The sequence below is a fragment of the Pseudoliparis swirei genome, chromosome 19 (genome assembly GCF_029220125.1).
Source record: "Pseudoliparis swirei isolate HS2019 ecotype Mariana Trench chromosome 19, NWPU_hadal_v1, whole genome shotgun sequence".
Classification (NCBI taxonomy): domain Eukaryota; kingdom Metazoa; phylum Chordata; class Actinopteri; order Perciformes; family Liparidae; genus Pseudoliparis; species Pseudoliparis swirei.
The window spans coordinates 4,885,862-4,997,384 of record NC_079406.1 but is presented as its reverse complement, the minus strand read 5'-3'; the positions used below and the strand labels follow the sequence as shown (position 1 = coordinate 4,997,384).

General features: G+C 43.5%; 3 protein-coding genes across 3 annotated transcripts; 2 read left to right on the top strand and 1 right to left on the bottom strand.

Moving 5' to 3' along the window:
* Positions 1-3,706: 3,706 nt before the first annotated feature.
* Positions 3,707-14,822, top strand: guf1 (GTP binding elongation factor GUF1). Its single transcript, XM_056440078.1, has 14 exons — positions 3,707-4,107; positions 4,597-4,708; positions 4,928-5,076; positions 5,190-5,270; positions 5,358-5,435; positions 5,513-5,596; positions 5,697-5,761; positions 5,866-6,069; positions 6,782-6,921; positions 7,627-7,750; positions 8,728-8,880; positions 14,197-14,316; positions 14,430-14,466; positions 14,575-14,822. Exons 1-14 carry the CDS (start codon positions 3,913-3,915, stop codon positions 14,707-14,709), a joined length of 1,677 nt encoding a protein of 558 aa, XP_056296053.1. The 5' UTR covers positions 3,707-3,912; the 3' UTR covers positions 14,710-14,822.
* A 913-nt stretch (positions 14,823-15,735) lies between these two features.
* On the top strand, positions 15,736-108,332 carry pigg (phosphatidylinositol glycan anchor biosynthesis class G). Its single transcript, XM_056440264.1, has 14 exons — positions 15,736-16,153; positions 16,570-16,775; positions 22,012-22,221; positions 22,502-22,690; positions 28,048-28,186; positions 39,058-39,270; positions 46,955-47,172; positions 47,939-48,223; positions 57,343-57,743; positions 59,348-59,539; positions 77,665-77,974; positions 84,685-84,848; positions 93,170-93,381; positions 108,067-108,332. Exons 1-14 carry the CDS (start codon positions 16,000-16,002, stop codon positions 108,111-108,113), a joined length of 2,940 nt encoding a protein of 979 aa, XP_056296239.1. The 5' UTR covers positions 15,736-15,999; the 3' UTR covers positions 108,114-108,332.
* Positions 108,333-109,095: 763 nt separating this feature from the next.
* On the bottom strand, positions 109,096-110,548 carry LOC130210237 (transmembrane protein 271-like). The gene has a single exon (XM_056440267.1). The coding sequence runs from the start codon at positions 110,237-110,239 to the stop codon at positions 109,448-109,450; it is 792 nt and encodes a 263-aa protein (XP_056296242.1). The 5' UTR covers positions 110,240-110,548; the 3' UTR covers positions 109,096-109,447.
* Positions 110,549-111,523: the final 975 nt, after the last annotated feature.

Genomic DNA, 111,523 nt, shown 5'->3' with positions numbered 1-111,523 from the left:
AAGCAGTCAATGTAGCGCTTAAAAACCAAAACAATGAGCCACATGAGGCTCAGAAGGCATTATGGGTAAACCCCTCTCATGTTAGCATTCGCTTATACGGATTATGGATTTTTTTAAATTATCAATAATAACAGCAAAGTAAACGTAATGCATCGCTAACGGTGCAACAAATTCTGAGAGAAACGCTTGAACATCGTGTTGCACAAGGACACTTGCATGCATTCTTTGATTTTTATTTATTTATTTTGTGTGGTCCTTTTGTATATCTAGTTACGACAGAAAGATTAAACAATACACAAACAAATTCATATGCCAATTACTGGTTTAAATGTTCTCAGATACACATGAAACGTGTACACACACACACACACATAGCTTTTATTGGCTTGCCCGTGACGGCGGGGGTAACTCTGGAGGACGGTGTGGATTTGCTGGTGCAGACTGGAGCAGGACTAATCAGAATGTCTGCCATTACACATTTCAAGGTGATTATTCACATGTGTCTGGCTCCTCAACACATTGCATAATCCCACAAGCAATTTTGAACTAATTACAGATATATGAGGGATGGGCCTGCAAACACAGGACTCCAGGTAATCACGTGTGGATGATAGTCACATTCCTCTGCCAGCAATTCTTCTGTGTAACGGGAGCCTAAAAGTGAGCCAGGATTTGGGACTAAATTATTATTTTTATGTTTGTATTATCATGCAATTGTAGTTTTTAAACATCTTCGTATGCAGATAGATTGCTGTTTACACTCAAGCTTTGGACCAGCTCAGAAGCCATATACAGTCGTCATGTAATCCACTTCCATCAGCGTCAGCGTAACAGGGACAACCAATGATTGTACTTCATGAGCATATATATAATATTTTATCAACATATTTTGATCAGTCTGTGCCATGGATCATGTTCAGCCCCATACCAGCAGCCATACGCTGTGCGGCATCGTGTTACTTCTTTTGCTTCACATTCATATTTTAAGTTAATTTCACCGTTGAATCAAAACTCTGCATGAAGATAAATCATTTTATTTATTTTTTACAAATGATGTTTAATTCAAATGTTCTCCTACATCCTGATAGAAAATCTTAAACATTCCGGATATAATGATTGTTCACGAGGTGGATGCTTGATTCAGTGCACAGTTTCTAATAATAAACACACATATCATTTAAATTATTTATATATAGTTTCTGCCAGGATTTTTTTAAGAGTCTCACTGAGGTCCACATTTTTAAATATGATATGAGTTTTTCACAAATTTTTCCAATCAATTATTATTTTGGTCATTTCATATCTGACACATGACTGCGGGTGAAAAGAGATACGACCATGGGACCTTCTTACATTAAGACAAAGAGTTTTTGCATAACAAGTTTTGTTGAAATATCGTGTTAAGATATGCAGAAGAGACATGTATCATCAAAATGTGATCATTTGCAGCCATTTCCAGAACAGAAATCTGAACGTTAGATAAAATCAGGTTCAAAATTATTGACCTATAGAGACAAAGTTTTTGAATATGTCTGTATAAATCAGAAAATACTGTCATTAAAAAAAGAAATGGAATAAAATGATATGTAAACAAACCCTTCTGTAAAAACCTTCAGGTTATAGATAGTGCGACCGAGGTGAAGATTTCTGGCTCAGAGTATATGATAATTTTATATTTATTTTGTTGAAAAAACTGCTTTTTAATGACATGTATTCCACTGGTTGTATATATATATAAATATATTTTTTATATATATATACATATTATATATATATATATATACTTTCTGAACATGCCGGTTCCATGATGGCCCGATTTTCTTACCGTATATATAAAGAAAGTTCCGTCTTCTCCCTTGAAGTACAACAAAAATCCAACGGACCCATCAGATTCAATCAGATCTCAACTTCCAGGTATTTTTTTGTGGGTGGTGGGGGGGACGTGGCGGTTACATTGAATTGGACCACGGTCTTTGTTTTGAGGAATTTATCATTTAAATGACAACGTCAAGCTGAAATGTTTAAGCCAATAAATTAAATAAAAGGCCACAACATCAAGACGTCACACGAAGCAAATCTACACGGTGAAGTGTGACTGAGGTTGCCATGGTGACACGCTGGCTCTGACTGAGAGAAGGAGGACCAATGAGAAAAGACGCCGAGCTCCATTCAGCCTCACCACACGCGCACATACTCCCAGTCAATGGCACAACAGGGTCTTTACCGCATGTATGCGTGCAGACTAATTGAAAGAAGATGCGATCCTTAAATTATTGTATTTGTCAAAACGTCTGATGTGAAAAGAAGACGCGTGTCCTGTGATGAATCTTAATTATACAGCTTGATTGATTGTGTGTGGATTCCACTTAGAACAGGCCCATTCCTCAAATTGATTGCTTTTTTGTTGTTGTTGCATTTCTGAAGAAGACATCCGAATGTCTGACAGGCTTCAGATACTTTTGACACGCCATCAAAGGGAAGTCACAGGTGTAAATATGATCATTTCCAGGATGTTTTATTCCAAACAGAACTTGGGATGTATACTTCCCTGTAGCTATAAAAGGTTTAGATATAAATAACTGACTGTTGGACCATTTTGTGATAATAGAGGCTTATCCCCATGCAGTGTGTGCCTATCCTTAACGAATAGCTGGGAGTCACAGAGCTCAGCCACCAAGCTTAGCACAGGTTTTAAGACTTTCAGATTTCTCAGAGTCTAAATGGTATTGTGCACATCTTATTTTTTTAGGGAAAAAAGGGAAGAGTTATTATAAGGTTAATTTACCAAATACTATGTTCTATTATTCTATTATCTGATTATATTTGATATGTCATTTGATGTTATACATATTGCATTATAACATATTAATATGCATCAGCAAGAAGCAATCTTTTATGGCTACCATCTTTGTTTGGTTTAGGAAAATAAGGGGGGGGGGGGACATAATAACAAATATTCTCGATTGTGCAGAAGAAGCTATATAAGAGTTATTGAGCAATCTGGAGACATCTCCAGGAACAGTGTGTATGGGTTGTTGTTGTTGTCCAGTGATCTCTGATAGTATTTATCATCATTTGTAATCGTTATAACCTTTCAAGAAACATAGTGCTTCAGGTCTGGGAGTCAAATGCAATCCTCAGTGTAAAGATCTCAAATGGGAAAGAAAAAAGATGATTACATGACAGGCAGAAACTGGGGGGTAATAGAGGCTTATTATCTCTGGCTGCTCAAAGAAGAGAAGGAGTAATCTATTTTTGTGCGAGAGGTAGCTTCGTTGTCATAGCAACTGATATCCATTTCGATCCTTCGTCTGACAGGTTGAGTAGGAGGGACTTCCGAATGTCTCAGCGTGATCAAAGATAACAGTGGGTCGAGACGCTCATCCTCTTTTAACGCTATCACGGGTCGTTTCAAGTGGGATATTCCGAATGTGGTCGCTTAGGCTAATAACTCCAAAATGCCGACTACACTGTTAGCAGACACAGACAATGTGGAGCCATATTAGTTTGTAAATGTATTAAGATGCGTTTAACCGTTTATTTAGAATATATTTTCGAAAAAAAGCGAATTACTCGCAACCGACATGAACGAGAACGAGAAAGTCAAAGCAGGAACTCATCTCGTTTCGTTTTACTATCTCTGGTGCGAAAAATCAACAACCTTTCCCAGAAGTCTTTGCGCGTGAACTGTCACCTAAAATGTCAGCGTCCTAAGAAATCATGCACCGGGGTGACCACAGTACTATTTACTTTGAGAGTAGGTTCGTTTTTATCGTCGCGACAGCCCACGACTTGCCCGCCTATGTGCCAACAGAATTTCATGAAGGCCAGCGCAGAATTATTCCGCATACCGCGGCTAACTAGCTAGCCGTTAGCTAGCTATGTCTCCTTCACACTCTGCTTAGAGAAAACATGTCGTTTTCTCTCGCGACGCGCTGGTGCGACGCGCCGCTGATGAGGCGCGTGTTGCAGTTCAAGGGCTTCAGGAGGAAAATACAAAGCTACAACAACAACAACATGACCTACACGCTGTTCAGACACCGCTGGATGAAAAGGCTGCCCGTGTTCTCCAGCGGCTTGAAGATGGTCAGCACAGTAACGGACAAGGTAACGGACACGTTAACTGTACCGTCAGCTTTAGATAAACATTGTTTCAACGCTTTCTGCAGAACAAGTTTGACTTTTGATCAAAAGTTCAATTTGCTGACACTAACGTTACTTTAATACTATTAGGTTTTAAATGCACGACTTTTGCTTGCAGTGGAGTATTTTTTTCTTCCCACTATCACAAATTACGATTTTGCCTCAGAGGGCTTTACAATCTGTACGCAAACACATGGCATTGCTGTCCTAGGACCTCACATCGGATCAGTGTGATAGTGGTACTTTTTACTGAAGTAAAGGATCTTAATACTTATCGTAACCACAAAGTAAAGGCATGAGAAATGCTGAGAAATTCAAATTTAATAAGCTGCTCTGGTGCTTCCTCGTGGGTCCCATTCATACATATAAATAATGATTGATCTGTCTGAGATGCTCAGTGGTTAAGTGACTGTCCCAGTCACCTGCAGGCTTCTCTTCTTGTGTCTTTTTAAGGATTCTATTGACATGTCCAAGTTCCCTGTGGAAAGAATCAGGAACTTTTGCATCATTGCTCATATTGACCATGGAAAAAGCACTTTGGCTGACAGGCTGTTGGAGATGACCGGTATGTTTCGTCATAGCATTGCATTTCAGCTTCTTTAATTTTATTTTACCCTTTTACTTTTTCTAAAATAATTTTGAACAGGTTTGTACAAGATAATACATCTAGGTTTAGGTCTGAATGCATTATGAAAATGTAAAAATGTAATTGGATTGAGTGCTCCCATCATGAATCGTCGTGCGTTTGCGTGTGTGTGTGTGTGTGTGTGTAATTGACAAACAGGTGCCATAGCCACGACGCAGAAGAACAAACAGGTGTTGGACAAGCTTCAGGTGGAGCGGGAGAGAGGTATAACGGTGAAGGCCCAGACGGCCTCGTTGATCTACAGCCACCAGGGACAGCAGTACCTCCTGAACCTCATCGACACGCCGGTGAGTGAAGAAGCGCCGCTCCCTTTCATCATCGTGCTCGGATCGTGGATCGGTTGCCTCTAAGGAAAACGTATAAAAATAGCTTTACACCTCCGTTGGTCCTCCGTTTGCAGGGTCACGTTGACTTCAGTTATGAAGTGTCTCGATCCATCTCCGCGTGCCAAGGTGTCCTGTTGATTGTCGATGCTAATCAGGTACTATGCCCGATCCATTTCTCCCGGTTTTCTCCGTGAATCGTTCTGGATGCATGTCATTTATATTTTCGCTGTCACGTGAAAAAGGGGGTTCAAGCGCAGACGGTGGCCAACTTCTACCTGGCCTTTGAAGCTCAGCTGGCGATCGTCCCCGTCATCAATAAGGTACACCGAGGCCCACGCATTGTTTGGTTTCATCACATTCTCTTTCCCGCTCAAATTTGACATTTCTTCTCCTTCAGATTGATTTGAAAAATGCTGATCCAGTGAGGGTGGAGTCTCAGATTGAAAAGGTGTTTGATATCCCCCGTAACGAATGCATTAGGGTGAGTCGGCGCACACGTGCCCTGCTGTTTTAGTTTTCACTGTTGCTCATCCGAGGAGAAACGCCTCCCGATTTCTTTTCTTCTTGTGTCTTTTTTTCAGATTTCAGCCAAGCTTGGAACAAATGTCGAGGCGGTTCTTCAAGCCGTCGTGGACAGAATCCCACCGTAAGAAGGTTCATGTGGTTTTCTTCTCTCGCATGCAACATGCTTTGACACGTGGACGTTAATTCTCTTTTTCTTTTTTCCCCCCTCCATCCTTGTAACGTCAGGCCCGCAGCGAGCATCGACGGACCGTTCAAAGCCCTCGTGTTTGACTACAATTTCGACCACTACAGAGGAGTGGTGGCCAACATCGCCGTGTTCGGGGGTCGCGTCAGAAAGGGGGACAGGATCGTGTCGGCCTATCTCGGCAAAAGCTACGAGGTCAACGAGCTGGGGATCCTCCGGCCAGACGAGCACCAGACTCAGAAGCTGTACGCGGCTTCCTTCCTCCTCTCGCCGGTTTCTAATCCATCACAGCGGATGTTGTAGTCCTGCAGGAGATTTAACCTGCAGCTGTTTTAATAGTTGAGTTTCGTTATTTCACTCATTTATGCTAAACATGCTTTTTTTTGCTGGTTTTGTTAGTGTTATTTAATAGAAGACTAGATTAATTTAGGCTCTTGAAAATTCAGATCTGCATTCTGCTGTCTTCTAAAATTGGAGGCTATTGCTTGCTGACTTAATTATTGGCTGTTTTATGCAATTAATTCAGTGGTCCTCTGATTAAAGAGGACAGTCAGCGTAGCTTTATCTAAATGAGGTATATTGCAAGAGTATAAACAGGGTTTCATACAGTCATGGAAAACCTGGAAAAGTCATGTAAATTAAAAAGAGTTATTTCCAGGCCTGGAAAAGTTCTTGAAAAAAATGTAATTGAAAAAGTTTAGGAAAATTTATGCAAATTTGTTATATTCATATGTCCATTTACACAGTTTGATTAAAAGAATAAACATGTATATACCTATTTATTCTTTTAATCAAACTATTGTCTCTCATTCATTTGTGTCATTTAAGGTGTACATACACACCGAGATTTCACAAAATGTTCTGTCATGGAAATTTGGTTAAACGTCTCGTAAATCCACTGGTCAACATGTATAAAGTATAAACGTGTTTGTGTAACTCTCCTCGACTGTTGTGCAGGTTTGCAGGCCAAGTGGGCTACATGGTCGCCGGGATGAAGGACGTGAAGGAGGCCCAGATCGGTGACACGCTCTACCTCCAGGGGCAGCCGGTGGAAACTCTCCCAGGCTTTAAACCGGCCAAACCCATGGTCTTCGCTGGTAAGCCGTTCTCTCATCCGCTTCTTGCTGATGGACTGAAACAAATCTCTGAAAACTGGAGAATAAAACCATCGTTTTAACCTTTTTAAACATACATTCGCATAATAATTCGGTACATGATGGAACGCTAGCTGTAGAGGCCCTAACACTTTCCCACTAAGTATTGAAGCCACTAGGGGGCGAACGGTGGAACACGTTCGGACACGAGTTCTCGCTGTGTCTCTTTCAAAGCTTTTAATCCTGGCTCCGTGACATCGTAGTATAACATTTAGCAACGTCGTATACTATTGTAATGCAATATATGTCACTTACAGATCAACACAGGATCACGTTGACACGACCGGGGTCAAAAACCGTTTGCTTCCCATCCACACCTGTTCTCATTAGCAGGCACTTGCCTATATGCCTTTTTAATGTTGCTGTGCCACCTTGTGTTCAAACGTAGGAAGCGCATGTCCCAATTCACCCGGTGTTTCCCTCAAAGATATAAGAAAAGCAACAAAAGTACATTTTGGCTCCAACACTAGCCATGAGTGTTCCAGTATCGTTGGACATGCTGTCAAATGTAAAAATGTAAAAAGCCCCTTCAAGCGCACGTGGTGTCTCGCCAGCCGGTACAGCGAGTGCACTCGGTCCCTTCCAGGTCAACGAGTCCTTTCTGCTGATGATGTGCGCTCTCCTTCCGTCTTGTCTGGCGTCCCTCAGGCATGTTTCCGATGGACCAGTCGGACTACCTGGCCCTCCGCAGCGCCATCGAGAGGCTGACCCTGAACGACTCGAGCGTCGCGGTGCAGAGAGACAGCAGTATGGCCCTGGGGGCGGGATGGAGGTGAGGACGGCGGCTTTGAGTTAGAGTGGAGGAAAGAAAGAAAGAAAGAAGGACCACGACAGACGAGTGGCTCACGACATGTTACGGGAAAGTTGAGGACGTTGAGCAGTGCGAGCGCCTGAAGTTTTGATTTATTTACTGATATATTTGTGTTCATACAAGGGAGCAGCATTATTAAAACAAACGAAAATAACATATGACACAGCACTACTAAAACTGGAGAACTGGAGACGAACCAAATCACAAGAGAAGGAAAGCGCAGCAGCAAGCAAAGCAAAAGAGAAACAAGGAATAATGCTCGGCTTAGATCGGGGTGTCAAACTCATTTTTACTGTGGGCCACATCGGCATCAAAGGGTTGTAACTAAGAAGGTATAAACTACTCCCGAACATATTGTTAAATAACTGTTTGCGTTTGGTTATTGGTTATTTGAGTGTATAAATATGGTACATAACAAGATTTCTCTAATACTACCAAAGAAATCCATTTAATTTGAAACCTTCAAAATAAAAGCACATGATATTTTTCTTAAATTTCTTGAAGAATATTGATATTATCTTTATTTAAAGGGGACCATGTACAGTTAAAACATAAATATCCCCATTTGATGCACTGTACCAGAGTGTAGCTTCAGCTAATTTGCATCTGTAGTCCCAAAGAAAAGGTGATCACATGTGTTTCAAGCCGTCAGGGGCCACATAATGACGTGGTGGGCCGGTTACGGCCCGCGGGCCTTGTGTTTGACACCTGTGGCTTAGATTGTCTTATTGTACCGTTTGGACGTTCCTTTTCTTGGGCATCATATGATGTCATTGATTGGGGAATAAGCTACTGTCCTTGAACCTTACGGTTTGTTGCCAAGTGAGACTGTTCATCACGGGTCGCACTGGAGCTGCACTGGAGAACTCCTTTCAAACGGGCTCTTTGTAATAATTTGTAAACCCGAGAACCTTCCTGTGCCCCCCCCCCCCTGGCAGACTCGGCTTCCTGGGCCTCCTCCACATGGAGGTGTTCAATCAGCGGCTGGAGCAGGAATACAACGCCTCGGTTATAGTGACGGCGCCCACCGTGCCCTACAGGGCCGTCCTCTCGTCACCCAGACTCATCAAGGTGAGGGCCGTCTGCTCGGGGTCCTGCTCTTACAGCAGCGGGGGGGGGGCAAGAAGAACGTTTGAACTCATTAAACGACACGCGTGAGATCCTTGATGGGAGATCCTTGATGGGAGATCTATGGTGGGAGATCTTTGATGGAAGATATTTGGTGGGATATCCATGATGGGAGATCCATGATGGGAGATATTAGATTGGAGATATTTGGTGGGAGATCTTTGATTGGAGATCCATGATGGGAGATCCTTGATGGGAGATCCATGATGGGAGATCCTTGATGGGAGATCCATGATGGGAGTTCCATGATGGGTAGGGATGGGTATCGTTTGGGTTTTTTCCGATACCGGTGCCTAAACGGTGCCTGAACCGATACTTTTTTTTTTAAACGCACAATGAGGACATTAAAAACCTCTTGCCTGTAGAAGCCGTTATCATGGAGCACTGACACACAACGGATATCAGACTGTTAACATACACAATATATGTTCTCCATTATATGATGTGATATGTATTGTCATGTGCAGACTTTATAGGGTTAACCTGTCACTGTTTTGATGGGCAAAGAGAACAACCAATCAGAGGTACTGAAGATGACACGTGACAAATAAAGTTTTGCTTCTGACAGCGAGAGTTCCACTGAAACAAAGTGACGGTCTTTATTCCTCCGTCATTATATTCCCGGTAACACCGGGTATACAGCCGGGACCGCTGGACACCAACACATCTGCTAGCAGACTGTCACGCTCATAGCTAACGCTAGCTACGAGCTAGCTTAAGCATGGTTATAATGGCTAATTTATTAGTTCTTGGCCTACTTTTATGAATGCAAGACTTGCAGTCAACGTTACGGTACTAATCTAAGTTCAGGCTGCTCGTCATAATCGGTCTCCACGTGTTCAGGGGGACCGGTGACGGTCTCCCCATCGCGTCCAGCCTGACGCTGGTGTGCTCGGCACGGGCTCACGTAGTCACACACGGCCAGGTCTGTGTGACAAAACCAGCCCAATCTCAGAACTCAAAATATGCCCGTGCCAAACCATATACACTGCTTTTAAAGTCCATGTCCAGTACCGCTGCTAACCATGTTGGTGTCCTAAGCATAACTCCTTCATGATGGGGGGGGGGCGCAAGTGACTTTTTTTTGTCAGGCGCCGGCACGGAGCTCTGCGGCGCGAGGCGGAGATCGGAGTCGTGTTAACGCGACACGAGAGACAGAATGACATGCTGCTGTAGGGCGACCAACAACAGGCGATTGGAAGCTCATTCTGCACATGCGTTAAAAAATTAACTAATTAATCCTGTAATTTAATCATAGCAGCGTTATTTTTCACAGCACTAATATATATTAGTGCTGTGAAAAATAACGCGTTAACTCAATTTCAGGTTTAACTAGTTTTTTTTTTTTTACCCATTTAACGCATGCGCAGAATGAGCTTCCAATCCGTCTGTTGTTGGTCGTCGGGACGAAAAAAGTCACTTGCAAAATGAGCTTCCAATCCACCACTTCAATCTGAACTCTGTCCGCTCTCATGCAGACGGTCTGTTCATCGGTAATGATCCTTCCGCAGGTTCACCTCCGGAAACCTTGTTACGACTTTTACTTCCTGTAGATCAGGGTCTCAACACGTCGATCGCGACCTGCCAGTCGATCGTGTTGGTAGATCGCATGACATTAAAAAGATTGGCCCGCCCCCTGACATGTTCTCTATAGCACGTTTTTGTTCTTTTATTAAACTAAACGTCTGTTGTTGATCGTATCTCCACAGCAGCATGTCATTTCTGTCTCTTCGCGTTGCGTTAACACTTATCGATCTCCGTCTCGCGCGCCACAGAGCTCCGTGCGCAAGTCACTTGTCAATCTGTCCACCTGTCCGGGCCGGTGAGGTTTCAGCTTTGCAGCGGTGTCCCCGCCGTCCCTTTCATCACGGCCCAGTTCATGAAGAAAACCCACACAGTCAGTTTGCCTCAGCAGCTGCTAGAGGAAGACTAGAGGCCTTTAGATTGTATCATGGTGGAGTTAATGGTTGACAAACAAGAGAAAAATGTTCTGTTTAACCCTCCTGTTACCTTTACATTTACTAACATATTTTACCCTCGGGTCAATTTGACCCCAGCAATTAAAACCTCCAGAAAATTATTAGAATTAATATTGCTTCCCAAGTTTAAGTGTGAGGCACTTTATGTTTGTTTGTTGACTACCTAAATAGCCCTTTAAATAAATAAAGAAGTTGATATTTCTTATATGTTTGACACAGTGAAAATAGCCTGGGGTCAAATTGACCCCAAAGAACACCGACATTAAACATTGAATGGGGTCAAATTGACCCGAAAGGCAACAGGAGGGTTAAACATTCTGTTTAGGATGAAGATGTATTAATGTTCCATATGGAAGAAAACTGCTAAATAACTGCTGAGTTGCAGCACCATTGTATAGAAGAATGTATAAATGTATATATCCGTCTTTTGTCATAAATCTCTATGTTCTCACAAAATATACCGAGAATATCGGTAATATGTGATTAATCATGATTAATCCACAAAAACCTGTGATTAACCCGATTAAAAATTTTAATCGTTTCACAGCCCTAATATATATATATATATGGTTCTTTGAAATAAGTTTTTTTGAGAAATCATAGGTTAGGGCACTTATAAGCTAGATAGCTTCAGCCTCGACCCTTTCGTTCAGCCACTTTCTTCTTTTGTTAAATTCTGATTGTTGTATATTTTGCTGATCGAAATAAACTAAACTAAAATAAACGAAACTAAGGGGTTAAAAGGTCGCGGAGATCGAAGGCACTGCGCGGATGTGTCGGCGTGTACGTGCTGATCTGGAGTCAGTTTGGTAGGATTTGGGTATAAATAAATTATTTCATTTAAAATATGGATTTTTATTTAAAGATATTCATGTAATTTGCATGCAAAATAGGTCTACCCGAACCAGCGGACAAAAAATTCAACCAGCAACACTTCAAAAGTAGCCCAATTCCGCGGGAAAACCGCGAACCTGGCAACACTGCACACGGCGCAGCCTCCGCTGTCAAAGTTAAATGATAGGGTATCGTAACCTGCTGACAGGGCGGAGTCACCAGAGAAGTTCACAACAATAGTTTTTTTCAATTTTAATCGGCTCAGGCACCGGAAAGAAGCACCGAAATGTGCGTTCGTCCGGTAATACCGGTTGTATTGGAACCGGTACCATATTGGCACCGGGTTTCGGTACCCAACCCTAATGATGGGAGATCCTTGATGGGAGATCCTTGATGGAAGATCCTTGATGGGAGATCTTTGATGGGATCTTTGACTTAAGTCAACATGTTCTGTTCATTTTTCACACACACTTGTCTCTCGGAGGTGTAACTAACGGTAAAGGTGTGTGACGCTGTTTGAAGGGTACGGTATACGGTCTTTCATTATTATAGTAATACTTCTGAGCCTATGGAGCATGACATGTCTTCAACAACCAGGATAACATTTAAATAAATTAAAAGGCCTCTTGGGAGCCGATGTTGATGTGCTCTACACAGTATGGTCATGGAAAACCTGGAAAAGTCATGGCATTTTAAAATGATTATTTCCAAGCCAAACTTGTTATATTCACATGTTCATTTACGCTGAGTTTGAAATAATTCATATGTTTTTAAAAGAAAGATGCTCAAAATATAAGCGGCCATACGCTCTCATACTCCTGTCTCAGCTGTTGTTGTTTTCGGCGCTGAGTGAACGCACCCTACTGGATTTGGCTCTCGACGAAGGCGGTCGCATTTTTCTCTCCCTCTCCTCCCCATGACCTTCCCCTCCCTGCTTGGCTTCTCTCGTCATGTCTTGTCTGTCTCTATACTTGAGAGACTCTCTCCGCATCGCTCTTCGAACTAAAACCATGGACGTAATCAACTGGTCCTTAAACGCACTGACACCATCTTCTCGACGAGAAGCTCGGGTTCGGGGAACCTGCCTGTCCTGCCGGACGTTGCAGCTGGTTACACGATGGACGTGTCGTGTGCCTGGCAGCCCTTTCCGTGGAGGACGTAGAAGACATCTACCTATTCGGAACTTGGATTACAGGATTTCTGCTGTTTGGATTTGGCGCTGCCCTGGCTTATCGGAAAATTAAGGAAACGGTGACAGCCGTTAAAAGCCCCTAAGGCTGCCCGACATGACGTTGGGCAGAGTTGTTGGCACTCAGACTTTGGCATTAAACCGTCAGAATGACAACATCGTGGAGAAGCTGACGGCTCTGCAAATGAAATTGGATCGATTTGAAATCCTATTGGCAAACGGGAGGAAAGTGGAGGAATAGTGGGTGCGCAAAATTGAATTGCAGCTACTGGAAGACCAAACAATCCCAATCTTATCTGCTGGCTCCCTCTACCAGGACGGGCCTTGGCCAAGGCCGTGACTGGAACAACAACTCCCCCGAAGATCACTGAAGCGAGACTCTCTCATTCCCTTCCCCCTATCCACAGACACCTGTGGTTGTTTTCTCCCCAGGACCCTTCAAGGCCATCTCCATGGCAACGACCATCTTGTGGACTGAGAACTTTGTCTGTTGTGGACTGGGGGAGGACGATACATCAGGCCACTTACACACACAACCATCACACTGAAAAAGCACTCACTACCCCCCCCCCATCCCACGCCGCCTGCTTTGCCCCCCCAGTAAGACAGGACGGGTCTGCGTCCGCGCCGTGGCGAAGGACCGGGCTGGGTGCTTGTCGATGCTGGTTACCTTCTGCCCCAATGACGGGCTATCGCCCAGTCTTTGGATTACCTCCCTCCCCTTCCTACTCGTGCAAGTCATGTCTAAGATGTATGTGCTTATGTGCAATGGTGTTTTTGTTTCTCCTGCTCCCACACTGTACCCTCTCGGGGCATAGTCGGGGGTGGCTTTTTCTTTCTCGCCTCTTCCCTCATGTTATGCTGTCATCTTTCATCCACCCTTTCTAGATGGCGCCATGGACGGCGCCTCGGTGTCTTGGTGCGCGACTCTTGCACCTTCCGCCAAAAAAAGTTCCTCGTTTGTTTGTGAAAACATTCTTTGGCAATAAACCTGTTTCTGATTCTGATTCTGATTCTGAACTGAAAAGTTCAGTGTCCATAGCAACCGTAGCTCAGGGATAGTTCACTATCACGTATAGACCGAGATTTCACAAAATCTTTGGTCGTGGACATTTGGTTTAAGGTCTTGGAAATCCATTGTTCAACATGTGTCTGAACCCGGTCTATGTTACAATGACTGTTCCATTTGTGACGAGGACAGTGAAGTAACGCAGCCGTACCAGGTCTGTGTATTTTTTTTTTTTTAACGGGACGGCCTTCTGACGTTCTCCTCACAGGGACCGGGCGTACAGCGTGGGGAAATCCATGTGTGAGCGCCTCCAAGACTCCATTCCGCGGCAGATGTTTGAGATCGCTGTGCAGGCAGCCATCGGGAATAAGGTCATCGCGAGGGAAACGTAAGTACAGCTTCGAGAGATGCAGAACAATGTATGTGTGTGTGTGTGTGTGTGTGTGGGGCACTGTTCATTGTTTTTGTGTGTGAAACCTAACAATGTTTTCCTCTTTTCAGAATTAAGGCGTACAGAAAAAATGTCCTCGCTAAATGTGTGAGTGAAGCCTTTCCTCGACGCCTCAATAGCTGCTGACTCTGCCGATTTGCATCACAAGCCCTCTGAACTCTTTATATTCTATGTTTGTTTTTTTGGTCCCGGCAGTACGGGGGGGACATCACGCGGAAGATGAAGCTGCTGAAGAAACAGGCCGAGGGGAAAAAGAAGATGCGCCTTATCGGCAACGTGGAAGTCCCCAAAGACGCCTTCATTAGTGTCCTGAAGAGGAACGACAAATAGACTGCACTAACATTATTATTAGTATATAGAAATGTCATTATCATATGCAACCGGTCTTCATGATGAGAAAGGCCGTGCTAGATTTGCTCTGAATAAAGTGCTCATCAATCTGTTGTTCGTCTGCTAATTTGCACACTTGGCATCATTCCTCGCTCTCTCTCTCTCTCGCGCTCTCTCTCTTTCTCAGATTATTTGTCAGGAGAGATGGAAAATAATTATGTAATGACACATTTGGCTTTTTATTTTGCTAAAGTATGCAGTTTGTTTGCAGTCCGGGAGGCTCATCAATCAGTCAACAAATGTAATTGATAAATGTGATAATTGGTTATTTGTGAGTGAGGGAGCTAAATCTCAGACACTGTCTGTGAAGCAGTGCGCCCAGTAGATGGCAGCATCAGCTCAAACCCACAGAAGAGCTGAAAGGATTTTTTATTCTCAGCTGAGCTCATTTACAACGGAGCATATCAGCCAGAAGCATCCACACATCAGGTTTAAACATATTGTATAAAATCAGAAAATGTCCTCTAACCTTAGCAGACATGGCGCCTCCATGAACACATCTGGTCCCTGTGAGCTGCCCTCCTCCATTACTGCTAATCAACAAATCGTTGCATCAAAATAAGACTCCAAACTAGGTTCTTCAGCTAAATTCAGTACTTTTAAATTTCATTTTGACTGCTCCCTGACAAAACTTTGCACACTCCTTCATAGGCTGTTGCAGGGAACACACAGCGGCAGCCAAAACATCTTGATTGCCCCCCTGGAAACTTAAGACTTAAAATCACACCGTAGTCTTGTAGTGACATTACAGGCATCTCATTTGTAATCTTATTCCATGTATATATATATTTTTCAAACACCATATTGTATTATATTTATTATGGTTCGTTGACTTCTTATTATTACAATATTATTATTAGCATTTTATGACGTTATTATTTGTACCTTTGCGTTTCGGTCTTGTTTGACTCTACGTGCTACCCGTAGTTCCATGTTATCAATGCGGAAGCTGCTATGAATGTTTAGAGCGCTAACTGGTATTAGTGATTTTATTCGCAATAAACAGCCTCATATTTATAATATAGACGCGTTTTATTTAATGCCGAGAACGTGGCTTTTGTAATACGTCGTTTTGGCAGCGCGTCCATGTGGAATATGATGTTATGGCATTCTTTCTCCTCCTATATATCCTATAAACAGAGTAGCGAGCGTCATGTCGTTTGCTAGCTAGCAATTTATCTTACAAACGCACTCGTCCCTTTAACAAAAAAAGAAGTGCCAACCAGCAAAATGAAAGTACGCTCGTCTGTGTTTGCCTCGTTCATTTTAATATGCGAAGTGGTTGGCGTTGCACTCTTCCTGCGGGGATTCTTCCCAGTGCCTCTAAAGTCCTCCGTGTCGTCCAAGAGCAAGCTGTCAGATCTGCCCGCGGAGCCGCAGACAGGTGAGCCTCCCCCCGCAGACTTCACCTGTGCAAGACGCGCGCGAGTATCCGTGAAGACTCGTTCACAAAACAACAACAACAACTAGAACGGGCACTCTGTAGAGCGCATACCTTCGCATATCACAAGATTGGGCATTGAGTTATGAACATGTTGGCATTAGTTGCCAATTGGATACAAATTGACCGTGCTATGGTAAAAAGAAGATTTTGACTTTTCATGATCTTGACCTTTGACCCGATCGATCCCAAAATCTAATCAAATGGTCCCCGGATAATAACCAATCATCCCACCAAATTTCATGCGATTCGGTTTTATACTTTTTTAGTTATGCGAGGAACATGCATACAAATAAATAAATAAATACACTGTGATCAAAACATAACCTACAACGACACGACTCCCTTATTAATTGCAGGAGGCTCTCCCAACTCCTCCCGCCTCCCCGAGCCCCTCTTTAAGCGGGTGGTCATCATGCTCGTGGACGCCCTGCGGGAGGACTTTGTGTTCGGAGCCAGCGGCCGCAGGAACATGCCGTACACCAGGCACCTGGTGGAGAGGGGCACCACGCACAGCTACGTGGCCAAGGCGAGGCCCCCCACGGTCACCATGCCCAGGATCAAGGTACCACGTCCCCGACGAGAAGCTTCCAATGAGAGGGGATGCACCTTCCCTGGGGGGTCTATTTATTTATTTATGTATATATATATATTATATATATATTGTATATATATTATATATATGTATTTTTATATATATATATATGTTTATATATATATATAATATATATATATTTATATATATTTATATATATATATACATATTTATATACTTAAATAGTTATATATATTTGTATATATTTATTTATATTAATGTAAATATATTTTGTATATTTAAAGTCCAAGATAACAATACGGTGCAAATCAAAAATACGTATAAAATACAGGATGCCAAACTCCTCCTTCAAGTTTCTCCACTATGTATCATCCCACTCATGCCATGGGTCTTAGCAATCCATTCACTGGTGTATTTTGTCCCGATTTGCGTCTTTAAACTTGACTTTAATTCACAACTAAATAGATTTAGTATGCTACACTGCCTCTACACAAGCTGTTTCCAACTTTAACCTATGCCTATACCTTTCAAAGGTTGTTAAATATATTATTTTTCATCCCACAAATTGGTAGTGACGGAGAGATGAAGAAAAACATGCAACAAAGCTCCCCACAGTGCAACAAATCAACTTAATTAAACTGATTGAACCAAAAAAATGCTTAACGTTGTTGGTGCTTCCATCTTGTATAATATGATAATTTCTTTGTTTTGTATCTTTATAAATGTAATATCTTTGGGGGTTTTCTTCAACAAAAGAAGCAATTTGAGGTTTTCTCTTCAGGCTCTGGGAAAACGTGACTCGTAATGAGTAAGACGACAAAAAAAAACCTCATCACCAATATTTCATCCAGCCTGTCAAAAGCGCTTTAACAAAAAAGACAAAATCCTTATTAATTAATCAGGCCGCATCATTAAATATATTTTTCAAGAGAGACTCGAGGTTCAAATGTTGGAGACAAAAATGCCCGAAAAAACGCTCACTATTCCTGTGAGCCCAGAATAATCGTGCAAAAAGACAATCGGAGACGAGCACTAAGTTTCCAGCCGACAACTAAAAATATCACCCCAAAAGAAGGTGAAAACACGGCGCGTTGTCACATTGAGTGTATTTTGAGACCGCAGCTGGGAGGGTTCCGTCATGTTAAAGCTGTGTTGTTATCCGTGTTGGGTGCCGGGCGGCGGCAAGGCCTCTAACTCAAGTTGTCAGGTGAAGCAGAATATTCTGCCCGAGTGTCCGAGGGCAATCAGGTTCTAGCTCTGAGGGGAGGAAACGGGGATGTTGCTGACGGCGTCAAGCTCCTTTTTAAAAGATAGGAGAAGTTTGGAGCCAAAAAAGTCAGCTCGGGAAAAGAAGCTTGCAGCTCCAGATCCTCAGTGGCGTCTGAGCGATGTGGTCAGACAGGTCAGGCCGAGGACCACGAGAGAGCTGACTCGGCAAAGTTCTTTAGTCGGCCAAGAGCCGTGCGTTAGATCCATGTTGGATACTCTGGAGGAGGAAAACAACCCGGGGGGCAGAGAAGTCTTAACCCTCCTGTTACCTTTAGGGTCAATTTGACCCCATTCAATGTTTAACGTCGGTGTTTTTTGGGGTCAATTTGACCCCAGGCTGTTTTTCACTGTCAAACATATAAGAAATATCAACTTTTAAAATATATTTAAAGGGCTATTTAGGTAACAAACAAACATAAAGTACCTCACACTTAAACTTGGGAAACAATATTAATTCTAATAATTTTCTGGAGGTTTTAATTGCTGGGGTCAAATTGACCCCGAGGGTAAAATATGTTAGTAAATGTGAAAATAACAAAAGAATTAAACGCAGAGCATTTTATATTTATTAATTATTTATTTATTTATTTATTTACATTAATGACTAACGCCATCATCAGAGCTGCTAATGTGCATTATTACTTCATGAGAAGAAGCCAGAAAATCCAATGTGTCCAATTAAGACTTCAACTATCTTCCTTCAATTAATCTCGCAGATATTTTTTTTTCTCACAAAATGCTCATCTGAATTTCTACCAAGGAGAAGTTGAAGGCTGCTCGGTGGTCTTGTGGCTCTGCAGCTGATACCTTCTGTATCTCATGCAGGAAAAACAAACAAATGTGAATGTAAAAAATTAAGGAATGTTGTTCCGAGTGATCACGGAGAGGAAGGGGGCCTTCAGGCTGCTTGGAAAAACAGTCCTGCAGGTTGGGAACCTTGAAATATGATCTCTCTGATTTAGAAGGGTGGCCATGAAGGCTTTACGTTGCGTCGTATATTTATGTGTGTGTATATGTGTATATATAGTGGAGGGGAAGAATTGGCACTTGATCAGCTGTCCAGAAGCGTGTTCGTTGTGATTTGCAGGCTCACTGAGCACACAGGTACATCAATAAAAACCATCCTTATTCCTCTCTAGAGGCACAACACTGTGATGCAGTGCTTCACATTCTTCTCTGAGTTTGTGTATATAAATCTCTCTCTCTCGACAAACTTCTTCAAAATAACACACTGGATGTTTTGCATATTCATTTTGTAATTGAAGACACATTTTTGAGGAAAAAACCCCCCAGACGAGAGTCAGCTGTAATCAGAATCCCAAGCTCTCCTCTGATCCAGATCTGGTGACACACCAGTAGGTGGCAGTAGAGGCCAGCTGCCATTCACTGGCCACCATCACTGCATTGCACCCAATTAACTGGTACCCTGAATCATAATCCATTCACACACACATTGGACCTCAATCGTGAGCGCTAAGTGGACCGCTTCTCGTCCTCCGACCTCCTCAAAGCACTTGAACGCAACATGTCATTCTTCACCCATTCACACCCTGATGGCCGTGGGGCTCCCATGCAGGGTGCCACCTGCCCATCGGGACTCTAGCTAATCATCCATACCTATTCACACACACCACTGGGGTGAGGCGACCAAGTTGCATCGTGGAGCTCAACCCCCGATTAAAGTTACAAGCTTCGTGCTCATTATGGAGCTCATTTATATTTTGAAGTCAGGGACACAGTTTTAGACTCTAGTGTCTTGTTCGTGTGGTGTTTCTTATTTGTATTCTTTTAAATGAGGGCCAGGCAGTTGTGTTACCGGCATCTCTTCCCGGAGGTCTTCTCCTCTAAGTGTGAAGGTTCCTGTTGCTCTTTCTAACTGTGACAGGAAGAAGAAGAAGAAGAAGAAGAAGAAGAAGAAGAAGAACCACCAAAAGGAGGAGAAGAGGAAGAAAAAGAAGGAGGAGAAGAAGAAGAAGAAGAAGGAAAACAAAAATGAGAAGGATAAGGAGGAGAAGAAGAAGAAGAGGAAGAAAAAGAAGGAGGAGAAGAAGAAGAAGAAGAAGGAAAAGAAAAATTAGAAGAAGAAGAAGAAAAAGTAGGAGAAGAAGAAGAGGAAGAAAAAGGAGGAGAAGAAGAAGGAAAACAAAAATGAGAAGGAGGAGAAGAAGGAGGAGAAGAAGAGGAAGAAAAAGAAGGAGGAGAAGAAGAAGGAAAAGAAAAATGAGAAGAAGAAGAAAAATGAGGAGAAGAAGAAGAACCACCAAAAGGAGGAGAAGAAGAAGAGGAAGAAAAAGGAGGAGAAGAAGAAGAAGAACCAAAAGGAGGAGAAGAAGGAAAAGAAAAATGAGACGAAGAAGGAGGAGGAGGAGGAGGAGAAGAAGAAGAAAAAGGGAAATAAAAATGAGAAGAAGAAGGAGGAGGAGGAGGAGGAGAAGAAGAAGAAAAAGGAAAAGCAAAATGAGGAGAAGAAGAAGGTGAAGAAGGAGGAGGAGGAGAAGAAGAAGAAGAAATAGGAAAAGCAAAATGAGGAGAAGAAGAAGGTGAAGAAGGAGGAGGAGGAGAAGAAGAAGAAGAAAAAGGAAAAGCAAAATGAGAAGAAGAAGAAGAAGCCGTGTGTTTTCTTGTGCCCGTCCTGACATGTGGCCGGTTGAGCTCCCAGACCGGCGCTCAGTGGACAGCAGCAGCAATGCGTCTATCTCAGAAAGGTGTCAGCCTGGATGGAGAACTGGCCCTTGTGCGTTCTCTGGTCACACCTCCTGAGAAGAGGCTCTTGAAGTTAAAGGTAGAAAGTATGTCATCGAGTCGTCGAGACAGGAAGTTGAAAGGAATTTCCCGAAAAATCGTTTGCATTCCCTTTTTACACATGTTCACGTCTGCATTCCTCGCTGGTGTTGCATTCGTCATGTAAGCAGAGGCTCCTCACGGGCTCGGACCCGTACTGGGGGCCAGCAATTATTACGGTGATGAGTCTCCGATCCGATTGGGCCTCTCAATGTTTTTTCAGAGCTCAATTTCAAGATGTTGCCTCCTGTGAGCTCCTTGTCTCGAGTCCATCCTTTTCCTTTTCTCCCCCTGAGTTTATTAAAGCAGCCAGCAAAGTGTTCTCCCAGTTTGGCAGTAAACAAGTCCACTAGTTTCATTGGTCAGACCATTTCTATTAATAGACGATAGGCTTCAATGCAACTGGACCGGCTGAAGCAGAACCCTCCGTCTCTTCCCTGAAACAAGCATCTGCACTGGCAGGAAGGAAGGGAGGGAGGGAGGGAGGGAGGGGGCATAGAAACTGCCAGTGAGTGGAAGTAACTTAATTGATACCCTCATACAGCAAAGCAGAGGAATGGTAGGAAGGAAGAAAAAATGGAATGAATGAAGGAAGGAAGGATGGAGGGAAAGAAGGAAGGAAAGGGGCATAGAAACGGCCAGTGAGTGGAAGTAACATTAATTTATACCCTCACACACCGAAGGAAGGAAGGAATGAAGGAAGGAAGGAAGGAGGGAAGGAAGGAAAGGGGCATAGAAACGGCCAGTGAGTGGAAGTAACATTGATTTATACCCTCACACACTAAAGGAAGGAAGGAATGAAGGAAGGAAGGAAGGAAGGAAGGAAGGAAAGGGGCATAGAAACGGCCAGTGAGTGGAAGTAACATTGATTTATACCCTCACACACCAAAGGAAGGAAGGAAGGAGGGAAGGAAGGAAAGGGGCATAGAAACGGCCAGTGAGTGGAAGTAACATTAATTTATACCCTCACACACCAAAGGAAGGAAGGAAGGATTGATTGATTGATTGATTGATTGATTGATTGAGCTTTTAGAGATCCTTGATGAATACGTATCGGCACATTTTCTTTCTGAACCGTTCTGCAGCCCAAGTCCTAATCATCTGGATTAATATGGTGACTTTGTTTCTCAGCATTAAAAGGCAATTATTGTTGATAACAACATCCCCCCCCCCTCCCCTCCCTTTCCCTCTCTAGGCTCTCACCACCGGCAGCATCCCGGGCTTCATCGACGTGGTGATGAACCTGAACTCTCCGGCGCTGCTGGAGGACAACCTGGTGTGGCAGGCCAAAGCAGCCGGCAAGAGGATGGTGTTCTACGGAGACGACACCTGGGTGCGCCTCTTCCCCAAGCACTTCATGGAGCACGACGGCACCACCTCCTTCTTCGTGTCCGACTACACCGAGGTACCCACACACACACACACACACACACGACTCCGTCACTTAGTAAGTTTATTTCGGCTGATATCGATGAAAAAAGGGCTAAAGCGCCCGGTGGCAGAAGTGGTTTCTGTGTCGTTAGGAGACATTAAAAAAAGGGAGCGGAACGGAAAACTATCCCATGACTCCAATACCAACAGTAAAGACCGTCATGATGTATTATTGATGAATTGAGCAGCGGTTAATGTACACTGGTTGACACTGCAGATCGGTGAGTGTGTATCTTCTCCTGCGTGGTGTGCAGGTGGACAACAATGTGACCCGTCACCTGGACAGCACCCTGAAGAGGGACGACTGGGACATCTTGATCCTGCACTACCTGGGCCTGGACCACATCGGGCACATCAGCGGACCCCACAGCTCCCTCATCCAGCCCAAGCTGCTGGAGATGGACGACGTCCTGAAGAAGATTCACAGCGCCCTCATCTCGAAGGTGCGTGCTTGAGTAATCTCTGTTTCTACGTCACGTCGCACCTGCATCTTCCGTTGTTTTAGGGTCTTGGAACCCTTTTTTTGGTTCTTTTTTTGTTGTTACGGTTTGTTGCAGAATTTGTTTTGTAAAAGTGTGATGGAGGATCTTGGGGTGACTAAAGCGGAGCTAGAAGCAGAGTGAACGTTAATATCGCTGTGAAACAATTAATTGATGAATCAATTATTTGGTTGACAGAGAATGTTGTTACTATTTTGGTTGTTGAATAATTGTTTAACCCTCCTGTTGCCTTCGGGTCATTCATTTTACATTTTCAATATTTCCTCGCCTCAATGAATATTTATGACCCGATTACCTCCTGTTACCTTTTTATTTTATGACTTTATTTACTTTACTTTATTTTACATATGTGTATCCACTATTTAAAAAAAAAAAAAAGAATTAAATTATAATATATTGTTTTGTTTAAGTGTGAGGTACTTTTGTTTGTTTGTTGTTTAAAGAACCCGACACACGACATTTAACATTGAATCGGGTCAAATTGACCCGAAGGCGACAAGAGGGTTAAATATTGAATCGGGTCAAAATGACCCGAAGGCAACACAAGGGTTAAGTTACTTTTAAGCTCAAGTGCCAAACGTGTTCTCAGCTGTTCTATGTCTCGTGGGTTCCCTCGAGGAACAACTGTATTCAGCTCTCTCCCTTTCCAACATTAAGTTTGTTTGTTTGTGTATTTTATTTTATTCAGTCAATCAAATCAAATACAATACAATATTATCCTATATAATATACAACAGAGAAAGACTGAAAAGGTATAGGTAGAAGCAGAAAATGCTTATAAATAACTCGCTTATAAGTAACTCTCTTATTATTGAGAATGACTACGGAGACCCTCGGGCGGACAAAATAACGCAGAATTTGATTCTGGTTTCTCTTGAACACTGTCGTTTATTTAGGCTCAATGTTTCAGGTTAATCTTTAAATTATATCACTCATCAAACCCCGACGGTCGGGATCGATCAGCCTCACGCGACTCAATGGAAATGATGATGAATGATGTAAAAAATGTTTTCCTCTCTCGGCTTTCTCCGACTTTAATTGTATCCATCATAAAAGTTATTGAGGAAAATAACGGATCAAGAAAAGACACATTTCTAATAAATGGAGAAAGTTGTTTGTTATTGAGACCGACAATAAACATATGTTTTAACCGGATGGTGAAGCAGAAAACAAATCAAATATAAAACTTGAGATTTCACTCTGATATTAAACTCAATCGCGATCAGTCCAAGCATCTAGCGTCCAATCAAATAACCTGAACACTTCCTGGTTCAAGCGAGGAAACGACAATAAAGAGACTGAGGATGTACCCAATGTCATTTTCACCCAGGTGACCCAGACGTTTATAAGTTGCTTGGGACACTGGATAGTTATTTATAAACACTAATTCATATTCATAAAGGTCACCTGCTGACATTTATTTTGAGAGATGAATATGCCAGACGCTGCTGCAGACCTTCTAGATGCAGCACTCTGCCGTAATAAGTCAAATGCTCAGCTTGTCGTGGAGTTCTGCCCCCAAGTGGACAAATCAATGGTTTATATGCAGATTTAAAGTCACTTTCATTCAATTGACTGAAATGATGTAAACACAATACACCCAGGAGATGTTTTCAAAAAGTGTTGTGCTGAATGTAATATAATCAAAATGTCTGAAAGAAGTAGATGAGATGTATATTATTGTTTCCTTTGGAGGAATGGTGCACTCCGACACTATGAGAACAGTTTTATAGAGAGGTGATTACAGAATGTAAATACTTCCATCACGATGCTGGTTTCATCTCATAAACATCTTCAGCCGTCTTATTATTTACCCGCCGTGTTTGTGGAGGTTTTGGCTTCTGCTATTCGAGTTAATTCGACTGATTGCTCCGTAGTTAATGTTTGATTGTCAACACTCGTTTCTCTCTATTAAAATCCATTCAGCTCAACATCATCCTTACATTTCTATTAATAAGCGTTGATATCATTTTTAAGGGTTATGGGGTTTATTATAGCAGTCAATGTCCTTTAAACAGTAAAAGAAAGAAATATGCAAATATGAAGTAGTGCTCAATAGTTGTTTTGCATTAATGTGACGCGATCAGGTTTATTTTCTAGCCTGACGTGTGTTTGATGGTCGTTTAATTACACCGATAATTTGTAACGTTTCTTAGCCGTTAATATATTATCTGTTGCAGCAACCGCAAGGTGTGTGTGTGTGTGGATCTGTGTGTGTGTGTGGATCTGTGTGTGTGAGGGGGGCACTGTGTGTGTGTGTGTGTGTGTGTGTGTGCGGGGGGTACTGTGTGTGTGTGGGGCTATGTGTGTGTGTGAGGGGGGCTCTGTGTGTGAGTGTGTGGGGCTATGTGTGTGTGGGGGCTCTGTGTGTGTGTGAGGGGGGCTCTGTGTGTGAGTGTGTGGGGCTATGTGTGTGTGTGGGGGCCTGTGTGAGTGTGGGGCTATGTGTGTGTGGGGGCTCTGTGTGTGTGTGGTGGGCTCTGTGTGTGTGTGTGTGGGGCTCTGTGTGTGTGTGGGGGCTCTGTGTGTGTGTAGGCTATGTGTGTGTGGGGGCTCTGTGTGTGAGTGTGGGGCTATGTGTGTGTGTGGGGGGGGGCTCTGTGTGTGTGTGTGTCTGTGTGTGGGGGCTCTGTGTGTGAGTGTGTGGGCTGTGTGTGTGTGTGTGTGGCTGTGTGTGTGTGTGAGTGTGTGGGGCTATGTGTGTGTGCGGCGCGGGCGGCTCTGTGTGTGTGTGGCTGTGTGTGGGGGCTCTGTGTGTGAGTGTGTGGGGGGGGGCTATGTGTGTGTGTGTGGCTGTGTGTGGGGGCTCTGTGTGTGAGTGTGTGTGTGAGGGGGGCTCTGTGTGTGTGTGTGTGGCTCTGTGTGTATGTGTGGGGGGCTCTGTGTGTGTGTGTGTGTGTGTGTGTATGTGTGGGGGGCTCTGTGTGTATGTGTGGAGGGCTCTGTGTGTGTGAGGGGGGCTCTGTGTGTGAGTGTGTGTGGCTCTGTGTGTATGTGTGGAGCGCTCTGTGTGTGTGGCTCTGTGTGTGTGTATGTATGTGTGGGGGGCTCTGTGTGTGTGTGTGTGTATGTTTGGGGGGCTCTGTGTGTGTGAGTGTGTGTGGCTCTGTGTGTATGTGTGGGGGGCTCTGTGTGTATGTGGGGGGCTCAGTGTGTGTGTGTGTGTGTATGTTTGGGGGGCTCTGTGTGTGTGAGTGTGTGTGTGTGGCTCTGTGTGTGTGAGTGTGTGTGGCTCTGTGAGTGTGTGTGTGTGGGGGGGCTCTGTGTGAAAATGTGTTTGAAAGTCTGTCTCCAGTCACTCCTGCTGTGCGGCGGTTCGCAGCAGCACCGTGAGCTAAAGATAGACGCTTCCCGGTGGGGGTCCCGCAGGAAACCTTCAGAAGCTCCGACCCGCCCAAAATAAGTACAACTCCGTTTCCCCTCATCGTGCTCTTCACGTCGAGAAACGCCGGGTATGCTCGTCACACGGCCTCCGAGGTTTCCTGTCGCAGACTCAGAGAGTTCACATCGGGAGCGGAGGCATGCTCTACCTGCAGAGCGGGCGGACACAACCCCCCCCCCCTCCCTCCCCATCTGAGCTTTGTGTTCAGGGACACTCATGGCCTCAATCTTCTCCTCTGGATATGCTTTTACAGATTTATTACATTTTGAAGGCTGAGCTGTGCTGCTTTTTTTTTCAAGTGCAGAACTTCTTCAAGCCGACCCGCGGAGCGGCGTGTAATCCGAGCCGCGCATTTCTCAAGAGAGATAAAAGGAAATGTTGAACCGTGTCCTCCCCCCCCCCCCCCTGTTATTGAGCCGTGACTCCTCAGACTTCTATCCAGCAGATGCACAATTTGTCACAGGAGAATTAATATTCGGGTTCATCGGGGCCGGCCGCTTTCAAATACGCTCTCATGGTTATTTAACACTATTGATAAGATGAAAGTCTTTATTATTGCAATACATTTTTCATGCAAATTCATTCTCCGTATTTAGGTTGCCTTCGTCCAGTTTGCAATATTACTGCTATTCAGGTTATTCATCACTCATTCATTATTATTCACTGAACCGTTTCTTCTCACTCTGTAACCCTGTGTTGCATAATGACGATAAACGATTCGACCATTTCATGTTCATTTGATGACCTTTTTATTTATTTTTGTTGGCATTCCTTGTATCCAAAGCCATTTAGAACAAAAGTATTCTTCATCTTCTTTTCTTCCTCTTCATCCTTCATCTTCTCCTACCTCCCCCCCTTCTTCTTCTTCTCTTCTTCTCCTTCTTCTTCTCCTACCTCCCCCCTTCTTCTTCTCCCTCCTCCTTCTTCTTCTTCTTCTTCTATACCTCCTTCTCCCTCTTTCTTCTTCTCCCTATTCCTTCTTCTTTCTTCTCCCTCCTCCTTCTTCTCCTACCTTCTTTTTCTTCTTCTCCCTCCTTCTGTTTCTTCTTCTTTTTCTTCCTCCTCCTTCTTCTACTTTCTCCTCGTCCTTCTTCTTCTTCTTCTTCTTCCAAACACAACAGGGTTGGCTGAGGGACCAATGCCTCCGAGCCTCAGTCCTGACTCAGTGTTCATCATGTTTTAATGACACATTCTGACTGTCAAACCAACAGCATCGATTCACCGGCTCGGCCGCGCGGCTAAATAAACACTTGTGCTGACTTTGGCCTTTTTTCTTATTTGGATGAAGTCGTCCTCGAAGAAACAAACGTTTTATCTAACTCGGCTTCCAACGACAACAAAAAAGCAGAATTGATCTCGGCCTTTTCAGCAGTCATTGCGCTTTCTGTCTTTCAGGCTCTCTATTGATGCAGCGGGCCTGGAAGGAGGCAATTTCCCCATCTTTAATAATAAATGAAGTCTCGTGGTCTTTGATTCGCTCTGTGCGTCGTACAACACCAGAGTCTGTTCAGAGCTTTGTAAATGTGTGGTAAGATTTGGCATTTTGTTTTGTGAACGTCTGCTGTCGTGTTGCGTTCAAAGCCCCCCAACCCCACCCCTCTAGTTGAAAGGGAATCGCTGAGGGAAGAACCGCACGCCATCAAAGCCGGTCGTGCCGCTACCGAGTTTAGTTTCAAGCCTGGAGACGCTGGTGTGCCAGGAAGTGTTTGTCATGACTTCCCTCTCTTGAAGTAATGATTTAACATCAAAGTGAAGCGCTCTCCTGCCCCGGCAGCTGTCATTTAACGCCACTGCTCTGTTTTCCAAACTGCTTGTATTGTTTGAATTATTCACCTCTCGGCTCCGAAGCTTTTGAGGCTCCCCGGTCGGCGTGCGGTCGGGAGTCCATTAACCTCCTGTGTGTGTTTGTCTCTCTCAGGAGGCGGAGGGATCCTTGCCCTACCTGCTGGTGCTGTGCGGAGACCACGGCATGTCGGAGACCGGCAGCCACGGCGGCTCCTCGGAGCTGGAGGTCAACACGCCGCTGGTGCTCATCAGCCCGGCCTTCAAAAGAAAAGGTAAACCCTCTTAACCAGGGGTGTCAAACTCATGTTCACCGTGGGCCACATCAGCATCATGGCCGCCTCTTAACCCTCCTGTCGCCTTCGGGTCAATTTGACCCGATTCAATTTTTAATGTCGGTGTTCTTTCGGGAGTGAACAAACAAACATAAAGTACCTCACACTTAAACTTGGAAAACAATATTAATTCTAATAATTTTCTGGAGATTTTAATAGCTGGGGTCATATTGACCTCAGGGGTAAAATATGCTAGTAAATATAAAGGTAACAGGAGGGTTAAACATTGAATCGGGTCATATTGACCCGAAGGCGACAGGAGGGTGTAATATTTAATCGGGTCAAATTGACCCGAAGGCAACACAAGGGTTAAAGGGCCGGTGTAACTGAAGTAACTGAAGCAGTGTATAAACTACTTCCGAACATATTGTTAAATAACTCTTTGCATTTGATTATTGTTTATTCGAGAGTAGAAATATTGCACACAAGAACATTTCTCTAATATTATAACACAAATCCAGTTAATTTGTAACCTTCAAAATAAAAGCACAGGATATAAAGGTGATCATATGTCTTTCAAGCCACCAGGGGCCGCATAAAATGTTGTGGTGGGACGCATTCGGCCCGCGGGCCCTGTGTTTGACACCTGTGCTCTTAACTGTTGCTCGAAGAAGCCCGAAGGCTGCGGATTTGTCATTTAAATGTAATGGATTCTGATTGGAGGGGGCCAGCGATCCCCACTGAAGCCACTTCCTGTCGACACACCTGTGGCCTGAAGCTTTTAGTTCAGGCCGTCCGAGTTCTGATCCAAATCATGAATTAAACTAAACGGGATTTCTTGGGGATTTGTTTTCTTTCATGCTTACACACACAAACTCTTCCCATTCATTTCGGAGCGAACAGAAAACTCCTGAGCGGAACTTTTTGTCGTGGAGTGACGACTTGAGCGTGAACGTGTGATTGCGATTATTGCTTCTCTCGCTCTCTCAAGAAAAAGTCTATTTTTGATCCTCTGTCGCGCATAGAGCTTTATTTGTATTTATTTATAGATCATTCATGTACAGTTCACGTGAGTGGTTGCTCCAGGATTGGTGGGTTTTTGCTCTCGCTCCTCGCCTCCTGCAGCGCCGACAGCTTGAGTCATCACTCGCATACCAATTTGAACGTTGTGCTTTTTTTCAACTTCTCAAATTCTACCGATCACAGAAGGTCTGGGAAGTAAATGCCCAAAAATCTGTGTTCCCCTCTCTGTGAAATGCATCTAGACTGAACGCCGTTCGTCACTGATGAGGTGGGTTTGTGTGTTTCACTGGAATAGAAGTGAAGAGAGGCTGAGCCGTTTCTTTGGGATCTTGAGTTTGGTTTATATTTTATATTTATATACTTTTTTACACAAAAACAAGGCAACATATTCATCAACATATTGATTAACAGTTCCCTAATCCTGAGTGGTCCTTGGAACTGCATGACATCACTTTTAAATGTGTTAATCCTTTACTGAGGGCCGTGCACTTCAAACCATTGGGGGGAAGAACTAAAACTGAAATATATATATATATATATATAATGTTTTAACTAAAACTGCTCTTACTTGAACAGGAGAAAGTGAGTTCACGTAGGATCCCATAAGACAATTGCTCTCAACCTTTTTTGTGAATTTCTTTTTTCAGCCGAGTACCCCCTGAAAGCATTGTGGGTTTAAATTATTTTTTAATACGCAGCACTTTGCATATCATATATAATATATACAATTCAGTTTATAAACCTACACTTATATTTTATTAAATATTTATTAAACAACTATTTTAAAAGGCTTTTTTTAATGGAGGCTCATTTTTATATATATTTAAAACAAATCTCACGTACCCCCATTTGAGAACCGCTGCCATAAGAAGCTGTTTGAGTAAATTAGTTTGACATGTTGTTGTCGTAGTGGTCTTCGTTCCTTGAGCTTCCTATAGAGGAGACATTCTGAAGCACCTAATAAATCATTTATAAATGATCATTTAGGCTATCAATCTATTGGCCTTTGAGTGCTCTGTAGCCGTAAAGCTATATGGAACAGACTTCATTTAAATACCTCCCGAGGTGTACATGTGTTGACGTGGAAATGTGTCCTATTTAATGCTTCGCTCGGTTCAATCAGGGGCCTCATCCGGCTCCCCGCTTCCTTTTAACACGGCGAGATGGCGAGTCGTGCGCGGAGAGCTCAACTGTCTGTTGTTTTCCATTAGAACCGGCAGCCGCGGATCAGAGTTCATTACCGGGAGCTCGGCCGTTTAATCTGAATGCATCATTCAGAAAAGTAGCCCCCCCCACCCTCTCTCTCTCACGGCAGATCGGCGGAGCATTTAGTCGACGGAGCCGGTGGGATCCCTGAGAGACATGGCCACTTTTTTATCAGACAGTATGGGCAAATAAAAAGCCAGACAGTCATTGTTTACCTCGCTGTGCGTGCAGCCTTTTTCCTTCCAGCCAATAACACAGAATGGATGAGGCCATAACTTCACAGATACGACGCCGGTAACGAATCGCAACGACGTTTTCATGCATTAATGGACAACATTTCCAGCCGAATAACAGGATAAATATGAATGAACTGTGCCGCGCTGCCTCTGAACACTTGTTTAGTTAGCAGATCACAATTTCATTTGATAAAAAGTCTTTAATTTCACAAAAGATTTGAAGTAACTAAAATACTAAAGTGTCACAAAAAAGGTCCATATTTGGGTACAGGTGCGACATTTAACGTCAGCTGTTAGCTGTGTTAACCCCGCTACCTAGACAGGTAACGGCTCCTAACGGCTGCTAACTAGTTGTCCTACTAGCGAAAAGTTAGTGCTCCTCCTTTGTTTTCCCTTTTCTATATCGCAGATGTACGCAAGATATCCATAAGGAATATATACACTACCGTTCAAAAGTTTGGGGTCACTTAGAAATGTCTTTCTTTTTCAAAGAAAAGCACTGTTTTTTCAATAAAGATAACATTTATCAAAAATACACACTATACATTGTTAATGTGGTAAATGACTATTCTAGGTGGAAACGTCTGGTTTCTAATGAAATATCTCCAGAGGTGTATAGAGGCCCATTTCCATCAACTATCACTCCAGTGTTCTAATGGTACATTGTGTTTGCTAATCGCCTTAGAAGACGAATATCTGATTAGAAAACCCTTGTGCAATTATGCTAGCACAGCTGAAAACAGTTATGCTGGTGATATAAGCTATACAACTGGCCTTCCTTTGAGCTTGAAGTTTGAAGAACAAAATTAATACTTCAAATATTAATCATTATTTCTAACCTTGTCAATGTCTTGACTATATTTTATATTCAATTTTCAATTCATTTGATAAATAAAAGTGAGTTTTCATGGAAGACACGAAATTGTCTGGATGACCCCAAACTTTTGAACGGTAGTGTAGATTATTTTTATTAATTTATTTTCTGAGTGTAATGCTGCGTTCACACCAAATACTCGCGTGAGTTTACTCGCTTGACAAGTTGTGGTTCATTCGCGTCATTGGTGCCTTAGAGGGGGCGGGGCTTCTGTGGCTTTACTCCGTGGAAACGGTTATCGTTTCCTTCATCCACCACGGAAGAAATAACCACTAGTTCTGCTTTATACTTGTTGTGGAAATCCCACAAACGACAGAACATCTAACGCCCTCGTGTTTCGGTTCATGACATCACCCGTAGGCTCACGCAGCTCGGGGACTTTCACTCGACCAAAGTTGAAATTCTTCAACTTCATTCGCGCCGCCCGGTGAGAATTCTCGCCAATCGCAACCATTCGCGGCCGTGCATTGACTTTGCATTGGATCTACTCGCACGAAAAATTCACAACGCTTTTGGTGTGAACGCAGCATAAGAAACACTTTGAATTCAATGTTAATGTTGTCGTCGGTGCTCGGTTGAGCAGCGGTCATACACACTTGCATAATATACAATAGTCTCATCTGTGTGTGCATTTCAACAGACGACAGACCAAACTGAAGTTGACCACCTGTGGCTCCTCCTAGTGGCCGGTAACGAGTAGTGAGGAGTCGGCAGTCGGTATAAAAACAGTCAATACTAGAATGGGCACTCGGTAGAGCGCATACCTTCGCATATCACAAGATTGGGCATTGAATTATGAACATTTTGGCATTAGTTGCATGCCAATTGGACAAAAATGTATCGTGCTATGGTAAAAAAAATTGTTTACCTTTCGATGACCTTGACCTTTGACCCGATTGATCCCAAAATCTAATCAAATGGTCCCCGGATAATAACCAATCATCCCACCAAATGTCATGCGATTCAAGAAAATGTTGACCTGTTCATGACCTTTGACCTTTGACCCGATCGATCCCAAAATCTAATCAGCGCCAACTGGGTGTTCAAGATTCAAGATTCAAGATTCAAGATGTTTTATTTGTCACATACACACACAGGGTGTGCAGTGAAATGAAAGTGGCAATGCTCAGCAGGAATGTGCAAGGGCAACAAGTACACACTATTTACAATAAAAAACAACACAATATTTACAGTAAGTGTGTGTGTGTGTGTGTGTGTGTGTGTGTGTGTGTGTGCCTAAGAGGGGCAGTTGTGTGGGTCTATGTGGGGGTCCTGGTGAGGTCGGAGTTCACAGTCCTGATGGCCTGAGGAAAGAAACTCCGTCTCAGTCTCTCTGTTCTTGCAGCGTGACTACGGAGGCGCCTGCCTGACCGCAGCAGCTGAAACAGTCTGTTGTTGGGGTGGTGAGGATCCTTCATGATCCTGCCGGCTCTGGTTCTGCACCTCCTGGTGTACAAGTCCTGCAGGGTGAGGAGTGTAGTTCCAATAGTGCGTTCAGCCGAACGCACTACTCTCTGCAGAGCCTTCCTGTCCTGAGCGGAGCAGTTGCCAAACCAGGCTGTGATGCTTCCTGTCAGGATGCTCTCTACAGCTCCAGAGTAGAAGGACTGAAGGATCCTCTGGGAAACTTTAAATTTCCTCAGCTGCCTGAGGTGGTAGAGGCGCTGCCTTGCCTTTCTCACCAGAGTGTCTGTGTTTGTTGACCATGTCAGATCCTCGGTGATGTGGACTCCCAGGTATTTATACCCGCTCACCCTCTCCACAGTAGTCCCGTTAATCCCCAGTGGTGAGTACGTCCTCTGTTGTTGTGCCCTCCTAAAGTCCACAATCAGCTCCTTAGTTTTGGTGACATTCATGATGAGGCTGTTGTCCTGGCACCAGAGTGACAGATCAGCAACTTCCTCCAGGTAGGCCTTCTCGCCGTTGTCGGAGATCAGGCCCACCACCACTGTGTCATCCGCAAACTTGATGATGGTGTTGAGCTGAACCTGGCCACACAGTCATGTGTGTACAGGGAGTACAGTAGGGGCTGAGGACGCAACCCTGGGGGATCCTGTGTTCAGGGTGAGGGATTTGAGGTGTGTCTGCCCACCCTGACCACCTGTGGCCTGGCGGTCAGGAAGTCCAGGATCCAAGCACACAGGGGGTGTTCAGTCCCAGCTCAATCAGCTTGCCGCCAGTCTGGAGGGACTATGGTGTTGAAAGCTGAACTATAATCAATGAACAGCAGTCTCACATAGCCCCTTCTGGCTGTCCAGATGAGAGAGTGTGGTGTGCAGTACCTGGGAGACAGCATCATCTGTGGATCTGTTTGGGCGATAAGCAAACTGCAGCGGGTCCATGGAGGAAGGGAGGAAGGCGCAGATGTAGTCCTTTATCAGCCTCTCAGCATTTCATGACCACCGAGGTGAGGGCCACCGGTCGGTAGTCATTCATACATGCTGGAGAAGCATTCTTGGGCACAGGGACAATAGTGGATCTCTTGAAGCAGGCGGGACCACGGACTCAGCCAGGGAGAGGTTGAATATTGTGGTGAACACTGGAGCTAGCTGGTTAGCACAGGTCTTCAGTACTCGCCCAGATATGCCATCTGGACCTGCAGCTTTCCTGGTGTTCACCCTCAACAGAGCCCTCCTCACACTGTGCTCGGTCACAGAGAGTGTGTGTTCATCCCCAGCGGTAGAACTCACCTCGGCTACGCTTAACGGTGTTGTTGTTAGCGGCGAGCTAGCGCTGTTGTTGCTAGCCTCAAACCGTGCATAAAATGAGTTCAGGTCGTCCGCTAGGGATGCGCCGGCACTCACCATTGCGCGGGTCTGCTCTGGTAGTCTGTGATAGTCCGTAGCCCCTGCCATAGGCGCCTGGTGTCGCGCTGCTCCATCTGTGATTCCACTCTGTCTCGGTACCTCCTCTTGGCCTCCTTCACCGCCTCCTCAGTCCATAGACCGCTGCCTTGTACTCGCCCATGTTGCCGGATACAAGACCGGAGTTATAGGCAGCAGTACGGGCGTTCACAGCTTCACGGATGGATCTATCAACCCACGGCTTTTGGTTAGGAAAGACCCTAACTTTTACCGTGGGGACGATGGTGTCCGTTAAGCGTTGCTATGAGGCTCATTGCTACTTCCGAACTCGCTGACGCCACTGGAACTGGATTGGATCATGTCCCAGTCGACGACACGCAGAGCGCCCTGTAGCTCAGCCTCTGATTGGTCAGACCACCGCTTCACGTTCCTCGTCACTACCGCTTCCGCGCGATCTTTGCCGGTATCCCGGAAGCAGAAAAATGGCGGCATGGTCTGATTTTCGAACGGAGGAGAGAGACAGCCTTGTAGCCTCTCTTGAATGGCGATAGCAGTGGTCCAACGTTCTTTCCTCTGGTAGCACACGTAATGTGCTGGTGAAAGTTCGCATGACTTTTTAGGTTAGCCTATTAAAGTCCCCAGCCACCACCACAGCCGCCGGGATACTTGTTCTGATGCCGACATAACACATCATGTAGGTCCGATAGTGCTACGCCGGTGTCCGCTTGTGGTGGTATGTAGACGGCTGTGGTGATGACCGAGCTGAACTCCCGGGAAGGTAGAATGGACGGCATGAGATCGCCAGATGTTCCAGGTTCACGAGCAGGAACGAGAAAGAGTCTTAATGTTCTTGGGGTCGCACCACATGTTGTTCGTCATGAAGCAAACCCTCCACCCTTAGATTTACCAGACTCTTCCGCTCTGTCTGCACGGAAAACAGAGAAGGACTCGGTTGGGCATATGACTCGATCCGCACCAGCGGGTCAGCCATGTTTCCGTCAGACAAAAGATATTACAGTCCCTCATATCCCGTTGGAATCTGATCCTTGCCCTAACATCATCCATCTTATTTTCCAGAGACTGGACGTTAGCAAGAAGGATGCTGGGCAGAGGTGGGCGGTGGGCTTGAACTCTCAGTCTGTTCCGAATTCCGCTCCGTTTCCCTCGATGTTTTCGTGCCTCCCGTAGTAGCGGCTCCACTGTTGTTGATGTGGTTCGCTCGTACGATCTCTGCCGGCCACGCTGGATCGATGGAAAAAGTGGACAAAAACCCTTGTTTTGCGCAAAAGTTTATGTCCAAAAGTGTGCTGTGGTCGTATGCTGTTAGTGCCGTTAGTGCCGATGTGTTTGTGGCAAAGAAAACATTAAAAATAAACACAAAAACTAAAAGAGCGCACAATCTCCGCGGAGCTACCTCGACGGCGTCTGGACACAGCCGCGCCATCTTTGTTGAGGGCACTGCACTGGACTGGTTCACCTCCTACCTCACCGACAGAAAACAGTTCATCTCCCTCAATGGTCATACCTCCACCCTTTCCTCTGTCACGCAGGGGGTCCCCCAAGGTTCAGTCCTTGGCCCCCTGCTTTTCATCTGCTACATACTCCCCCTTGGCCAAATTATTCGCAACTTCAACCTGGACTTTCACTGTTATGCCGATGATACACAGATTTACATAAACACAAAATCCACAAAGAACCCACCCCTCTCCCACATTGAAACCTGTATATCCGCAATAAAAACCTGGCTGACCCATAACTTCCTCAAACTTAACTGTGACAAAACTGAACTTCTCCTCATTGGCACTAAATCAACTCTCAACAAGACCGGACCCATCACTCTTACCATTGACGACACAACCATCACCCCCTCCCCCCTGGCTCGCAACCTTGGCTTCATCATGGACCCCACCTCTCATTCGACCCTCATGTTAGCTCCATTATTAAGACCTCCTACTTCCATCTCCGCAACATTGCCAAAATCAGACACTGCCTCTCTCCCACTGCCGCTGAATGCCTCATTCACGCCTTTGTCTCCTCCCGCCTGGACTACTGCAACTCCCTCCTCACGGGCATCACTTCCCGCTCCCTCCATCGACTACAGATGGTACAGAACTCTGCCGCCCGCCTGCTCACTACCACCCGGTTCCGTGATCATATCACTCCTGTCCTCCAATCTCTCCACTGGCTCCCCATCAAAGACCGCATCAACTTTAAAGTGCTTCTCCTCACCTACAAAGCACTTCACTGCCTGGCCCCCCCTTACCTGACTGACCTCCTTCTTCTCCATCGCCCTACCCTAACCCTCCGATCCTCGTCCACTCCCCGCATTGTGCCTCCGTCCAAACTCAAACACTTTGGTGATCGACCCTTCTCCCGAGTTGCACCTGCTCTGGAACTCCCTCCCCAGCCTGTCAGAGACTCACCTTCACTTACCACCTTCAAATCCCGCCTTAAAACCTACCTCTTCTCCCGAGCGTATGACCTCCCCTACCCTTAACCACCTCCTCTCCCCCACCCCTCCGCTTTGCTTCTATTTTTCCCTGACTACTGTGTTTTGTTGTTTTGTTCTATTTTGTCTCTATATGTTGCCCATTCTTGTCTGTTCTTTTGCTTTGCATTTTCTGTCAGCGTCTTTGGGTCATTGAAAAGCGCTTTACAAATATAATGAATTATTATTATTATTATTATTAAATGGTCCCCGGATAATAAACAATCATCCCACCAAATTTCATGCGATTCGGTTCAATACTTTTTGTGTTCTGCGAAAGATTTTGACCTGTTCATGACCTTGACCTTTGACCCGATCGATCCCAAAATCTAATCAACTGGTCCCCGGATAATAAACAATCATCCCACCAAATTGCATGCGATTCGGTTCAATACTTTTTGAGTTTTGCGAATAACACGCATACAAATAAATAAATAAATAAATACACGGCGATCAAAACATAACCTTCCGGCATTTTCAATGCGAAGGTAAAAATGTCCAAAAGGGGGATAAACAACCGCAAGAGGCTCTTGAGCACACGGTCATAAACGATTTGGCTGACGGGGTCCGGCATTATGTGAGATTAGCCGTGGACAGCCGGAAAGACTCAGAGATGCGCAACCTAACGCACCCACACAGCCGAATACATAACCTCCTGGCGCATGTACTCATCACAGCAATGTAATATCCACAGTTCATGTGTCTCCATCAATCATCGTAGACATTATAAGTCCGAGACAGTCATAAAACACACACACACACACAATCATTTATTAGAATTAGTGCACACAGAATAATGTGGGGAAAAATAAATAACGTCCGATAATCATAATAAGCCTTTTAGACTTGTATTATAAATTATTGATTGGACCCAAATTATGGAGTGTGTGTCTCGGTGCCGTGGAAGTAGAGCCGGCGTTAAGGAGCTGCACACTTGGTGCATACGGCTCCCTCGTCGGCTGCAGCTCGCTCCTCTATGAATCAGCATTCTGTGTGTGTGTGTCATGTTTCACTGAGTTATGACGCATCTGTTCCCAACAGCATGCGTCATATGTTCCGTGGAAGGTAGGACGGTGAGAGTCGGCATCGCTCCGACGGCGTTGGCTCCGATGTGAGCGAGAACGCGCGCGGTCAACGATCCGGCTGGCGGAGATAAACGAACCGATAATTGTATGAAAATATTTCACTTTGAAAAGATTGCTCCGTGGACTTTGCTCATCCGTGTAATCACTGCAGCTGGAGCAGATTTAAACGAGCCCCTCGTCGTGAATCGCCCCATACAGCAAAGTCCTCGTCTCGGTTTAAAAACCACGTCGGATAATTCGCCCGGCCGATTGTCATTGAGTCCAATTTAGCGAAATTAGCTCGGATGTAATGGTGCAACAAACTGGAACCCAAAAGCATGACGCTGAGACAGGAGGTAACACAGGTGAGGTGTCTTTACTGGGCACAGGCAGGGTCAACACCGGGAGATCAGTCCAAATAAGGGGTCAGGCAGAGAAGCAAAGGTCAAGGAAGGCCGATCAGAATAAAGACTAGCGTGAGAACCAGGTGAAGGGGATGAAGGAAGATCAGGCCGGGTCTGAAATGACACGAGAGTTCATTCAACCAGCAAACAGAATGAAAACAACCGATATGACGGGGAAGTTGTGACATCACAGCGCTGGGGCTCCTCCCATCCTTTGGTCCCACGCGTGTGATCCCCGTCGTTCACATTTTTGGATATATTTGCACCGCTACAGTTCATCATTGCATCCTTAAAGAACTTCCCTCAGACCCATTTGGGGAGTGACTCCACTCTCTCCTTGTGTTCTCCAAACCTCTCCGCAGGAAGCCGAGCGTCGCCGCGTCTCAAGGAACCGTCTGTTCGGACGAGCTTTGACTCATTGTTGTGCTTTCCTGTTCGGGTACAGGTTCTGTGTTGGAATTCAAAAGGAACATCGCAGTGATTCTAATCGGCAAAGATTTTTAAAGGATGAGTCCACTGGCAGTTCGAGGGGGCATTTGAATCTACTTCTTGGAATGCAAAGAGGAAGAAGTTAATTTTTACATTCAGGTCCAACAGATTCCTTTCTATGTAGGCTGGTGTTCAAAGGAAGGTTAGAAACAACACAGCGAGACACAGACTCCACCTCGATAAAAAGGCTCACATGTCACATGTTCCCCATCATGTACCAGGTGTGCAGTGGATCCTCACGCGTGTGTGTGTGTGTGTGTTTTTTCTTTCCTTGTGGTGTCAGTGGGAATGGAGAAGCCCGGCGTGGTGGAGCAGGTGGACCTGACTCCGACACTGGCCCTGGGCCTCGGCCTGCCCATCTCTCAAAACAGCGTGGGCCGCATCATCCCGGGCGTCATGGAGGACAGCTCGCTCCGAGACCAGCTCCGCTTCCTGCATCTCAACGGCCACCAGCTCAGCTGCCTGCTCAAAGACAGCACGCCCGACTACGAGAAAGGTGGGTTCACGAATTCGCCGAGTCCGACCTCCCGGACTCGTCAGAGCTCGGTAAGCCGGGACCCCGTCTGGAGGGGAGTCTCATCACCATGCGGTGTGTAGTTCAAGAGGCCGATTGCTCTCGGAAGCTAAATTTGACAAACAACCACAAACCAAAAGGCAGTTCTATTTTCGTCTCCGAATACTTTTAGCCTACTTTAGCTGTTTTTTTTGTTTGTTTTTTACAGTCAATAGCTTTACGTTTTTTGTTCACCAACAACATCAGCCGTTGACGATGTAAAAAAACAAAAACAAAGCCTCCGTTATGTCCACTGCCAAACTGCACACAGGCAGTTAGCGACCAGCCGGTCGTCAAAGTGCAGCATTGTGCTGCTAAGGAGAGAGATGTGTCCATCAGGAGTCGTTGGAGACAAAAAACAGAGCAAAAACGAGAATGGGCACTCGGTAGAGCGCATACCTTCGCATATCACAAGATTGGGCATTGAATTATGAACATTTTGGCATTAGTTGCATGCCAATTGGACAAAAATGTATCGTGCTATGGTAAAAAAAAGATGTTGACCTTTCCATGACCTTGACCTTAACCTTTGACCCGATTGATCCCAAAATCTAATCAAATGGTCCCCGGATAATAACCAATCATCCCACCAAATTTCATGCGATTCAAGAAGATTTTGACCTGTTCATGACCTTTGACCTTGACCTTTGACCCAATCGATCCCAAAATCTAATCAACTGGCCCCCGGATAATAACCAATCATCCCACCAAATTTCATGCGATTCGGTTGAATACTTTTTGAGTTCTGCGAATAACACGCATACAAATAAATAAATAAATAATAAATAAATAAATAAATACACGGCGATCAAAACATTACCTTCCGCATTTTCAATGCGAAGGTAAAGAAAGCTAACATTACTGTGTGTGTGTGTGTGTGTGTGTGTGTGTGTGTGTGTGTGTGTGTGTGTGTGTGTGTGTGTGTGTGTGTGTGTGTGTGTGTGTGTGTGTGTGTGTGTGTGTGTGTGTGTGTGTGTGTGCGTGCATGGGGTACTTTAGGAAGCTCTAAACCTACCTGCTCTCCAAGCACGTCGATGTGTTTGTCTTCGGGCCTACAGGCATTTTTAAGATCAGAATCAGAATCAGAATCAGAAACAGGTTTATTGCCAAAGAATGAATGTTTTCACAAACAAACGAGGAATTTTTTTTGGTGGAAGGTGCAACATTTGGACATGACAAACAACAATCAACGCAAGGAGGGAGGAGGAGTGGGAGGAAGAGGGAGGAGGAGGAAGAGGAAGGAGCGGGAAGAAGGAGGAGAGAGGAAGGTGGAAGAAGAGGTGGTAGTCCTGGGGGTGACAGTCAGTCAGTCCCGGGGTCCATTGATGAGCCCGACCGCCGTCGGAAAAAGCTATTGGTGTGGCGGGAGGTCGTGGTCATGATGGACGCAGCCTCCTCCCGAGGGAGGGACTCGAACAGGAGTGTCCAGGGTGGGAGGGTCGGCGACAATCTTTCTGGCCCGCTTCAGTGACCTGGAAGTGAACAGGACCTGGAGGAAGGCAGATTGCAGCCGATAACCCTCTCGGCCGAGCGGATGATGCTCTGCAGCCTGCGCTTGTCTTTGGCTGTGGCTGCAGGGTGCCAGACGGTGATGGAGGAGCAGATGATGGACTCAACGATGGCCGTGTAGAACTGTACCATCATCTTCCCTGGCAGGTTGAATTTCCTCAGCTGCCTCAGGAAGAACATCCTCTGCTGGGCCTTCTTGGAGATGGAGCCGATGTTCAGCTCCCACTTGAGGTCCTGGGAGATGATGGAGCCCAGGAAGCGGTAGGACTCCACAGCGTCGACGGGGGAGTCACACAGGATGAGAGGGGCGGGTGGGGCTGCATTCCTCCTGAAATCCACAACCATCTCCACTGTCTTCAGAGCGTTGAGCTCCAGGTTGTTCTGGCTGCACCAAGTCACCAGGTGGTCAGTCTCCCACCTGTAGGCGGTCTCGCCCCGCCAGAGATGAGTCCAATGAGGGTGGTGTCATCCGCGAACTTTAGGAGCTTGACGGACTGGTGACTGGAGGTGCAGCTGTTGGTGTACAGGGAGAACAGCAGAGCCGAGAGAACACAGCCTTGGGGAACCCGTGCTGGTGGTCCGGGAGCCTGAGACGTGTTTCCCCAGCCTCACGTGCTGCTTCCTGTCGGTCAGGAAGTCTGTGATCCACCTGCAGGTGGAGTCGGGCACGTGCAGCTGGGAGAGCTTGTCCTGCAACAGGGACGGGATGATGGAATTGAAGGCAGAGCTGAAGTCCACAAACAGGATCCTGGCGTAGGTTCCTCGGGAGTCCAGATGCTGGAGGATGTAGTGAAGGGCCATGTTGACTGCATCGCCTGCAGACCTGTTGGCTCTGTAGGAGAACTGCAGGGGTCCAGGAGTGGGTCGGTGATGGTCTTGAGGTGTGACAGGACCAAGCGTTCAAGGACTTCATGACCACAGAGGTCAGGGCGACGGGCCTGTAGTCATTGAGTCCTGTGATCTTGGGTTTTTGGGACGGGATGATGGTGGAGGCCTTGAAGCAGGCTGGAACGTGGCATGTCTCCAGGAGGTGTTGAAGATGTCGGTGAACACCGGAGACAGCTGGTCCGCACAGTGCTTCAGGGTGGAGGGGAGACGGAGTCCGGGCCCGCTGCTTTGCGGGGTTCTGCTTTTAAACAGCCTGTTGACTGCTCTCTCCAGGATGACGAGGGCGTCGCTGAGTTGATGGAGGGTGCTCCAGAGGTGTGAGCCCCTGATGGGCTGGGGAGGGTGGGCTGATGGTCTGTGGCTTGTTGGTGGGGCTGTGGGGATGGTCTCAGGACTGCTCCATTGTCTTTCAAAGCGGCAGTAGAACTCATTTAGCCCACCTGCCAGAAGCACATTGTTCATGGAGTGGGGTGATTTGGGCTTGTAGTTGGTGATCTGCCTGAGCCCTCTCCAGACAGAAGCAGAGTCGTTTGCTGAGAGCTGCTGTTGCAGTTTCTCAGAGTACAGTCGTTAGCATCTCTCACCGCCTTGCTAAACCTGTATTTGGACTCTGTGTACAGGTCCTTGTCCCCACTCCTGAATGCCTGGTCCTTCTGCAGTCTTAGCTTCCTGAGCTCCGCTGTGAACCAGGGTTTGTCGTTGTTATAACTCACCCTGGAGCTGGATGGAATACAGCTGTCCTCACAGAAGCTGATGTAGGAAGTTACAGCCTCTGTGTACTCATCCAGGCTGTTGGTAGCAGTCCTGAAGACATCCCAGTCAGTACAGTCAAAGCACGCCCAGATCCTCCAGAGCCTCACTGGTCCACTTCTTGAACTTCCTCACCACAGGTTTGCAGAGCTTTAGTCTCTGCCTGTATGAGGGAATCAGATGAACCATGACGTGGTCAGAGTTTCCCAGTGCAGCTCGAGGGACGGCGTGATAGGCCCTGCTGATTGTTGTGTAGCAGTGGTCCAGAATGCTCTTCTCTCTGGTAGGGCATTTAATTAACTGTCTATATTTAGGAGTTCGTGGCTGAGGTTTCCTTTGTTAAAATCCCGAGTACAATAACTAAAGAGTCCGGGAAGGTCCGCCCACACGCCGTATCTGTTCAGCGAGTGTCTGTTGTGCCTCGTTCACGTTCCCGCGCGGCATGTAAACTCCGCCAGGATGAATGAAGCGAACTCACGTGGGGAGTAGAAGGGTTTGCAGTGGATGATAAAGATACCAGGTCCGGCGAACAGTGCTGTAGGACCACCGTTACGCCGTTGCACCAGCCGTTGTTGAGGTAAAAGCAGATTCCTCCACCCTTTTTTACCGGAGAGCTCCGTGACCCGGTCCGCCGAACAGCTGGAAGCCAGCGAGCTGGAGCGCAGAGTCTGGTATCGAGCCACTAAGCCATGATTCCGTGAAACACAGAACGGAGGATGAGGAGAAGTCTCTGTCTCTCCCACCAGCAGCTGGAGTTCGTCCAGTTTGTTGCACAGTGAGCGGACGTTGAGAGAAATATGCCCGGCAGCGCTGTACGAGATCCCGTTTCCGTAGGCATAAGCGCTCCCGAACGCTTCCCTCTCCGCCGGCGTTTCACCACGTGGGCGAAGGTGAGCACACCTTTTACGAAAATGTCCAGTAACTCCACAGAAGTTAAAAACGTTGGAAGTAAATCCGCTGGAGTTGTTCCCCTGATGTTCAAGAGCTCTTCTCTGGTGAAAGAGCTCTGGGAATCCCAGCAGAAAACAGTATTTAAAACGAAAACAATAAAAAACATCGCGCACCAACACACCGAGGCGACCTTTCGCGGCGCCATCAGATGTCCTATTTCTTGGTACCTCGAGTTGTCGAACCCGAAGCTGAATTTGTGAGACGACTGTGCGTCACGCTGTGTTTTAATAAAGTGCGTTGAACGGCCACAAAACTGCAAATATTGCTTTTTCAGAACTTGATTTTAAAAGGGAACTACTTCTTTTCACGTTTAAAAAAAAAAAACCTCTTCCACACTGGCAGCACATTTCCACTCTATTTTGGGTGCCCTGGTTTCCATAGTGATGGGATGAAATGGAAATGATTTCAGCAGACCTACATTTGGATGTGTTGATTTTTTTTAAATAATTTTTTTTCTCCCTGAATCTGTACAACGTGGGTAATCATGAAGCTGTTGTGCAGTAAGAAATGTAATGGTTGTCACTAGGATGATATTTTAGGTCACCCGGCTGTTGGGGTCAAAGGTCGCCTCCTTGTCTGGAAAGAAATGTGTCAAATGTGTTTCATCAGGGTGACAAAAAGTATTTATATATATATATATTTACAATGCCAAGAAATTGGAGTGTGACGCAATTGTATATATTAAGAGTTTTTCATTATCGTGCAATCTTTTCGCAATCACTCATGAATGTGACATTTCCAAAGTTCAACTCGGCGCAAGGTTTTAAAATAAGCATCTTGCTCTGCCTCCGCATCTCTCTGCCAAGTCCTCTGCCTTGTTTCTGTTTGTTTATGTCACAGATGTAATCCGCTCCGGTAATCACAATGACATCAAGATTTGCAATAACTTTTATCCAAAGTTAAAGTAATTAAAGTCAGCTCACTCTCCCAAATGGGAGCTCTTTGCAATTTGCTCTCGACTCCTACTCCTCTTCCACAAGCTGATAAATATGACCCAATATATACACCCCCCCCCCCACCACCACCCACCCTAATGGATATCCTAATTACATATGAGTCTGTTTATGGATGTATCTCCTTTATGGGCTTATTTATTTAAGAACTTTCTTTTATTTAAAAAAAAATACGGGGCGCATCAGCAGGGCCTCAGAGGAGGCATCAGACCCAGCCAGGTCCGATGGACCCTATGAGACGTGGAGTCACAAGGACTCCGTGGTGGAAGCGGAGTTAATAATGTGTGATGGAGAGATGGAAATGCATCCATAAGGAGAGAGAGAAGAGGAGAGAGGTGCTCATCCTTAAACGTCCCCCAGCAGCCTATCAGCCTATAGCAGCATCTCTAGGGGCGGGACCAGGTGAACCTGATTCAGCCCTAACTATAAGACTATTAAAGAGGAAAGTCTTCAGTCTACTCGACATGAGGGGACTGTGTCTGCAGGTGGAAGCTGGTTCCATAAAAGAGGAGTTTGAGAACTGACGGCTCTGCTCCCATCCTACTTTTTAAGACTCTAGGAACCACCAATGTTCTTTGACCCAAAGGCATTATTATTGTGTTCTCTACACATGTTTTTGTTCTTCTTGTCGTCCGTATCTTTAATTATGTTCCCATATTGCTCCGTTGGTTATTTTTCTTTCCATCCGTTACTGAATCTTAACTTCGTTGCAGAGTCATAACTGAATACATTATGCCACCTTGTTTAACCTGCAGCCTTAAATGTCTCACCTGGACCCAAATATGGACCTTCAGTTAAAAAAAGAACAATTGTGACACTTTAGTATTTTAGTTACTTCAAACCTTTTGTGAAATTATGGACTTTTTATCAAATGAAATAGTGATCTGCCTCACATCTCCCAAAGCCAATTATTGAGTTTGATACAAGACTCTCTTCCTCCCCAGACAAACGGACTAAAGATTTTTTTTTTTTTAAGTAATACATGAGTCTTTGTAACACATTTGTTTTAATGATGTAAAGCAACCCTGATGTAATTAAAGAGATCGTTTTGTGTAACTCTTCACGCCCCCACAATTGCATTGATTAAGTGTGCTTATCGTCTTCTCGACAAACAGTCACACCTCCGTATTTCTGATTGGTTTCGGACTCGATAATAACTCCTGAGTATTTCCTGTTCCCCAAAGTCCAACGAAGAGCCTCACAGAAGTACGACTGTCCTTCTGGAACTGGCTTGTAAATCCATCACTGTCCGCTTTGTTTCAATCTTCATATTGTGTCGTTCTGGCGCCTCTAACCTCAGGCGTCTCGCAGGACCATTAACCAATACGTGTTCTTTTGGACTGATGAAACATGGCCGGGGCCGTTGGTGCTGTGTGATTCACGCCCGTGGCTTAAGATTCTCATATTTCTAGCAGCCCCTCTTGTCTGGCAAAGCCACAGTCACTATTTATCACCCCTATGCCGCTGAGATAGGTGGTGTACTGCAAAATATTGGTTTTAGGTGTGTGTGTGCGTGCGTGTGTGTGTGTGTGTGTCTGACGTCTCCCACACGTCAAACCTCCGCATTGCTTTGTCCTTGAACATGTTCCGAAAGCACTGAAGTGTGTCTTGAGTAAACGTGTGAGTGAGTCATGGCTCCTCATCATCATCGAGGCTCCGGACGAATGATGACTCGTGTTTTTTTGTGTGTGTTTTTTTAGGATGTAAGTTATTTATTTATTTATTTCGTTTTTTTACCACGGGCATTTTTTATTATCTTTTCAATTTCAGGAACATTATCCACACAGGAAACGGAACCAGCAACGGCTGAAATGTAATAGATTTCCCATTCATAACATCCGACGGGCATGGGTGTGATTAATGAAGTCATGAATAGGATTACTGAACGAGGACAGAAATAATAAGACAAATGTTTGTGCGGCAGGACAGAAAGGTGAGACAAAGCACTCCAGGCTGCCTTTCATTTTTCTTCACTGTTTTCACGATTTTGATTTAGTTTTTTTACATACTAATAGAAAATGATCAGCATCTCCGCCGGTGTTTTCATCTCCATCCGGTCGTAGCCGAGCATCCGACCGTGGGTGTAACGCCGCTAATATGTTCTAATATGTTGGTAGATTGTTGAAAATTGTAAATTATGCCACCAATTGACAAACAGTTCTCCCTTCTTCTTTTTTTAATACCGTAAATACATTGCATTCAGCTTGGAGGCCGTCTGCAAACAGAGGGGGAAGTTACATAATTTGGTTTGGGAGATAAGTGGAAGTGTCTTGATGAATCAGATGGTTTTTTGGTGATGAATAAACAGTGCAAAAATCAATATGACGCCGCAACAGGAAAGCCCACAGAGGTTTAAGATGCTGCAATTGTTCTCAATTTAACAAATCTACAGGAAATCTGAAGTTTTGCTGCATATCAAAGTAAAGCCGAGTGTTTTGAGTTCCTGGCGGCGCACGTCAATGTCAAACATAATCCCCGGTTGATGCTCACACACCAACAGACACACTTTGTAAAATAGCTGTTGATATGGCCGCCGCCTCATCTCCCCCTCCCCCACGTCTTCATCCCCGTTCCAGAGGCCGGCTTCGAGCAGTTCCGCGTGGCCGAGAGGGCTCACGGCAGCTGGATGAAGCTCTTCCTGGAGGGCAACACCTCGGAGGTTCTCACCAACATGGGCAAGAAGGTCCTGAAGCAGTACCTGGAGGCCATGGCCGCCATGAGCGCGGCCCTCAGCAGGCAGCTGGGCAAGTACGACATGTACTCCATGGTCGCCGGCATGGTGTTTGTGTTCCAGGTGAGAGCGTGTGTGTGTGTGGGAGGGGGGGGGGTCATAACTCCTAAGGACTGTGGAGACTGGTAGATTGCTGTGTTTTTAGTCTATGGAAGTCACCGGTGTGAAGAAACAAAACTAATCTTTTCTAAAGAAACATTTGAAAGCTTTCCAGGGTTTTTTTTTTTTTTTTTTGGTGCAGGAAAGTGTTTCAACAATTATCAATACTCCGAAACAACATGTACTCTCAGGGTTCCTACGGTCATGGAAAACCTGGAATAGTCATGGCAATTTAAAATGTCATGGAAATGTGTTATATTGATATGTTTATTTACGTTGAGTTTGAAATAATTAATATGCTTTTAAATGAAAGACGCTCAAAATATAAGTCGGCATACGCTGTCATACGAGTGAACGCACCTTAACTGAAAAGATTGGTGGCCATAGCAACAGCATATTAGGGATAATCCACGATACCAGGGAAGTGCAGGTGTAACCACGCTTGGCTACATATGGAAAAGTACTCATTGTTAGTTTAAATACTAAATTATTTCACTTTTTCATGTATACACCGAGATTTCACAAAATGTTTGGTCATGGAAATTTGGTTTAAAGTCCTGGAAATCCTTCCGTCTAAATGTGTATGAACCCTGACTCTACGGCAAGATGTGTTCCAGATGTTGTTGCTCCTAACGGCTAAAATACAGTTTCCATATCCTGTGTGTTTTCTGTGGTTCCATCAGTTGAACCAAAAAATAAGTTCTTCTTTTTCTTCTGCCACTCCCTTCAGCTCCTGCTGGTCCTGCTGCTGGCCATGCCCGAGGCCCTCAGCGGCGAGGCGTCCGTGGACCTGCCCGTCCTGTCGGCGCTGCTCTCCCTGCCCTTCTACCTCCTGTGCCTGCTGCTGGCCTCGGTGCACGTCTTGGTGTGCACCTCCGCCGAGAGCTCCTGCTACTTCTGCAGCCTCTCCTGGGGCCTCGTGTTCGCCGCCGTCGCCTTCTCCTCGGCCATGTTTTGCATCCTGGTCTCCATGGCGACGCGGCGACTCCCCCCGTGGCCGACGATTCACGGCAAGGTGAGCCCGAAATGTACCCGCCCCCACGCGGATTTGGAACAGACGTTATTCCTCCGTCGGTGTGCGCACGCTTGAGCTCAATACGGAAGATATCTTGTGAAACGGAGAATATTGAAGTGACAAGTGAGGCGTCTGAAGATGTTTTTCAGTCCAGAGACGGATGCATTCACGAGCGTACCGTTATTTAAAGGTGCAGTGTGTAACTACGCATGCTCCAGCATTTCCCCTCCCCCACTGGGTCCATACGCGATACATTTACACTCATCAGTTCAGCCCGTCAAAAATAACTTATGATATTCATTTTTTTCTTTGGTTGATTTGACAGTCAGTGCACATTAATACAAATATTTCTGTAAATGTGCCAGAGTTATTAGCCTAGAGGTCATTTTTCATCTGTATTCCCGAGAGGCAGATAGTCACAAAAGAAACCTAAAAACACAAGATTACGTACACAATGGTTATACAATATTTACGCTTTTCAATGGGTGCACAAACAATAAGAGTGAGAAGAGTGAGTGCTCTTATTGTCAAGTACTAATGAGACATGCAACAAGTAGACTCGCACATTCAAAACGGACAAAGCAAACAAGATAAGGGAGAACTCTGTTAAAATGGACAGACTAAAAACATCACGTCAGAACCTCGGAACATAAAAGCATGCAGAGCAAGTTAAATATATAACAGCAGACATGAGTCTGCCTCTAGTTTACATCGGCCATCTTTAGCTTTTTTCCGTGGACGGGGAGGTCAAAATTATAATAATATTTAGTTTACACTCTAACCTCTCACACATCCCACCTTGTGCTCTTATGATGTCATACTGAGAAACAGAGGGCTGATTACAAGTTTTTAGTCGATTTTCTTGCGCCAAAATCCCGGCTGTAAAGGATTGTTTCAGATTTGAGCCTGTTGGTCACCCTTTATTTTATTATATAATTAGTTGAATAGTGCTTGACTGTTTCATGGATGATTGAATTACTCTACAGTAGTGCACAGGGAAAGGGGAATGTAATAAGTACAGCATACAGCACACAGTAATATCACTGACTGTATTGAAACAATTTTGTTTTTTGATGACGCATAAAAAAAAAAAGTGCGAGAATCTTTTTGCCATTCATTGCAGTGACTGAGTTAGAGAGAAGGAACGCCGACTCGGCATTTCTAAAAACTCCTGAGTTGATCTGTTAATGCCAACAGTGCAACAAAAGGATCATAGATGTATCACCGCAGGTTTACTCCATGTCCCACAAGTCACAGGAGCTTGCGTTGTTTTACAAATCCAGCTCACATTTCTGAAACGCACTGCATTGATGAACATAGCCCGTCATTTCGAACGACACATGTTTTGTCTTGTTTTTTTTTTTAACGCATCTTTTGCAACCCCATCATCAAACAAAAACTATTCCAGGCCACCAGAATTGAATCTGTTGTGATCATTGCGTGTTTCCAGCTACTTGATGCCCCCCCCACTCTATATAATATAAAGTTTTGTTTCGCCTTTTTTGTTTGTCAAAGCGCCGTCGCACCAGAGACGCGTGATGGGAAGATGAAATGTCGACAAACTGTCACTATTTTCTGCATTATTAAGTCGGAAAAAACTGCAATAGACACAAAGCATTGAGTCAGTGCAGCAGTAGACGAGATATACTTCAAAATGTCTCAAGATAATTCCAATGAAAGAAGTTCATGAAGCAAACTCGTTTTTCTATTCTTCCTCTGGCTTCTGCGGAACCTTGGAGTATGCTCTGTATACATTCTGGTATAACTAATGCAGTCGAATACAACAGTCCTGCAGGTGTTTCCACTATTTTGTCCACCCCTTGGTTCAGGTTGATGAACAGAAACACCAGTTCATCTGTAACTCAAACTTCATCCTCCAAAAACATGGTGAGGTGGAGTCAACAGAAGGTGAGAGAGCCCTCGTGAGGGGAGGATGTGCTGCAGGACTGCTGCATTAGACCGCGTTAGTTTTCGCTCGCTGTGCCTCATAAAGTGGTGAAGTGGAGTTCTCCTTCGTCCTCCGGCTGGCTTCGCTGCGTACGTGACTTGCGTGCGAACGACTTCCCGATGCAACTCTTTGAGGCTTTTGTTGGACCGTAATAATAAATACAGTCGTGTCTGAAGTTCACAGCTGTTTCTGTTGTAATGATGCAATGAGGACCATCAAGATGTCAGCTGTTTTTAAGATGTCAGCTGTTTATCAAACTCTATACAGCTTTCTGAACTAGATGACAGATACTTTAGTTGTAGACAGAAGGAGGGTCTGACTTTGTTTATGGTTAAACAGGAAATTATTTGATATTTATATATATTATATATATCATAATATATATATTTATGATATTTATATATTCTGATATATAGCATAATATATATATGTATGATATTTATATATTCTGATATATATCATAATATATATATATATAATAAATATATCATCATGATGATATTTATATATATATGATATTTATATATTATGATATATATATCAATATTCATAGATATTATTTATATGTTATAGTATATAATTTGTTTAGCTATATAGATATGTATATATATTATAATATTTTTATATATTATAATATATACATATATATATATATATATCATATATATATATACAGGACTGTCTCAGAAAATTAGAATATTGTGATGAAGTTCTTTATTTTCTGTAATGCAATTAAAAAAAAAAAATGTCATGCATTCTGGATTCATTACAAATCAACTGAAATATTGCAAGCCTTTTATTCTTTTAATATTGCTGATTATGGCTTACAGCTTAAGAAAACTCAAATATCCTATCTCTAAATATTAGAATATCATGAAAAAGTATACTAGTAGGGTATTAAACAAATCACTTGAATTGTCTAATTAACTCGAAACACCTGCAAGGGTTTCCTGAGCCTTGACAAACACTCAGCTGTTATAAATCTTTTTTTTACTTGGTCTGAGGAAATATTAAAATGTTATGAGATAGGATTTTAGAGTTTTCTTAAGCTGTAAGCCATAATCAGCAATATTAAAAGAATAAAAGGCTTGCTATATTTCAGTTGATTTGTAATGAATCCAGAATGCATGACATTTTTGTTTTTTTAATTGCATTACAGAAAATAAAGAACTTTATCACAATATTCTAATTTTCTGAGACAGTCCTGTATGTATACACACACACCTCAGCCATGTTGAAATGTACAAATAAAAGGTACGTGGAGACCACTCCCCTAAATAGGCGATCAATCAGATAGACTGGGACTGGTCTTCAGAAGGTGGAAGCACTCAGTCTTTAGTGTTTGTTTGAATTGGCCTCAAAGATGAGTCCACTTTACCGCTGCACCTCTTTGCTCATTATAATTTATCTGCAAAGGTTACTTCTCATTTGCCTTCTGGGAACTTTGCAAAGTGCTGAGAGGGCAAAAAAAGTCCGAAGGAATCCACTCGGGCCATTTGGGCCGGGCGAAGAAATAAACTCCCGAAATGTTGACACTGGAGCACGAGGAGGAGATCGACTGGGGCTTCTTCTGTGACTCCGTTTCCTTGAGAGAGACTGTGGAATATTTGTTCTTTGAGTTAAAAATAATAATAAAGAAAGGTGCCCATAGCTCAATTGGCGGGCGATGACTGGAGAAGAGCTCGTCCTCATCGAGCAGCAGACTTTTTCTAGAGAGGTGAGACAGTCGGACAGAAACTAACTGAACCAATGTCAAATGTGCAATTACCTCCACAAGTTCTGGAAAGTGCTCGACTACGCCGTCATGTCTCTGTAATGAGGCGATGACCACGGCATGAAAGGGAACACATGGACAGGGAAGGGTCAGAGAAAGCAACATATGAAAAAAATAAAAAGAACCCCCCAAAAATCGAACGAATGGCAAACCTCACGTTGAAGCTGGAAGCAGTGGATGTTTGTGACTTGATGATAATGATCAAATTAGTGGTGTTTAAGTATAATGTATGTGTGTTTATAATTTATGTGAACAAAGTAGTGCACTTGACACATAATTATATATCTTTAATGCTCATATCAGTTCATATTTATTGATAGTAAAATGTAAAATCTGTTACTTGTGTTAATTTAGTCCTCAATTACTGCTGCAGATATGTTTTTAACTACGACAGCTCGCTGACGTTGACTTGCAAGTTGATGTTGGAGTAGATTTTCAAATATTATTGATGACTTTGAAAGCAGTGTATGGGTCAGTATTGCTAATATATCTTGTTCCAAAAATCTTTGATAACACCTTTACAGTCATGGCCCATCTTTATGGCCAAGATCTTCATCTCTATAATGACCCGTGTGAGGAAATATAATTATTAGACTGTGTCCTCTAAGTCATGACTGACAAACTCATTTTGATATTGAGATTAGAACGTTTTTAGTGAAACACTATATTAGTACTGGGGATGAATTCTGCTGGAAGTCCTCTGAAACATAGTCAGATGGGATTAAATCCGCTTTTCGCCAGTTTCACTTCTTTTTGGAACACTTTTCATCAACCTTTTAAATGTACTTAAATACTTTTAACAGCACGTTCGCGTTAACTTTCTAGGAAGATTAATATTGTGCGAACGAAGTTTCAAAATTTGGACGGAAAAGGCAAGAAATGATCTAAAGCCAGATGAGGTCTCGTTATATATGTTCTATATATACATATATTCACTGCATTTAGAGTGCAAAGTGCTGCGCCTGCTTTGACGTGACAAATGATGGCATCCAAACCTTTTATAAGAGGCATCCTGATTAGTTTCTCTGCAACTGGAAGATTAAGCACACTCAGTAACCCCATCGGCCCCCAACCAAAATGTGATTAGACTTCCAGTTGAATGACTTTTAAAAACCGAAGAGGTGAGGGTACCTCATTTAATAAAGTAGAGTCTGTAAAAAATTAATTAAAAATAGTTAGTGTATCTGAGTGGATATGTTCTGGGCTGTTCTTGGTTGGGACCAGTAGCAGAAGTTCCTTCTCGAAGGTTCCTACGGAGAAAGTTATCGTTGCCTCCGAGCCCTTTAGAGTAGATTTGAGAGAAGTCTTCTCAAATAGTCGAACCAGCTTGAAACGGATGTATGGATTAACTTTTTGAGATGTGGCTGCTGATTTAAGATCAGAATCCAAAACGTGATCGAAAAACACACACAAAATGCTGCTTTTCTAGAGCCGCGGGGGCCACGTATTGATCCTTGCGGTACTCCGAGGGCCACGGTGACCTGCCTGGATGTACATTTGACAGTGGAGGTTGAATCATTCCTGTCTTGGTGTAACGGAGTTCAAAGTGCACTTTATGATTCCTTGTGTTTAATGTATTGTGTTTTGTTTTGTTTGTTGTTCAACAATCCTGTTGAGTGTGTGAATTTTATTTGAATTTGTTTTTATATAGTAGCATTATTTCTAAAAATCTGTTTCCTGCTGAAATTTGATTTTTTTTCTTGAAAAGCCAAACCCAGGTTTCAGACGTGTCCAACAGTCGGTGGAGATCAACGTTCTCAGATGTGAGATCTAATATATCGAATACATCATGGAGAAATTGAATCGACTATTTGTGACGTCGTGCTATGCAAGCTTAAAACTAGTGGAATTGTGTCAATAGAATATTAATAGGAAAATAATCTGTATAAATGATGATATAAATGACTATTTCTGTACTTCTTCTATTCTGCTTATCTTTCCTCGACTTTAAAACGAAGCAAACCAGATTTAATCAGTGAAGGAAAACATGAGGAAAGGTTGTTTGAGATTTCACAGAGAGACTCAACAGGAAGCAGTGGAGCTGAAAAATAACATATTACATCTCCCTTTGGGCTGTGACTTGTTTTATTTATTTATTTTAAACAAAGGAGGTTGTTTGCACACAGGACATTAATCATATTCACTTTTATGCAACAGTAACTCTGATTCTGACAGACGAATGGGCGACCCTGTTTAACCAGAGACTCAACCCTGAAATATATGCAGGATGAAGAACTATATTTCCTGATAAATACATAGCATAAAGGTTATTCAATCTGGCAGACCTTCATTAAAAAAATTTTTTTTGGAAAGAACAACCTGGATAACGTATGAACATGTATGCAACCTCGAAGCCGGAGATCTTGCATTCGCCGAAGTTGAGCGATGCTGTTTTCCTTTTTTAAAATTTCTTTGGAACACAACTACCAGAGCTAAATATTTAATGTCGCAGCGTGTCGTGTAAAGCAAACGGGCGAATGTGTGAAAGCTCCCGTCCCACCGCGCTGATCTGCTGCTCTAAAGATGCACCAGGGGCGTTTGTAGGATTCAAAGAAAGGGGGAGGGGCTAAGCCCCAAGGGGAGTGGCATGCCAGAGTATGAGACACGTCACTTGGTGATTGTGAGTAAGAAAGCCCGCGCAGCAGCCTCCCCAAGGTCCTAGTGCCCCGACGATTATATCGTGATACAGGCTATTGGACTGTAATTTGAAGGGGGAGAAAACATACAATTGTTGTTGTTGTGTATTTTATTCAGTCATTCATTGCAATACAAAACAATATTATTCTATATAATGTACAAAACAGAAAGACTGAAAAGGTATAGGTAGAAGCAAAACTGCTTATATATTCCTATCCTAAATTAATATGATCAAATAAATCAGAAAATGTATATAAAATATAGACAAATAATAAATTATATATATATCTCCACATACATCTTCCATATACATACTTTTCAATCACACTTATAACCCTCAAAAAAAATTTGACAAATAATTATTTTTAAAACCAACTGAGTTGACCATTCTTACATCCATTTTAAAGTTGTTCCATAATTGGACTATACAATATAAATACATCTTTTAATCCTTTTGTTAGCCTTTTGTACAGTAAACTTACAAACATCTCTCAAATCATATTTACACTCATGTATTGAGAACAAACTTTGTACACAATTCAGAACACACACACGTATGTAGTGTGTTAGAGTTATGAATAATGTTTCCATGTGAGAAGAACAATAGTTTAATTTAATGACAAAAATAGGCCTGAAGACGCCCCTGAGATGCACGTTCTGTGTCTGATCGTTGGGCTCCAACATTGCTGCTGAACTCGATTTGAACTCTCTTTAAGCGGCATGGCGTCCGGCAACCACTGGACCAAATTATTTGCATTTAAGTATGCCGTTGGATGAACTTCAATTATAGAAAATGTGATGACCCACCGCAATTTCTGAACGACAGCTCACGGTCTCTGTCTGCTGCACTCAAACGTCCTCTATAACCGTATCTCAAACTCTTATTCTGGAAGCCCCTTTTTTATAATGCGGAGGAAAAAGAAATAATCATGACTCAATTCACCACAGGCCTAATCTGCGAATTGAGAGAAAAGTGAGTTTGTGCCTAACATTTCACTTGAATGACCCTTATTACTGCCCTTTCCCCATCACCTCATGTTACCTTGATGAGGTAAACCAGCTTAAGACGTCTACGTCTGATAAATCACAACTTTATAACATGTACACGTGTTAAAGACTTTATAAGTGAGACCAAATAAACTTATTCAAGTGCAGTTAACAGGCTCTAGTGTACACTTTCATATTCATTATTAAAGCAAGCTGAAATGATGAGGAGAATAAGGACATTTAGGAGAATCCCTCATGAAGCTTGAAGGTGTGCTGCAGCTTTCGACATGAAGGAGAAATCCTGCTCTTGTATTCGGCAACCCCAAAAAGATCTTCCTCCAACCCACCTGCAGGGCCCCGACCCGGCCTCTGGCAGTTACTGGCCTGGACTGTACATGTCCGGAAAACAGAAGTCTGGATATTGTTAGTTTTTTTTAATGTGTGGGAAGTATGCCGTAGGCATCAGTGGACACATTTGAGATGAAGGGGGTTGAGATAATAGAGCGGCAGGTCTAAGAGGTTGCAAATTGAACAGTTTTATTATGAAGCACACGTGTCATTTAAGGAGTGTCACTCGATGAGTTTTTTTAAATTGTTATATTGAAGTATATTAGTATGAGTCACCCGAGCGGTAGTTTGGTCCAAATGATTATCCCACTTGAGTTGAACAATTCTAACTGCGGGTGGATCCACAGCACAGAGGGGATACAAGGTTGAGTGAGCAGTCGTGGTAAATAGATTTGTTTTTGTACCGCACCTCTGTCGTCTTCTGACCACTCCGAGTGCTTTAGCGTCATTCGTCATCGTTCGGTCACATTCACTCACCAATGGGAGTCAGGCGTGGTCAGGCGTGGGTGGTTATGGGGTCAGGTAAGTCTCAATCATTGAGTTTGAATTTATTTTTATTTCGATCAGCAAAATATACAACCATCAGTCATAAACAAAAGAAGACGGATACCTGTGGCTGACCGAAAGGGTTAAGAATGAAGCTATCTAGCTTATAAGTGCTCTAACCTATGATTGCTTAACAAAATTATTCCAAAGAACCGTGTATATAAATATATATATATATATATAAAATTATTCCAAAGAACCGTGTATATATATATATATATTTTTAACAAAAATCCAAAGAACCGTGTATATAAATATATATATATATACATAAAATTATTCCAAAGAACCGTGTATATATATATATATATAATATATATCGCTTGTGGAGATTCCACTTGTGGAGAGTCCAGATATGGATCTCTAGCAAAAGTGTGTCTGCTGTCCCAAGGCTCAATACCTTTTTATTGTTTTGTTTTACTTCCAAGATACCCAACCTAGCTAAACATTACTTTATTTTTGTTTCATCCTGTCTCTTTATTGTTGCTTATCCTATGCTATCACATTATTTGTTGTCTTTCTGTCGTGTTGATTGTTGTTTGTTTGTCATGTCCAAATGTTGCACCTTCCGCCAAAAAAAAATCCTCGTTTGTGTAAACATTCCTGGCAATAAAACTGTTTCTGATTCTGATTCTGATTTTACACTTCTTGCTATAAATATGTATCACTGAAATGAGCGTCATCTAAAAATCTGCACATGCAACGTCAATTATTTGACAGACATCTGTAAATGTCTAATTAATGCCTACTTTCAATAATAATTAAAAAAAGATACCCAACTGAAAAACCGATGAACAAACAAGAGAAAAATAATGATTTATTGGTCAGAAGGAACATATAAATGCTGTTTGCACTCCATCTCTCTGTTGTCTTTCGTAGTCTCCATCGAGGAGCGGCGGCGGCGAGTGGTCCCTGTCGGAGCTCGACGCGTTGCTGCTGGCCGGCACAGTCGGACACACCCTCAGCTTGGCGGCGAGCAGCTTCGTGGAGGAGGAGCACCAAACGTGGTACTTCCTGCTCAACACCCTCTGCCTCGCCATCTTCCAAGACGTGTGCCGCAAGTACTTCCGGGAGCAGAGGAGGGGCCACGGAGACGACGAGGAGCCCATCCTCCCGTCCAAAGACCGCCGCCACCCCGAGGCCGAGGTGGCGCGCTCGGAGAAGTGGCTGGCGTTGGCCACGCCCCCTTTCACGCTGGTCTGCTGCCGGCTGCTGCGCTCCCTCAACCAGACCGGCGTGCAGTGGGCTCATCTTCCCGACGTGGGACATTGGCTTAACAGGTTGGGTTCACCGCTTATCTAATATGAATAAATACAGAACAAATTATAATTTTCTACATTTAATTATGGTAATATTTCATTTTGAAATGCTATTTTTCAAAAGGCTGGGGGTTTTTTCTTTCTTTTTTTCTCACACATTTCGCAGGTGACTCATCTCGCTCGTCATGACACTTGTCATTTTTTTTATCTTTTCAAAGCAGAGTGTTAACATGCAGCAGCTTCCCAGGCTGATACATAATTACTCTTGGCAACATTATGATTCCTAAGAGTTTTCTCCGAGAGAAGAAGCACCACTCTATGAATAGCAAAGAGACGGAGTGCTACGTCGTTCTCTTTAGCTTCAGAGTTCCCTATTTAACAACACAAAAGGTCTGCATAGACAAAGTGGCGATACCTATAGAAGTTTATTCGATTACAAAGTCTGGTAAATACGGTGCATAAATTCCTTCCGGTAAACAGAAGGTCTTTTTTCTCTTGTTACTCCTCTGCTGGTGAGGCTGGAAGAAGATGGGAATCATCAGCAGGTTGTTAGTTCCAACACTTTATTAAAGACTTTATTGAACATAGGGCTGCTTGCGGAGCTGAGGAATATGAGCACTTTGTTATGCATATGATATGTGTGAACAGCACAGCTCGAGTGGAGGGCGACTCGTCTTCTCTCTGATGTTTTAGTCCTGCAGAATTAAAGTGAAAACGGTTCTCTCGCAAAAAGGCTGCGATGCCAAATTGTCCGAAGACAACAGCCTCGCTAGTCGAGAACACAAAACAGCGACGATCTCTCCATTTGTCTCTCCACCTACAAATCAATGTCTACAGCCTACCCCTGTGGAATGTAAAAGCCATTATATCACATTTAGAACACGAACGAGGCGTCTTAAGTCTTTTTCTCCTGACACCGAAACCGTTTTTTAGGTGGTTTTTTTCTTTCCGCCTGACAGGCTTGACAGGATCCTCCACTTAGTTATTTTTTTTCTTTCTTAAAGATTCAAGACGGGGTAAAAATCGGTGCTGTGATTGTTCAGTCTAGAGAAAAAAGTGGCAATTTCTCACTAAAACTGAGCCATTAATATTCTGTCAACGGCACGGGGCCAAGGGATTATGGTTTAGTTCTTTAACATGCATCACGGTGTGGGATAGAGATGTGGATTCTGACCTTATGCCTGTCCAGCGTTGGCCTTTCTTCCTGCTGCTTGGATAATGAGATCGAGGTGGCGTTGCACCTCTTCCTGTCTCAAAAGTACCCAACTTTCTCTCCCATCAAAACGGCAAAAAAAAACTGCTTCTATTCCATTTTGATGCGTCCTTGGTGGTCTTATTAATCGTCTGTGTAATTTAAACTAGATATCCTTAAATCCAGTGAACAATGGATTTAGGGTGTTTCATCTCATCCAATTGATCTCTGTTGCTTTTAAATAGTCGACTTGAAGGTTTGATTATTTGGTTTTTGATTGGTTGAATTCCTTTTCCTTCATTATAATTCATAGTGAAATCAGGGAAATGTTGAAATAAAATGTGTCCTTAAACTAAATTCATTCATAATTTCCCCTTCATCACGTTTTCTTCACCGCGTTGACCGCCCGTCTCTCTCTGCGGTGCCCGTCTAGCTCCGAACACAGGACGCTGCTCTCCCTGCTGGCTGCCTTCTGCCTGGTTCTCATCTACCTGCTGGTTCAAAGACGGTGCTCGTGGGTCTCCAAGGTCGCCCTCGCCCTCGGGCTCCTGGGCGTCTACAGCTACCGGGCAGCTGTCGGCTATGTGTTGTTTCCCTGGCAACACTCGGGTCAGACGACATCCAAGTAAGTTTTTGTGACTCTTTGATGTAGACTCCCCCCCCCCCCCTCTCGAGTCACAGTGCAGGAAGTTCTGCGTTGGGGTTGGACTGGAAAGTTGTCAGCATCGTGTTCATGCGTGCGAAGGACCGGGGTACACATGGAACTGGGAGAGCATGTAAAGGTGGAAAAAATCATATGGATTTTATTCACCCGATGATATACACACAGATGTAAGATGTGGAATAAAATCAGGACAAAGTGCAAAATAAGCATACATAAATAAGTTGAGTCATAGTCAACGACAATGTATTCAGCTAGAACTTAAATGACAAAATACAAGATGGTGAGGGCTCCATGGGTCAAGAGCCACTCCCAATCCGTCGTCAGAATGCAGGATGCATAAGGGATGGGTGAGTCCATCATAATTGAAGGGGAGACGAGTCCTCTGTCCTTAGTGGTATATATAGACTGATTTTGAAGGCACCCCTCTGGCTGTGGGAACATTGATATTGTGTATTTTATTCAGTCAATCATTGCAATACAATACAATATTATTCTATATAATATTCAAAAAAGAAAGACTGAAAAGGTATAGGTAGAAGCAAAAAATGCTTATATATTCCTATAATATAATAAAGAAAATAAAAAATAAGATATATATATATACATACATACATATATATAAATTAGTGCTGTGAAAAATAACGCGTTAACTCAGTTAATCCAATTACAGGTTTAACTAGTTGTTTTTTTAACGCATTTAACGCATGCGCAGAATGAGCTTCCAATCCGTCTGTTGTTGGTCGTCGGGACGAAAAAAAAGTCACTTGCAAAATGAGCTTCCAATACACCACTTCAATCTGAACTCTGTCCGCTCTCATGCAGACGGTCGTGCTGTTCATCGGTAATGATCCTTCCGCAGGTTCACCTCCGGAAACCTTGTTACGACTTTTACTTCCTGTAGATCAGGGTCTCAACACGTCGATCGCGACCTGCCAGTCGATCGCGGCGTAGTGTCGGTAGATCGCATGACATTAAAAGATTGGCCCGCCCCCTGACATGTTCTCTAAAGCACGTCTTTGTTCTTTTATTAAACTAAACGTCTGTTGTTGATCGTATCTCCACAGCAGCATGTCATTTCTGTCTCTTCGCGTTGCGTTAACACTTATCGATCTCCGTCTGGCGCGCCACAGAGCTCCGTGCGCGCATCGGGACCGAGCAAAAAAAGTCACTTGTCAATCTGTCCACCTTTAGATTGTATCATAGTGGAGTTAATGGTTGACAAACAAGAGAAAAATGCTCTGTTTAACCCTCCTGTTACCTTTACATTTACGAACATATTTTACCCTCTGGGTCAATTTGACCCCAGCAATTAAAACCTACAGAAAATTATTAGAATTAATATTGCTTCCCAAGTTTAAGTGTGAGGTACTTTATGTTTGTTTGTTGACTACCTAAATAGCCCTTTAAATAAATAAAAAAGTTGATATTTCTGATATGTTTGACACAGTGAAATACAGCCTGGGGTCAAATTGACCCCAAAGAACACCGACATTAAACATTGAATGGGGTCAAATTGACCCGAAAGGTAACAGGAGGGTTAAACATTCTGTTTAGGATGAAGATGTATTAATGTTCCATATGGAAGAAAACTGCTAAATAACTGCTGAGTTGCAGCACCATTGTATAGAAGAATGTATAAATGTATATATCCGTCTTTTGTCATAAATCTCTATGTTCTCACAAAATATACCGAGAATATCGGTAATATGTGATTAATCATGATTAATCCACAAAAACCTGTGATTAATCCGATTAAAATTTTTAATCGTTTCACAGCCCTAATATAAATATATATATATATATCCACATACATCTTCCATATACATATGTTTCAATCACACTTATAACCCTCAGAAATTGTTTTATAAATAATTATTTTGAAAACCAAAAATGAGTTGACCGTTCTTACATCCATTTTAACATTGTTCCATGATTGGACTCCGACAATAGAAATACATCTTCTTTTAATCCCCTTTTTAGCCTTTTATACAGTAAATTTACAAACATCTCTCGAATCATATTTCCACTCATGTATTGAGAACAAACTTTGTACACAGTCTGGCAGTGGCTTTGCGTTAGCTCTGTACTTTGTCTGCACATGGTAGAGTCCGCCTCCCCAGACCAGTCCATTTAGTGCTGCAGCAGTCTGTTCTGCCGGATCGTGGACTGCCGGTAACTTCCCTCGGGCCTGTTGCTGTGACGGCTGGTTCAGCCTTCACCCAGTGTGATGAAGTTGGGCCCCGTTGTAGACATTTCATTGCATTGAGACCATGTCCTGAAACTTGAGGTCCCTGTAATGAATTAAAAAATGACCTGTTGTGGCCTTGTGAAACTTTACAAACACAAACGAGAGACGTAGGGCATCGGGGGGGACGTTCTGCCTTCCTCGGTATAGTGACAATAAGGGACAGAAGTCGCCTGAAATGTAGTTCTTGCAGAATTGTCAACGGTTTTGATATCAAATTTCAGCATTGGATTGTTCTCTGGTGTTTCTCAAGGTCTTAATGTGGGATTTATGTAAAAGGGTTATTTAAAAAGAAAAGAAAAATGTATACAGGATATTCAAGATAGTCAAATTTGGTTAAATGTTGCACCGAATCTGTGTTAACAAATCTGAGCAACCCCTTAACAAATCTGAACAACCCCAAAATTGCGGCAACAACTTCCATCATAATGTGGTTCAACATTTTAATAGGCGGCTCACCAAAACACGATGTCATTACAGATGTATCACTTGACACTGCAGCTCCATTCCTCTTCAGGATCACAGCTTTCAGATGATTTATACTTTGTATATAATTATGTAGCACATACCCCCCCGCCCCCTCCCATAAAAACAGACAAACATTAGTCTATGTTTGGATCTGTGGTGACAAACTGCTGTACTTTTTTCATTTAACTTAATTTGTTATACATTTTTATCTAACTCCAGTAAATCCCCACGAGACCTAAAGAAAAACAAGAAAGTCTGATGGCGTCTCAAATTAAATTAATTACACTGAGAGCTGAGTCGCACAATCTGTAGTTTCGACAGTTCTTTTCTCCAACACAGGTCTCAGTCCCCCCCCCTCCTTCAGTGATGAAAACAAAAGTCTAATTTTCCCGACACAGAGGAGTAAGCTAGATAATTGGTATTCAGACTGAACGGGGATAGTGAAGAGGCAATCCATCAACATGCATCATATTGTAATAGTAGTTCTGCAAATTTGCTTTTCATTTGGCGTGAACATTTTTTATTTATTTGTTTAGCTTCCATGACTGAAATACAAAAGCATCCACTGCTCGTTGTTGGGTTTGGAAATATGTAGCCGCTCCTTGGGGAGCCTCAGGATGTGCATGTGGTTGTGAGAAAAGCTATTGTTTTAAAATCTGAAATGTTGGCACGGAAAAGCAACTTTTTTACAACTTTTTAAACATGATTTTTGGAGGTCTTGCAGAACTTATATGTGGTTTTAACCGGCGGCTTTAGAATTGACAACGTGGGTCAGTTGGTCCGTCCACCACTTTGGTGAAGTATCGCGGGCAGCTATTGGTCGCATTGCCATAACATTTTGTCGAGACATTCATCATCCGCAGAAGATGGGTTCTTATTGCTTTTCTGACCCACAGACTTTTTCCTTTAGCATCTCAAAGTTTGCACTTTTTTACTGTCATAATGTTTCTTGGACAGATCGCAAACAGAATTCTGTTGACATTCATGGTCCCTAATTGTTGTGACTTTGGTAAAAGCAAGTTATGTTAGAAAGACTCGACTCGACACTACGTGTAAAATCATCATTCAGGCAATTTATTGTTGCAAGAAGCAGCAGAGTTGAAGCTACGCACACGTCATATTTCCAAGTTGCTGCTCAAAGATCCATCTTGTCTTTTAATTTATCACCAGAAGGTTCACATTTGTGGAATTGGACTATTTCAACAATACTTGCATGGATTGCCATGGAGTTCACACCTCCATGGTTAATGGGCGACGGTGGGTCAGTGGTTAGCACGTCCGTCCTTCAATCCCCGCCCTAGTCCACGTGCCCTTGAGCAAGTCACTTAACCCTGAATTGCTCCCTGTAGCCGTGTCTACGGTGTCTGATTGTAAAGCGTTAGCAAAATGAAATGTAACGTAACATGAATGGATGCCGTCAACCTCTTAACTTACAATACCCAAGTTTACAATTACCTGCGAAACGAACGACATTCCCATCAGCTGCGTCGCTCAGAGCTGCAGCTCGATCAGCACTTTAAAAATAGTCTAAAAAATCAGTTGAAAGCTGGTCAGCGCTGAACTCATTGAGCAAAATCATTATGGCTTTTATTACTTACTCTTAATGGTTTTTATTACTCACTTTTAACAGTGTGTATTACTTACCTTTAATGGTTTTTATTACTTGCTTTTAATGGTGTGTATTACTTACTCTTAATGGTTTTTAATACTTACTTTTGATTGGTATGTTCTTCTTAAAATTAAAATGATGTACTGTAAATTTGCATTATGTGTATTTATCCTACTGTTAACAAATATACTATTTGTTATTGTTTTATGTTTTATGTTGTACGGTCTGTCACGGGACTACAGATGCTAATTAGCTGAAGCTATACTCAGAGCATCGAATGCTGACATTTATGTTTTAACCGTACATGGTCCCTTTTAAATAAAGATAATAATAATACCAATGTCACGTTAGCACCCGACGTTAGCATGTAGCACCGCTGGGCAGCTTCACAGAGCCGCCAGCATGGCTTGTTTATGTAACAACAGGAAAATCAGATTAAATCCAGCAGTTCTTTGACAGATTTGGAGATCAGAGTTCGCCCCAAGAAGCTAAATGAACACTGAGAAATTTGACTCACTATTTGTCTCCATGATATTTGATGAGCTCACTGTCAGTTCTGTTGCCTGATGATGTTCCTGCCCTGTTTGATATTTTGCTCCTGCTGAACGTTCCCCTTTGTGTGTTTTACTTTTAATCTATTTATCTGGTTGATGAACATGTTAATGATGCGGCGGGTGCTTTTCCAGCTTTTCGGGTGTAGATTGCTCTCGAGTTCCTCCTGGCGTCATTAAAAGAAAACTCGTGAGAAGAGTTTGGATTTATTAAACCTGCGGCTGCCCTAAATCCCGTGTAGCACACCTGAGGATCAGCATCTCCTCTCCCGGCGCCGCACACCTTAATCAAGCAGAACACTAGCACCTACGCAATCCGTGTGTCCTCGACCTCAAACCTGAAACTAAATGAAAAATAATGTTTAATGGAAGCCTTTAAAAGTAAAAGACATCATTATCCCTGAAGACTGCTGCCTCATTACACTGAATCCTTTCACACTGAATCCTTTCATCTAATTTTTAATTCTGCAGACTGTGGCTTGGCACAAAGTTATCTCCTTCTACTAACCCCCGTCAGAAGATAATGAGTGTGCCGGGCTGCACACGGTTCCCCTGTCTTATTTCCCCTGACCTCCCTTCATCTACCAACAGTACCTGCCCTCCCCCGACCTCTCCTGTTCTCCTTGGCAGTCTCTCTTACTTGCTCACCTAATTAAAAGCTCGACCTCTCACCCTCACCCACCCACAGACAGCTGACTGCAGCCTCGCGGGGACCCCGGCTCCTTCTGACCAACTGTGTGATTGACACGGTTGACGTTGACCCAGCTCCTTCAGCTCCTTCCTCTCAGACCTCCGCAGGTTGATCGTTACGGCGCGCCGCCTCACGGATGTATTTTAGACTCGGAGTTCTTTTTATTTGGAGCTCGGACGAAACCGTCGTCTCCGGTCTTGAGAGATCTCAGGTGCTGTGTTTTGATTGCCTGGCGAGGAGATGTCATATTTGTTTAATTCTACTCGAGTTTGTTTGGTTTAGTGTGGCTGGCTGAGCCGCTGGAATCGGATGATGGTCAAAATTTCCCTCGGGTCTGTTTCTTTTGATTTTGGTGTTTTTGAACGACCATATTGTCAAACGTAGAGTTATTTTTAGATTGTCAGAAAAAAAGCAAAGATTGTAAGAAAAAAAAAAAGTTCAATGCGGTATTTAACTTCCATCACACCATAATGTAATTTTAAAAAATGACTTTTTGACAGTGACTTGTTTTTATATTTTAAGTCCGGCCTTCCTGGGTGATTGTGTTTTATAGGAGTAAACCTCCCCTCTCCCCCTCCCCTCCCCCCCTCCCCTCCGGCTACTCCCCGGGTCCCTTCTCGCTTCCCCTTTGTGCCAACTGCCTAATTGCACTGTTGCATCTTTCAGAATGTATAATGTGGTTGAGAACCGCCGACGCTGCTCACTTTAAACTGTTCAGGGTGGATTAATGTCCGTGTGGATACAGATTGTCTCCTTCCATTTCTCCCTCTCTCTCACACACACACACACACACACACACACACACACACCATTCCTTCTGGCATCATTTTCGAAATTAACCTAAAAATAGACGACTGACGGGGAAAACGTACTCTGCATTTTTTTCATCTTACTCGACAGTGAGAGATCACCGATTTATGACCCGAGCACAACAATAAAAAGCTGATATATAAAGGGGAGAACAGGATGAAGCAAATCATATTGTCAATGTCCTAACGGGAAGTAGCCGGGCCTCCAAGCGGCCGGCCGGGGGCGGAGCCTGTCGAAGCCTCTATGCATCACAGTTTCTTTCAGGCTCTGTTCTTTTTTTTTTTACATTTATGACACATTTACCACCAAACATGATGCCACCAGAAGCATTAACAATGTTTGTTTTCATCCCTGTGTGAGTGTGTGTGTGTGTGTGTGTGCGTGTGTGTGTTTGAATGGGCTTCACACCTGCACAAAACATGACCCATTTTATTATGTTTTTTGCCTAATCTAGGAAGGGGTTGTTTCCAAATGTAAAAATATTCATGCATACCGATCCGCTTTAAAAATGGAAATGTATTCAAACTTGTCTCGAAACACCTGTGAAACCCCTGTCTCACACACACACACACACAGAATTCCGTTATATTACCCAAGAGGTAAACATGTTATAACCCTTCTCCAAAGGCAATGCTGTGTTGGTGCAACACATCGGTGGCAACTTTTAACAAATCATTATTCTCCATTGACTTTAATTGTTCATTAAAGTGCTTTTTTGTGTACTTAATCTTTTCAAATCATACGACTGTTTTAAAAAAAGGCTGATTTCAATATGAAGCATAAAGCTGAACAGACATAAAGACCAACACACACACACACACACACACACACACACCGTCAGTGGAGCTGCTATTGATCTATGGAAGTGTAGACTACATTTAATTGAAATAGTATTTTCATTTCCCATGGCCATTCTCTGACGACATTAAATTGTAAATGGAAAAGGCAAATCCGCTTCATGGTTGACCATATTTTAAAAAGTAATTCTAATTGAAAATGCGAGTTAAAATGCATAATTTAAGCCCCAATTGAAAATAAAATGGAGTAAGTAACTTTGAATGTCATCAAGCATGAAAAAACATATATGAAAGTGTCAGATGCCCATGATAGTAATGAACAGGAAATTGTAACATTTTCACTGTTGAATCTGAATCTAAAGTTTGAAGGAGGGACATTTAAATGTTTTTTTGTGAGATTGCAGAAGTACTTCTATATTGACCTTATGTTTTGTCGTGTAATTAGTCTTTGTCGGTGGCCGTTGTTTCAAAGTCTGCTACTTTGTCCCAGTGGCATTATAATAGTTGCCCAGATTTATCCATCAGAAATAACCACGGTCCGGACAAAGTGGGCCGGACCCTCCTCGTCTTTAGGCATCTGCTTCTCCTCTGGCAGTACATGACTGGTTTTGGCTGTTTTACACTGTGAGTGTTAGCCCAACGCAGGTGATTGATGAAGAGGATACACCAAACATGTTGAGGGTGATTGGACGAAGTCTTACCTTTTTTTCGTATTCACTTGCTGGAGAACCGGCGCTTGTTTCCAAGGTAACGTGAAATCCAGGCAGCCCCTCTCTGCACCGCAGCTCGTCAAGCTTCAGTTTTCTGTCTTCTGCTGCTAATAACGTTCCAAAATGCAGAAAACTGGATCAGATTGATTTGGCGGGTCGTTTTCTCACCAAGCAAATGAGGATTCCCCGAGATCCCCCGAGGCTTTAAACCCTCCGGAGGCTCATTTTTAACCTGAAATTTCACCTCAATGAAATTCAATATTTGTGACTGAATGAGAAACAATCGAATGTCACGGTTTGAATAAACATCTTGTGGTTCTGGTTATATATGTGGAAGTTAATACTTTAGCTCATCTGCTTCATCAACATGTGAGTGTGGTTTGATCAGAAAGGGAATTGGGAAACGTGACATCCCCTCTTTATCATATCATTAGCACCATTATTATATTTATAATGTGATTATAGGATAGCAAAAGTACACTTTTGCTATATTTTTAGCACACTATTATAATATTTATAATGTGATTATAGTATAGCAAATGTATACTTTTGCTATATTATTAGCACACTATTATTATATTTATAATGTAATTATAGTATAGCAAATGTATACTTTTGCTATATTATTAGCACACCATTATTATATTTATAATGTGATTATAGTATAGCAAAAGTACACTTTTGCTATATTATTAGCACACTATTATTATATTTATAATGTGATTATAGTATAGCAAATATATACTTTTGCTATATTATTAGCACACTATTATATTTATAATGTGATTATAGTATATGAAAAGTATACTCTTGCTATACTATAATCACGATATTAATATATTTAGAATTTGATTCTAGTAGACCAAAAGTATACCGTTGATATACTATTAGCACACTATAAATATATTAATAATGTGATAATAATATATTGTAAAATACAAATTTCAAATATACTTAAAATACAATTATAATTTAAGGGAACTATCGGCATGAATATTAGCACATACAGTCATGTACTTAAATTGTACTAAGTATACTTTAAGTACCAATTTCGCACAACAAATATATAATTAGTACACAAATGGTACTTGAATACTATTTAATCACAACTTAAATATATTAAGTACAAAATTAGTTGTTCCAAAATAACACACTTTAAGTATACGTATGGTTAGTAAGGCTTTATGTATGCTAAAATTAAATATACTCAGCATATTTATTTCTCACCTGACCCCGCCCACCTCAAACTAGTGAGAAGATCACACGCAGACAAAAGGAGTTTAGATGATACTATTGAATCTGAAAACCTTAGGTCACTCAGTGGTTTCGTGGTGTTGCCAATAATGTGGGCTGCCCAAATATAAGTTGAATAAATAACTAATAAAAGGTAAGATTTGTATATTCTAAATAGTGCAAAATGTCTTCAACCCTTTGAAAGGTTTCCAGACAGGTTCCTACCCTTTGCTACCCTGATCATCAGGAGAATGTGTTTATTATGAAAGCAACACCAGAGAGAATCAATGTGTTTGAGTAATGCTGCATCGGATGTATTTTTAGGCAGTCGTTTCCATGCACCTGACTGTAGATATACTTTGATCCATTAATGAATAAGTACATTGGGGGATAAGGTATTACTGCATCTGCTTTAATGAATGTTTAATGGGCTTGCCTGTGTCTTATTAATCTGAGAGTGGAACTCTCTCTTGAAATACTTTTTATGTTTCAAGGATGTCGTTCTCAAATCCACACAAAAAGCACTCTTGCTTGTGATGGATGTGCTTCTGCTGGGAGACGCAGCTGAACACCGTTATTACAACCTGTGTGGCCTTTTTATTTTGTTATTGTTCTGGAGGTTGCTGTGACCTTGTGCGCTCCCTTTTCCACTGACGCTTTCAGAAAGCTGGTCTGCCAGAACGTCTCGGGTTCAAGGGAAATCAGGATTCAATAAAGTTTAACAATACATTACATTACATTACATGTCATTTAGCAGACGCTTTTATCCAAAGCGACTTACAATAAGTGCATTTCAACCTAGAGTACAAACTAAGAACAACAAGAATACAGGAAGTAACATTTCCTCAACATAGTCGAACTACAAAAGTACCATAAGTAAGTGCTATCTAAGTGCCACTGAAGTGCTAATCTGTGTTTTAATCCAGATATAGTCGGAAAAGGTGTGTTTTCAGTCTCCGACGGAAGATGTAGAGACTTTCTGCTGTCCTGATGTCAGTGGGGAGCCTGTTCTTTCCACCACTGAGGAGCCAGGACAGCAAACAGTCTGGTGATTAGCTCGAGGTGCAGGAGGCACAAGTCGATTGGCTGTTGCCGGCGGACGTGGGGTGCGGGGTGTGACCATATCCCGGATGGAGCGGGGCCCGATCCGTGGAAACGCGATGCGCCAGGACCAGTGTTTTGAAGCGGATGCGAGCAGCCACGGTAACCAGTGGAAGGCGGAGGCGGAGTGGTGTGGGTGAATTTCGGGAGGCTGAAGACCAGTCGAGCTGCTGCATTCTGGATGAGCTGCAGGGGTCGGATGGCCTTAGCAGGTAGACCAGCCAGGAGGAGTTGCAGTCGGGCGTGAAATGACCAGAGCCTGGATCAGAACCTGCGCCGCCTTCTGAGTAAGAAGAGGACGTATTCTCCTGATGTTGTGCAGCATGTACCTACAGGAACGCGTCGTCGCAGCGATGTTGGCCGTCATCGATGGCAAAAGTTGATAGACAATTATCGTTCACAGTCGAACATCGTCCGTGTGTTAGTTTCTGTTCAGCCAGCTCAATCCGAAAAGAACGATTCTCCCCATCACGACTTCCTCTTTCTTTAGTCGGCAGTCACTCCCAACACCTCAAAAGTTAGTCATTCGTCAGTTTAAACGATACTTTGGTTGGCTTAACGCCAATTTCTCAAGATGGCGGGGTCAAACGTCACACCTCTGGTCATTTGGACAGGAAGTTCCTTCAGAATAAAACTTATTATGTTGCCTTCAGAATAAAGGTAAGGTCTCGGACTTCAACCGGTATACATTTGTTTATCTATCACCTCTTCAACAATAAACTAACATTCATTCCCATGCATCATACAGCTAATTGTTACATAAATCATTACATACAGTTCTAATAATAAAAACAGTGTCTTCCTCTTATGCTTTACAATACATTCATCTTAATATTCTTCATAATATTCCCTATTTATCATTTATCTTTCTGTATGTATTAATTCAAAACATAAGACTTCTTTTGTGTACACGTGCAAATCAAAATAACCTTTTACAACGTCACACTCGGCATATTGCCACCAAAGCACACACACACACACACACACTTCACACACACGCATAAGAAACGCAGCGTTGTTAACCCAGCGTACGCCGTCATTCCACGCCGCTCCCCTTTAACCGCTCCCATTGGCTCGCTTCCATCTCCGTCTTGGAAAACCGTGATTTAGGTGTTAATCTGTCATGGGGGGGGGGGGGGGGTCTCGCTTCTTGTTGTTGCGGTCCCTGCTGTTTGTCTGTGGAGAGTGATGGAAACAGATTGTGCAATCCGCCCTGAGCTAAATGATTTAAGTAAAGGATGGAAAATGTTGAGGAATCTGATTGGTGCAGAGCTGTGTGATATATATATATATATTAGTGCTGTGAAAAATAACGCGTTAACGCGTTATGATTAAATTACAGGATTAATTAGTTAATTTTTTTTACCGCATTTAACGCATGCGCAGAATGAGCTTCTAATACGTCTGTTGTTGGTCGTCTCGAACCAGCAGCATGTCATTTTGTCTCTACGTGTCGTGTTAACACTACTCCGATCTGCGCGCACATCGGGACGAAAAAAAGTCACTTGCACCCTTGCTGATCGAAATAAACTAAATTAAACTAAAATAAACTAAAATAAAATAAAATAAACTAAACTAAGGGGTTAAATAAGGGCCCCATTTGTGAATCGCACAGAACCAAACCCACCCCGGGATGGGGTGTAGGAGTAATCACACGAGGTGATTCTCGCCAAACCGTCCCATCCCGTTGGGGAGGTCGGCGATTCAGAATCATACTCGCCGATGAATCGCTCCTCCCGTGTCGGCGATTCTGAACCGCCTATCGCCCACCGCTCCTGTGAGATTCACAAATCCCTGCTGCTTTGCTGGAAATCACTTCTACTTACAGACTCTGGTTCGGGGCTCCGTGACGTCACTAGCACCAAAGCGCTTAGATGTCACGTGACAATGTTTCCATGGTGACGGACAAGGTCGCGGAGATCGAAGGCACTGACAAGAAGTGACTTGATAGCTGGTCACTGTCTGCAGGGTTGCCAGGTCTGTGTGACAAAACCAGCCCAATGGCCAATCAAAACCAGCCCAAATACCAGCCCAATATCAGAACTCAAAATATGCCCGTGCCAAACCATATACACTGCTTTTAAAGTCCATGTCCAGTACCGCTGCTAACCATGTTGGTGTCGTAAGCATAACTCCTTCATGATGAGATAGGAAAGTGACCCACGGCGAGCGTTGTCGACGGGGGGGAGGGGGGGTGCTAGTGAGAGTCCTGTGCGCGCGGATGTGTCGGCGTGTACGTGCTGATCTGGAGTCAGTTTGGTAGGATTTGGGTTTTAATAAATTATTTAATTTAAAATATTGTAGCGACCCTGTGAAGTGGCTGTCAATCAGTGTGGCACCGTGCGTGCTGGTCGAGGGGGCGTGCCTGTGATTGGCGGAGTAGAGGGGAGGCGGGGTTAACCTGTTGGAAAAAGGGAAGTTAAGGTTGGTTGACGGAAACTGTGGATGTTGACGTTGGAGCTGCTGAGCTGAGAGAAGCACGCTGTCGGTGGATGCACAATAAAGAAGGAGTCATAACGTCGTCCCGTCTCCGTGTCATCAGTCCATAACGTCCGAGACGTTACAATATGGATTATTATTTCAAGATATTCATGTAATTTGCATGCAAAATAGGTCTACCCGAACCAGCGGACACAAAATTCAACCCGCGGCAACACTTCAAAAGTAGCCCAATTCCGCGGGAAAACCGCGGACCTGGCAACACTGACTGTCTGTGATATGCTGGTCTAACTTGTTTGTTTAAGACAAGAATGACGGCGCCAGTCATGGCAAAACCCGCTACTGCCCCCTACTGGCGAACACGAGTATCGCCCTGCAGCCACTTCAGGTGAAAGCAGGATAAGGAGGTGAAATAAGGGTGCCACTTATGTATATATGTACTTATGTGTGTGCATATATATGTATGTATATATATATATAATATATATATTTACATATGTATATATATATGTAAATATATATTTACATATGTATATGTACACATATTTTTTTGTGTATATATATATTTATGTAATATCCCCCCCCCCCCCCCCTGTCAACAACTCGTCTCGGCTCGCGCGCGCATCGCTCAGCCGCGATGCGCGCACACTGGCGAGCAAGTTATGTGCACCCCTGTGTATAAATGTATATATCCATCTTTTGTCATAAATCTTTATGTTCTCACAAAAATATACCGAGAATATCGGTAATATGTGATTAATCATGATTAATCCACAGAAGCCTGTGATTAACCTGATTAAAATTTGTAATCGTTTCACAGTCCTAATATATATATATATATATATATATACTGTAATCAGGAGACACTTGAGGTGACTGCAGCCACTTTCCCGGGATTGGAGGGGGGGGGGGGTTGACGTGAACCACAAATCGCCTTTATGGCTCAAACGAGGAGGAGGAGGAGGAGGAGGAGGCTCGTGCTTTTTTCTGCATCCCAAAAAAAATGTCTGAGCAAACACGATTACTTTCCTCCGGTGTGTATTAGCGCTGCGGTCTCTGAGTCGAATGCACAGGTTTCCAAAGGAGAGAGGCATATTTTATCGTGTCACGTGCACCTCTCGCGTGTTTTTCCTGTCGTCAGATGACAACAGCTGCATGGCGCAGATGACAACGTGGCGCAAAGATGAGTTCCTTATAATCGTATATATTTTTACCACCCGGTGCGCTAGTTAACAAATAAGCCCGGCAGCTCCAATCCATCACGGGCCTCGCATTAAGAATCAAATCCACGCCGGGATTTTCCACTTTTCCTTTCCCATAAAATAATGATGGATACACAATCCCTGCACACACGGTTAGGGGAGTGGTGGATAATAAAGAATAGTGCTGTATGGAGCATATTACTCTGCTCCTTCCCTCCGTGGGAACAGGTCTTCCACAAAACACACGGATTTATAATGCATGTCCAATACTTGCTCAACTCCTTCAGGGTCAGCGATTATCCTCGTCACACTTTTTCAGCTTTGACTGCGTCCTGCTGCAAAAATCCTCTGCATAAAGGCAGAAACACCCATCAGTCATCAGCAAAAAAATATGACCTGAAGCTACTTTAAATGAATGTTAGTTATTATATGGGGTGCGGTCAAGAGGTAAACTTCTAAATACACATCGTATGAACGACTGAGTGAAACACTTCAATGCTTGCAGAGAGGACAATTTAAAAGCCTCCGTGTCCTCCGGCTGTAACTCCTCATAAACTCCGTGACTCCCTAAACCTCATGAGCTCGTAACGCTCTTTTATTTCCCTCAATCCATGATGCTGTAATTAGAATAAAACAACTTATCACCACCGGAGCTCTAACGTCTCTTTTTTTGTTGTCTGCTTTCTTTTTCCTTGAGGGCTTAATTTACTCATTCCTTCTTCTTTTTTTGGACAAATATTAATCAATGTGATTAAAGGGCGGATTTGAGGAGGGAAAGAAACTCTTTCCATTAGGGGTTTCTGTGGATAGGAGCACACGCTGAATGCCTGAAATGGAAATTAGACTAAATGTGATTTCCTTCATCATCAAAAGTACTTTTCCTTTTTATAGCTTCAATTTTGACTTTTTAAGCATATCAATTATTGATAGTTGGGAAGTGATTTTTGCTGAGTAAGCCTTTTTAGAAGGAGACGAGCCTCGTAGAAACATTTTTTTTCTCAACCTTGTCGCAGCTTCAGACTTAAGACCCAAAATTACAAGCCGCACATTATGGACCTTACCCAAATTTACATGTCGTAAATCTTGCTGCCATGAATTCAGAGCTTACATCGCTCAGCATCCGTCTCAACCGTGAAGGATGGAGACTCCTCTCTTCTGAACGTCAAACAAACATGAATCACAGAGCTGAAGTGTGGGCACGCTGTAAAATAAGAGGGGGAGGGAGCCTTGCTTCTGAATACAGTCCGTCTGATTACCTTCGCATTGAAAATGCGGAAGGTAATGTTTTGATCGCCGTGTATTTATTTATTTATTACCTTCGCATTGAAAATGCGGAAGGTTATGTTTTGATCGCAGCGTATTTATTTGTATGCGTGTTATTCGCCTAACTAAAAAAGTATTAAACCGAATCGCATGAAATTTGGTGGGATGATTGGTTATTATCCGGGGACCATTTGATTAGATTTTGGGATCGATCGAGTCCAAGGTCAAGGTCAAGGTCATGAAAAGGTCAAAATCTTCTTGAATCGCATGAAATTTGGTGGGATGTTTGGTTATTATCTGGGGACCATTTGATTAGATTTTGGGGTCAAAGGTCAAGGTCAAGGTCGTGAAAAGGTCAAAATCTTCTTGAATCGAATGCAATTTGGTGGGATGTTGGTTTTTATCCGGGAACCATTTGATTAGATTTTGGGATCAATCGGGTCAAAGGTCAAGGTCATGGAAAGGTCTAAATCTTCTTTTTACCATAGCACGGTCAATTTTTATCCAATTGGCATGCAACTAATGCCAAAATGTTCATAATTCAATGCCCAATCTTGTGATATGCGAAGGTATGCACTCTACCGAGTGCCCATTCTAGTTCATTTATTTATTTGTATGCGTGTTATTCGCATCAGTAAAAAAGTATTAAACAGAATCGCATGAAATTTGATGGGATGATTGGTTATTATCCGGGGACCATTTGCGAAGGTATGCGCTCTACCGAGTGCCCATTCTAGTTTTACTCATGAATCAACCGGTTTGTAAATTGTATTTCTTTATTAACTCAAACATTCACAACTAGGAACCGTCGTTAACTTTCTTTGTCTTTATCGGCAGAAGTTACAGTTACAGAACTTCTTTTTTATTAACGGGTTCAAAATAGTTAGATTTTTGGCAGTAAAGCTTTTTGTTAACATTTGGCTTGGCCTTTTTTATTTTAAGAAACAGCATTTACTAATGTTGACTATGCTTCAACGGTGCACACTCATATGGGGGCCCTTTGTATTTCCTGTTGCAATGTTTGTGACTGCAGTAGCTGACAGGAAGTGATCTTGGACCAAAGCTGTTGCCCTAGCAACCGAATGGCAGCGAAGAGGTCTACACTCAATTTATCCTGGCTCACGGTGGCTTTTTCGTCCAAAGTGTAAATGTACCCAACAATGACACCTGCAGTGTGGGCCTCCTATGAAAACAGACAGATTAGTCACTGAAATACCCAGAATGCAGTGGGATATGTGTCATCATCCTCAAGACACTCAAGTCACGGTGTCCCTTTTATACCGTTCACATGGAATTAATAACAGGATTTGTATGTTCATGGAAAATCTGAAAAAGTTATGGAATTTGTAAAAGGTTATTTCCAGGCCTGGAAAAGTCCTGGGGGGGGGAAATCCCAAAAGTTTGGGAAAAGCTTTCCAGGATTTTTATTTTATTTGTTGGTGCAGGAAAATGTTTTAACAATTATCAATACTCTAAAACTCGAAACACAACATGTGCTCTCGTTCGTACGGTCATGGAAAAGTCATGGAATTTAAAAATGGTTATTTTCAGGCCTGGAAAAGACCTTGAAAAAAATATAAGAAAAAGTCATGGAAATGTTGTTATATTTATATATTCATTTACGCTGAGTTTTAAATAGTGAATATGCTTTTAAAAGAATGACGCTCAAAATATAAGCCTGCAAGTGAACGCACCTTAACTAAAAAGACATAAATGTTTATTATTTTAATCAAACTATCGTCTCTCATTCATTTGTGTCTTTTAAGGTTATATACTGTATGCTTTATTATTCTCATTGTTAGTTTAAATACCACATGTTCTCACTTTTTCATGTATCTGCCGAGATTTCACAAAATGTTTGATCATGGAAATTTGGTTTAAAGTCCTTGGGAATCCATTTATCAAAATGTGTATGAACCCTGTAATAAAAAGAGAGTACAATAAAACATGCTGTATGCATCCCTACTATTTACAACTTGTGATACTCCATATTTTTTTTCAAAGAGGGTTTTGATGGCGGCTGTAGCTCAGTGGGGTAAGAGGGCCGTCCTGCAACCCCAAGGTTGTAGGTTTGATCCCCGCTCTCCCCATTAGTAGCAAGTCGAAGTGTCCTTGAGCAAGGCACTGAACCCCAGTTGCTTCCGGGCGCATCACTGCAGCCCACTGCTCCTTAATAACTAAGGATGGGTTAAATGCAGAGAACTAATTTCCCCTTGGGGATTAATAAAAGTGTATATTATAACTATAGGGTGGAAAGAAAATTCCCTCAAATACACAAAGAATGTGTTCAAAACAGGTTCCACAACCTCTAATGATGCAGTACGACCGACGGTGTGAAGGCTGTGAATGTTTTTTCTCGGGTGATCCATTCTGTCTTCGTGTCTCACAACTTTAATTATTAATGTAACATTGACACACTGCAGACCGAATGAAAGAAGGATTATGACTTACAGAAATATAAAGAAATCGGCCCAACAAGAGAAAGGAAATTAATTAGAGCAGTGAACTTTAAAAACCTATTATAACAACGGGCCTGACTGAAGTATGCCGGTATGCAGTATGTCAGACTGGAGATTGTTGGATTCTTTCATATCAATTAAATGTTCCAAACTTTTTTGAGTGTTTATACTCTTATTTCCCATATCTGCTGATGCTGGTCCATTCACACTGTCGACTTTCTGTCCTCCTTTTTTTTCTGTTAGGGCTTCAGCTTTAGCGCATTTGATTTATTAAGATTGTTCTTCTGATTCTGTTTAAAAGTTTTTTTTGTCACCTTTTATTGTGACGGGACACATTTTTATTTTTTCATTCACTCCACAAAGTCTGAATTCAATTATTTTTCCTCACGCCTCAAAAACCAGAGCCAGTGGATATTTAATAGCCGAGGAGTTTTACACAGGAAAATCAATATTTGCTAAATCGCGAATGAGACGCCGCCTGTAATCTTGTTTTGTTCCTTTTCATTAGGGGAACCGTGGAGGCGCGCTTCGTCTACGTCTTCATCCTGGGCATCTTCTTCATCGGCACCAAAGACCTGTTGCGCTCCCAGATCGTCACGGCCGATGCCAAGCTGAGGAGCCGGGGCTTATGGGAGATTTACAGCGGCTTGGTCCTGTTGGTCACGCTGCTGTTCCGCGCTCACAACCTGCCGGTGCTGTGCTGCTGCCTGTTGATCCAGACGCTCATGGCTCAGTTCATCTGGAAGAAACTCCACTACGACGCAGCCCAGACCACCATCATGCACTACTGGTTCGGCCAGGCTTTCTTTTATTTTCAGGTGAGCAAAAGTTAAATTATCATATTATAAAAAATGTCACCGTGTCGAGTTAAAACGTCAATGTCCCCATTTGATGCTCTGTACCAGATTGTAGCTTCAGCTCATTCGCATCTGTAGTCCCTTGACTGACCATAACAAACATAAAACAAACATAAAACAATAACAAACATAAAACACACACGACAACAGTGTATGTGTTAAGAAGAACACAAAATACACTCAACGCACACCCTGGATTTGAAATGAGAGAACGTCAAAATCTTGCTCTTTATTTTTAAGTCATTATTTTCATGATTTTTAAATGGCCAGAAGCGAGAATTAAAAGTACAATTTTCCCTGTTTGTATATATATGTGTATATATATATATAAATATGTGTGTGTATATATATATATATATATATTATCAACTGCTTTAACTTCAGAGTAATGATAATAAATGTTAGTTGTTAAAGGGTACCTGTAGTGCAAAACAACAACGTGCTACATCCATTCGGCGCATCAAATAAATCATATTTACCCCGCTGCTATTGTCAACAAGTCACGCATAGCCCGAGGATTTACATTTCTTTGTCAAAATTCCGAATCCGTGGGCGCAGCCATTTTGCTAGTTATTGACTCCAGCTCAAAGCTAACTATGACGGAGTGTCGTTGAAAGGAATTCAGCCAATCCGGAGCCACTTCTACACGCGTTGCTTCTTGGGATAGATCGGTGGCCTCAAGAATTACACAATCTATATCAGGGGTGCTCAATACGTCGATCGCGGCGACCTGCCAGTCGATCGCGGCGTAGTATTGGTAGATCGCATGACATAAAAAAAAATTGGCCCGCCCCCCTGTCACTTTCTCTATAGCGCCACATTACAGCAGCAGCATGTCATTTCTGTCTACGTGTTGCGTTGACAGTCCTCTGCCCGCCGTCTCGTGCGCGCTGGAGCTCCGACACCGGTTTGCGCGCATCGGGACGGACGGAGCAAAGAAAAAGTCACTAGCACCCCGAACATGTCGGCCGAACATTGCATCAATGAAAGACATCTCCAGCGCTGGCTTATGCGCGATGTAGCTATCAAGCTCACGCTTTTGTGTGAAGCAGATGAGGTCTAATGACACGATATCATCGGACATAAGTTCGTGCTCTTTACAACAAATGCACTCTCTGTCTGTTTTTTGTGGCACACATTTCCCACAACTGCACCAAACGTCCGCCGACTTGCGTGCACGGTCCGCACGGTGAAGCATCTGGACCGGCGGTCCTTCGGCATCAACTTCATCAGAATCATCGCTATCGCTGTCACAATTAACTAAATGGGGATAGTCTGCTTTTAAAGGTTCAAACAAGTATCCAGTTGCTGAATCAGACACTCTTTCATCGTCCATATTCTCAATCTCTCAGCATTTGTTTGCGAGCGCTCGACGTTGTTTATATTGGTTTCTGAACACATCCGCTGTGGCTGGCTGTCGATCTATCAACGATGTGACGTCACACCACCCGCGACATATTCAAGCTCCAGTGCAATGTCGCATGTCGGAGTTGAGGACTTTGAACAGCCTAAACTACGTATTGTTATTGAATACTGGACCGTCAGTGCATGAATAACCTTTAGAAACACATTATCTTTTGATCTGGCTACATATTGTTTTGCACTACAGGTACCCTTTAAGTGGAGCCAATCTTGTTCGAGCCCCTCCACCAACTTTAACGAATGACTCCAGATCCAGAAATAAGTTTTTAAAAAACCATTACCAGTGTTCAAATTACGAAAGCATTTCCCAAACCTGTTGATGCTGAGGTGTGTTGAGGCAAAAGCACCTCCATGTCTACGAAGGAATCGGGGAACAACAAATCAGTAAGCAAGTTCCCCTCCTCTGATTGGAAGAGACATCTAATTTAAGGGCCTGACAGAGTGGAGCAACATTTAGGGAAGCCATCGTGTCTGTGTGTGTGTGTGTGTGTGTGTGTGTGTGTCTGTCTGTGTGTGTGTCTGTCTGTTTCTATGTCTGTCTGTGTGTGTGTGTGTGTGTGTGTGTCTGTCTGTTTCTATGTCTGTGTGTGTGTGTGTGTCTGTTTCTATGTCTGTCTGTGTGTGTCTGTTTCTATGTCTGTCTGTGTGTCTGTCTGTCTGTTTCTATGTCTGTCTGTGTGTCTGTCTGTTTCTATGTCTCTGTGTGTGTCTGTTTCAATGTCTGTCTGTGTGTCTGTCTGTTTCTATGTCTGTGTGTGTGTGTGTGTGTCTGTCTGTTTCTATGTCTGTCTGTGTGTGTCTGTTTCAATGTCTGTCTGTGTGTCTGTCTGTTTCTATGTCTGTGTGTGTGTGTGTGTCTGTCTGTTTCTATGTCTGTCTGTGTGTGTCTGTTTCTATGTCTGTCTGTGTGTGTCTGTTTCTATGTCTGTCTGTGTGTCTGTCTGTTTCTATGTCTGTGTGTGTGTGTGTGTCTGTCTGTTTCTATGTCTGTCTGTGTGTGTGTCTGTCTGTTTCTATGTCTGTCTGTGTGTCTGTGTTTTTCTATGTCTGTGTGTGTGTCTGTCTGTTTCTATGTCTGTCTGTGTGTCTGTCTGTCTGTTTCTATGTCTGTGTGTGTGTGTGTGTGTCTGTCTGTTTCTATGTCTGTGTGTGTGTGTGTGTGTGTGTGTGTCTGTTTCTATGTCTGTGTGTGTGTGGCTGTCTGTTTCTATGTCTGTCTGTGTGTCTGTCTGTCTGTTTCTATGTCTGTCTGTGTGTCTGTCTTTTTCTATGTCTGTGTGTGTGTGTCTGTCTGTTTCTATGTCTGTGTGTCTGTCTGTCTGTTTCTATGTCTGTCTGTGTGTGTGTGTTTCTATGTCTGTCTGTGTGTCTGTCTGTTTCTATGTCTGTGTGTGTGTGTGTGTGTCTGTCTGTTTCTATGTCTGTCTGTGTGTGTGTCTGTCTGTTTCTATGTCTGTCTGTGTGTCTGTCTTTTTCTATGTCTGTGTGTGTGTGTCTGTCTGTTTCTATGTCTGTCTGTGTGTGTGTGTCTGTGTGTCTGTCTGTCTGTTTCTATGTCTGTCTGTGTGTCTGTCTTTTTCTATGTCTGTGTGTGTGTGTGTGTGTCTGTCTGTTTCTATGTCTGTGTGTGTGTGTGTGTCTGTCTGTTTCTATGTGTGTGTGTGTGTCTGTATGTCTGTCTGTGTGTGTGTGTCAGTGCCTCTGTCTGTGTGTGTGTGTGTGTTTCTGTTTCTGTATCAGGGGCAGTTCTGGACTGAGTGTGTGTGTGTGTGTGTCTGTCTGTTTCTATGTCTGTGTGTGTGTGTGTCTGTTTCTATGTCTGTCTGTGTGTCTGTCTGTTTCTATGTCTGTGTGTGTGTGTGTGTCTGTCTGTTTCTATGTCTGTCTGTGTGTGTCTATTTCTGTCTGTTTGTGTGTGTCTGTTTCTATGTCTGTCTGTGTGTGTCTGTCTGTGTGTGTCTGTTTCTATGTCTGTCTGTGTGTGTCTGTTTCTATGTCTGTCTGTGTGTCTGTCTGTTTCTATGTCTGTCTGTGTGTGTCTGTTTCAATGTCTGTCTGTGTGTCTGTCTGTTTCTATGTCTGTGTGTGTGTGTGTGTCTGTCTGTTTCTATGTCTGTGTGTGTGTGTGTGTGTGTGTGTGTCTGTTTCTATGTCTGTCTGTGTGTGTGTGTGTGGCTGTCTGTTTCTATGTCTGTCTGTGTGTGTGTCTGTCTGTTTCTATGTCTGTCTGTGTGTCTGTCTGTCTGTTTCTATGTCTGTCTGTGTGTCTGTCTTTTTCTATGTCTGTGTGTGTGTGTGTGTGTCTGTCTGTTTCTATGTCTGTGTGTGTGTGTGTCTGTCTGTTTGTCTGTTTCTATGTCTGTCTGTGTGTGTGTGTGTCTGTCTGTTTCTATGTCTGTGTGTGTGTGTGTGTGTGTGTGTGTCTGTCTGTTTCTATGTCTGTGTGTGTGTGTGTGTCTGTTTCTATGTCTGTCTGTGTGTGTCTGTTTCTATGTCTGTCTGTGTGTCTGTCTGTTTCTATGTCTGTGTGTGTGTGTGTCTGTCTGTTTGTCTGTTTCTATGTCTGTCTGTGTGTGTGTGTGTCTGTCTGTTTCTATGTCTGTCTGTGTGTGTGTCTGTCTGTTTCTATGTCTGTCTGTGTGTCTGTCTGTCTGTTTCTATGTCTGTCTGTGTGTCTGTCTTTTTCTATGTCTGTGTGTGTGTGTGTGTGTGTGTCTGTCTGTTTCTATGTCTGTGTGTGTGTGTGTGTCTGTCTGTTTCTATGTGTGTGTGTGTGTGTGTGTCTGTCTGTCTGTCTGTGTGTGTGTGTGTCAGTGTCTGTGTGTGTGTTTCTGTTTCTGTATCAGGGGCAGTTCTGGACTGAGTGTGTGTGTGTATGTGTCTGTAAATTATATTACTTCCATCCAGCGCCGCGGCATGAAGGCCAGCTGGACTAGTTGCTTCCTGTGTGTGTGTGTGTGTGTGTGTGTGTGTGTGTGTGTGTGTGTGTGTGTGTGTGTGTGTGTGTGTGTGTGTGTGTGTGTGTGTGTGTGTGTGTGTGTGTGTGTGTGTGTGTGTGTGTGTGTGTGTGTGTGTGTGTGTGTGTGTTCCTCCCTCACAGGCAGGTGTGTGGGCGTAGCTGCCTTTTTGATTCCACCTCCACCCAGGACGGATATCTGGTCAGCAGATGTTTACCTCTTGTCAACACTGAACTCGCGCGTCGCAAACAATTTAATAAGCGTGCTTCGCCCTCGGGGTCATTAGCGGCGCGAGGGCCTCGGGATGAGACCGCCGCCACCAGACCATTTTCAGCCTCGCCGCCCAGGCCTTTTTGCCTCAATTAAAGGCCTTTTTGAGTAAACGTTCTCGGCGAAGCTGGAGCCCGCGACGGATCTGTAGAGCGGAGACGTGCCATTTAAATCCGCCTGCTCCGAAATACCCCAGAAAACCCTCATTATGTTGAATTAGAGTCTAATCAGGACGATCAGCGAGCTCCGGGCCGCAAATCAATCCGAGCTGTGCGGCGGCGTTGTAAAGTCTCGCCACGTGGCCTCTCCTGCTGTTTTGTGTTTTCAGAGGCTTTACAGGAGGTATTGGCAGATATCAGTTTTTTTTATTTGTATTTAAACTCTCCTTGAGGTTTGGCAGACAAAAACAGGAGAGGATCATGGGAAATAAAATAAAAAACCAGCTGAAACCGCGTCACGTGATGAATTCACTGGTCTGGCGCTGGAAGTTCTGGCCGTCTGCGTTTTTCGCCGCCTCGATCATTCGGAGTCCGACTCCGCGGCTTTCTGCGGATTCATCGCCGGCCAGAAAACCAGATGGTCGGGGGAAAGCGGAGCGGAGGTGTTTATTCTTCACCGATGAGCCAGTTTGTGTGGCCACATGAGGAGTGACGAGTCACCCCGCTGGTGTGAATTCAGATGCGACCGTCTGTATGAAGATATGAATCATCGCTGGAGGTGTTTTACAGCTCAGCGCTGACCCGAAAAATTACAGCGCAACACAAACTTATTAGACGGTTTGATTTAAGTCTCGCCTTCAATCGCTAAATATGTCAGAAACCCTTCAATTTTTCTTTTTTTTTCTCAACTTATTGGCGGTGCAGGCCGCCGACGCTCCTTACATTGAGATCGCAGCGAGCCGTAAAGTGTCGCCGCGCAGCCTCCAGCCTGCTCCCTGATTCATCCACTGCTGTTTGAGAGAACATTACCGGCTGGCTCCGTTTCAGAGACGTGAAATAATCAGTTTAAAAATAAAATTTTAAAAAATGGAGCACGAAAGACGTCCTTGATCTCCGCTCACCTTCCCCGGCGTGTTTCTCTGCTCCTCGCATTACCGCGGCGAATGCTGAATTTCAATTAGCGCTCGTCACGCTCAATTATTAAAAACGTGGTACGAAATGAGGAAAAAAACTGCAAATGAGGCGGGTTTTTTTGAAAAATAAATATGCGAGAAGAACATGGCGGCGTTTCTCGCGGAGGTGTCGATCGGCGCCTCGGGATCCAGTGACTCGTCGTCTGGAGGCTTCCGATAAACCCAATGTGCCAAACCAGATATAACACAAATATGAACATAGACTAATAATTATCCGGGGGGGGGGGGCGATCGTACATGGTCAGGAATGTGTTCGGGAGCCCCTCAATTAAGGTTTTTCAGTCAACTTCATGTATTTTGAAACTGATGATTCTCTCACATGCCGGTGGAGCTCGTGATGAAACAACGAGCTCATGAATAAAATCCTTAAAATACATTTTAAGGCTATGAAATGTAAATACATCCTACGTGTTTCAGAACAAAAGGATTAACTTTAACGCCGTGGCTGTACATCCTGATTGCTTTGTCCTCTAAAGCAGGAGATGGGAGGAGGAGGGGGGGAGAGAGAGAGAATACAAGGTTAGAAAGGTTTAAATGTTTTCAGTTCACTAACCGTCACATTTGGCTCGTTGCGTACTTGGAAGTGTTTTTTGGAAGAGCCCGCGGTGTCACACCGTGTGTCTCTAACAAGAGTCCACCTGCACGCGGTTAGCCGCGCGTGCCGGTCGGGGAAACACGAACAACAACCGGGCCGCTGGGAAGCGGCCAGAAGCTCGGAGTGATGATGATGAGGCAAGGGGCCGGTTTCCTTGGAGCTCTGCGACGCTTACCGAGCCTCGCCCCCGCAGATCTCCGTGTTCCCGTCTGTGTGCAGGCTGAGTTATTCCCGTTCCCTCCGCGATGCTAAAATCAGGGTTTGTGTTGTGCTCCTCCTCCCGCTGCTGCTGCAGGGCAATTCCAACAACATCGCCACCGTCGACATCTCCGTCGGCTTCGTGGGACTGGAGAGCTACGTGGAGGCGCCCGCCGTCTTGCTCACGGCGCTCAGCACGTACGCGGGGCCGCTGCTGTGGGCGTGTCACCTCGTCTGCTTCCTCAGCTCTCAGAGAGGCCGGTGAGTTTAAACGTCACCCGGAGGATGATGTCCATCCAGCCAACGGGGAGAACTCACGCACTCAACTGACCGGCGACCTCATCACTCAGTCAGGGGCGGGCTGTCTTGTTTTTGGGGAACGTCTACAGCACACGTGTCAAACTCATGGCCCGCGGGCCAAATGTGGCCCGCCACGTCATTTGATGTGGCCCGCGACGGCATGAAATAAATATGATGCCTTTTCTTAAAAAAGGGAGGGGAAAAAAATCTTGTGCTTTTATTTTGAAGGTCTTTTTTTTGCAGCGACTGCGGTCTGTTCACGCTCCTTCATGCTGCGTTCACGCCAGAGGAGAGGCGAACCCTTGCATTGCTTTCTAAATGTACTCGCGTGAGTTCACTCGCCAGACTATTTGTCACGTTTTCTTCACTCGCGCCGGAGAGGGGGCGTGGCTTATCGTGGCATATAACAGCTCGTTACCACAACCGTCCACCACGGAAGAAATACACACTCTTTGTTCTGTTGAGGAAGTCCCACACACGTCGGACCATCAAGCCATCGAGTCTGGGTTAATAATATAAATATTACATTTTATATTATCCGTAGCCGCTCGCAGCTTCTCCAGGAGCTGCGTCTAGATGACGGCCGCTTCCAGACGATCGATATCCTCCGTAGGTTCTGATTCAACGGTATGACGTCAGTGACGTTACGCGGAGCATTTCAACAGTCTCACCTACTTTTACCGCCCGAGTTAAAAGAATCAGCCCGAATGAGGCGCATTTTTCGCGTCCTGTCATTCACGCGCCCGGCGGACATCCAGACGCGCGTGCGTGCGTGTGCGTGTGCGCGTGCGAGTGTGACCGTTGACTTTGTATGAACAAACATCCCCAGTTCCCCTATTATGAATTCCTCCATCGGGTCTATGTCAGTGGTCACTAAGGTTGAAGTGAGTGCTGCTTCATGTTGTTCAGTATTTATAATATAGTCAGAAGAAAAGTTAATGTTGAATATGTGAATCTTTTTTAATTACCCTTGTTTAATTTATTTATAGTTTGTGTATAAAAGCTGCTCCTCAAGACTCTGACTTGTAGAGCAGCTTCATGTGTCATAGGTTCAGTGAGTGAGACATGAATTACATCTTTTGAGGCTTTTTAAAACCAGACTTTTTTACTTCATGTTTATGCATGAAAGCACTGTTTATACATGTTTTAAAGTCTGAAGTTACTGAGTAGTAATGTATGTTGTATTACCTTGTGTCCTTAAGATTCACTTGTTGGTTCATAATTAACAGTAAAAGGGAATATTACTAAATAGTTTTGTTGTGCATACTGTGATATTCTGAACTCTCAGGTTCAAACTGCAACATCTTTTCATTAAATACATTTGAGAAGTTAAAAATGTCCCTCGATTTAGGTCATAGCTTGTCATTCAGGGGTGATAGTGCATCCCAAAGCCAGACCAGGAGAGAACCACAGCGCGAGACCAGTGGAGAACCACTGCCCAGACCAGTGGAGAACCACTGCCCAGACCAGTGGAGAACCACAGCGCGAGACCAGTGGAGAACCACTGCCCAGACCAGTGGAGAACCACCTGTCTCAACTGTGACAAAGCTTTTAACAAAGTTAATGTAATAATGTTTGTTTGATCTTTGATAAAGTAATGTGGGTTAAAATAAATTTAATGAAATTAAATAGATTTATTTTATAATATTAAATGCATTTGCAGATATAGTTATACATTCATAAAAGTACACCTAAATAAACAATAAAGAAATGCAAAGACAGTTATTTAACAATATGTTCTGGAGTAGTTAGAATTTTACCGTGTTAGTAACAACCGGCCCTTTGAGGGCAGCCATGAGGCGGATGTGGCCCTCGGTGAAAATGAGTTTGACACCACTACTACTACTACCACTACCACTACTACTACCACTACTAATACTACCACTACTAATACTACCACTACTACTACCACTACCACTACTAATACTACCACCACTACCACTACTACCACCACCACTACCACCACCACCACTACTAATACCACCACCACCACCACCACCACTACTCACCCACCACTACCACCACCACCACCACCACCACTACTAATGCACCACCACCACCACTACACTACCACTACCACTACTACCACCACTACTACTACTACTACTACTACCACCACCACTACTACTACTACTAACACCACCACCACTACTACTACCACTACCACTACTACCACCACTACTACTACTATTACTAACACCACCACCACTACTACTATTACTAACACCACCACCACTACTACTACTACCACCACTACCACTACCACTACTACTAACACCACCACTACTACTACTATTACTAACACCACCACTACTACTATTACTAACACCACCACTACTACTACTACAAACACTACCACTACTAACACCACCACCACCACTACTACTATTACTAACACCACCACTACTACTACTATTACTAACACCACCACCACTACTACTACCACCACCACTACTACTACTACTACCACCACCACTACTACCACTACTACCACCACTACTACTACTACTACTACTACTACCACCACTACTACTACTACTACCACCACTACTACCACTACTACCACCAGGCACTGCACTAACACTACTACCACCAGGCACGTGCACAGACATTTTGGGGGGCAGGTGCGCAAACCAAAAAAAAGGGCACCCATCGCCAAAATGATTTTTCCAAGTTATGGAGTTGGTTGCTAGCAACACTTGAAACACATTGTGTCGTGAGAAGACATGAGAGTTGAACAAAATGACATGTTTTCTATTAACAATTACAATTTATTTTCATTTACAAAATAATAGGAGTCAAAAATGCCATATAATAAACAACGTACTAACCTCGACCGTTCGGTCATGCCGGGAAATATAAAACTTCTGTAAAAACGTTATAAGGCCTCAATCTGATATTTCCTAACATTACATCACTCTTGGTTAGTAAGAAGCTTTTACAAGTGTTGTTTTTTCTTGCGTTTACTCTTTTCACCCTCTGCAATTACTCATACAAGATTGATCTTTGTAAAACTGGAACTGACAAAACAAAGAGAAACATACCACATAAAACAATGTGGCACATGGATAGCATGACACCGAGAGCTGTTGTTAGCATAGTTTAGCTGCTCTGTTCTAGCTGTGAATTATTGTGACATTTATTAAATGAATTAATAAATTCAACATACTATCGAAATTGTCTAAATGGCATTTATAAAACAGATCTCTCTCTCTCTCTCTCTCTCTCTCAAACATGACGTCAGTAAACAGCTGGACTAGGCTTTGAAATCACGGATTTCGGGAATTTGTGTTTGTTTATTTTTTTTAGGAAACGTCGGACCAGTTGTGACGTAATATTTTCAGTTGTGGTTAATTTATCACCAAACAACGTCAGGGGACAAACACCGTCATGACTCATGACCTGTTGGTTTGATGCTGCGGGTCAGAGGAGAAGGAGGTGCACCCGTTTGGTGGCGCGAGGAGCACTGCGCGGAGGAGGAAGTGGAGGAGGAGGAGGGAGGGGCGGGGCGGGGGCGCAGCTGGGGCTCGTGAGCGCCGCGGAGCATGTCGGGGCGAAATTCTCACAAGAACTCCAATAAATGTCCCGACAGATATCCAAACACATTTGGGAGGACTTGATGACAGAGACTATTTTTTATTCTTTAATACTTATTAATGAAGAAAAAAAGTGGCTCCAGCAAAAAGGGAACTTTTCTCATCCAGGGCAAAAGGGCTGGTGCTTGAGCACCACTAGGGGTCTACCTGTGCACGTGCCTGACTACCACCACTACTACTACCATTACCGCTACCACCACTACTACTACTACTACTACCACCACTACTACTAACACTACTACTATTACTAAGACCACTACTACTACTAACACTACCACTACTACTACCACTACCACTACTACTACCACCACCACTACCACTACTACTACTACCACTACCACCACCACTACTACTACTACCACCACCACCACTACTACTACTACCACCACCACCACTACTACCACCACCACTACTACTACTACTACTACCACCACTACTACTACCACCACTACTACTACCACCACCACCACCACCACTACTACTACTACTACCACTACTACTACTACTAACACTACCACTAATACAAAGACAAACACTACTACTACTACGACCATCACTACTACTACCACTACTATTATATTACTATTACTATTTATATTTCTGTTGACTTTCACTTTTACTTCACTGCATTTTGCAGAGGAAACTGATACTTAAACTCCGATACATTCCCCCTGTAACCTTCGTCACTCGCTACAAAATCAAATCTATCTAGAGAGAAACGATCAGGTGACCGGCGTCTGGGCCGGTGGTGGAACTCCGACTCTGAGCGTCAGGTTGAATCAGCGGTGCCGTCTGTCTTCCTGCTGTCCCCTCCGAGTCCTCTGTGTGGCTGCGACAGCGTCGGGGCATATCCTTGAGTGCCTTGAAAGGCGCCTTATAAATAAATGTATTATTATATCAATATGAGTTTACCCGTGGACAGCAGAGAGACCCGCTTGCAGGGTGTCAAAAGATGCATGTAAACACACGTAACCTGCATAAGACCCGGACTGGAGAGGGGCCAGTAGCCGTGTGTGTGTGTGTCTGTGTCTGTGTGTGTGTGTCTGTGTGTCTGTGTCTGTGTGTGTGTGTGTGTCTTTCTATCTATCTGTGTGTGTGTGTCTGTCTTTGTGTGTGTGTGTGTGTGTGTCTATCTGTGTTTGTGTGTGTGTCTTTCTATCTATCTGTGTGTGTGTGTGTCTGTCTTTGTGTGTGTGTGTGTCTATCTATCTGTGTGTGTGTGTGTCTCTTTGTCTTTGTGTGTGTGTGTGTCTGTCTGTTTCTATGTCTGTGTGTCTGTGTCTGTCTTTGTGTGTGTGTCTGTCTATCTATCTGTGTGTGTGTCTATCTATCTCTCTGTGTGTGTGTGTGTGTGTGTCTGTCTATCTATCTGTGTGTGTGTCTATCTCTCTCTCTGTGTGTGTGTGTGTGTGTGTGTGTGTGTCTCTGTCTATCTATCTGTGTGTGTGTCTATCTATCTCTCTGTGTGTGTGTGTCTGTGTGTGTCTGTCTTTGTGTGTGTGTCTGTCTATCTATCTATCTGTGTGTGTGTGTGTGTCTGTCTATCTATCTGTGTGTGTGTCTATCTATCTATCTCTGTGTGTGTGTGTGTGTGTCTTTCTATCTATCTGTGTGTGTGTGTCTGTCTTTGTGTGTGTGTGTGTGTCTATCTGTGTTTGTGTGTGTGTATTTCTATCTATCTGTGTGTGTGTGTGTCTGTCTTTGTGTGTGTGTGTGTGTGTGTGTGTGTGTCTTTCTATCTATCTGTGTGTTTCTGTCTTTGTGTGCGTGTGTGTGTGTGCGTGTGCGTGCAGCCAATAACCACAGCTTCCCCTCGGCGCCCCGGCACAGGGCTGATGAGTGATGATCTCGGTGTCTGGGCAGCAGCTGCCGTGCCGACGGAGCCAAAAGTCCAACGCTCTTTACAACAACTGCGTGGTGTTTGTATCGAAGGTGTTAAACCGCCTCTGTTGTTTCAAATGTGAAGTAGAATAAATGCATGCATACAACTGAAGCTGCAGCCTTGCGAATAAATAAATAAGTGAGCTTTGTTTAACTCAAATAAGAAATGACACCAAGAGGGGGTGTACACCCATGCATGATTTGTATTCCTAATAATATTTGAGCCCACGTGTGAATATGAAGTGTTTCACATTTCAGTCGTTCGGCCAGTCTGTGATTTAAAAAGAAAAAGATGTCTTGCGAATATTTTCGACAGCAGAGCCTAAAGACGACGAAGATGATTTTGATTTGACCGGGACAGCTCCTGGCCGGCTCGCCATTAGATCTGCCCTGGACATGCCTTGAGAGAATGTCTCTCTGGCGCCGGTGACCTCTCGACCTTTTTCATTTCGCGCTACAATGAGGTACAAAGAAAGCAGCGGAAGGGTTACGAATGAAAAGTAGAAAGCTGAGCTGAGATCGAAGCGATCGCCTGGAGCAAAAATGACGTTACAGTCGCCAACCGAACTCCCAGGATGTGTTGAGTTTCTGATTAGATTAGATTAGATATTCCTTTATTAGTCACACAGTGGGGAAATGTGTGTCCAGGATGTGTACAAGTTCAACCGGCTGCCTGTGAGGCCGCTGCAGGAGCCGATGCCTCTCGAGCCAACCGTCAAGTCGAGTCACTGCTTGTAAACGAACCCCCTACTAAATGCCGAAGGTTATGTTTTGATCGCCGTGTATTTATTTATTTATTTGTATGCGTGTTATTCGCATAACACAAAAAGTATTAAACCGAATCGCATGAAATTCATTGGGATGATTGGTTATTATCCGGGGACCATTTGATTAGATTTTGGGATTGATCGGGTCAAAGGTCAAGGTCAAGGTCATGAAAAGGTCAAAATCTTCTTTTTGCCATAGCACGGTCAATTTCTATCCAATTGGCATGCAACTAATGCCAACATGTTCATAATTCAATGCCCAATCTTGTGATATGCGGAGGTATGCGCTCTACCGAGTGCCCGCTCTAGTTGTTGTTGTTGTTGTTGTTGTTGTTATTCACAATGCACTCCGAGACGTGATGAGAAGTGAAACTCTAAAATAGTCTCGTACACAGTCGCTCATGAAGAATTCACTCCATCCGCAGCCCGACCACGAGGCGAGTGCTGGAAAATGGACTTTGATCAATAGCTCTTCAGCGGGTCTCCATCGCCACGGTCAACGTCTAATTAAGGCCAAGAGAATGTTTTTATAGTGTCGGTCCACCTGATATCTGTAAATATTCAAAACTGGCCAATGGACACCACCTTACTTATTTAACGTCAATAAAACCGCCTCAGAAAGACACATCCTGACGTAAAGAAACAAAATACAATGTAGTGAAGGGCGACGTCAAACTTTCCATCAAACTTGTGCTGCTGTGTTTTTGTGTTTAGTGCTTCATTTATCTTCAATTTAGCTCATTTTATACAGTGTTCTTTTGCACATTAATGACGACAGGAGAGAAAAAAAGAAAGGATTTATTCTGACTCCAAAAAAATATGTTGTCTTCTTCTCTTTGAGTTCGACGCAGGCCTTTGTTCTTCCTCTTCCTTCAGTTTGGACTTTCTCGTTTCTCCCCACACCGCTCGGTGAGCATCTTCTTCATTCCCATAACCGTGAATTGGAAGACGTCAAATACGTCACTGGGATTTTTCCTCCCAGAGAATTATCTCCCCAGAGATCGCACGTGAATGTTGCAGCAGCTCTTTGAGGTACCGCACAGAAATAAACTCCAGCTGTCTTAAAAACTGCCGCCTCGTGGAACTCGCCACCGGTTGAAGAGCTCAACCGCCGAACCACGTGTGGAGCTTTTGGAGGAACTGTTGTTGTTTTCATTATTCAGCTCAAGACGTTTTGTTCTCGCCAGCTTCCTCCCTCTCCATCTGGACACACAGATTCACAGAGGGGATCATTAGGGCAACAACACGGCATCGGGCAAGTTTATGATCCAGTGTTTGTGGAGCTTGGCCCACACTAGTGTGCATTCATATCAACCAATATATTCCTCTTTGTTTTATGTCCCAAATGAACCCTCCAACGATTGATGTAATCACCGCTCGTTCCTTTAAATCTGTCTGATGGTTAAACTAAAACATGACGATGCTCAACACTGCAAAAGCAAGAGTGTTTGTGAAGACCACTCGCGTGTTATTGACTCGTTATCGCCTCCCAGAATGAGGCTCTAAAGAGCTCATCGATTATTGGTCAGTGTTCGTCGTGTGCTGGACTTCATCCTCTTGTCTCCTCCCCCTCAGCTGCTCCTCTGCCGGTTTCTACTCAACCAGATCCCTGTTGCTCATTTACGCCCGTGTTTCAGCGACAGAAACAAAGTGTGTGTGTGTGTGTGTGTGTGTTTGTTTGTGTGTGTTTGCTTGCTTGCTTTTACATCATCGTCTCCTAATTTCCTCACTGTTCCCCTCCCTTCCTCCCATCATGCAGTTTTGTTTTTTTAAAGTCATTAACTTTCAAAATCTTTATCACAACTTGCCAGCAAGCCGTATTATTGGGAAGAGATCATTGGATCAGACTCTTCTCCTGGGTCCATGCGTGAGGTGAAAAAAACTGTTATAGCTGGTATGAGTCATCAAACAATCTGCAGCTTCAACCATAACTCAGTAGAGGATGACCTGCCCCTCCCCCCCCCCCCCCCCGTGCCGTGCCGCTCGGCAGAGAGTCAGTCGCCTAACTCTGATGAGTCCTCTCTCCTTCTTCCCCCAGGAGCCCCGTGGCGGTCGGCCACGGCTGCTACTGCCTGGCCCTGCTGCGGTCGGTGCCGGTCGCCGTCTACATCGTGCTGGTGACGGCGCTGCGGTACCACCTCTTCATCTGGAGCGTCTTTTCGCCCAAATTGCTGTACGAGTCCATGCACCTGCTGCTGACCGCCGGGGTCTGTCTCTTCTTCAACACCATGGAGCAAAGCCACAGTCCCAGTAAGTCTTAGTGGGGGGGGGGGGGGGGCGGGGCCACAAAGACGCCGGGGCAAAGACTCTCGGACGGAGGCACGCCGCGGCGTCTGCTCCCCTCGCGCCGCCGTATGCCGACGTGCTGCTTCCTCTTCCCTCTGTGGGTTTCGCTTCGCAGAAGATATTTTGAGAATGCTGCGGCAATGTATTTTTCACCAGTCTATTTGAATATTGCATTCTTTTACCAGGAAAATAAATAACGACAAAAAAAGTGTTTGTGGATGAATAAAGCTGAAAAGACATAAAGAAGCTTTTTTTTTTTAAATAGTGAAAATTTTTATTTACATATCCTTACCGCATATGACCTCAGGGACCGCTGTGCAGATGTAATGGCTACATGTATAATTCATAAGGTGGGGGGGCTTCACGCGTTCACGTCGAGCAGAGTGTAAACGCGCGACTCTCGGGTCGGCTCAGTGAAGACCTGCGTCCCCACGGGGGTTTGGAATTATTCCGTCTGATTGGAAACCTGTTGGTCGCCCACAGGAAGTGACACGAGCGGTGAAGTGGCGGGAACGCCGCCGCCGCCGCCAGGGTAACGGTTTAGCAAGCTAGGGAACGCAATGCAGGAAAATGCAAATCCATAAAAAGACGAGGCCTTGGAGAAAATCGACATTTTCGAGAGAAAAACTCGACGCGGCTACAAATTTTTTTTTAATAACTTTTTATTTTGCATTTTCCACAAACAGACTATTCCTTGACATCGAGAGAAAAAATTTATATATCTACAACAAAATAAAATCAGCACACATCCAAATCCATCCATATCCACATAAACACCCGCCAAAGATTCCCACCCATCCCCTCCCACATGTTTATACCCTCCAAGAGTAGGACCCAATGAGGAGGGAGGAAAGGACCAAACAATCAAACTACATACCACCAAATGATAAGCATGGAGTACAAAGTAAAATAACTAAAGAAAGGTAAAAGGCATGAATGTGAAAAGTAAAAAATAAATAAATAACAAATCAACAGACATTCATTTCATACCCAGATTTTTCATCGACCTCTTTGTTTTGCAGTTGCACTGTATGTGTACAACCTCAACCCCTCTCAGTTATAACATCGACATCCAATATCGACTCTAGATATATAACGTCACGCACGCCCATCTTCTTGTGAAGATATCTAATGTCATTTGTAGTTTTGCAGTCATTTTTTCCATTGTATGGACCTGGTTTAATCTCTGTCTCCACTGAGTTATGGTTGGTGCTTTTGCAACTTTCCAGTTCAGAGTTATTGTTTTTCTGGCAATCATTAAAAGTATACGTAGAATATACCTCAGATTGGTGTCCCCTAAATCTCTTGGTATAGACCCCAGCACATATATTCATGGTTCTGAGGGTACCTCCACTTCAATGATTCTATTGATTTCTTTTTTTATATTTTCCCAAAAACCTTTGACTACGCGGCTACAATTTAAACATGTTAATTTGCCCTTTCCTTTTCATTGCGTGTGGACTCGCGGTTCCCGGCGTTGTGCCACTGTGGCGTGACATCCTGGGACACGTCGTTAATCCTTATTTGTCACACTCCCACTGTGAAAAAATGTCAAGTTACCGCCACACACACACATGCCCATTCCTCTAGTTCAGGGAACATGTGAACACACTCAGTTTCCTCTTCCTCCCGTATTGCTCAATGGAACCGCGGCAGGTCGACGCGCTCGAGTCTTTGTCCTTCAGAAGATCCCAAAGTTCTGCTAATTCCCTGTTTTTTTGCTCGCCCCGCATATCCAGCGGAACTTTCCCATTTATAAATGACAATTTGACTGCACACGTCCCATAAGTCTCCGGTGTCTGGCAGACTTCTAAACTTCTATCACCCAAGTAAAGCTCGCTCGCTGGCCGGCGTCCAATCGGAGAGCGCGGAGCCAAGCGGAGCCGGCGGTGGCTTTCGAACACTGTTCCCAGAGAGGGTCGCTTACGCTGCATTTTGAAAGTCAAATAAGAACACGGGGAATAAGCAGCAAAGATCTCCATTGCAGCCGTTGTTTTTCTGCGTTATGGCGATATGGTTATAACCTGAAACATGATTCCATCATTACCCTTGAACAAATACAATATACAGGTTGAAAGACCCAATCACTTCTCACCGTTTACCAAGAACTCCCTCTCCTTTATAATTTAACAAATTATAGCGAGCCGACATAAAAATGTGTTTTTATTGAAACGAGTCGCATAATATCACTTTAAAAACATGAAGGCTGACCAGGGGGAGTGGACAAAGTCACCGTGACAAACTCCAATAATCACGGGAATAACCAAAGTTCCTTTTGAGTTTCTTCGTTGTTCGTCCCTCGTTGACTCGTTACGGCAAGAAGCCTCAAAGCCGCGTCGCACAAATCTGATGGGACGACGCTCTGAAATCGTTCCTCTGGATCCAAACACCTAGCGGCACATGAAATGTGTCAGATTAATTGGAAGTGTCCACGTGGTTGGAAGCGTCTGAACACGCACGAGCATCCTGTGGGGATTTTTTTTTGCAGTCTTTTTTTTTTATTTTTGTTTTACTCTGTCTTTGTAGGAATTAGTTCAGTTTTTTTTTCTTCCGTTTTTACAGGATTCTTTTCCAACTGTTAAACTGTTATTCTGGTCACATCCCACTTGTTTTGATGTAGTTAACGGGAACTGTGAAATCCATCCTGTTCATACTTTATGTGTGTGTCTGTTTGACTCCTTAAGATGAATTGTTTCCCTTTTTGTCTACCTTCTGACGATTTCTGTATCTTTTAATTTATCTTTTTTTACCTTTTTGTTCGTTGCAGATTTGTGCGACACGTATAAAATCATGACACGTGACAGATGAGTGTTACTAATTGTTTTATAATGACTTGTTCTTGCATTATTTGTGCCCTTAATAATTAAATAAAAGATTCACACCACTGGACATTTTTAGTTTCCGTGACTTTTGTCAGCTGCAACAACGCCGAGAGAAACCTTCAGAGTTTGAGGTTGAACATTCACATTTTTGAAGCACCCATAGTATTCATATATATAATATTATAGATATAATATGTGTTATATATATATTATATTTTATATACATATTATATTTTGTATATATATTATATTTCATATATATATTATATTTGATGAATATATTATATATATATTATTTTATTTATATATTATCTTATATATATTATATTGTATTTATATATATATATACATATTTTTAAACAAATATATACATATAGAAATATACATATATATAAACATGTATATACATATATATATACATATGCATATACATATACATACACTACCATTCAAAAGTTTGGGATCACCCAGACAATTTTGTGTCTTCCATGAAAAATCACACTTTTATTTATCAAATGAATATAAAATATAGTCAAGACATTGACAAGGTTAGAAATAATGATTAATATTTGAAGTATTAATTTTGTTCTTCAAACTTCAAGCTCAAAGGAAGGCCAGTTGTATCGCTTATATCACCAGCATAACTGTTTTCAGCTGTGCTAACATAATTGCACAAGGGTTTTCTAATCAGACATTAGTCTTCTCAGGCGATTAGCAAACACAATGTACCATTAGAACACTGGAGTGATCGTTGATGGACATGGGCCTCTATACACCTATGGAGATATTTCATTAGAAACCAGACACTTCCACCTAGAATAGTCATTTACCACATTAACAATGTAGAGAGTGTATTTCTGATTCATTTAATGTTATCTTTATTGAAAAAAAGTGCTTTTCTTTGAAAAATAAAGTCATTTCTAAGTGATCCCAAACTTTTGAACGGTAGTGTATATACAGGACTGTCTCAGAAAATTAGAATATTGTGATAAAGTTCTTTATTTTCTGTAATGCAATTAAAAAAACAAAAATGTCATGCATTCTGGATTCATTACAAATCAACTGAAATATTGCAAGCCTTTTATTCTTTTAATATTGCTGATTATGGCTTACAGCTTAAGAAAACTCTAAAATCCTATCTCATAAAATTTGAATATTTCCTCAGACCAAGTTAAAAAAAAGATTTAGAACAGCAAAACAAAATCAAACATTTGAAAATGTGTTTCCAGGTGTTTCGAGTTAATTAGGCGATTCAAGTGATTTGTTTAATACCCTACTAGTATACTTTTTCATGATATTCTAATATTTAGAGATAGGATATTTGAGTTTTCTTAAGCTGTAAGCCATAATCAGCAATATTAAAAGAATAAAAGGCTTGCAATATTTCAGTTGATTTGTAATGAATCCAGAATGCATGACATTTTTGTTTTTTTAATTGCATTACAGAAAATAAAGAACTTTATCACAATATTCTAATTTTCTGAGACAGTCCTGTATATACACACATACACACACACACACGATTAGCTGTCCATTACATCGTCTTTCAGCCTGGCTGGTGGCCGTCTCTCGGCTCTGGAGGACGAGTGACATGAGACTCTTTTCAGTGGAGTTTCTCCGGTACACCAAACCATCTGTGAAAGTGCACCGAGCGTCGCTTTACGTGGCGTGTAGTAGTAGGAGGATGAGGATGATGATGATGATGATAGTTTAGCATCATCCTTCTGTCTGCTATCCACCCACTTCATAATCATCTCGTGCCTTCAGGAGCTGGACGTCAACGCCGTCGTTAAAGGGGACGCACATTTCACGCTGTGCTCACTTCTGAGTGAGCGTCTCTCTTCAAACCGCCAAAGTAACGATGCACTTCAGATCTATTATTGCCCCGACAACAGAACTGCTTTACTATTTCATTTATGTTCATTGTAATGTAGATTTTTTTTAAAGCAACTTCCCGATGGCATATACATTTATTATTTACTTTTCAGCAGAAGTGAACTTGGTTTTACTCGTGTTCCTCCAGTGCTCTCTGTTCTGTTATTCTCTGTTTATTCTTTTTATAAAGTGTCCTTATCGTGATCCATGCTACATGAGGCCTGGGCCATGGCGGCTACCCTCTTCCTTCGTCATTACCTTCGCATTGAAAATGTGGAAGGTAATGTTTTGATCGCCGTGTATTTATTTATTTATTTATTTATTTATTTGTATGCGTGTTATTCGCATAAGTAAAAAAGTATTAAACCGAATCGCATGAAATTTGGTGGGATGATTGGTTTTGATCCGGGGACGATTTGATTAGATTTTGGGATTGATCGGGTCAAAGGTCATGGTCAAGGTCATGAAAAGGTCAACATCTTATTTTCACCATAGCGCGGTCAATTTTTATCCAATTGGCATGCAACTAATGCCAAAATGTTCAAAATTCAATGCCCAATCTTGTGATATGTGAAGGTATGCGCTCTACCGAGTTCCCGTTCTAGTTTCCTCTTGTTCCTCTGGGAGATCCTGAAGCTACGAAGGCAAAAAGAGAAAACCAAAAGGGATATGTAATCCCTCACAGTCTGGCATGTCCAGGAGGCGTCCTGCTAAGGTTCATCCATGTGTCACCCAACAGGACACGCGTCACTCTCTGCTGCTTCCTGAGGGGTCTGACGGTTTGCCAATACCACTCGGATCCAAAAGTTTACTGGGATAACTGAGCCCAAAAGGACCCTCCCCCCCTCAGGGTTCTTTGAGTTGCCATCACAACTGGCACAGATGACGGAATACGACCTCACTCTGACTCCTCATCAGCACACCCCGTGGCTCGCACCAAGGTTTAAATGCTTCGGATCGGACCAAGGGCGTCATTCACCCGGTGCTACACCTCAGGGTCGGTGCCCAAGTGACCACTTAAGTCTTTCGAACAGAGAGCCCTGTGAAGGCCACGACCTTTACGTCACGCAGAGAGTTAGAATTTACCTTTTCGGGGGTTGCGTACGTGAGCTCTCTCTTGACACCTGCAGTCACAGTTAGAGGACATGGTTTTAAGGGCTCACGAGGATCCCCACGTCTGGATAGTCGTGACGCGAAACTGCGGTTTCTCGATTAAAAAAGTTATGGACGAGTAAGGGCAGCGGGCAAACTAACAAGTAGCCAGTTGGCGCCACCGGCGGGACTAACGCCGTCGTTAAGCGGAACCGAGGAGTAAGAAAGGATATGGGGAAATGACCCGACATCTCAGAACCGTTCACTCAATGGTCTCTCTTCCATGTTTGGGCTTTTAAATTATAGTTTTGACTTTTATATGACCCCCTTGATCAAAAAAAAAATAGTTTTTACATCAGCATGTTGACTTAAAATGACATTAGATTCAAGTTGGTCTCAGTTGATTGGTTCATGCCCTCCACTGGGCCTTCAGTAAAGAAATTGATGAAGTGCTCTCTTAGTCGTCGTCCTAGTCCACCCCTAATTCTTATACATCTTTTAACTCTTTGTCTTGGATGCTCTTCTAGTGGAGAGAACATGATGCAGTGCACCAATCGGTGCTCTTCTAGAGGAGAAAACAAGATGCAGTGCACTAATCGATGCTCTTCTAGTGGAGAAAACATGATGCAGTGCACTAATCGATGCCCTTCTAGTGGAGAAAACAAGATGCAGTGCACTAATCGGTGCTCTTCTAGTGGAGAAAACATGATGCAGTGCACTAATCGATGCCCTTCTAGTGGAGAAAACAAGATGCAGTGCACTAATCGGTGTTCTTCTAGTGGAGAAAACATGATGCAGTGCACCAATCGGTGCCCTTCTAGTGGAGAAAACAAGATGCAGTGCACTAATCGGTGCTCTTCTAGTGGAGAAAACAAGATGCAGTGCACTAATCAGTACCCTTCTAGTGGAGAAAACAAGATGCATTGCACTAATCGGTGCTCTTCTAATGGAGAAAACAAGATGCAGTGCACTAATCAGTACCCTTCTAGTAGAGAAAACAAGATGCAGTGCACTAATCGGTACCCTTCTAGTGGAGAAAACAAGATGCAGTGCACTAATCGGTGCTCTTCTAGTGGAGAAAACAAGATGCAGTGCACTAATCGGTGCTCTTCTAGTGGAGAAAACATGATGCAGTGCACTAATCAGTACCCTTCTAGTGGAGAAAACAAGATGCATTGCACTAATCGGTGCTCTTCTAATGGAGAAAACAAGATGCAGTGCACTAATCGGTGCTCTTCTAGTGGAGAAAACAAGATGCAGTCACTAATCAATGCCCTTCTAGTGGAGAAAACAAGATGCAGTGCACTAATCAATGCCCTTCTAGTGGGAAATGGCTGCTGTTGGACTTCATATCTGAAGCATGTTGACTTGTGTACGCTCCTTGCTTCTGTTCCACGTGAAGTACGGACTAACTCCAGAAAAGCCAAACGTAATGACAGGACTGCAGCAGCTGGAGGAGCGAACGTGTCTGCAGCCTCTTGAGCTGCCGCTCTGCGTGTGAACGCCGCCGGACGCCTCGGCTCACCGGACGCTCCAGCAGTCGTCTGCTAAGTGGCAGATGGCAGCGAGCCAAAGAGGAGGTCACTGCAAGTTTGGGAGCCGGCTTGGGAGACTCAGCCACTGCAGGAGCTATTGATTGACACGCGACTCTCGCCCGTTGGCTGCAGACGCTGCCAGCCCCCCCCCCCCCCCTCACTTTGTGTTCCTGACAGCATTCAGCTCACTAAAGCTCAGTTGAGGAGCCTGCAGGGGAACACTTGCTGTTCACATGAAATTACTTCTGCCTTGACGTACACAGCAGTGAAGCTGCTTGTTAACCCGTCGGGAACTACATTTTACACTTTTTTTGGTATGTTTGTTTGATTGTGTGTTCGAGTAACAGCAAAACATGGAGGTGCCTCTGATCTTAACCTCTCACTTTGCTCATAATGACTCCCCGCTCCGAATAGAGCTGTGTGTCTCTGAGTTTTAGGGGAGAAATGTGACGCTCGGCAAAAACATAAACATTTAAATCGTCGGCGTGCGTCGGATGAAGGATTTATTGGCGGAAATGGGATATAATCTTCATAACTATGTTTTCACGAGTGTATAATCACCTGAGACGAAGAATCGTTGGGTTTTCGTGATTTTATAATGAGCCGAGTGTATCTATAGGGAGCAGGCCCTCTTCACGGTGGCCGCCATGTTGCTACAGTAGCCCAGAAAGGACAAAAGAGGAGGGGTTCCAGTTAGACCTCACCGCCGGATGCCACTAAATCCCACACACTTATCCTTTAGAAGTGGGGGAACAGAGTTAGAAGAAGTTTCAACTTTTCTAGAATATACCTTTCATGTGTTTATGTACTGGCCGACTTACAGACATCTGCTGCAGAGCGTTTGGTTCACACCGAGTAAAGATAATTAAATATCAAGCAGGAAGTCAATAGAAAGTATTCGGTCCTTTTTTGAGTCACAGAAGTCTGTAACTGATAAACCATGAAGGCACCTTTAAGCCTGGATTTCTCTGTCGGGAGGTTTCCAATATAAACTACCTCATGGAAAATACCCAGAGATCTCAGCACCTGGCTGCACATCAAAAAACAACTCCAGCTTATAGTGCACCGTTTTTAAATTAGAACTTTTCCCCCTTATAAGTCTAAATATAGTGAACTCTCTTTGATTCATAAATTAAAGATCCCTTTTTGGAAAAGCAAGACATTAGAAGAAGTCACCTTTTTAGCTTTGAAGGAAATTGCGATGTGTATTTTCCAATGTTTTCTGACATTTTATAGACAAAATGGTGATTTAATCCATTGTTATTTAAAAATAAATGTTAGTTGAAGCCTTATAAATCAAAACAACTACTGAGATCGATGAAATCTGAGCAAATTCCATCCTCTGACCAACACCATGTGAAGTCCTGACAAAAAGCTTGGCGCTGGCTTTTCATTGGGATTCCAGCACATCGAGCTACACGCGACAAATTCATAATTATCTGCAGATAATGTGAAAACCCAGGACCCACATTGTTTTGCAATGGTGCCTTCATGAAGTGTTCTTCTCTCTTTTTTTCCTTTTTGCCGAGTTGCTCATTGTTGCTCATTGTGCACTCGGCATAACGAGACCTCGAACGCTGAGCAAAAAAAATGAACCTCTGAATCTTCCAAATTCTTTAAAGAAGGAGAGAATCAAGCTCTTCAGAAATTGGCACGCGCGAGTCTAATGGCCTCGACGCTCACACATAGGTAATTAACTGCATTTTTGTCGGGAAAGGACCCAGTGTTGGCTTTTAAAAGCCACTGGAGCTTTTCTAGACACAACTTCCCCTGGCAGCTGCACGCCGACAAATGGAAAAGTGTCTAATGAAAGGCTTTTAGAGGTTATTGATTTTTTTCCCCCCTCTTTTTTTTTTTTCTCTCCAGAAGTTCGGCCCGACAGCTTTGTCCTTGACGTACACTACCGTTCAAAAGTTTGGGCTCATCCAGACAATTTCGTGTCTTCCATGAAAAGTCACTTTTATTTATCAAATGAATTGAAAATTGAATAGAAAATATAGTCAAGACATTGACAAGGTTAGAAATAATGATTAATATTTGAAGTATGAATTTTGTTCTACAAACTTCAAGCTCAAAGGAAGGCCAGTTGTATAGCTTATATCACCAGCATAACTGTTTTCAGCTGTGCTAACATAATTGCACGGGTTTTCTAATCAGACATTAGTCTTCTAAGGCGATTAGCAAACACAATGTACCATTAGAACACTGGAGTGATCGTTGATGGAAATGGGCCTCTATACACCTATGGAGATATTTCATTAGAAACCAGACGTTTCCACCTAGAATAGTCATTTACCACATTAACAATGTATAGTGTGTATTTTTGATTAATGTTATCTTTTTTGAAAAAACAGTGCTTTTCTTTGAAAAATAAAGACATTTCTCAGTGACCCCAAACTTTTGAACGGCAGTGTACATTCGGACAAGTATGCAGGTGGCGAATAAAACAATGTAATGCACAATGTGTGTGTTTGTGTTTCTCTCAGCAGCACGACTATTCGCTCCTCTCTGTGAGCAGCTGCAAAACCAGAGCTCTACAGCATTTAATAAAAGTTCTTAAACTTGTTCACGAGCCAATCGTCTCGAGGAGCGACAAAGACATGAGTGAAAGCCCTCCCTCTCCTCGTCCCCAGCTGCACACTCCTGGACATCATTCATCCAGATATCTGCAGTGTAATCACTTGTGCAAAATCCCGCCCTTATATTCCTCAGCGAGGACCTTAAAGATGCAAGTCAGCGTTTTTTGTTGTTGATTTTTTTAACTTTGTGTGACCAGAGCTGGAGGCTGTCATTACACTAATGCAGCGCTCCAACAAAGGGTTCAGCCACCAGGAGATGAAAAGAACGCTCCCGGACACGCAGATCTTAAGATAATCGACTACCCTACATGACAACATGGCATGTACATCCTTTTTTTACACGTGCAGTTACTGATCGGCGTACCGACGAAGCAGCGGGATGTTTTTAAACCACAGAAAGCAGCTGAGCTGTCGACAAAGGCACAGCTCATCCTGGAGGTCATCACTTCGGCGTGCGGTGGTTTTGAGAAGATCAGATTGAGTAGAATCAGGCATGTGACCCAAAAGGTCAGCAGGTTGATTCCCATGAAAAGGTGCCACTGAGCTTTGGTGCATCTCCATCTTTTATGTAGAGTCCTGATGGCCATCAGAAGAATGTGCCGTGTGAACTCGGCCTCAATCAACTCCCCCACTCAAATCTATAGATTTGATTTATTGTGCCGTCTTAGATTTTCTTGACAGTGAGCAGGCAGGTAAACTGCTCCCCCGGTGGTTACCTTTAGGAACTTCATCTCTCTCGCTTTTTTAAATTTGTTAAGCTTTTTACTTGTACGGTTTTACTTTGTCATTTCATAACGACGTCTGGCGGAGAGGATAATGACAGTTTAACGGGCCGCAATTTCAAACATTTAATGAATTTGTTTGTCTTAATCTGCCTGTGGGATTATTGGATTTCTCGGGAAGCACTGAGACAAACCGCAGCCGCAAAATATTTTGTTTTGTGTTTGACATTTATGTAAATCAGTGTGTGAATTAATTTGTAGTCTGTTGTCTTGCAACCTTAGCTTCCTATGGCGTCCCACGTCCCGCATATGTTTCCAGGGTCCTCGTCGTAAGAGATTAGTTGTGTTTACATTGTTTAAGGAATGAAGGGAGATGGACTCTTCAAATGCAGTTTGAATGATAAAAATCCATTCAGCCAGTCTGGAGATTTCAATGTGAAAAACAAAGAAAACTGTTCTGGTTCAAGGAGTAAAACACCAGAAAGCTCTAAACTGACGTTAGCTAGCTCACATAGAAACATGAGGACATAGCTAGCTGGCTAATTAAGCTAGTTGGCTAACTTGAACATAACGTGACTAAACTGTGGCGTTGGGATGATTTATGAAAATAAATGTTGTGTTGTTGTTGTTGTTTAGTAGCAGTAGTGCTCAACAAAAGAGTATCAAGTATGGAGCCCTAAACTGAGTCATGTTACAACAGCTAGTTGACTCACAGGCTACTTTAGCTAGCGGCCGATGCACATTACCAGTCGACCTTTTACTCAAGTAAAATAGCAATGCCACACTGTAAAATACTCTGTTACAAAAATAATAACAAAAGTAATTTAAAGAATCAAATTTAAGAGAAGTCCGTGCCAGAAAATTACCCTGTGAGTGCTTCTGTATTATATATTATTATTACTGATGCATTCATATTTAAATATAATTTTACTGAAATATTTTGTCATGGTTATTTAGCTCTTAAGTAGTTTCATCGACACACAAAGCATATTTTATAAGCTCATACAATGCTTTAAAAGCTATATAAACCTAAATTAGTCAAATAATTCAAAATAATAAGTGCAATAAAATAAATTAAAATTAGTACTTAAGTAGTAGTTGTTTAGTACTTTTGTAGTTGTATTGCCTGAATGAAAATTCCAAATGATCCCAATGATCTCTCCTCCTCTATGATCCGAATAGATCGGTTTTTTTGGGTTTGTTGATTCTTCAGGTGATGAGAATTTCTCAACAAAATATGATCGAACATGTTCCTTACAACAACCTTAAAAATGTTCAAAAAATAAAATTAAAATGAGAAAAAAAAACTTTTGTTGTTTGAAGATGGTGTGGGTTTCGACGGACTCGGCTGGTCTGCTGCTTCGTAAATACCGTCTGACGTGAAAAGTGCCATAATTGTCATAATTAAACGACGCGGTGCTGTGAGATGAAATGTTCCAGCGCCGTGAGCGGTGATCCGAAGAGGAGCGTGAACAAGGCTCGGGCTTCACTAAATCATATTCAGTTTTCTGTGGAGTCCAATCCGCCACAGGACCTCCCCGTGTTGTCGATGGCGTGGATTTTAGCGGCAAATATCAGAACATGTGAGTCAGGGCGTCTCCACGAGCCTCTTGAAGACGTAATCAGCGATTTAATTACGTCTTGTGGTGACATATCGTGTATATGTTCAATTATTCCATATGTCAACAGACCTTGTGCATCCTAAAACTAGAATGGGCACTCGGTAGAGCGCATACCTTCGGATATCACAAGATTGGGCATTGAATTATGAACATTTTGGCATTAGTTGCATGCCAATTGGATACAAATTGACCGTGCTATGGTAAAAAGAAGATTTTGACCTTTCCATGACCTTGACCTTTGACCCGATTGATCCCAAAATGTAATCAAATGGTCCCCGGATAATAACCAATCATCCCACCAAATGTCATGCGATTCAAGAACATGTTGACCTTTTCATGACCTTGACCTTTGACCCGATCGATCCCAAAATCTAATCAAATGGTCCCCGGATAATAACCAATCATCCCACCAAATTTCATGCGATTCGGTTTAAAACTTTTTTTGTTATGCGAGGAACACGCATACAAATAAATAAATAAATACACGGCGATCAAAACATAACCTTCTGCATTTTCAATGCGAAGGTAATGATATATAATAATAATAATAATAATAATAATAATATAATATATACATATAGCTTAACAAGACAAAACTATTTTGAAAATGGAAAATGGAAATGCGAAATGTCAGACGGTCCAATAACTCCCAAAGCAAACAAAGCCAGTATTAAAAGAGGACCACAGTACCAATCAGACTGAAGTTTCATATAATTTATACCACTATGTAAATTCTAGGTTTATTTATAGCACATTATTAAGTCACCTAAAGATAACATTCACAGGCTGTCGACTAAAACCCAATGTATGCCTGTACACCTTTAGCTCTTCGCAATACTTTTTTTCCGCCTTTAGTTATTAAATGTCAGACCAATATTGGTGAGTATAACAAGAGTATAACTAAATATGTAACGGAGAGCACAATTGCTTTCATTGCACCAGCTCCCTGGAGGGCGATCTTTACAAGACCTGACATTTTACTTTATTTCCCGGTGTTAAGAGTGAAGAAAGGAGGCAGAAAACATTCTCGGGATACTTTCGCGAAAGGTTAAGGCGAATATGTCAATATCCGCGCTGACGAACGTCGTTTATCAAGTGGATTAAAAAGAAACCAACCCGGCCCGGCGAGGTCATTAAGCGCGGTGGGATACTGCTGACCTCGGCGTTTGTGCTGCAGACGGAGGCGCGCGCCTTTTGTTCCAAAGGGTCTGAACCTGAACTCTTGTTTTTCTAGTTTCCTGTTCCTCTTGCTTGTGTCTTCCTCCAGACAACCCTCCTTCAAAAAGTTTAGGACAGCAGCTCCCTGAAGACCTCTTATCTTAAGCGTATAGGCGATAGCCGTACTCTTTCTACATGTCATGAGATGAACGAGGAGAGCAGGTTCTTTCCTTTCTCTGTGTCCTTTATTCATCTCTGGCACTCAAAGCCCAAGTTAAGTAGCACGAGGGAAAGGAAAGTATCATCTCGCGGTTTGAAAAGGATAAGAGGGGGATTATTACACTGAGCCAGGACAGTACTTCTGAAAAGTATCTCTCTCAAAGTGATACTGAACAGACATTTGGCCGTGGATGTTCATTTGAGGGCTAGAAGTTGACTGAAAATTGACCATTTCAATCTGATTCACCACTGAGCGGAGTTGTTTAAAGGTGGCGATGTGATCATGACAGCCACAGCGACCTTTACGTTCTGTCCCCACGAACATTGAGGTTGGGGATGTTTTTTAAAAGCTTTTTGCCGTGTGCCGATGTGCTTATTTGTGTGCGGTGGAGTTAATAAATGATGTCAAGCTGCATCATAAAGGAAGCAGAGCTGCGCAGTTTACTGCTTTTTTGATATTGCAGACCACCATCAGTCCGTATTATATCCAGCTACATCTGAAGGTGCATTAAAAGACCACCCAAAACATCGTTTTTTATTCTATCATTACTCCTTCTGCTACTTTAAAACAAATGAGCTGCGGTACAATGAGGCTCACGCTGTCCCTCTGCTTCCTCCCTCATCCTCATCATCATCGAGAGCGGATACACATCACTCTTATCGGTTAAGGGCTCAGAGAAAATAGCACGGGAGTCGAAACGGTCGTTTAACAGTTTTCCCCCCGACGGTCACGATGAGCACAGAAGACAATGGGCATTGTTGCTCGTCGTCTTGGAGACAATGCAGTGAGGCCTTGAAGAGTCAGCGCCGCTCAGCGGGGATTAGAGCGGATGATGCAGCTCCACAAACAGATGACCGGCTGCCGCTGAGCGCCGGCCCGCCGCTCGGCTTGTTTCCTGGAGACAGTGCGGCATCAAACCAGTTCAGTCCACCGAGCTTTGAGCGACACTGTCACAGTTTAGCTCCACGCCTTCCTTTTTGTCGTAGTTGTTTTCATCCTGTCACTAACTATCCTGTCATTCCAGATCCTGCTTCCCATCTCGTCAGTCCAACTCCCCTCACCTGCCTCTGATCACCTCGTTAGTCCCTCATTACCTTCACCTGGTCCTCACGCCCTTCTCACCTGCAGCCCATCCCCTCATTAGTCCCTCACTGTTTAGCTCCCTCACTTTCCACTCGTCCTCTGCCAGATTGTCTCGTGTTTTTCCGACCAAGCCCTCGAGTTCCATAGTTTGATTATTCTGTCTGTTCCGATCTTTACGAAGCTTGCAGTAAAGAATCTTTATTTGAATTATCTGTCTCCTGAGTCGTGCATTTGGGTCCACCCTAATCCCGTCGTGACATACACATGGCTGCAGAAAAGGAGCCGTGTCTGCACCTTTCGCCCCTGTTGCCGTAAGTCGGCGTCGTTGAAACAGAACACAGCCCGGTACAACGGTCTCGCAGTGGCAAAGATACACATAAAGACGGCCGCCGCTCTGACCATCCAGTTGATTTCAGGAAAGTCCCATCTACTCCTACTGTATCTTTAAGTCACAGTTCACCGAGTTCACACTTTTTAAAGTTGTTTCCTTTAGTAATCGCCTCCTGACCCATGAGAAAACACTTATACTGTTCTCTGACGCTCAGGAAGGAAAGCTGCAAAGTATTTAAAAAATGTCTCGCTGCCCAGACGGGGCTAGTTTAGTTAAATATGGGCGCCTGTTGCATTACCACATACCTCTGCTAATTGAATTTTGAATGCGATTTTTTTCTTTAATGTCTTTTGAGTTCCCCGACGTAAAAACTAAATAATAAACCTCTGCAATGTTCCTTTGTAGTTGTGTTAATATTTAAGCAAAGGTGTGTTCCAGATATTTCCCCACACGGCGATGATTAGAAAACAATTGCCACATGGCTCCTGATTATTACAAAACAGAAAGCTTGAATTTATTAACGACACTGCCCCCCCCCCCCCCATACGAATTCAATGGAGTCGAAACCTTGAAAATAAAGTTTCGTCGACAGGATCTCCCCAAAAGCTATTAGCAGCAGCCCCATGACGTCATGTGAGGTTAAATACACTTTTTTTTTATTTTCACAAGTAAGAAATGTCGACAGCAAACATTCAAAAACACAAACTCTGCTTATGTTATATAGCAAGCTGTTGCGTTTACGGGCCTGGATCGGCCTCCACTGTCTGGACCAGACCCCTCATCATCTGTTCATCTACCTGGTGATGGAGCCACACACACACACACACCACCAGGTGTAAGAAAAGGCCAGACTCCACTGCTGCTGCCCCACTGTGTAACTTACTGCTCTTGTTGGGGGGGGGGGGGGGGGGTAATTGTTTAAGCATTAAGTCATTGATTGTCATCAGGGGGGGGGGGGGCTCCTGCTGCTGCTCCTGCTGCTCCAGAGCGGCTATGTGTTGCATGCCGTAGCGGGGTAGATGTCCTCGTACGCGGGGGGCAGCTCGCTGTGGAGCGGGTAGGAGAACGGGAAACAGTGGTTGAGGTCCGGGTCCGTGGGCGAGTATCCCGGCAGCTCGATGGACGGGTGACCCCCGCACTGCACTTCTGCACCTGACTCGTCCAGCACGTTAAAAACACCCAAGTTGATGTAAGACACCGGCTGGAAGTCCCCGGAGCAGTCGCGCTCCTCGCGGAACAGGATGGCACCGGCGCGCTGCCGCTCCGACTGCCGGCTCCGAGAAAACTGCGCCGCCTTGTACCTCTTGATGACCACCAGGTTGATGAGCCCCAGGAGGCACTCCAAGGTGCTGAGGACCGTGGACACCACCAGACTCCGCTGGTACTCCCTCAGCTGCTCGCAGGCGGGGTTCGCGAACACCGAGGAGGGGAAGCAGTAATGGGTGTATTTCCTCTCCACCAGGGAAGCCGTGTCCCCGTCCACCACCGCGCCGGAGAAGGCGGTGAGCACTCCCAACAGGAACACCACAACACCGAGGAGAAATAAATTCCTGCAGCCGGGCTTGTCCATGCAACAGAGCAGCGCGCAGCCCAGCAGCGCCTGCCCGATCCCCAGAAGTAGCCCGGAGTAGAAAGCCCCGGCCGCGCCGCCGAGGTGGAAATGCGCCCTCACCGTGGAGCCCAACGAGACGCATCTTAATCCAACCACAACTTCGCTGAGGGCGCACACGAAGAGGAGGGTGCTGGAGAACACGGTGCACAGTCCTTTCCCACTCAACTTCATTATATTCCACCTCTGCCGCTCTCGATCCCTCTCCTCCCCGCCGCTGCTGCTTCATCCTCCTTCGTCTCCTCTGGAAGCACTCTCGCGTCGGGACATCGTCTGCCCGGGTGACTCCTCCGGTTCAGAGCGGGCGATCCGTGCCACTGTGGCGTCTCCCTCTCATCCCCGCCGCTTTACGGGAAAATATAAATAACTAATGGCGCGAGCGCGCTCCTATTGTGCACTTATCGGTAATCCATACGCAAGGCACTGGTCACTTTACCTCCGGATCACCTAACCGCCCATCAGACTCTTGAGGCACTCTCCTGACCAAAAAAAATAAAAGTTTTCCTCTCCCCATCCTTCCTCCACCCCCACCCCCCTACCCTCCTCCGGAAGAGAAGAGAGTCTCATCCGCAGTCTGCGGAGTCCTCCGTTTGAATGGCGCGTGCGGTGCGTATTTGTGTGCCAGTGGAGAAGGAGGCGGCTGCTTGAAGCGGCGGAGAGGCTTTGAGGGTCTCGTGGACCAATGACCGATGACCCGCGGGCCCCTCCAATCACCGCGACGCTCCCACGTGTCCAAGGCGACTTCATACATGGCGGGGGTTCAGGTGTTAAATGAGAAGGAGGGTATACACGACTTTTGGTCGCGGTGATGGAGAAACACGAACACTTTCAGGAAAATTCATTTATGCAGAACCACCTTCGAAGCCCCCAAAGCCATGTTGTTCTGGCGTAGCTGTGAGTCAGTGACGTTCATCAGTACCGGTGCTACACTGTAAAATCCGATAAGTAAACCTTACTTAAAAAAAGCATGCAAACCGATTGCCTTAAAAAAATCAAGTAAAGTGAACTCCTTAAAAGCAAGTAAAGTTGAATACATATTGTAAGTTGTACTAACTCATGCTTATAAGTGTAGTATACTTACACTTGAGTTTCAGTAACTAAACCAAATGAGTAAGGAGTACTTAAAACTTTACTCAAGCTGTACTTTTGACTAGTATCGCTTACTTAAAATTACTATTTCAAACAACTCAATTATTTAAGTTGGGCTAACTAAAGTTACATGTTCTGAAACTTAAAATATATCAGTAATGTTTACTTGAACAGAAGTGTCATTTACTTGTTAAAACCATGCAAACCGATTGCCTTAAAAAAACTAAGTTTACTTTACTTGTGTAAATTAAGTGCTTCAAACATCCTTTCTACAATAATGAAAAACAGGTTATATTCTACTCAAAAATCACATTTACAGTTACAAATATATTAAAGTAGAGACAAAGTTCAATTGTATGATTTGTTTTT

What these genes read in the sequence shown, in the direction of transcription:
- LOC130210237 (XM_056440267.1), bottom strand. Translation starts at nt 110,239, where the DNA reads ATGAAGTTGAGTGGGAAAGGACTGTGCACCGTGTTCTCCAGCACCCTC.
- guf1 (XM_056440078.1), top strand. Translation starts at nt 3,913, where the DNA reads ATGTCGTTTTCTCTCGCGACGCGCTGGTGCGACGCGCCGCTGATGAGG. An exon ending in TCGTCCCCGTCATCAATAAG is followed by an intron (nt 5,436 to 5,512) that starts GTACACCGAGGC and finishes CTTCTCCTTCAG; the next exon opens with ATTGATTTGAAAAATGCTGA. An exon ending in CAAACCCATGGTCTTCGCTG is followed by an intron (nt 6,922 to 7,626) that starts GTAAGCCGTTCT and finishes GGCGTCCCTCAG; the next exon opens with GCATGTTTCCGATGGACCAG.
- pigg (XM_056440264.1), top strand. Translation starts at nt 16,000, where the DNA reads ATGAAAGTACGCTCGTCTGTGTTTGCCTCGTTCATTTTAATATGCGAA. An exon ending in GGCCGACGATTCACGGCAAG is followed by an intron (nt 48,224 to 57,342) that starts GTGAGCCCGAAA and finishes TGTCTTTCGTAG; the next exon opens with TCTCCATCGAGGAGCGGCGG. An exon ending in GTGGGACATTGGCTTAACAG is followed by an intron (nt 57,744 to 59,347) that starts GTTGGGTTCACC and finishes GTGCCCGTCTAG; the next exon opens with CTCCGAACACAGGACGCTGC.